This window comes from Panthera tigris, chromosome F2 (genome assembly GCF_018350195.1).
Source record: "Panthera tigris isolate Pti1 chromosome F2, P.tigris_Pti1_mat1.1, whole genome shotgun sequence".
NCBI classification, from domain to species: Eukaryota; Metazoa; Chordata; class Mammalia; order Carnivora; family Felidae; genus Panthera; species Panthera tigris.
Window position 1 is genome coordinate 56,021,354 of NC_056676.1, and position 144,179 is coordinate 56,165,532.

Consider the following 144,179-nt stretch of genomic DNA (forward strand, 5'->3'; position numbering starts at 1 on the left):
GCTTAATACATTTCTGCTCTTCCCTTCCCTCCCTTAAATAAAATGGATAGAAGTCTCTCATTTACATATATCATTTCACTGATTATTATATATATAATATTTACATATTATATATAATTTACATACTGTGTGTATTCATATTAATCAAGATCACACACTACTTGGCTCTATTTAAATAACAAGATATTTAAAAATAAATTTCAAATTTTAGTAAGTAGGCAGAAAGTGACTTGAGGCAAATAAAGAAGCATGTAAAATTTCAAGAGCTATACATAACCTACTCTTTAATAACATCATCTTAATGAGAATAAATAATGGTTAGGGAACTGGATAATATAGCACAGAGTCTTTTCTCCTTGGAGTTGATGATCTCTTTCATGAAATTGATTCAGTGACTAGTAGCATGTCTTCTTGAGATACCATGGGTTATGTATTTTGAGATAAAAATAGTAGTTTTTGAAATAGTGTATGACAGGTTGAATAATGGATTCCCAATTATGTCTATATCCTAACTTCTGAAATTTGTGAATAGATCACCTTACATGGTAAATAAAATGGACTCTGCAATATAATCAAGTATTTTGAACTGGGGAAATTACGGTGTATTAACTAGGTGAGTCTGATGCAATCACAGGGATCCTCAATAAGGGAAAGGCAATAGGTCAGTGTGAGGACAACACAATCTAATGATGGAAGAAGGGATTGGAATAATGTCATTATTAAGCCAAGGAATGTCTGCATCCTTGAGTCTGGGGGCAGCTGGGAATGGCTTCTTTCCTGGGACACTCATAAGTAACCAGCTCTTCCAACACATTAATTTTAACCCTGTAAGACTAATTTCAGACTTTGACATCCAGAACTATCAGAAAATGAAAATGTGTTAAGCCACTAAATATGTGGTAGTTCGTTATAGCAGCAGCAGGAAATAGTGATTTGATTTGTGGTTAATGGGGATGAGAATGCAAGTGCTGTTTTGTTCTTCACAAAATTGCTACTGGGGTCTGAGCAGACAACTACATGTAATAAACCCAGGTTATCTAGTCAGAAGGTGAATAATTATATCACAGTCTAGGTAGTACCCTAAAGACGTAGTTATGATAGAGTGCAAGGACATACATGAAAATCAGTTAAATTGGTAATAGCTATATTCTCAAAATTGTGCTTCTATGAGAAGCCAATGAACAAACAACAAAATCTACAGTAAATCAAGGAAATACTCAAAAAATTCTCCTAGATTCATCAAGCAATATGCATGGCCTGTTAAGAACACATATACATTTTTAAATCAAATTGAGTCAAGTACTCTGGTTATTTTGCCATAAATATCTCCTGTGCCCTTTAACGAACCCCTTTACCTTCAAACATCAATGGCTGCTTACGTATCAGTATAAAATGTAGTGACTTAATAAGTAAATTATTACTTGGCAGTGTTCTCAACTTTGATTTTTTTTTTTACACTAGGGAGAGCAGCAGAGTATGCTTAGTGCCAAAGGCTATTGGTATATACAATGGAAGTAGCCCTGAAAAGACAAAGAATATATACAGAGAATCAATATTTATAGTTAAAAAAAAGCCCTAGAACTGATAGGACCCAATTACACTAAGTGTGTAATATGTAATAGTGGGATAAGAAGGGTTGAAAAATATATAGAAGTTAGAAAGTATAGAATGAGGTATTTATCTGTATATTTATATATGTATATTGACATTTCTATTTTGTTTCAAAAGTGTTTTATATAAGCTATACATAGTGCTGAATTAAACCATTATCATTGCTCTATAATATGGTACTTTAGTTTTTTTTAAAGATTTTTTTTAATATTTATTTTTCAGAGAGAGAGAGAGAGACAGAGCATGAACAGGGGAGGGGCAGAGAGAGAGGGAGACACAGAACCCAAAGCAGGCTCCAGGTTCTAAGCTGTCAGCACAGAGCCTGATGCAGGGCTAGAATGCACAAACTGTGAAATCATGACCTGAGCTGAAGTCGGACGCTTAACCAACTGAGCCACCCAGGCGCCCCTACAATATGGTAATTTAAAGAAATTGCTTATTTGGAGACATAATTAAAATAGGTAAAGATAAAAATCACTCAGAATACAGTAATACTGCTGAGATTGTACGACCGTGACACACTAGTATGGTTAAAATATTCTAAAATCAAATCACTTAGTATTCACGCTTATTTTGTGTAAGTGTGTATGTGGTGTGTGTGTATACATGCATACTTGTTCCTTGGTGTCTCTAAACTAGCTTGACAACTTTTCATATTGTATGCAACTTAATCAGCTTTGATGTGAAGTAGAGTCAACCTGATTTTACTTTCTTAATTATATAATTCATATTTGAACATAATATTGAAGTAGACAAACCATTTTCACATGCTACAATTATGAATATTACTGCATTTTATAAAACGATTACTTTGTTCAAGTTCCCCATACAATTTTATAATCTTCACAATTTGAAGTAAAGAAGGAAGTTGGCCTAGACCTTATTCCTTATATCTTTGAAGAGTCGTAATTACCCTAATTATCTGCTCCAGTGCAATGTTAAAATGCTTTAACACTCCACTTTACCTCCGGAGGAATGTACTTAGTTTCTAAGAAGTTGCCATCTGTTTTTTATTTGAATACTCACCGTAGGTTAAAAATCCACTTGTGTGTTCAGTGCTATCAACATCATCCATCATGGATTTCCCATTTCAGGGGCAGATGCTCTGCAAATGACAGTAGGAGGCATAAAAGCAAGAGTTAGTGCAGAGAAAGACCCAGATTTGTACCATCTCCTCCACTGAGACACAGAGACTCTTTTCACTCTTTTTCAACTCTTCTTTTTCGTCTTTATTACTATTAAAAAAATGTTTATTTATTTATTTATTTTGAGAGCAAGAGATCGAGTGCACAAGCAGGGGAGGAGTAGAGAGAGAGAGAGGGAGAGAAAGAATCCAAGCAGACTCTGCTCTCAGCTCAGAGCCCAGTGCAGGGGTTGATCTCACAACCATGAGATCAGGACCTGAGCCGAATCAAGAGTCATTTGTTTAATTGACTGATCCACCTAGGCACCCCTTCTTTTTCCTCTTTAAATGGACTTTTAATGATCTTCATCGATCCCAGAATAGTCTTTGCAACCTCTCTTAATTTCCTCCAGTTCTCTGCTAATGTACATACTTTTACAAAGGATTGCAAACATTGCAATTTGAGGAAAGCAAAGTATGAAAATTAGCAGAATAAAGAGATTGAATGTCACAGTAACATCTTATTTCAATTAATTTGAAACAGTGTAAATGACATGTAAATTTGACTTCAAAAAGTTACATAGACAGTGTCAACCAGAAGTATCAGTTTATGTTATTTATAGTACTGTAAATTTACAATCCTGATTACAATTGATGGTCTATCAGTTGGATAGTTTAGATAAAGGGAAATTATTGGTTTTGAAAACAAAGCTATAAATTAGTCGTTTGTGAGGATGTTTTTCCTTTCATCACTAATCTGTTTAGGAATCTAATGGAGGTTATATATTCTCTCCCTAAAGGGAACAATTTCATTCATTCAATATTTTATATTAAGTTTAGAACGTCCATGAACTCTGTGAAGTATAGTGTTGTCTTGACCTGACATTCAAACTTGCATTTTAATAGAAATGCAAAATGTAGAGTAGGCATATAAAGTTTAATGTTGAAGTAAATGTATAAAATATAACTGTGTCTTTAAGTGGTGATTTAAAATAAAATTAATATATTCCTTCTTACAAAAGCACAGAGGAAAATAAGTGTTACCTTATGTGTATGCAATCAAGAGTAGTGCCTATACAACATGAATTTTTGGACTACACTTCCAGAATATCTAAAATAGCAAGTTCTGATTTGGGTCTCAAGAGGCTAAATTTACTAGATACAGCAGAAACTGAAAGTAGGCAAATCTAAAATTGATACTAAAAGTTTTAGAATATAAGTGGAATCAAAGAGTATTTTTTCCTTTTGTGATTAGCTTATATCACATGGAATAACGTCTCCCTGGTTCATCTGTGTTGTAACGTGATAGAATTTCTTCCTTTTTAAAGGCTATATAATTTTCTCTTCTATGCATATACCACATTTTCTTTATCCATTAATTTGTTGATGGAAATTTGGGTTGCTTCTATCTCTTAGATATTGTGAATAATGCTGTGATAAACATAGGTGTGCAAATATCTCTTCAAGATCTTGCTTTGAGCACTTTTGGGTGTATACACACACACACATACACACACACACACTCACACACAGAAGTGAGATTGCTGGATCATATGGCAATTCTATTTTTAATTTTCTGAGGATTCTTCATATTATTTTCCATATTGGCTGCACCTCTTTATAGTCCCACCAGGAGATCACAAGGGACCCAACTTACCCAACTTTTTTCATCCTCATCAATTTATTGTTTGTCATAGACTCTAAGTCTAAAGCTCTCTCTTGTCTAGCAAGAGAGCAGGATGCAGAATGAAAAGTGAGAGATGGCTAATATCTGGGAAAAGACAAGAGCCCCGAATAAGGGTCCTTGCCCCATATTTATTAAGATCAGAAGGCTTACAAATGTGATGGGCATGCATAAAGAGACAAAGAAACTGGGAACATTAACTTGGGGACATGAGGGAAAAGGGGGTTTTGAAGATATACAGTGTTTGGGTTTTGGGTCAATATAAAACAAAATCTTGGCACCAGGCAGATAGGCAGATGGTTGTTAATGGCAGACAGGAGGCTCCATGTGTGTTTATCTTAGCCTAGGAGATGAGACAAGGGAAATAACCTCAGGGTTAATAAGACACCATTTCTTTTGTTAACCATCTCCTCTCTGGGCTGCTTCACCTACAGCGCAGCAGTCTATAGCTCAGTTTACCTGTTTACCTAACTTGGTCCTTCCTTCCTGTGCAAGCAGCTTTCTGCTATAGTACTAAATTGGGGGGTGCTTCTGCCCTGAATATGTAATCTTGTTTATTTCATATACCTATGTATTGGGTGCCTTTGCACCCTTCTCTATTCTGGGGTGCCATTGCACCTCCCTATTCTTGGGTGCCTTGTGTTGTTTACCCAAACTCAGGTGTGAGCATCTTATGGCTTTGTACTTCTTCATGTCTTGTTAACCCTTTGGTGTAAGTCCGGGGGGTTCCTAAGCTTATTCCCCACCGTTGTTTTCTAGATTTTTTTGATAGTGGTCATCCTTATGGGTATGAGATGATAGTTTTGATTTGCATTTCCCCAGTGATTAGTGATGTTGGACATCTTTACATGTGATTAATATACACTTTTATGCCTTCTTTGGAGAAACTTCTATTCAAGTTCTTTACTCATTTTTTAAAACAGATTATTTGTTTGTTATTGAATTTTAGAAGTACCTTATGTGGTCTAGATTTAACCCTTTCGTGTATATATGGTTTGTAATTATTTTATCCTTTTCTGTGGGTTATTTCACTCTGTTTATTACTTCTTCGTATGTACAGAAGTTTTTAAGTTTGATGTAGTTCCATTTGTCTGTTTTTGTTTTTGTAGCCAGTACTTTTAGTGTCATCTTCCAGAAATCATCAAGACCAATGACATGAAGTGTTCTTCTGTTTTCTTCTTTCTTCTAGGAGTTTAATAGATTCAATCTTATATTTAAATCTTTAATCCAAATTTCAGGTACTTTTGTATATGGTGAAAGGGTCCAACTTCATCCTTTTGCATGTGGCTATATAGTTTTACCAGCAAAATTTGTTGACAAGATTGTCTTTTCTCCATTGTGTAGTCCTCTCTCTCTCCCTTGTTGAAAATCATCTGTTCATGTATGAAAGAATTTATTTCTGAAATACCTATATTTTCCATTGCTCTATAAATCTATCCTTACTACATCACCACATTATCTTATTCTTGCTCTGCAGTATGTTTTTAAATCCAGGAATATGAGCCACCAACTTTTTTCTTGCTCAAGACTTTTTGACTATTTAAAAATTCCTTTTTGACTATTTAAAAAGTTCCATATATATTTTAGGATTTTTTTAAACTATTTCTTTAAAAAATGCCATTGGAATTTTGATAGGGATTACATTGAATCTGTAGATTGCTTTGGGTAGTATGAATATTTTAACAATATTATCGTCCAGTCTGTGGGCCTGAGATGTCTTTCCATTTATTTGTATCTACTTTGATATCTTTTAACAATGTTTCCAGTTTTAAGTATACAACTCTTTTACCTCCTTGGTTAAGTTTATTTCTAAGTATTTTGTCTTTTGTACTGCTATAATAAATTGGATTGTTTTCTTAGCTTCCTATCTAGATTTATCATTGTAAGTGTATAGGAATGAAACTGATTTCTGAGTGTTGATGCAACACAACACTGATTTCTGAGTGTTTGCTGAATTTATTGGTTTTAACAATGTTTTTGTGGAGGGATGCCTGGGTGGCTCAGTCAGTTAAGCATCCGACTTCGGCTCAGGTCATGATCTCACGGTCCGTGGGTTTGAGCCCTGTTTTGGGCTCTGTGCTGACAGCTCAGAGGCTGGAGCCTGCTTTGGACTCTGTGTCTCCCTCTCTCTCTGCCCCTCCCTTACTCACACTCTGTCTTTATCTCTTTCAAAAATAAATAAACATTAAAAAAATTTTTTGTGGAACCTTTAAGGTTTTCTACATATATCATCATGTACTCTCTGAACAAGTAATTTAAATTCTTCATTTTCAAGTTGTCTGCATTTTTGTTGTTGTTTGCTTGCTATAGCTAGATCTTCTAGTACTGTGTTAAATAGTAGCAACAAGAGTAAACATCCTCATCTTGTTCTTGATATTAAAGAAAAAGCTTTCAGTCTTTCCCCAAAATGAGTATGATATTTGTTATGGGTTTTATATACCTGATTTTTACTATATTTAGGTAGTTTCCTTTGATTTCTAGTTTGTTGAATATTTTTATAAACATCCTTTGTTTATAAAAATTGATTTTTATAAATTGTTTTTTTGAATCTATTGAGATGATCATGTGGTTTTTGTCCTTAATTTTGTTACTGTGGTGTACTATATTGATCTTCATATGTTGAACCATCCTTGTAGTCAAAGTATGAATCCCACAGAATCATAATCAGAATCATAATCTTTAAATTCGTTGCTGAACTCAAGTTTGCTAGAATTTTATTGAGGATTTTTGTGTTAGAGTTCATCAGGAATATTGGTATGCAGTTTTCTTGTGTCTTTATCTGATTTTGGAACAGGGTAAAGATGGCCTCATAGAATAAATTTGGAAGTATCTCTTCCTCCCCAGTTTTGGAAGTTTGAGACGGATTGATGTTAATTCTTTGAAAGTGTTTGGTAGAATTCTTCAGTAAAACCACGTGGTCTTGGGTTTTTGTTGATAGATTTTTAATTACTGTTTCAGTACCCTCCCTAGTTATCAGTCTGTTTAGATTTTTAAAAAATTTATTTCTCCATGATTCAGCTTTGGTGGTATGTGTTTCTAGGCGTTTATCCATTTCTTCTAGGTTATCAAATTGTCCTTCTATAATTGCTCATAGTAGTCTCATAATTCTCACAGTAGTAGTCTCATAATTATTTTTATTTATGTGATATCAGTTGTGATGTTCCACTTTCATTTATAATTTTAAATATTTTATTCTTCTTTCTTAGTCTAGCTAAGGGTTTATTGATTTTGTTGATATTTTCAAAAATCAGCTCTGGGGAGAGTCTTATACAGGCATCAGGTTTTGTCCTGTTTTAATTTTATTTTATAGATAAAATCTCATTTACTCAAAATATTAGAGACTAAGGAAAACTACTAATTCATGGTTAAAGGCAATTTTCACTTTATGATCTGTATCTTGGAAGGTTACTATTTCCTTTGAGGATATAGTGAGCACCCAGTCTTTGGAGGTGTATGGAGGCAAAAAATCTTTAATATTGTAAAGATATGATTCTTTATGCATTTAAATATTAACTGGAGTTTAGTTAAATTTTAATATCTGCTAATTAGAATTGTGATGTTGAGGCTCTGAAGAATCTGCATTTTAAATAATCATCTCATATATTTTAAATCATCTCATATATATTTTTTGCACTTAACACTCTTAACAAAATCCAAGGTAAAGATTTATTCTTACTGAGGAACTGCATGGGTGGAAACTTATTCTTTCTTAAAAGAGATTGGAAACTTTTTTTTTCTAAATTAAAAGTAAAGTTGCAACAATATTGAATGATATTGTTAAATTTTTTAACTTAGAACTCTTTTAGAAAATGCAACTAATATTTTACTGTAAGCTTACACTGACAGTGCAGAGCCTGTTTTGGATTTTCTCTCTCTGCCTCTCTGCCAATCTCCTACTCATGCACCCTCTCTCTCTCTCAAAACAATTAAACTTTACAAAAAATAGAAAGGAAATTTGAATTAGCTCTTAGAGATATGAGATTCATTCACCTCTGGTTCCCAGGGAGGGAATGAGATGAGAAGCCTGGAGTGGCAGAGTGTGTGTCACACCAGATGTCCATTAGCTCTCACTTCACAAAAAGTAGTAAAACCAGAAAATCTCATTTTACAGTATCTGGATGACACTAAATGTTCTGAAATTCATCCTATATGCTTGTTCCAACAATTTTTTCAGAAATTAAAGCTATCAATTTCCTATCATTGAGAATTAAAATATTCCATTAGATTTATTTATTGATAGAATTATAAACTAAATTGAAAAAAAATAAATTATAGATTTTTGTTTCTTTTTATGTATGGCAGGGGACGTTAACCTAAAGTAGACCAACATCACAGGCTATCAACATATGGCATGGCATATGCTTTCAGATGTTTATATTGGAGAAGTTAATATTTTTACATAAGCATCATGATAGATCTTTCCCTGGTACCAACAATTATTTTTCTCTTTTATTTCACACCTGGAAAACTAGATTTACATTACATCAAATGCTATTCAGTAGTTTTTCAATATTATCATGTATGTGCCAAATGTACATCGGGGACTAGTTTTACTAAGGATAACTACCCTATAACTGCCTATATCTGTACTAAAAGGGAAGAGTTATGATCATCTAGTGAAAATACTTATTTCTAAGTTATACTTAATGGATTATTATAATAGCAAATCAAGCAATAAAAATTTGCCCCACTATATCTTTTCCTTCTATAGTTTTTTACTCCAAAAGTCCATGAAATTTTAAATGGCCCAAATGATCAATCACATTTTCCAAGAGCCCTGAAATTTATTTATGATATAAATGAAAACCAAACATGTTCTTTGGTCATTAACTCCCTTAACTTCTACAATTGTTACAGTAGATACAGACACATTTACTCTCTTCATAGCTGTAGACACAATTTAGTACAGCATGAGTAATTTTGTTTCATATAAGTCATATGTCAAAGAATTATTAAAGAAAAAGCAGGGCATGTGCATGACTCAGTTTTATTTAAATCAGCCTCCTCCAGCCTCTCCTCATTTGAAAAATAAAATGCCATCTTAAACTCCCTCTTGGCCTTCCACTGCATTCTCTTTTTAACCAGATGATAGGAATAATACCAAGGAACCCAGTGGTGGTAGTGGTGGGTGGAGTGGTGGCAATCACCTTTATAAAATATTTATCAAGCCAGGAAATGTAACCAATTTCACAATACAGGGCATATATGTTGCTAGATTGTGTGTAGAATGTAAAAAGAAGAAAGATGTCAGAGTGAGGTTCAATGAATATATCCGGAATGATGGCATTTATTTCCCAAGTATTAACTCAGATTGTACCATGTGTTTAGATACAAAAGAAGAATAAGAAACAGGCTTTATCTACCTATTACATGGCATTTAATTGTATTTCAGCCTATTTCATCTTCACTACAACCCTCTACATTCTTACATTTTGTCCATTTTACTAATCAAAATCATGATGGCCCAGCTGATATCTGGCATATTACTGGAGACAGAAAATATGGTCCTAATAACTCAGCCTTGTTCTAAGGACACAGCTACTGTTCTACAATTTTTTGTGTCTGTTGTTCAGTGGTTTTAGCAGCTTGTCTTAGTCACTCCTGAATCTGTTTTCGTAGGAAGTTGTCTAGAATCATAATCTCACACCCTTGTAGGAGATGCACTCTAATTACAGCCCTGGAGATTGCTGTCTGAGAGACTACTCCTCTACCTTGTTGTAGACTGTTTAGTTCCTGTTGTCGATCCATATGGCAACTGAATATTAAACAAGTTGAATTTTACAATATGCTCTTTAGACCTATGTGATTAATATATAGAATAAGCATGAGATTTAGGAGATACGGTACCGAATTAGGCAAACAACATGAAACATGAAAGAAGAAGAAAAAAAAACATGAAAGTCAGGGGGTTTTGACTCCTGACCCTGGTTATAAGGCATACTCCACTTCTTCTTTTACTGAGGGAGAAATACTAGGCCAAAGTCCAGCCAATAAGCCTAGAAAAGAGGAGGAAAGTGTACTGGCTCTTCTCATTGCATTGCTCAAATACTAGCTGGCTAAATCAACAACTCTGCCCCCATTCTTCTTCATTGACAAATTCACTCCTCTGATTTTTTAATTCTTATGAAATAAATTCAAAGGGTAACCAAAATCACATGAATTAAACCTAACAATATATTTGTATCTACATTTCATAATAAATCAATAATAATATTACTCCTTTTAAAAAAACTGGAGAATTTCCTTAAATCTGTGATTTTTTTGTGCATGTGAATATCATAGACTCAAATATTTCCATCAGTTAATTGTAAATTACTTAAAATGGACCAATGAAACACCAAATTAAGTCTCCAATTAATTGATTTAATGCATATGTATTATCTTTTTTTAAATGGTTTTTTTTTTTTATTTTTGAGAGAGACAGAGACAGAATGTGAGTGAGTTAGGGGCAGAGAGAGAAGGAGACACAGAATCCGAAGCAGGCTCCAGGCTCTAAGCTGTCAGCACAGAGCCCAACGCGGGGCTTGAACTTGTGAGCCACGAGATCATGACCTGAGCCAAAGTCAGATGCTCAACCGACTGAGCCACCCAGGTGCCCCTTAATTTTTTTTTAACATATGTAATTATCTTTTAGATACCTTCTAGATTCCTAGAATTTTTCTAGACATAGGGATAAAGCAGGGAAATCTGGACAATTCCTGTTCTCATGGAGCACAGTAATAACAAATCAACATACATATATGTCAGTTGAAAAGCACTGTGGGAAAAATAAGGCAGAATAAGAAAAATAGTATGTGGAAGGGTGCAATAGTATGGGAATGGAGGCTGCTAGTTATCTCTGCTGCTTAAGGAGGGCTTCTGTGATCAGGTGTCAAGGAGGTTGAGAGAGAGTGAGCTTGTGGAAATCTGGGGCATGAACAGTACACCTGAGGTAACAGGGTGAAGAACTTGGAGTGGGAGCACATCTAGGGTCCAAATACAGCCAGGAAACCAGCCTATTCAGAGCACAGTGAGCTCAAAACGGTAGAAAACAAGATGTGAAAGTTAAGGGAAGTGACATATCCTGAGGGGCACTGTACTTCCTTGTAAGGACTTTGGGAAGCCTTCCCAGTGAACAAAAATGTGTCAGACAGGGTCATTCTGGCTGCTGGAAGAAAAATAATTGTTATTATTACAAATTCTGCAACATCTATTTGCTCACATATTTACTACATATTTTACAACTTTGTATTTTAACTGAAAAGCTTTCAATTATTATTATGACCCATAAAATGAAAAACATCCACATTTTACTGAGAAAAGAAAGCAGGAATTATTTCCCAGCAACATCACTATTAAAAATATTTTAATGATTTAATAAACAATATTGCAGGCAAGATAACATATGCAGACAGCATAAGAATGACATGTGCTATTGAGTGAACTCACAGCATTTCCAAGTATTGTTTCCCTCTCCACATGAATGTCCTTGCATTTGAAGTCATTATCAAAGCCTGACTTCATTTTTGGGGATGTTAAAAGAAAGCAAACTCTTAATGAGATATACAAAACTTGTATAAAACATTTCTACATTTGAAACAATACCATATCATTGCAATGATTAGTGATTAAATGACGTTCATGGGAAGAGGACTTTTATTGCCCATTACTTTGAAATATAATCTTTGGATCTGTGAATAACCGTCTTGACATTTACCCTAATCTGGGTTGTAGTGGATCATTGCCTCATATTACTCTTACACCAGTTGTGCAAAACAGGTGAGTCAATATCCATTTTACAGAATACTTTCCACATAATATACATAATAATGCTAAAGTATCCAGCTTTACTGTTTTTAAAACATAGAATAAATAATCCTTTTCCTAGTTAAGATTTCTGGAACACATAATTTTTTTTTTTTCCAACCCATGGCCTTTAAGTGCTATTTCTTCACTTGAAGAGTCTCTTTCCTCTAGTTTTATTGCCTCATTCTTCTGACTTTTCAAGCCTCAGTAGAGATAGTGCCTTATAGAAGAGGCTGAAGAGGTCATCTAAAGTAGTTCCCTCCTCTTTGTTCATGAAGTTCTTTCTTCCAGAGCATGTAATTGCATTCGTGTTCATTTGTTAAGATTTTGTAATGCTAAAACAGCTTCTCCATTATGTTCTAAGCCCCATCCATGTGCACTTTGATCGGCACTAAAGTCATTCCTAGCATTTAGTGGGTCCCCAATATGTGAATGAAAAAATTGATGATTATCCAAGTCTCTGTTTATGCCCACACATATGCATAAATGTAAACTGCAGAACCAAAATTGGAATATAAATGCATACATCACTTTAATGTTTCTTCTACAAGAAGGAAAACAACAAAAACAAATCTGTCTCAAGGAGCAATATACAGAAATATTTTCCAAATTGTAAAGTGTGTCTACAATAACCAATAGAAATTGGACTGTAAGCATTTAATATTTTAATCATGCATTGTGACAACCTGGCCCTCTATACATTTTAGCATTGTGAATATTAGTGTTCTCTATAATAGTAAAACCTTGGCTAAAGGAACCAGATGGAAGTGTGATACCTTCATAACCAAAGCCATTTCACAACAGTGCAAATTACTTTTTCACTTAATCATGTTATGACAAAATCCATTATAATAATGGATGGACCCAAGGACATTGTTAATACTGTGGCAAAATTTAAAGAAACTAGTTGTTTTCAAGTTTGCTTCATAGATTTTCCTTGGTATAATTGTGGATAATAAAATAAGAAAGTTAGATTTTATATGAAGATAGATAAATATTCTAAGAAAACTATAGATTACAGTTATGATTAATGAGCATGACTATTTTAACGAAAAAAACAAATTACTGGGAAAAATGATTAATAGTAAAGTATTTATGTTAATTAAAATACAGCCCTGACATTGATAGACTATATATGAGCTTCTTTGCATAAGTAACTGAGGAACTATTTGTGTGCAGCAGAAGATGTGTGTGAAGGTCTTACAGGGTATGTGTCTGCTTGAGCGTACAATTGATTTGGTGATTTGTGATTTTGTTTAGTCCATTTGTAGGTGATCATATAAAGAGGCATTATATAAAATATTATAAAATACATTAATACTTTGAATAGCATGTTCAAGGAATTCTGGTGATTTTGGTTAAAAACATGCATGACAAATTACATTGTAAATTATAAGATACTCTGATTTATTTCTGATTTTTTAAAATAAGAACATTAGTAGAATTAACTGTGAAACTGAGGATACATAAAAAATTATAAAAGTTTTTCTTATTGAAAACTAAATGTTCCTTCCTTTTTATTTCCACACCCCTCTGTATATTATTCTATTATAGCCATTTTCAAATTCTTTTGAAAATATTTAATTATATAAATGATTTTCCTAATAAAACCATAATGATTGAATGGAAGAATGCTATATTGTTTATTATAGCATAATGCCTGGTACCTTACTGTTGGGCGAATAAATGAATAAATGAAAAGTAGTTAGAAAAGTAAGTAGTGAAATCCCAAATAACCTACCACAGTGAGGCAATTGTTTGAAAATGTAGGCCATTCCTCTACGTTGTCATTAGATGGAATATTTTGTGGTTGGTTCTTTTTTTTTTAATCCTATTTTCTCTATTTTCTTGAGTATTTGAGGTCTGTAGCTAAGTAATATTGGTAGTAGCAAATAAGGTGTTCAAATATAAATCTAAAAATAAAGTATTGAAATAAATGGCTTCTGAGCTGTACCATTAAGGATGAAGAGTTTGCTTGTAATGACAAGGGTCAGAGAGGAAGGTCAAATGGCATGAAAGAGAATATATGTAATACATGAAAGAGGGAAAGTTTTGTCATTACTGAAAAATTGAGATGGTAAAATGTAATGAAATGAAAATGGTAACATATGCTATTTACATTGTCAGGATCCTGGTATATATTGGTAAAGGAATCAGGCTTTATTAATGTTTGCGTGTGTGTGTATGTAATCAGTTTCTCAGAATACTGGAAAATCCAATTTCTTTTCATTGTTGGATGAATGATAAATTTCTTTATTACTAGTTACTGATCAACTGACATGAAATATCTCTTTCTATTACTACCCACCTGTACTTATATTTAGTCAGAGTCAAAAATGTAAGAATATTACTTTTTCCTCAATCTTTCATCAGACTGGAGAAAATCAACGATTACCACTGCCAGTATGTAGTTAGTGAAATTATACAACTTTGACTCTGAGAAAAGAATATCTGTATACAAAATACATATTAAAAGAGGTTATGGGCTTAAGGCTCAATTAACCAAGATAGAAATATCATGTTAGTTACAAAGAATATTTCCTACACATGAGCTTACATTTTACTAGAGGAGTATTATTCATAACAACTGTCTACCTTTTCCCCTGAACTCAGGAATGTATAGGAAAATAAGTAAGAGATGTGAAAAAATAGCTATCATTACACTGTGCACTTGTTATATAAAATGTCATAATCCAAGTTTTAGATTAGCGTTGATTGTATTGTTCGTTCCTTTGTAATATGGATTCTTTCAAAGAATAATTCAGTTCTTCCAGGACTATTATGCTTTCTTCTGACTCTGAACTTTGCATATAAAATCCACTCAGCCTGAAAAGTTCCCTAACTTTATTTTCATGACTACTTGTCCCTAAGATTCTGTCCATGAATCTCCTTCTCCAGAGGTAAAGTTGATACATTAAACACAACTTTGTTATATCGCATCCCTCTGTAGTGTAATTCATTCGAATGTCTGTTTCACCCATTTCTTTGAATAAAGTTGGGTCTTATGCATTTCTGTATCCCTAATAGTGTTATGCTTGAAAAAGATATTTTCCTTTATTATATATGTTTGGGGTTAAATCAATCTAAAAAGTAAATGAGGAGTAAAAGAGAGCCATTTTGTAGCAATTATGACCAAACAGAAGAGATAAAATTAGCTCATGGGAAAAAAATTAAAAGAATGTATTTTTTTCCCTCGTGACTGAAAAATTTAGGTAAACTTTTGACATCATTCTCCTCTTAGATTTGGTTTGTGATTCACTATATCACATGTTGAGAGAGACACCTGCCAATCCCAATTCTTTCAAACATATCCACATTTACAGGTACTTAAAATTTGTGAGAGATACATCTGTTCTGCATAAATAACAATCTCAGAAAAATAGACTAGCCCTACTCTTATATCTCACCCTAGACCAATCACTTTTCACTAGGAAGAATTATTTGTCATGGCCACTCTTGGTAAAATGCCTTTTTGGATGGAGTGGTGGATCTTCACTTTCATCTCCATTAGAATCACATAGATTTAGGTAGGGAAGGGTGCATAGTCCTAGAAATGAAATTGAGGTCAGACAGAAAATACTATATGCCCACTCTCTAAGTAGTCTTTGAGTATGATCACCTCAATCAAAATTATGCCTTTAGCATTTACTAGCCAATACATAGGAGAAATTTACTTAGGCACACTGTATCTCAGTTTTTTGTTTTCTGTTTTTTTTCGTAAAATGGATTAAGAATAATACTCAGAAATAATACCTTCAAATTATGAGAATAAGAAATATCTAGGATAATTCACCTAAAATATTCAGCATAAGAGCTCACAAATAATAATCACTCAAAATATTTGCTATATAATAATGTAATTCTTAATCTTAGGCATATCAATCTTGTCCTTTGATCCTTGAATATTTTTTAATGAGGGATTAATTTATGGAGGGCTTTAGTGATTCATAGAGTTCTGGACTGAATATTCTCTGGGGAAATCTAGGAAGGGGAGGAAAAGAGAGAATTCTAACTCATCTGTAATTGTAGCTCAACTTTTATGAGCTTTACATCTTGTACCTCAAAGAAAGATTTCATTTGGAAACAGAATTCCACAGCTAATTTTGTAACCTAATGCTGCTCTAAGATATCATCTTTAGAGGTGTAGGTAAATCACAAAAGGTACACCTAAAATAAAACAAAAAAATATAGCAAGTGTGCTGTGCTTGTGGCAAGAGGGCTGACCAAAGAGTATATAGGTGAGTAATGTCATACATTGCTCTGCTTCTGCAGGAAAGCAATTTATACTCTCCACTCTACTGAGCATATTTCACCACTGTCACTTTTATAGAGAGAAGACAACATTGTTATATTATAATGCTATTAACCATATCAAATATCATATGTTTAAGGAACCGATGAGGCATATCTTCTTTTTCACTCCAAAAGCATCTTATTATTTCTTTCACAAGTGTAATCAGAACACTGACAGATAATATAGCTATTTATGAACTGTGGACAAAAATGAAAGCATAAAGCACAATCATATTAGGATTCCAGCTATGCTTATCTCATTATCTCAGTCAGAGCTGAAGAGATTTTATGATGTTTATGTACAGAGAATGTTAACTGTTTTCAAAAGATCATTTTTAAATATTTCAAAATGGGGATTTAATAATGTGTGTGTGTGTATAGAATACAGGTATGATTCTGGAAAGAGCCTTGGTAATGTCGCAAACATTTCATGAATATCTCTAATATCCTTAAATTTTTCTGTTTCTTAGTTGCTGAATTTTTAAAGAAAACCTACTTTTTTTTCTGGTAATCTTGTAGAAAGTAAATGGTAAAATTTGCCAGAATAAAAGTGGCATTTGAAAGTACCAAATACTAATGAGAATAGCATGAAAATAGGAAATTTAGAAAATGGTTATTTGTTTATTTTGATTACAGGTATCTGAATAGCTTTATCTCCACTAAGTTTATTCACTACTTTTGGATTTTTGGTTTGCTTATTTTGTTTTTATCAAGGCTAGGTCTCAGTTGGCCACCTTCCTTGTAATTTTAGTTTGTCTTCTGAAAACCACAGTATAAGACCCTTTTGAAAGAGGTTATTCAGTTAAAGGAAAGGGTGAGATCAAACACAGAAATAGTGAGCAAAATTTATTTTATCTCCCTGCCCTCCCAGGAGAGGGCAAAAAAAAAATTTTAATTGAGGAAGTATGATAGATCTATCCAAAGAATACGAAAATAGCTAAGTAAATGGTAACATATGTGACCAAAATTATCACATAATAAAATTATAAATCATAAGTTTTATACAATTTCTATTACCAAGTATGGGTGCTTTGACACTGTCTACAACAATACTAGTCATGACACACCATGTGTACATTTCATATGGGAAAAAAAGAGACATCTATACCAACAAAGAATAGTAGTTAATTATTATCAGGATAAAATTATTTAAATATGTTGAATACTCATATTGTTTTAAAGTTTATTTATTCTAGAGAGAAAGAGGAAGAGAGCACACACGTGTGCACAGGAGGGGCAGACAGAGAGGGAGAGATAATCCTAAGAAGTCTCCATGCTGATAACATAGAGCCCAATGCAGGGCTAGAACCCACAAACTGTGTGATCATGAACTCAACCAAAATGAAAAACCAGACAAAGGCTCAACCAACTGAGCCACCAAGTGCCCTGAAATAATCCTATTTTAAAAGTAGTCTTAAAAAAAGTTCAGCAGAAATTTGAAGGAGACATAAGAGACATTAAGGTACTCTACAGGTGGTCTTAGTATGGGCTTAAAGTCCTAGTTTCTCAGGCAAATGGAAGAATAGAAGGAATATAGTCATATATCATGTATTGTAATTGATACTATGAATGGAAGAGATGTGATTCCAACCTTGAGATAACCAGGTGTTAGAATTAGCAGATAAGGATTTTATTTTTTTATTTATTGTTTATTTTTTATTTTTTTAATATGAAATTTATTGTCAAATTGGTTTCCATACAACACCCAGTGCTCATCCCAACAGGTGCCTTCCTCAATACCCATCACCCACCCTCTCCTCCCTCCCACCCCCATCAACCCTCAGATTGTTCTCAGTTTTTAAGAGTCTCTTATGGTTTGGCTCCCTCCCTCTCTAACTTTTTTTTTCCTTCTCCTCCCCTTAACTTCTGTTAAGTTTCTCAGGATCCACATAAGAGTGAAAACACATGATATCTTTCTTTCTCTGTATGACTTATTTCACTTAGCATAACACTCTCCAGTTCCATCCACGTTGCTAAGAAAAGCCATATTTCATTCTTTCTCATTGCCAAGTAATATTCCATTGTGTATATAAACCACAATTTCTTTATCCATTCATCAGTTGATGGGCATTTAGGCTCTTTCCATAGTTTGGCTATTGTTGAGAGTGCTGCTATAAATATTGGGGTACAAGTGCCCCTATGCATCAGTACTCCTGTATCCCTTGGATAAATTCCTAGCAGTGCTATTGCTGGGTCATAGGGTAGGTCTATTTTTAATTTTCTGAGGAACCTCCACACTGTTTTCCAGAGCGGCTGCACCAATTTGCATTCCCACCAATAGTGCAAGAGGGTTCCCATTTCTCCACATCCTCTCCAGCATCTATAGTCTCCTGATTTGTTCATTTTGGCCACTCTGACTGGCGTGAGGTGATATCTGAGTGTGGTTTTGATTTGTATTTCCCTGATGAGGAACGACGTTGAGCATCTTTTCATGTGCCTGTTGGCCATCCGGATGTCTTCTTTAGAGAAGTGTCTATTCATGTTTTCTGCCCATTTCTTCACTGGATTATTTGTTTTTCAGGTGCTGAGTTTGGTGAATTCTTCATAGATTTTGGATACTAGCCCTTTGTCTGATATGTCATTTGCAGATATCTTTTCCCATTCCGTTGGTTGCCTTTTAGTTTTGTTGATTGTTTCCTTTGCAGTGCAGAAGCTTTTTATGTTCATGAGGTCCCAGTAGTTCATTTTTGCTTTTAATTCCCTTGCCTTTGGGGATGTGTCAAGTAACAAATTGCTGCGGCTGAGGTCAGAGAAATTTTTTTCCTGCTTTCTCCTCTAGGGTTTTGATGGTTTCCTGTCTCACATTCAGGTCCTTTATCCATTTTGAGTTTATTTTTGTGAATGGTATAAGAAAGTGGTCTAGTTTCAACCTTCTGCATGTTGCAGTCCAGTTCTCCCAGTGCCATTTGTTAAAGAGACTGTCTTTTTTCCATTGGATATTCTTTCCTGCTTTGTCAAAGATTAGTTGGCCATACTTTTGTGGGTCTAGTTCTGGGGTTTCCATTCTATTCCATTGGTCTGTGTGTCTGTTTTTGTGCCAATACCATGCTGTCTTGATGATGACAGCTTTGTAGTAGAGGCTAAAATCTAGGAATGTGATGCCTCCCGTGTTGGTTTACTTCTTCAATATCACTTTGGCTCTTCAGGGTCTTTTGTGGTTCCATACAAATTTTAGGATTGCTTGTGTTAGCTTCGAGAAGAATGCTGGTGCAATTTTGATTGGGATTACATTGAATGTGTAGGTTGCTTTGAGTAGTATTGGCATTTTAACAATATTTATTCTTCCAATCCATGAGCACGGAATGTTTTTCCATTTCATTATATCTTCTTCAATTTCCTTCATAAGCTTTCTATAGTTTTCAGCATACAGATCTTTTCCATCTTTGGTTACATTTATTCCTAGGTATTTTATGCTTCTTGGTGCAGTTGTGAATGGGATCAGTTTCTTTATTTGTCTTTCTGTTGCTTCATTATTAGTGTATAAGAATGCAACTTATTTCTGCACATTAATTTTGTACCCTGCGACTTTGCTGAATTCATGTATCAGTTCTAGCAGACTTTTGGTGGAGTCTATTGGGTTTTCCATGTATAATGTCCTGTCATCTGCAAAAAGTGAAAGCTTGACTTCATCTTTGCCAATTTTGATGCCTTTGATTTCCTTTTGTTGTCTGATTGCTGATGCTAGAACTTCCAACACTATGTTAAACAACAGCAGTGAGAGTGGACATCCCTGTCATTGATCTCAGTGGGAAAGCTTTCAGTTTTTCCCCATTGAGGATGATATTAGCTGTGAGCTTTTCATAAATGGCTTTTATGATGTTTAAATATGTTCCTTCTATCCCGACTTTCTTGAGGGTTTTTATTAAGGATGCTGAATTTTGTCAAATGCTTTTTCTGCATCGATTGACAGGATCATATGGTTCTTTTCTTTTATTAATGCAATTAAAGGAGCTATTGTATTTATGCTGAAGGATGTAAAGAAAGACATAGACTGTAGTTACATTATGGTTAAAGGAATAGCAGAAAAATGACTAGAGAAGTGAAAGAAGGGAAATTTGGGGCATAGATAATATCTTGCAAGATGTGGACTAATGGGCAACTCTTGTTGCACGACATAGATGCTTACCTTATTGTGGTAATTAGTAAAGTACAACTGGTCTAATATAGACTTAAAATTGGCATTTATTTTTTACCCTGGAAATCCTAGACATCAGTATTCCGCTCCCTAAAAGTTTTTTGAACACATTTCTCCTTCACCAGATGGTGATTCTATGATGTGAAAGGTGACATGGTATATATTTATGAATCCTAATGTGAAACATAAGGCCAATAATATTTTCTCTACCACGTTCCTCACTTCTGAGTCCTCACCAGCTGAACTGTTAACATTCTTATATCTGCTGATGTATTCAAGGCAATCTAAGCCTTGTTGCTCAGTATTCACAGCCTCTGCCTGTTGCTCAGCTTTGAAGCCACCTCAACATGTTCAGGTATTTGTTACAACAGCATTCCACTCTCAATTTCTGAAATCTGCATTAGTTTCCTATGGCTGCTCTAATAAGTTCCAAAAATTTAGTGGTTGCAAGGCCAAAAAGGGCCTCACTGAGCTAAAATCAAGAGCTGCATTCTCATTTAGAAGTTCTAGAGGAGAATCCATTCTAATTCTCTCTCTCTCTCTCTCTCTCTCTCTCTCTCTCTCTCTCCCTCTCTCTCTCTCTCTTTTCCCAGCTTTTAGCTGTTGTGTGCATTCCCGGCTCTTGGACCTCTCCTGTTTTCAAAGCCAGTAGTAGGTGGTTGAATTCTTCCACCACATCACTCTGGGTCTTCTGCTTCCCTCTTCCATATCTAAGGATCATTGTGATTATACTGGATCCACTTGGGTAATCCAGTATATGCTCCCTAATTTAACATTAGCTGGTTAGCAAACTTAATTGCATCTGCTACCTTAATTCTCCTTTGCCATGTAACAGCATATTTACAGGTTACAGGAATTAGAATGTGGGCATTTTTGGGTGGTTATTATTCTGTATACCATCCAATATTGTGGACAAAAATAATGAAAATTATCTAAAAAGTAATACAAGTTTATAAATATGTTATAACCACAAATATCAACTTTCTAGAAAATACTCTGAGTATTTATATATACTAGAACTCATTCTAAAAATTTTATCAGTCTAAATTGTATGTCATAAGTGGTGGGTCGTAGATGCAAAACTAGGCAATCATTCTCTGTGTTATTAATTACAAGACTATATGGTCTTATTATGCCCTATATACACACATTTTATAGACTATATGATATAAATATTCCTATAAATACAACTAAATTTCATTTATTTCAGAAACATATGGAAAGTGTTATGACTGAATTATACCCCTTCAAAATTCTTATGTTGAAGTCTTAACTGGGTATATCCTAATCCAATCAGTCCATAATAATCCTTTAGGAAGAAGGAAGTTTGCCAGCAGTCTGCCTTTGGATTGGAGCTGAAGCATTACCTTTTCACTGAATCTCTAGCTTGCCAGTCCCCACAGTCAGATAAGCTAATTCCTTAAAGATCTCCCTAGACAGATAGATAGATGTCACACATGTAAATATTTACTTTTGTCTCCTTCTGCTTCTTGGAAGAACCCTAATAAAGACTGTATAACAGATTAATGGGGGAAAATGTGTAAAATATCTCATTAACAATCTCAATAAGAGGGGAACCCAGGTGGCTCAGTCAGTCAAGTGCCCAGCTCTTGATATTGGCTCTGGTTGTGATCTCATGGTCAGTTGGTCAGTCGTGAGATAAGGCCCTGCGTTGGGGTCTGCACAGAGCAGGGAGCCTGCTTGGGATTCTCTGTCCCTGCCCCTACCCTTCTTGCTCACACACATATGCTCTCTTTCTCAAAACAGATAAACTTAGAAGAAAAAAAAAAGAATCTCAGTAAGAATAAATATGTGATAAAAGTCAGCATCTGTTCATTATAAAATGTCTTTGTATATTAGGAATAGAAGTTAACTTGTATTTCTCAAATGCTACAATTAGAAGTATAAGTAGGAGGACAATTTATAAACTAGGACAAAAAATTGTAACACATCCAATTGTCAAAGGAATAATATCAGAATATATAATTTCTATAAAATTAACTTTTGAAAGTTAGAATTGATATAAAGTGGTCAAGAAATATGAAGAGGCATTTAATAGAGGAAATAAATATAGCCCCAGAACAATAAAAAGATGTTCTGTCTCCTAATAATCAGGGGAGTAGAAAATCGCAATGAGATGATATTTTATAATCTACCAGTCGATAAAAATGAAGACATCTCAGGGCATCTGGGTATTTCATTCCCTTAAGTGTCTGACTCTTGGTTTCAGCTCTGGTCATGGTCTCCCAGTTCATGGGATTGAGCCCCCCATAAGACTCTGCACTGACAGTGGGGAGCCTGCTTGGGATTCTCTCTCTCTCTCTCTCTCTCTCTCAAAATAAATAAACATTTAAAAAATTAAGACATCTGACAATATAGAAAGATTTGAAGAACATAGTACTTAAGAAACCTTTGTGCACTGCTAGTATCAATCGAAATGCATACAAGAAATTTGGAAGACAATCTGCCTTTATTTTGAGATTATCTACCCTCTGAGCCATCAATTCCATTTTGAGGTATCTGATAAGCAAAATTTTGCCCATGCATGCCAGCAAACATATATAAGTTTATAGAGATGAGCTTTTAAAATGTTGCTATATTTTTTGTACAGGAAAACACTGAGCATAATCCCAGTATACACTGACAAATGAATGTACAAATACACTGTGGTATAATGGAATCCTACAGTTGCCTTTATGAGCATGGATGACTATTAGAATAACTATTGAACATAAATTACAAGGAACAGAAAATTACATATAGCAAAGTGTAAGAATATAAAGAAAATAAAAACTTAATATATTATCTAAGGATATTACATATTTCATGAAAGCATAACAAAAAAGATAGAAGCAATAAACACAAAATCAGAATTTTGTATAACTTTTCTAACAAAAATTTCTAATCATGGATTCTCTGAAATATAATAAAATTAGTTCTTCATTGTTGCACCTAAACATTCAGTAACAAATTTATAATTAATATTTCATGTAGTATTAGAATAACCTGTAGTTGAGGTTATAGGGGCGCCTGGGTGGCTCAGTCGGTTAAGCTTTTGACTTCGGCTCAGGTCGTGATCTCATGGTTTGTGAGTTCGAGCCCGGTGTGCTGACAGCTCAGAGCCTAGAGCCTGCTTCAGATTCTGTGTCTCGCTCTCCTTCTGCCTCTCCCCCACTTGTGCTCTGTGTCTCTCTCTCTCAAAAATAAATAAAATGTACAAAAAAATTAAAAGCCAAATTAATATAATGTAACACTGACTCAGTTAAAACTGAAATTGCTCAATAGCAACTCAAAGTATTTAGATTCTATGGATTTAATGTAAATTGTTCTATTACTATATTTGGGGCAAAAACAATTTAAATCAGAGTGTGAATATAGTATTTAGATTTAGAACTATATTGGGGCTCTTGGGTGGCTCAGTCAGTTGAGCGTTGGACTTGGGCTCAGGTCATGATCTGGGAATTTGTGAATTCCAGCCCTGCACTGGGCTCTGTTCTGACAGCTCAGAGCCTGGATCCTGCTTCAGATTTTGTGTCTCCCTTTCTCTGCCCCACCCCTGCTCATATTCTGTCTCTCAAAAATAAATAAACATAAAAAAAAAGAATTAGAACCATAAAAAGTTTATAAGGAAAAAATGTTACTGTTTTAAAATAAACAATGATTAAGATACAGTAAGCCACTTCAGGTAGAAAGATTAAAATGGCTGTCTAAAGAGCTAGTATCCAAAATCTATAAAGAACTCACCAAACTCAGCACCCGAAAAACAAATAATCCAGTGAAGAAATGGGCAGAAAACATGAATAGACACTTCTCTAAGGAAGACATCCAGCTGGCCAACAGGCACATGAAAAGATGCTCAACATCACTTCTCATCAGGGAAATACAAATCAAAACCACACTCAGATATCACCTCACGCCAGTCAGAGTGGCCAAAATGAACAAATCAGGAGACTGTAGATGCTGGCAAGGTTGTGGAGAAACAGGAACCCTCTTGCACTATTGGTGGGAATGCAAGCTGGTGCAGCCACTCTGGAAAACAGCGTGGAGGTTCCTCAAAAAATTAAAAATAGATCTACCCTATGACCCAGCAATAGCACTGCTAGGAATTTACCGAAGGGATACAGGAGTGCTGATTCATAGGGGCACTTGAACCCTAATGTTTATAGCAGCACTTTCAACAATAGCCAAACTATGGAAAGAGCCTAAATGCCCATCAACTGATGAATGGTTAAAGAAATTGTGGTTTATATACACAATGGAATACTACTTGGCAATGAGAAAGAATGAAATATGGCTTTTCTTAGCAATGTGGATAGAACTGAAGAGTGTTATGCTAAGTGATAAGTCATACAGAGAAACACAGATACCTTATGTTTTCACTCTTATGTGGATCCTGAGAAACTTAACAGAAGACCATGGGGGAGGGGAAGGAAAAAAAAAAGTTAGAGAGGGAGGGAGCCAAACAGTAAGAGACTCTTAAAAACTGAGAATAAACTAAGGGTTGATGGGGGGTGGGAGGGAGGGGAAAGTGGGTGATGGGCATTGAGAAGGGCACCTGTTGGGATGAGCACTGGGTGTTGTATGCAAACGAATTTGACAATAAATTTCTATAAAAAATAATAATAAAAATAAATAAATAAAATGGCTGTCCAGGTGAAAATCATGAATAGCTATTAGATACTTTTGAGAGGTTTTTGTTTTGTTTTTGTTTCTTTTTTAAATAGAGAAAAACCATTATTGCTAGAAAAAAGAATATGTTTTAGTTAGAATTTACAAAACCATGTACTGAATTTAACACATTTTAAATGATACTGAAGAGAACAGGTTCCTATAATATCTTATACAAAAACATGATTACAAAACTGATAACATAAACCAATTTGAACAGTTTTGTTGAAATACGTATTGTGTACGATAGAGTATGTTACAGAGTATAGAAGACTGTTAAGGTATTTTGCTTACCTGTAAAGTAAAAAGTTTGTACAAAGTCAATGAATTTCAAGTTATTTTTAGCCATGGGCATTGTTCTTAAAGTGAAATCTAATGTAAGAATGAAATATATATATTATATAAAAGTGGAGATTAACTGAGTGTTGTGTGGATGGAGAACCATTCCAGACCCAGTATCTATCTTCCATTTCCACTATGTCATCAAATCACCTTAGAGTAAAATATCTCGATATCACTGGACCATAGGGGCTATCTAGTTTTCCCAAATCTAAAAGCCTATGACTTAGTATAAGACAAGCCCTTTAAGTTTAGAAAATTAATTTTCATAGTACCCCTGATCTCCTCATTCAATGAATGAAATGGTTGTAAAATATAATTTGCTAATTCTATACTTTGGGTGAGCCTTATTCCCAAATTATTTCCAAAGAAAATTAAGGCTAAAAAATATAAAGTAAGCTTCCCCAAATCTGCCATCCAATGACTTTCGAGTCAGAGTTAGAAGTAAACTATATTTCTAAATCCTGGTCTCTTTTCATCACATTCCACAAGAAGCAATAAATCAAAGACACAACAAAGTTTTTCTTGACCCTAAGTCTTTTTCCTAACAACTAGTCACTTAAGGGTGAATTTCGAATACTAAAATTTTAAATTTGGGGCTTATAACATTGCCTCTTTGATAAAAATCAAATATCCTCAAAAAGATAATACATTGTTACCAGCATTCATCATTCCTTAGGGTGAATTAGTTAATGAGAGTATGTTTCAAAGTTAGCTTTGGGTGACCCTTAAAGGAAAGTGAAACATCTGGATTTAGGAGATGGAGCATTGTAAGCTCACAGAATGTTACTGGAGTAATTTCTAGTTGTTCTTAGAACCTTTGGCCTTGGGTCATACAGACTATAGACACGTGTTTATCTTCCTGATAATATTACTTACAGTACAACTTCAGGAAAGTCACTTAAACTTTCCAGAGTAATAACAATCTGTAAAAAGGGATAAATAATTGTACCTATTCCACAGGCTGTTTTAAGGATTAAAAATAGGGGGAAAAAAAAGCACTAAGCAAAATTCATACAGCATAAATGCATCTAGATTAAATACTTAACAAGGCTAGTAACTATTAATATTATGGGGTCATCATGCAAGGGAAAAAAGAGTGTGAAGTTAGAGAAGAGAATAGAAATGCAAACCTAATTAACTCCAAATCAGGAAGCATGATAGATAGTTCCGTCAGCAGCTCTCTGAACCATTGGGTAGATAATTTTAACCTTTTTACATCTCATTTGTAGAATTAAGGAGAAATACAGTGAGTGGATAATGATTTCTAAGTGTCCCTTGATTTCAAATGTTCAGTGATTTTCATAATTGTGTCTTATATTAGACTAAACCTGGAAACATTTCTACACAGTAAATTTCGAAGACTAAGAAGTAATTTATCTGGAAGGTATTTTAATCTTAAAAGTTGATGGGCTGAGTGATAGGATATAGAGCAAGTTCTTCTAGAATCTAGATTATTAAATATACTTGTAAGTATAGTGAAAAAATCAAGATTGTTATGGCTACATTTATTTTTTAATTCTTATGTTAGCAAACTTCAAAACACACTATAAGGGGAAAAAAAACACTTATTTTAGAAACATTTTATAATCCTGGATCAGATAAGACAATAATTTCTCACTCAGTCTAATTGGAGGAAGTAGTTGCAATAAAGCAAAACAAAATGAAGAGAGGAAAAAAAAAAAAAAGAAAAAAAGAAAAAACTTCCTGGAGGTTTCCACTGCCTTAAAATTACAGCACAATCTCATTAAGCAGTAATAGAAACGGAAATTAGTTGCTCTTGTAGTTCTGATTGTATTCCTGTTAGGTCATTTGCATACTGTTCAGTGATTGGATTACTGGTGAGACTGAGAGGTCTCAGAATGCATTCCTATGCGTTTTCATCTAATTGTACTGCAGTGACTATGAGGAGAAATCATTTCCTGAACTTAATAATATGATCCTCATGGAAGCATACAAACCTTCTTTAGATTTTAGATGAGTATGAGAAGTGTAAACTCTTCTGATGTTGGCCCAAAGCTGCATAATTTTAAAAAGCTTCAAATATACTTGCCCATGTTATGTCACGGAATGTTAATAACTTTCTTAACAGTTCCAAATGTAATGAGCCAATACTTACTTTCACAATGATGGCTGGTATGGAATGAACAAAATGATAATCAGAAATAGCAAAACAATTTCTGGTTAACACATACCACTTTTTTCTCTCTGCTTTCTCTTCTTTTATATTATTTAGGATACATAATTCTCCCCAGTCTAAGTCCCTATGAAAGAGAAAAGAGTGTTTTATTTCTCCTCTTCCAGGAATTAATATCTCATAAGGCACTTTGTACATAGCAAGCATTAAACAAATTAACATATATTTCTAAGAATCAGTTTCTATCGTTTGTCTTAACATACACACACTCACCAAGATGTAAAGTTAAAAAAATTATTAAAAAAAAACACATAGAAATTAACTTTTACAAAGGTTACTCATGTCCAAGTATTCTCAGCAGTTTTAAAAAATTGTGTCATTTACTTCATTACACATATTTTTAGCCCCTACTGAGGAAATATGAATGTCGGCCACACAAACATAGCGGGCATAAACTAAATATTTAAAATAAGATCACTCGGTGTCGATAGCTCAGTTCCACCTGTCAAATTTCAGTAGCACAACTGAGGAATTCGCTTTTTGAGTGAAGTATACCTAAAAAACCATTGGAAGTCATAATGGGAACACGGATCTTGATTTTTAAATGAAGCACTAATGTCAGGTGTTGCTTCTCCAGAAATGTCCAGCATTAGAAAAATGCACCAACAGTACAGCAAAAATGTGTGTTTTCAAAATGTTCTAAACAATTTTCCATAGTTGAGGCTTATTAATTCCATTTCCTCCTTTTACCAATTCAATTTTTACTTATAATAGTTTATTTTAAGGAATTTTGGAACTTGGAGCATTTGGAATCATAATAATGTTAATACAGATGTATGTAACATTTTATCTGTCAATTTAGTACTGATACTTTATTATGGAGCTGTCAGAGGTCAGCCTCTCGAGAAGTAGCACTATGCTAATACTTAGGCCTGAATTCTTACAATGCAGGACAGTGCCAAGTACAAAATGAAAATTGAATAAAGATGTTCTGAGACATCATCACAAAATGAGGCTAAATAAAGACCCTCATAAAAGACATTTAACACTAAGTTAAGAACACATAGTTAATTTAAAGGAAACTTAAATTTAGCATATAATAAAAGAGGATGAGCACTAAATTCACAGTGACCCAGGCTTATGTCCCAGTTGAAAAATATATAATTTTAAATACTTTATTCTCTGATTCTCAACATCTTCATTAGTTAAAGTAGACACATTGCATGTAACTTACATGGTTCACATAAAACTTAGACACGTTCTATAAAGTTTTGGAAAACTTGGCAATTAGTATGTTGTTCTATATTCTTCTTTCCATTGTTTTCATGTTATTAAAAAATGGTCCTTATTAGAAAAAAAATCAAACACTTAAAATGCACAAAGTTAAAAATTCAAGTTCACTTTCATCTGTAGCATTGTTTTTCTGCTGAGAAGAAACTACAATTAAAAGTTTGATTTTTAAAATTTTATCCACTGACTGACAAGACAAACATGTATATAAACAAACATGAAAAATGTAATAGTAATTTTATTAAAGGAAAAGCTACAATGCTATAATGAAGAGATCCCAAAATTCACTGTGGTCCAAGGCACATCGTCACCTCTGATACATTAGCTCTTTCCTAACTCTAGTTTCCTTCCATCATGTTACTCCATCATTCCCTCCTCATTGTCCATATCTTTACAGATAAGCTGGCTCATCTCCACATAGTCTTTGCAAAACACTAATAAGTGTGAAAAATTTTATATACATTAACTAATTTAATATTAATATCAATACATGTGAGTTTCCCCTCATTAACATTTATATTAACTCTTCTTTCAGAAAATGAAACTGGAATATAAACAGGTTAAGTAGCTTGCTCAGGTTTACATAGCTAGTAATTGGCAGAAATTAGTATATATTAAATCATTCTTCCTAGAAGTACATGAGGTATAATTTTTTTCAGTTAGTATAAGCAACAACTATTTCTACAGGACACATGTCTAAAGATAGAATAGCTGTAAGAAAATAAGTACAGCTTTTAATTCTGACAGGATCTGACATTATTCTCCAAATAGCATCTTATAATTTATACTCTTGGGGTATGAGAATAGAAGTTTCCTGACATCCTCACACACACTTGGTATTATAAATTTTAAAATATACAAAAAGAATAAACAGTGTTATTACTAATTGTTTTATATTGAACTATCCTATTTACTTCTGTGGTTCAACATTTTATATGTACATTTGTAAATTTTCATTTTTTGACCGATGACTCTCTCCTACCTCAGTTATCTATCAAATTCCTTTCTTAAGAAAATGAGGATTAAAAAGTGTTATATATAATTTTTATCTTCCATGAGGCTAACTTTGTACATAGCAGACATTAAAAAAACTCAAAACCATAAATTTCTAAGAATCTGTTTATGTACAGAATCTTTTTCCACACAGAATCTATCTACACACAGAAACCAAGTAGAAGATTATGAGCATGCCTTTTAAAGGAAAGAAAAGAAAAAATACTTAGTGTATGCAGCTGTCCCTCCTATGCCCCATGATTTTTTGTAACATGTTGGTAGTATTTTGTTCAAATTTTCATCTGTTTTTCAAATTTCTCTGTCATCATACACTCATTATTGTTTAATATATTGAAGCTTGAGTTTTTCTGTTCATTGACTTTAGAACTTTATTCTTTTCTTAGGTGAACTTTTTCCATTTCATGCATTTTATACATTTCATAATTATATATTTAGTATTTTGTTTTGTTTTTTATCTGAATTTATATAGTCTTGTATCCTTTTCTAGTTCTGGTATACCCTTTTATAATCAAATATTTAACCAACCTGTAATGGGATATTTTAAATGTTTATTTATTTTTGAAAGAAAACAGAATGTGAGCAAAGGAGAGGCAGAGAGAGAGAGAGAGAGAGAGACCGAATCTGAAGCAGGGTGCAGGCTCTGAGCTGTCAGCACAGAGCATGATGTGGGGCTCAAACCCACAAACCACTACATCATTACCTGAGCCGAAGTGGGACACTTAACCAACTGAGCCACACAGGTGCCCCTCAATCTATAATAGGATTTCTTTCTCTTTTTCAATGTACTTTCTGGACTCTGTATTCTTTTTTGTTTCTTTTTTCCCCTGTTTCATTACCAGATTTTTTTTCCCATAAATTAATTTATTTAGACATGATTTTTAAACTTTTTTTTCTAAATTTGAGTAGAGTTGATACATAATGTTACATTAACTTCACATATACAACTTAGTGATTTGACAAGTTTATACATAATTCTATGTTCACCATAAGTGTAGCTACCATCTATTCTATTACATTGCTAATACAATATCATTGACTATTCCTTACGCTCTTTTTATTCCCATGACTTACTCATTCCATAAGTGGGGGTCTGTAACTCCCTTTTCCCTTTACTCATTTTACCCAAACTCCCAAACCCCTGCCCCTTCCCTTCTGTCAAACATCAGTTCTCCATATTTATAGTTCTGCTTTTCTTTTTCTTACATTCCATTTAGAGTGGAACCATATGGCATTTGTATTTCTCTGTGTTATTTTATTTAACATAATGCTGTCTAGGTCCATCCATGTCTCAAATGGTACAAGCTCGTCCTTTTTATGGCTGCATAATATTCCATTGTGTGTAGAACATACACACACACTACATCTTCGTTACCCTTTCCTCTATCAGTGGACACTTGGGTTGCTTCCATATCTATTGTAAATAATACTACACTGAACATAGGGATGCATAAATATTTTTGAGTTAGTGTTTTCATTTCTCTTAGTAAATACCCAATTGTGGAATTATTGGAACATATATTTATATTTTTAATTTTTTGAGGACTCTCCATACTGTTTTCTACAGTGGCTGCATCTGTTTTTATTCCCATAAACAGTATATGACAGTTTCTTTTTTGTCATAGACTCGGGTCTGGAGTTCTCTCTTGTCTAGCAAGAGAGTGGATGCAGGATTAAAATGTGACAGAGACTAATGTCCCAGAGGAGACAAGAGCCCTGAGTAAGGGTCCTTACTCTGTTTTTATTAGGATCAGAAGGCTTACAAGTGTGATGGATGTGCACAAAAAGACAATGAAACCATGAACATTAACTCATGGGTGTGAGGGAAAGGGGGGTTTGAACATGTGAGGTGTTAGGAGTTCGGGTTAATACAAAACAAAGTCCTGGTGCTGGGAAGATGGTTGTTTATGGCAGGTATGAGGCACCAAGTCTGTTTATCTTACCTAGCTTAGTGGACAAGATAGAACATGCTACCTCAAGTTCAACAAGGCACCTTTCTTTTGCTAATTAGCTCTGCTCTGGGCAAATTCATCCTGCTGTGGTCTATAGCCCTGTCTACCTATTTACCTATTTTGGTCCTTCCTTACTGTGAAAGCAGCTTTCTGCTATTGTACTCTGCTGGGGGTGTTCTGAACACCTAATCTTGTTTACCTAATTGCAGATGCTTTTATCTTGAGGTTTCCTATTCCTATACCTTTGTTCTATACTGGGGGTGCTTTGCCTTGTTTACCTAATCTTGGATGCTTTCCTCCAGAGGCTTCCTATTCCTATATGCCTTGTTAACCCATGGGTGCAAGCTCAGGAAATTCTTAAGCTTATGCCCCACACTTTTTCTCTACATCCTCACTTGTTTCTACTTTTTGTTTCTTGTCTTCTTGATTTTAGGCATTCTGACAGGTGTGAGGTGATACTTCATTATAGTTTTTATTTGAATTTCCCTGATGATGAGTGATGTTGAGGATCTTTTCATGTGTTGGTTTGCCATCTGGATGTCTTCTTGGAAAAATGTCTATTCAGGGTCCTCTCCCCATTTTTTTAAATTGGATTGTTTCATGGTGTTTTATGGTGAGTTGTATAAACTCTATAAATTTTGGGTATTAACTCTTTATTGGACATATCATTTGTAAATATATTCTCCCATGCAGTAGGTTATCTTTTTGTTTTGTTGATTGTTTGCTTTGCAAAAACGTTTTGATGTAATCCCAATAATTTATTTTTAGTTTTGTTTCCCTTGCCTTAGGAGACGTATCTAGAAAAATGCTGCTATGACCAATGTCAGGGAAATTATTGCCTACGCTCTCTTCTTGGATTTTTATGGCTTCAGGTCTCAAATTTAGGTCTTTGATCCATTTTGAGTTTGTGTATGATGTTAGAAAGTGGTCCAGTTTCCTTCTTTTACATGTAGTTGTCCAATTTTTCTGGAACCATTTATTAAAAAGACATTCTTGCGTCTTTTGTCATTGATTGACCATACAATAGACTCTTTTAATTCACATTGATAGTTTTTTTTATATTCATAAATCAATTACTTTTTTTTTTTTTCAAAAATGTCTTTTGTACACTAGTTCTTACAATCTTTAGGATTATTTTGTCTGGCTTGTAACAAAACAAAAACTTTCCCCTTTTTACATGAAACCTAAACAGTTAACAGGTTTCACATTGATATACTTGATTTTTTATGTAAACTTAGAATATAAGCACATGTGATTTCATTGTAAAAGTTTAATAGGAAAATACGAAAATTTTGCTTTTAGTATCTTACTATATATCTCGACTATACTAATGTTCACTTTAAAAACGATAGGCTAAAACACTCATTTATTTTAAAGCTGCAAAAATTCAAAATTATAAAAAAAACTTTCTGCTATTGAGCCCTTAGAGGTCAAGTTTAGAGGGCTACAGGATAGAGAAAGAAACAGGATGAGACCAAGCCATTTGACCACCAACTGTCCCTCCCTGTCCCTACTGATGAGGGAGCATAAAGCAAGCTGACAGGCCACACATATACACCCCGAGATGGGATATGTGTGATATTCCTCAGGGACTTCTGACTGCCCAACAACAAAGGAAAGGGGAAAAACAAATGGTTAACTGATAGAGATCATAGTCCTGCAGGACCTAAGTCTCCATCACCCCTCCATACTAATGTGGGAAACAAAGGCAGAAGGAAATGGCAGATAGAACTAAATTTCCTTATAACTTGCAGCCCATTGACAAATACTTGAGGCTGACAGAGTAAAGCCTTTCTCCTGGAACTCCTTACTTGTTAATGTTAATGCTTTGCTAGAGGGAAAAACAACCTTAACTTGACAATATCTAGGCCTCCAATATCCTGTAAGTCTTTAGCATATGAAAATCTCACTGGAAACTTCCTCTGGACTTTACCTCCCCCCAACTCCATAGTATATAACCAGTGTCTCTTCATGATCCCCGGAAGCTCTTCCTGCCCATAGGTCCTGTCCCCATGCTTTAATAAAATCACCTTTTTGTACCACAGATGTCTTTAAGAATTCTTGGTCATCAGCTCCAGACCCACGAACCCCACTGTTACCCCAAAAACCTCATGACCTACCTCTGAGGCTGGGACCACCAAGAGCTATCATGAAAGGGAAAAATAGACCAAAGCCAGGATGGAGAAACAACAGTAGGAAAAGGGACCTGGGAGGCAGTTGAATCCTGCCTTTCATTTCAGGACACAGTGGCCAAACAGAATGCTATCCCTGGGTTTGAGGGAGGGAATCCAAGGCGGCCCAGCTCTTGTTGAGGAGTACTGCCATACTGAACTGCACAGAATTGGAACTGGAGGTCCTGAAAGTTGCTCACAAAGTTGTAAGAACAAACCTCCCAGAGTGCACTGGCTGTGAGAATAGGCACTGGTCTGTGTTCTCAAAGGGTTACCGATTTTTGTCAGTGGAAGGTATGGATATTTGTGGTCTCTTCTGGAAGTTTTCTTATGAAACCAGATTCACATGTTAGATAGACATAACCTGGAGGGCAGAAAGGATCTCCACTAAGCAGCAGGGATAGAAAGGACATTCCAGCTGTGCTGTACCTGGGCCCTGGCCCCATCACCCACTGGATACCAAACATTTAATCAATTTTCTTTATATACTTTTTACAACTTTATTATGATATAATTCATACAACATTAAATTCCCCCATTTAAAGTATAAATTCAGTGGTTTTTAGTATATTCACAACAATTACCACAATGTTATAACATTTTCACCCCAAAAAGAAACCCATAAGCACTCATTCAGTCCCCATTTTCTGCCCATCCAACTCCCAGCCCCAGACAAAACTGGCCTATCTTTTGTTGCTATAGACTTGCCTCTTCTGGAATTTCATGTGAATGCTTTTTATGTACTTTTATTTATTTTTTGTTATATTAATATATGTGTGCTGACCATAAATTCAAAGATGCTATAAATCTGTATCATGAAATGGTGGGGTTTAAACATATACTTGAGCCTTTATAAAATATTGATATTTCTTATTTACAAAAAAGATTTTGTGACCTGCTGTTAAATATAGTAAAAGACTAAGATATTAAATAAGGCTATATATAAAATATCAGGTATTTATGGATTTCCCAGGGCTTTATTCATGGCGAATGTTTAATACTGTTCTCACTTCCATCAACTCCTAAATATTCCTGGAGTACGCCTTTTTATTAGTCTGTGTGTGCTAGTATATGCAAAATAGTTTTAAGGTTAGGCGAAGGAAAATATAATTACAAATATAAATCTTCCCCCAAAGCACTGAACACACCCGCCATACACACATGCTTTGATTTTCCTAAAAGTCATTGCATCAATTAAAACCATTACTCTTAAGCATATTCACTGTTATAGCAGTGAATCCAGAGCCAATTTACTTCACAGTGTTAAATGAGTTTTGCTTCTGAAGCAGTCAGAAGAGATGTTTCAAATGAGGAAAACATAAATTGTGCTATAAGTTGTGATTTGTAGATCTGGAGCAAAGTTTCCTTCTCCGACCACATCTTTGCTAGTGTCCCTTCTAAGTTTTCTAGGATGAAATGCAAGGTATTTATTCATGCCTTCGGTATTTGTCAGTGAGGTCAATATTGGCATTTTGGCTAATTTTTTATTGTGTTAACTCTGTCCTATGCATTGCTAAACATTCGGTATCACTGGCTTCAGATCACTAAATGGCAGTTGATCTCTTTACTTCATGGTAATAACCAAAAGCATGGTTTTACTCATTTAAAGATTTTCATTTCCCTTGCCACTTTAGTTGGGAATCAGTGCTAGAGTGAAAATTCAGTAATGTTCTAATTATTGTTTCAGTTCATATTCCTTTATCACATGCACCAAACACATTATTATGGCTGGGGTTCTATTATTTTAATGAGGTATGGTTGATACGCAGTGTTACATTAATTTCAGGTATATGACATAGCGGTTTGACAACCCATTATTTTATGTATGTTCACCACAAGTGTAGCTACCACCTGTCACCATACAGCACTGTTAAAATGCTATTGACTATATTCCCTTTGCTGTACATTTTATCCCATGACATTTATTGCATAACTGGAAGCTCATATCTCCCATTCCCCTTTACCCAATTTGTCCAGTCTCCCAATCCGGCCCTCTGGTAACCATCATTTTTTTTTCTTTCTATATTAATCGATCTCCGTCTGCTTCTTGTTTCTTTACACATTTTTTCTAGATTCTACATATACGTGAAATAATATGGTATGTGACTTATTTCACTTGGCATAATATTATCTAGGTCTATCCATGTTGTTGCAAATGGCAAGATCTCATTCTTTTATTATGGCTGAGTAATATTCCATTGTGTGTGTGCATGTATGTATTTTTTTTTTAATATATGAAATTTACTGTCAAATTGGTTTCCATACAACACCCAGTGCTCATCCCAAAAGGTGCCCTCCTCAATACCCATCACCCACCCTGCCCTCCCTCCCACCCTACCCTCCCTCCCACCCCCCATCAACCCTCAGTTTGTTCTCAGTTTTTAACAGTCTCTTATGCTTTGGCTCTCTCCCACTCTAACCTCTTTTTTTTTTTTCTTTCCTTCCTTCCCCTCCCCCATGGGTTTCTGTTATGTTTCTCAGGATCCACATAAGAGTGAAACCATATGGTATCTGTCTTTCTCTGTATGGCTTATTTCACTTAGCATCACACTCTCCAGTTCCATCCATGTTGCTACAAAAGGCCATATTTCATTTTTTCTCATTGCCACGTAGTATTCCATTGTGTATATAAACCACAATTTCTTTATCCATTCATCAGTTGATGGACATTTAGGCTCTTTCCATAATTTGGCTATTGTTGAGAGTGCTGCTATAAACATTGGGGTACAGGTGCCCCTATGCATCAGTACTCCTGTATCCCTTGGATAAATTCCTAGCAGTGCTATTGCTGGGTCATAGGGTAGGTCTATTTTTAATTTTCTGAGGAACCTCCACACTGCTTTCCAGAGCGGCTGCACCAATTTGCATTCCCACCAACAGTGCAAGAGGGTTCCTGTTTCTCCACATCCTCTCCAGCATCTATAGTCTCCTGATTTATTCATTTTGGCCACTCTGACTGGCGTGAGGTGATATCTGAGTGTGGTTTTGATTTGTATTTCCCTGATAAGGAGCGACGTTGAGCATCTTTTCATGTGCCTGTTGGCCATCCGGATGTCTTCTTTAGAGAAGTGTCTATTCATGTTTTCTGCCCATTTCTTCACTGGGTTATTTGTTTTTCGGGTGTGGAGTTTGATGAGCTCTTTATAGATTTTGGATACTAGCCCTTTGTCCGATGTGTCATTTGCAAATATCTTTTCCCATTCCGTTGGCTGCCTTTTAGTTTTGTTGGTTGTTTCCTTTGCTGTGCAGAAGCTTTTTATCTTCATAAGGTCCCAGTAATTCACTTTTGCTTTTAATTCCCTTGCCTTTGGGGATGTGCCGAGTAAGAGATTGCTACGGCTGAGGTCAGAGAGGTCTTTTCCTGCTTTCTCCTCTAAGGTTTTGATGGTTTCCTGTCTCACATTCAGGTCCTTTATCCATTTTGAGTTTATTTTTGTGAATGGTGTGAGAAAGTGGTCTAGTTTCAGCCTTCTGCATGTTGCTGTCCAGTTCTCCCAGCACCATTTGTTAAAGAGACTGTCTTTTTTCCATTGGATGTTCTTTCCTGCTTTGTCAAAGATGAGTTGGCCATACGTTTGTGGGTCTAGTTCTGGGGTTTCTATTCTATTCCATTGGTCTATGTGTCTGTTTTTATGCCAATACCATGCTGTCTTGATGATGACAGCTTTGTAGTAGAGGCTAAATTCTGGGATTGTGATGCCTCCTGCTTTGGTCTTCTTCTTCAAAATTACTTTGGCTATTCGGGGCCTTTTGTGGTTCCATATGAATTTTAGGATTGCTTGTTCTAGTTTCGAGAAGAATGCTGGTGCAATTTTGATTGGGATTGCACTGAATGTGTAGATAGCTTTGGGTAGTATTGACATTTTGACAATATTTATTCTTCCAATCCATGAGCATGGAATGTCTTTCCATTTCTTTATATCTTCTCCAATTACCTGCATAAGCTTTCTATAGTTTTCAGCATACAGATCTTTTACATCTTTGGTTAGATTTATTCCTAGGTATTTTATGCTTCTTGGTGCAATTGTGAATGGGATCAGTTTCTTCATTTGTCTTTCTGTTGCTTCATTGTTAGTGTATAAGAATGCAACTGATTTCTGCACATTGATTTTGTATCCTGCAACTTTGCTAAATTCATGTATCAGTTCTAGCAGACTTTTGGTGGAGTCTATCGGATTTTCCATGTATAATATCATGTCATCTGCAAAAAGTGAAAGCTTGACTTCATCTTTGCCAATTTTGATGCCTTTGATTTCCTTTTGTTGTCTGATTGCTGATGCTAGAACTTCCAGCACTATATTGAACAACAGCGGTGACAGTGGGCATCCCTGTCGTGTTCCTGATCTCAGGGAAAAAGCTCTCAGTTTTTCCCCGTTGAGGATGATGTTAGCTGTGGGCTTTTCATAAATAGCCTTTATGATCTTTAAGTATGTTCCTTCTATCCCGACTTTCTCCAGGGTTTTTATTAAGAAAGGGTGCTGGATTTTGTCAAAGGCCTTTTCTGCATCGATTGACAGGATCATATGGTTCTTCTCTTTTTTTTTGTTAATGTGATGTATCACGTTGATCGATTTGCGAATGTTGAACCAGCCCTGCATCCCAGGAATGAATCCCACTTGATCATGGTGAATAATTCTTTTTATATGCTGTTGAATTCGATTTGCTAGTATCTTATTAAGAATTTTTGCATCCATATTCATCAGGGATATTGGCCTGTAGTTCTCTTTTTTTACTGGGTCTCTGTCTGGTTTAGGAATCAAAGTAATACTGGCTTCATAGAATGAGTCTGGAAGTTTTCCTTCCCTTTCTATTTCTTGGAATAGCTTGAGAAGGATAGGTATTATCTCTGCTTTAAATGTCTGGTAGAACTCCCCTGGGAAGCCATCTGGTCCTGCACTCTTATTTGTTGGGAGATTTTTGATAACCGATTCAATTTCTTCGCTGGTTATGGGTCTGTTCAAGCTTTCTATTTCCTCCTGATTGAGTTTTGGAAGAGTGTGGGTGTTTAGAAATTTGTCCATTTCTTCCAGGTTGTCCAATTTGTTGGCATATAATTTTTCATAGTATTCCCTGATAATTGTTTGTATCTCTGAGGGATTGGTTGTAATAATTCCCTTTTCATTCATGATTTTATCTATTTGGGTCATCTCCCTTTTCTTTTTGAGAAGCCTGGCTAGAGGTTTGTCAATTTTGTTTATTTTTTCAAAAAACCAACTCTTGGTTTCGTTGATCTGCTCTACAGTTTTTTTAGATTCTATATTGTTTATTTCTGCTCTGACCTTTATTATTTCTCTTCTTCTGCTGGGTTTAGGCTGCCTTTGCTGTTCTGCTTCTATTTCCTTTAGGTGTGCTGTTAGGTTTTGTATTTGGGATTTTTCTTGTTTCTTGAGATAGGCCTGGATTGCAATGTATTTTCCTCTCAGGACTGCCTTCGCTGCATCCCAAAGCGTTTGGATTGTTGTATTTTCATTTTCGTTTGTTTCCATATATATTTTAATTTCTTCTCTAATTGCCTGGTTGACCCACTCATTCGTTAGTAGGGTGTTCTTTCACCTCCATGCTTTTGGAGGTTTTCCAGACTTTTTCCTGTGGTTGATTTCAAGCTTCATAGCATTGTGGTCTGAAAGTATGCATGGTATAATTTCAATTCTTGTAAACTTATGAAGGGCTGTTTTGTGACCCAGTATATGATCTATCTTGGAGAATGTTTCATGTGCACTCGAGAAGAAAGTATATTCTGTTGCTTTGGGATGCAGAGTTCTAAATATATCTGTCAAGTCCATCTGATCCAATGTATCATTCAGGGCCCTTGTTTCTTTATTGACTGTGTGTCTAGATGATCTATCCATTTCTGTAAGTGGGGTGTTAAAGTCCCCTGCAATGACCACATTCTTATCAATAAGGTTGCTTATGTTTATGAGTAATTGTTTTATATATCTGGGGGCTCGGGTATTTGGCGCATAGACATTTATAATAGTTAGCTCTTCCTGGTGGATAGACCCTGTGATTATTATATAATGCCCTTCTTCATCTCTTGTTACAGCCTTTAATTTAAAGTCTAGTTTGTCTGATATAAGTATGGCTACTCCAGCTTTCTTTTGGCTTCCAGGAGCATGATAAATAGTTCTCCATCCCCTCACTCTCAATCTAAAGGTGTCCTCAGATCTAAAACGAGTCTCTTGTAGACAGCAAATAGATGGGTCTTGTTTTTTTATCCATTCTGATACCCTATGTCTTTTAGTTGGCGCATTTAATCCATTTACATTCAGTGTTATTATAGAAAGATATGGGTTTAGAGTCATTGTGATGTCTGTATGTTTTATGCTTGTAATGATGTCTCTGGTACTTTGTCTCACAGGATCCCCCTTAGGATCTCTTGTAGGGCTGGTTTCGTGGTGACAAATTCCTTCAGTTTTTGTTTGTTTGGGAAGACCTTTATCTCTCCTTCTATTCTAAATGACAGACTTGCTGGATAAAGGATTCTCGGCTGCATATTTTTCTGTTTAGCACACTGTAGATATCGTGCCAAGCCTTTCTGGCCTGCCAAGTTTCAAAGGAGAGATCAGTCACGAGTCTTATAGGTCTCCCTTTGTATGTGAGGGCACGTTTATCCCTTGCTGCTTTCAGAATTTTCTCTTTATCCTTGTATTTTGCCAGTTTCACTATGATATGTCGTGCAGAAGATCGATTCAAGTTACGTCTGAAGGGAGTTCTCTGTGCCTCTTGGATTTCAATGCCTTTTTCCTTCCCCAGTTCAGGGAAGTTCTCAGCTATAATTTGTTCAAGTACCCCTTCAGCACCTTTCCCTCTCTCTTCCTCCTCTGGGATACCAATTATGCGTATATTATTTTTTTTTAGTGTATCACTTAGTTCTCTAATTTTCCCCTCATACTCCTGGATTTTTTTATCTCTCTTTCTTTCAGCTTCCTCTTTCTCCATAACTTTATCTTCTAGTTCACCTATTCTCTCCTCTGCCTCTTCAAGCCGAGCCATCGTGGTTTCCATTTTGTTTTGCATTTCGTTTAAAGCGTTTTTCAACTCCTCGTGACTGTTCCTTAGTCCCTCGATCTTTATGGCAAGAGATTCTCTGCTGTCCTGTATACTGTTTTCAAGCCCAGCGATTAATTTTATGACTATTATTCTAAATTCACTTTCTGTTATATTATTTAAATCCTTTTTGATCAGTTCATTAGCTGTTGTTATTTCCTGGAGGTTCTTCTGAGGGGAATTCTTCCGTTTGGTCATTTTGGAGAGTCCCTGGCGTGGTGAGGACCTGCAGTGCACTTCCCCTGTGCTGTGGTGTATAACTGGAGTTAGTGGGCGGGGCCGCAGTCCGCCCCGATGTCTGCCCCCAGCCCACCGCTGGGGCCACAGTCAGACTGGTGTGTGCCTTCTCTTCCCCTCTCCTAGGGGCGGGATTCACTGTGGGGTGGCGTGGCCCGTCTGGGCTACTTGCACACTGCCAGGCTTGTGTTGCTGGGGATCTGGCGTATTAGCTGGGGTGGGTAGGCAAGGTGCACGGGGGCTGGAGGGGCAGGCTTAGCTCGCTTCTCCTTAGGTGATCCACTTCAGGAGGGGCCCTGTGGCAGCGGGAGGGAGTCAGATCCGCTGCCGGAGGTTTGGCTCCGCAGAAGCACAGAGTTGGGTGTTTGCGGGGAGCGAGCAAGTTCCCTGGCAGGAACTGGTTCCCTTTGGGATTTTGGCTGGGGGATGGGCGGGGGAGATGGCGCTGGCGCCTTTGTTCCCCGCCAAGCTGAGCTCTGCCGTCCGGGGGCTCAGCAGCTCTCCCTCCCTTTGTCCTCCAGCCTTCCCGCTTTCCGAGCAGAGCTGTTAACTTATGACCTCCCAGACGCTAAGTCGCGCTTGCTGTGGGAACACAGTCTGTCCGGTCCCTCCGCTTTTGCCAGCCCGACTCGGGGGCTCTGCTTGGCCGGCGAGCCGCCCCTCCGCCCCGGCTCCCTCCCGCCAGTCCGTGGAGCGCGCACCGCCTCGCCGCCCTTCCTACCCTCTTCCGTGGGCCTCTAGTCTGCGCTTGACTCCTGAGACTCCCTTCTGCTAATCCTCTGGCGGTTTTCTGGGTTCTTTAGGCAGGTGTAGGTGGAATCTAAGTGATCGGCCGGATGCGCTGTGAGCCCCGCGTCCTCCTACGCCGCCATCTTCCGGAACCCCCCCGCATGTATGTATTTATACACACTACATCTTTATCCATTTATCTATCAGTGGACATTTCGGTTTCTTCCATATCTTGGTTATTGTGAAGAACGCAATAAGCATAAGGGTGCATACATCTTTTGAATATCTTTCTGTTTGGGCATTTGCCCAGTAGTGGAATTACTGGATCATATGATATTTCTATTTTTAATTTTTTGAGGAACCTCCATTCTGTTTGCCATAGTGGCTGCACCAATTTATATTCCCACCAACAGTGCATGTAGGTTCCTTTTTCCCCATATCTTTGCTAACACCTCTTATTTCTTGTCTTTCTGATTTTTTGTAATTCTGACAGTTGCAGTATCTCATTATATTTTTATTTATATTTTCCTGATGATTAGTGATTTTGAACATCTCTTCATGTGTCTTTTTGCCATCTGTATGTCTTTGGCACTTGTCTATTCAGGTCCTCTGCTCATTTTTTAATCAATTAATTTTTTTGGTCCTGAGTTGATAAGTTCTTCATATACTTTGGATATAAATTCCTTATAATTTATATCATTTGCAAATATTTTATCCCATGTATTAAGTTGCCTTTTTGTTTTGTTGATGGTTTCCTTCACTGTGCAGAAGGCTGGGCTTTTATTTTTTAATTTTTTTTAACATTTATTCATTTTTGAGAGACAGAGAGAGATGGAGTATGAGCAGGGGAGGAACAGAAAGAAAGGGAGACACAGAATTCAAAGCAGGCTGCAGGCACCGAGCTGTCAGGACAGAGCCCCATGAGGGGCTTGAACTCACAAACCATGAAATCATGACCTGAGCCAAAGTCGGACGCTTAACAGACCGAGCCACCCAGGTGCCCCTAGGCTTTTATTATTAATAGTCAAGTTTTATCTCCCACTATGAGCCTTTTTTTATGCTACTTATCACTAAAAATTGCTGAGAATTTTTCTAGCACATGTCCTACATGCCTACCTCATAACACTGGGTGAAGTGTAACACTAGCAATACCCAATAATCAATGTCTCAGTGTCTGTTTGCAGTTTTCAAACATTTGCCTCCTTCTATTAGTTAATTATATATTCTTACTGTTTTTTTCTGGATGGCTAGAAGCTATACCCTGTCAAAAAGCAGCATCTGGGTGGCTTAGTCGGTTAAGCATCCACCTCTTGATTTCAGCTCAAGTCACGCATGATCTCACGGTTTGTGGGTTCGAGCCTGCACTGACAGTGTGGAGCCTGCTTAGGATTCTGTCTCTCTGTCTCAGCTATTTTCATTGTAGCTAACTAAAAAACCTTACCCATTGAATGCAAAAGTGATTAAGGAACTTGGGAAAGTTTTATTTATCCCCTAGAAGCTTTTGTGTTATCATTCCAGTCTTCAGAGAAATTGAATGAGTGAATGGCATATTAAAAACTGAAATTTGCAAAAACTATCTAAGGAATGTCAGTTGCCACAGAAAAAAAGCTTTGTTCTTAGTTCTTATAGTCACTAGGTGAACTCCAGAAGGAATGTATAGCCTATTTCCATGAGTTGGTCAACAGATGGTCTATGTATCACATCCCTGTCTTGACTCTGTTCTTTTAGAGGTTGATGTGACTAATTGCTATAATGGTTTGATGTAGTATACCCAAGTAAGTGGGTATACACCAAATACACCCAATAGGTACAAGTGGCTTTTCTCATAAATAAATGACCAAAATCTCTGCATGAGCTTCTGTCCAGAGAACTGGTTTACTGGAAAAAATACCAACTGGTTTGAACCTTGGTGGAAAGAACCATATCAAGTACTATTAAATACTAACAAAGCAGTTAAGTAGCAGGGGATAGATCCCTAGATTCACATTTCCACAGTCAGCAATGTATCATATTTCTACAACCTGAAAACATTTACTGCTTAGGAGTCTAAAACTGAAGTTTTCTCAAGATTCCTCAGATGCAGATCATCATAAAGGAAAAAAAAAAATCAGATCAAGCAGTGAACTTTCAGAACTGGACAGCACCCACCCAGGTTTACCAGACAAAGATCTGTAAATGCCATGAGCCGTTGAATGTCACATGATTTTCTGTCTTTGGAGTCCTATTTCCTAAGGCATAACTTACACACAGTAAAATTCACAGTTACAGTGAATTGCAATTCACTGTACTGTTACAATTACAGTTGTAAGCATTTTGACAAAATACAGTTTTAAAACTACCACCATAGTCAAGATATAGAAAATTCCCATTACCTCCAAAATTATCTCATAGCCCTTTATAGTCAAACCTCTCCTTATATATGACCTTTGGCAACTGCCAATCTGTTCTCTGTCCTTATAGTTTTTCCTTTTTCAAAATGTCATATAAATAGAACCATGCAGTATCTAATCTTTTGAGTCTGACTTCCATAAATTTATGGCCCTGAGAAGTATGTTTCTCCTCTTTAATTGTTGAATAGAGTTTTATTGCATGAATTTAATATCCTTCATTCATTTTTTTTCACCAGTGGAAGGATATTTTGTTTGTTTCCAGGTAGGAGCAACTATGAATATAGCTACTATGAATATTTGCCTACATGTTTTTGAGAAACAGAAGTCTAAAAACAATTCACCTAGGTAAATTCATGAGTAAGATTAATGTACTGTATGATAAGTGTAGACTTACCATTGTAACAAACTATCAAAACAGTTTTCTTAAGTTGATGCTATATTATTTTACAGTTTCACTGAAGTGTTTGATGGCCCAAGAGGGATAAGCATTGCTGTGTGTACGTACCAACACTTGACACAGCCAGGTTTGTTCTGTTTGCCTTACTAGCAGGTGTGTAGGGGCACCTGGGTGGCTCAGTCAGTTAAGCATTTGACTTCAGCTCAGGTCATGATCTTACAGTTTGTGAGTTCTAGCTCTGTGTCAGGCTCTGTGCTGACAGCTCGGAGCCTAGAGCCTGCTTCGAATTCCATGTCTCCATCTCTCTCTGCCCCTTGCCCACTCACACTCTGTCTCTGTCTCTCAAAAATAAATAAATTAATATTAACTGGAGTGTAGTACAGTCATGCCACAATTTTATTTTTTTTCTTCCTTAAGCTTCATGGACCTAAATATGTGGTTTGATATCTTTCATAATTTTTAGAATGTACTTGCCTATTATCTCTTCAAATACTTTTCTTCACAGTCACCTATTTATTCTTCTTTTTTAAAATGCTTATTTCTGAGAGAGAGAGAGAGAGAGAGAGAGAGAGAGAGAGCAAGTAGGGAAGGGGTAGAGACAGAGGGAGACACAGAATCCATAGCAGGCTCTAGGCTCAGAGCTTATCACAGAGCCCAATGCAGGGCTTGAACTCACAAACTGCGATATCATAACCTGAGCCAAAGTTGGACGCTCAACCGACTAAGCCACCCAGGCACCCCTCCTATATCTTCCGATTCTGAGTTTCTCATTGTTCATATTTCATAGTGTTTAAAATTGTGTACAACTCTTGGATGCTTTTCTTTTTTCTCTTTATGTTTTTCGGTTTGGGTAATTTCTATCAATTCCAAATTCATGGGTTCTTTTCTTGGCTTGTAAAAGACATTCATTTGTGTTGCAGTGCTTTTTATTTTTTGCATTTCTATTGATTCTTCTTGTAGTTTCCATCTTTCTATTGTTTATGCAAACTGTCCACTCTTTCTACTACAGTCTTTAACACAGTAATCAGAGTCATTTAAAATTCTCGGCCTGAAAACAAAACAAAACAAAACAATACTTCTCTGCCTGAGGGTTCCAATACCTGAGTCATCAGAGTCTGGTTCTATAATTACATTTTATTTTGAAAAGCAGTTGGTTTTTCGATGTCTCTAAATTTTTGACTGAATGCTGGACTAAGGTAAATTGTATGTAAATAGGCATGCCTCTTACTCTGCTAAGCCATTCATGTGTTGGGGGGTAGTTGAGCTAGGTTTGGGTTTGTTATCACTATGGTTACCTTCTTCATACCACCAGCTTTCAATTCCTCTAGAATTACCTTTTCCTTCAGATGGAGCAAGTTGGCTGAAGGATTTTTCTCAATGTTCCTGCTCAGTCTTTATCTTTAAGCCTAACCTGTTTTCCCTTTTCCCAAAGATTCTCTCTCCATAAATTTGCCCCTTCTTCAGTTGGAAACAGTTCTTTGCACATTATTCAGTACTTACCAGCCTGTTCCTGTGGGGAGTGGGAAGGAGTTCCCTTTTGTTCTTTTTCTTATGGGCTGTGCTTTACTGTGTGTCAGGCATTGGGTTTTCTCAGTGGTACTTCCTTTATCCATTTTAAGAGACCTCTAGTAATACTGAAATAGGACCTGAATCCAGGGCCATTTTTTTGTTAATCTCTTCTCTGGGGTTGCAGGCTTTTCTTCTTCCTTCTCTTAGCTTCAGTTGGTCTTTATCTGTGTCTTGGGTGGTGATAGGGTTTGATACTCTTTCTCCAGTAGCCGAATGCTTTAATTCCTTAGAGAAGTATCAGAGTGAGACTTTGGTCCTCTTTTCTGTCGGCAGCTGCTTTTCTCCTCCACGCCAGCCTCACCTATGAAGGCTTTTTCTGATCTCCCATTCTATCCCAAACTTCCTTGTAAGCTCTTGCTGGAGGTCCACAGATAAAAAAGCCCGTGCTTATGTTTGAACTTGCCTTGTATTGAGGTTTTCGGAGTTATATATTTCTACTCACCCTTTAATAATTCATTAAACATTTTATCTAAATTTGTCTTAATGTCATGTGTCTCTTCCCCCCATGTACTTCCTCTGGTGAGCCAGTGCTTGCATATTTTGTCTCATTGGTGGCACTTGTCATTCCTTAATTATCAATCTAGTTGTTTGCCCTGAGACTTGAACTGTTTGATGGGTTCAAAAAATGCATGCTATTTGTTGATTATCCATCCTGTTATTAAAGTGAGTTTGGCAGTCCTTCCAGATTCCTACATCCTAAGTGGAAGCTAGATATTTCTTTCTTCTTTTCATAGCTATTTTTTTCCCTTTAGGTTTCAAATTCTAGATTCCTAATTATCAGGGATAAAATCTACAGGGTTTTTCTCTTTAATTCTATCTCATTGAATTCCAAGGGCTAATCCTTAGTATTTTTGACAGCTCTTCAAAGAAACAAGAGAGACAGAAAGGATAAGAAATTTGGAGACCGGACTACTGTGCCACTTTCCAGGTTATTCCAGAGCTATTCTCTATTCTCACATTGAAAGGTGTGATAACATTTTGAACTTATAGTTTTTGTTAGTTTTTCTTTTCCAAAGGTTGAGGCCCATATTTTCCATGTTCATTTTTCAAAACTACTTGCTACATAAATTATTTTATTTAGCTTAAAAGTCTTTACTGACCACCTACATTTTGGGATAATAAAAATAAAAAGTATGCTAGATAATGTGCTGATTGCTGGGATTTTGAAGACAATATTTAAGAGCATTCAAGGAGGTTATAATCTGGTGTGTGCTGGGCTTTTTCTTATCTCCTATATCATTTTTATCTCAGCTTGGATGCATGCAGGTATATTAAACTTTCAAAACTCCAAGCTCAGGGTGTGCATTTTATTTTATTTTAATTTTTAAATGTTTGTTTATTTTTGAGAGAGCATGAGCAGGGGAGGGGCAGAGAGAGAGGGGAACAGAAGATCCTAAGCAGGCTCCACGTTGACAGCAGTGAGCCCCATGCAGGACTCAAAAGTCAGGAGCATGAGATCATGACCTGAGCTAAATTCAGAAGCTCAAACGATTGAGACACCCAGGTGTCCTTAGGATATGCATTAAAAAAAAAAAAACAGCTTTATGATCTAATACACTGGGAAAATTACATTTCTAAATACAGTTCTCAGTAAAATTTGGTATAACAGTTGTATTTGGTTTATAAGACTGTTATCAGTAGTATTAAATGAGATACCACAAATTCTTAACCAATAATGGAAACACAGAAGTGTAAATAAACATTCAATTTTTAAAATAAGAAACTGTCATTTATATTACCATTTCTTAAAATTCTCTAAGAGTTGAGCTCTAGCACTTTTATGCACTCATGGTATCTTCATCTTAAGGGAGATGCAATGTAATATACAATGATTAGCATAATATGAAGCATCTACTATGTTCATATTAATTTTTCTTGACTGTAGTGAATATTTTAAGGATATAGCTCTTATGCAGTATTACTGAGATAACATAAATTAATGGGAACAGAGAAGATATAGAAATATGTCATGGTAAAATTCTTAAGAAACTGGGATGAGGTTGGTTTAAGCACCTCTAAAGAAATGGGGGATATAAAGAATAACTAAAGGAAAGATTTTTATTTAATATAATAAGTTTGCCTAGTGCCCATCCCAGAAGCAAAGACAACCACCAAAATATATTTTGTTTTAATTAAAATTCAGTGCACAGATTAGCCTATGTAGTGTATTTGCATTTTTATGTATAGGTATTATTGTTTATAATCAAGTTTTTATCTTACCAAAATCTCTCAAGCTGTTTTTGATATTCAGTAAGGACTTTACTCTAATGGTTATATATAAGTTTTGTCCATATTGTTAAACAGTTAACTCCTTTTAGAACATAGCATGTATTTATAAATTTAAGAAATTTGTTTAATAATTTGCAAATTATATTCTAGATTTGACTTATTACACAGCAATCTTCCATGCATCCTTCCATGCAACCTATCCCCCTTTAATAATTATCATATATTTTCTAGTCATAAACATCTGTATAATATGGGTTATATCAACCTTCTTATTTAAATTTCTGTTGGATTTATTCATATATTCTTCATGAATTTAGTTTGCTTCTATTAAAATTTCACCTATATTGATAATTTCACATATGTGGCTTTTCTTATTATTTTAACTAAAATCACTTTGGTATGCAACTATTACATAAAATATACAACTTTTCCACTATCACTTGTAAAATTTAATTAGGCTTTCTAGTATCATATGTTTATAGTCCTGTATTATCTTTATGTTTGATTTGCTGGCTCCCTTAGATTCTTAGAGAAATTTTGTTTAATAGCTAAGAAATCATTTTATTTGTAATATCAAAATTTTTAAAGGTCAGTTTTATAAAGTTTCTTCTTTAGGAGGGCACATTGAATATCTCTGGGTCCTCACTACTAATTGTTTCTTTTATGTAATGGCTTTCCTTTACTTTATTGGTACACTAATTTATGTAAATGACCGTGTTTGTTTTTATATTGGTGGCTAAGAAAGAGATTATAGGGCATCTGGCCCTATATGTCCATCTGGCTAATATAGTTGACTTTTAAAGCTATATATTTGTGATATTCCCATGAAAATTTGACAAAAATTGAGACAGAATCCCATCTTTCTGTGCATCAGCTTTTTACATAAAATCTCAAGTTATTGACTAGAGAAAGCTGTATTTTCTCTGAATTTTATTAAGAAATTGATGAGTTTTTAAAATATTTGCACAATACGTAATACAAAAATCAAAAGCAGTATATGTTTTATTACAAATTTATAACATGAGAATATTTAAAAATTCCTGCACTATGTTTTCTTTTAATTTTTTTAAAAGATTTTTTTTAATATTTATTTTTGAGAGACAGAGAGACAGAGCACCAGCAGGGAAGGGGCAGAGAGAGAGAGACACACAGAATCTGAAGCAGGCTCCAGGCTCTGAGCTGTCAGCACAAAGCCCAAGGCAGGGCTCGAACCCATGAACTGTGAGATCATGACCTGAGCCGAAGTCTGATGCTTAACTGACTGAGCCACCCAGGCACTCTTGCACTATGTTTTTAATTATAGTTATAAATCTTAAACATTTAGAGTAGGATTAACTCCAGAAAGATTAAATTTCATTTCTTCATAAGCAAGGCTCATTTTAGAACATTATATATTATAAATGTTTAATAAAACAATACCTGAGATGTCTTGCTGTCAAATATACATGAATAGTCCTGATTTATCTTAATGTATAAAATTATCTTTTTATGCAAATAATAAATATATTTTGCTATTCTTATATAGAAAATAGATATCTTTCCTCAATTTTAGTATACTTAAAAGTTTCTTAAAAAATAATTTATTTTAAAAAATTAATGTTTATTTTTGAGAGAGAAAGAGAGAGAGAGACAACACACAAGTGGGGGAGGGGCAGCAAAAGAAGGAGATAGAACCCGAAGCAGGCTCCAGACTCTGAGCTGTCAAAACAGCCTGGCGAGGGGCTTGAACTCAGGAGCTATGAGATAATGACCTGAGCCAAAGTTGGACACTTTACCAACTGAGTCACCCAGGTGTCCCAAAAATGATTTATTTTTTATAACTGAACTTCAAATCACCCAGGGTTAAACAGAGAGGAAATTGATTAAAAATTTTTGCATAATTAATGAGGCCTTTTCCATTCTGTCAGTCATTTACTGCATATGCATTTCACTTTGAAATTATGATCTTGAATCCAGAAACTGTTATGTTTACATCATCTCCTCAGTGCCTAGCATAATGTGGCTATGGCATTTATTCAATCAATATTTAATTAATGAACACATGTTAACACACACTTCCTAGAGAGAAAACAATTCAGAATTGGACTAGATTGCTATTCTATCAGACCCTGAGTTTTGCCTGGTTATTATTATTTGACCTCTTTTCTGCAGTTTCAATTCTGCCTTAGGCTTGTTCCACTGATTTGCCCAACTAAGATCAGGAACCTTCTGAGGAACTCTCAGTTAATACTTTGGGGATTCATGCTTCCAATCTGTTCTTGTGCTTCTACTAATATTAACATATAACCTGCTTAGCCACATAAAATTTCTTCAGTTTGAACAAGTAAGTTTTGGTAACCAATTATTTAATTTTAGAGATTCTTAAAAGTAATTTCTACTTCTATGTTCTAAAAGCACTTAACATACTACAACCCTTAAAAAAATGGGCACCATTTCAACATTGTTTTAGATGTGATAAAGTCTGGACAATCCATTCTTCTTGTGTCTCCCAATGTCCTTATGTCACTCTTTTTTTTCCAGGGTGAATTTTCCTTTCAGTTAATAACAAGTGTGTTTCTTACCCTAAGATTTTCAGCCTTGATATTTCTGTGGCTATATTAACTATTATGCAGTGTCTCGTATTAGAAGACCTATTCAATGACACCCCTGAAAACTGGATTTCTAGGCTGCAAAATATTTAGAGCTTATTTCTTTTATTGATACAATCAAACAATTTCCTGGGGGTTATAAATCCCTATCACATTGCTTACATTTTATCTGGGAGTTCAAGAGACTTGCTCAGACAGTAAGGGAAACAGCACATTATATTAAAAGGGCATGAGGAGTATGATTTGATTATATGATTATTCTATGTTTTTTCTTCTCTAAAATAACTATCCTGTTTTTCCAATTACATACTTTTTTATGGTACATTATCATAATTGCATTCTTTTTATGGCTGTTTACCCCTGTTTTAAAGCAACTTTGGTAAGTGTAGGGAAAAATATGCTTCTGAAAAGAGCTTTATGAATAACTCATTCCAATAAGTAACTTTTATGCCTTTGTTTCTTCTTTGATACTAATTTTATGAGATAAATTACTCTTCTAAATTTTTCAAGAAATTATAGATAAAACATTTTTTAGGAGAAGAAAATCACTCCTGAAACTGGAATTTTGTGATCCTGTGATTCCATTACAGGTCAACCCTTACATTAAGGTCTTCTAAAAAATCTCCGACCTAATTTTGTTGACAGACCAGTTTTGTTTGGTGCTATGTAATGATTTCTTCCTCACATATGTGGAGTTTTATGCCTTAATGACGTTTGTGTGATTCCCATCATTGCCTGTTATTATGTACCTCCTTTCTTTCTTCGTTTATGTTAACTGTTCTGCCTCTTCTAAGTTACAACATTATATATTTAGATTGTATATGAGCAAGAATACTTTTAATGAATGCTGAAGTGAATTTTATTGCAAATATAGCCTAATGATCCTATGAGTTATCTTTTCTAAATTCATCATTAGGAACATAGAAGTATGTGATACACATGTGTTTTCAAAAATCCAACTTCCTGTGAAAATAAAAATAAACATTAGAAGCCAACAAATCAAACTATGAAAATCTGGGGTCCCAATTTAATCATTCTTTTTCTACTCTAAAAATAAGATTTATTGAGAAATTTTACCAAGGAGGTAAACTAAACACAACAAATAGCAAAATCCAGCAACAGAACCAAAACAATTTTATAAGTATTTTGTGTAAGAAATTACAATGGCAACATTTAAATGTGTGTCAAGGAGTGACTGGATGCCTCTGTTGGTTAAGCATCCTACTTCAGATCAGGTCATGATCTCGCAATTCCTGAGTTCAAGCCCCACACTGGGCTCTCTGCTGTTAGCACAAGGCCTGCTTCGTATCCTCTGTTTCCCCCCCCACCCCCCATTTGTGCTCTCTCTCAAAAAGAAACACTAAAAGTGTCATCAAATCAGGAAATTTATGATGGACATGAATGGGAAATTTATATCTCAAAAAAGTACTTTTATTGAGAATGGTATTATAGAGTTTGTGAGGAAAATGTGTTTTATGTGAAAATTAGGTGTTTAATGACATAAAATAAGCATTAGACAACATAGTTATGTAGGATTCTAAGTGCAATTAAAAATGTATTCTTTTACATAGAAAATTTCTCCACATGGCAGTAGTGCAGAAGATTTCCATATGGGTATTATCCATTATTTAAATCAGATTTTTATTCTTCTCATTAGAGCTGTAGATAATGGTGCTATCAGAGTTCTTATAATTTTGTTTTTGATCTCAACCTAGTATTTTAAACTTTATCCTGTGAAATTATCTTAATGAATATTGCCCATTCATCACAAATATATTTCAAAGAGGTCAAAGAAGTTATGTACCTAGGAAGCAATGAAGTTGAGATTATAGAAGTTATAGTCCATTGTATGTTATAGAATTTTCAGATTTAGTTTGGGGTTAATAGGTAGTCAGATGTTCCTGTCAAAATTTAATTCATGAATATTGCAAAGACAAATTAAGATAATTCCATAGCATAAAGATTATAATACTAGGTTCATACTAAAGAAAAAATTGTAAGGACTCTGACAGCAAGGCCATGTTTTATATCTATTGGTAATAGCTCCATAAAAAATAATTTTGATTAGTTCATTCAGAAAAAAGTTTTAGAGTGATCTTCAAAATAGGAGTTAAATCAATCATGCTTTCTTTTTTACATGTCTTTGTAATTCCATAAAATGGGATGTATTTGTTAGTGAAAGCTCCTTTTTTTCCCATAAAAAATGAATTATATCACAATCATTCCAGTTGCTCAAGTCAGAAACTGGGAAATCATTTTGATCTCTTTCCTGATTTCAAATAGGTTAAATCTCCATCACAAAGTTGTCCATCAGTCTGTCCCATGTACTTCATCCTCCTGAAATTACACACCTATGACATATTCTTGCTTGAATTATTGACCCAGACTGTTTCAATCTGTTCTCTACATTGCCTTTAAAATGATCTATTTAAAACACAATTATGTAACCCTCTGCTACAAAACTTCGTATGGCTGAATATTTGTTACAATATGTATTCTAAGGTTCTCAGCATGCTATAAAAGGCTGTAGGTCATCTTGCCATCATTTATTTCTCAGCCTATCATTTGCCAGATGCCTTCTTTTGTCCATGGTACATCTGCCTGAAATTTTCTCCCTTTACTTCATCTAGCATATTTTTCCCTATCCTTCAAAAATCCCCCCTGACCCATCTCTTTAGAAAGTTCTTCTTGATTTTAACACTTAGTTTGAGTTACATGGTTCTTCGCTGTTTCAGTTGTGTTTTTGCTAGCCTGCCAGATAGAACATATTTAAAATCCTCTATTAATATTTTAAATATCATTAAAGGTAGACATTATGTATGAATTCCATAAACCAGCATGATGCCTGTAAGATAGAAAGTGATTCAGAATTATTGTTGAATTTTAAATAAATGAGTTTTTTTCTCTTGGTGTGTAATACCTCAATAACATAGACATAATTAGGAAAGGAAAACAATTATATAAATGTGGACCAATGTGATAATTTTTGTAAGATGAGTTTTTCCCTCTAACCTGTGAACAAGAATTTTAATTGTAGTATCTATAATAATAAAATACAGCTGTGAATCTCAACTCCATTGGTTCCTGGATGCATAACCCAACTAAATGTCCACTTCCTCATCTGTAAAAATAATTTCTCAAAACTACTTATTAATCAAGCTTATTGTAGGGATTGATTTAATGTACATGAAGATGTCTGGCAGGGCCTTTGGCACATAATGAAGATATATTGAATACCTTAAAAAACATGGGCATTGGAGTGTGTCTTTGAATTTAGTTTTATTAGTCTCTAATTCAAAGTAAACTTTGGTAAATTACTTAATCTCCAAAGTCTCAGATTCACCAATGCCAAAACGGTAAGGCTATTGTAAATATGAAATAAAATCATCCACTTAATGTCCCTGGCACATTGCAAATAATGTTCAGTACTTGTTATGTAATGCCTGAAGTTCCAAAACCTCCCACAAAAGACCACCAGAGTCGTAAGTCAAAGCCAAGCGGCAAGGGTCGTTTATTGCAGGTTCGAACCTGGTCCTCTGCGCACTCGTCGCCGGTGACACAAGAGGCCACGATTAGGGTTGGTATAGCATTTTTATAGACAGAGACAAATAGCACAGGGGAGGTTTTTACTTGTGGCGAGAGGAAGAAAGGGGGAAGGGGGTAGGTGAGGAATGTGCTAAGCAAGCAGGTTTACAGAAGCGAGAAATGCCGGTTAGTTTGTATACAATCACTCATTCCATTACATATCAGACTACATTTAGGAAGTTTTACAGCCCATTCTACAGTGGGTTACAATCAGGAAAGGTCTCACAATGCTCATAGCAAACAGCAAGCAAAACAAACTTCTCAGCAATTGTATTTTTTATCAAACATCCATAATAAGCAGAAAAGAGAACCTAGCTTTAAACTAAGGCGGGGCTGTCATTTGGATTCAAAGCTGTTCCTTTCAGTTAATTATTATTAATATTATTAGAATAGACACTTAGTGAAGGACTGTTCTCTAAGTTCTTCCTACTTATGCTTTAGCTTAAATATAAAAAGTAGTTATAGACACAATGACTGACCATTAAGAATTTTAATATGTGGATTTTAGGACAGAGGAACTGTTAGAAAAGCATTTTTAAATGTTGAAGAGAGATGAAAATTGTTCTGCTTCATGGCATTTTTCTGTTGCATTGATTATACTTTTCTAGCTTTATTGAGATATAATTATATTACACTGTCCATTACATTTTAATTATATATACAATTATAATTATACAACATTGTGTAACTATTAAGGTTATACGAAGCGATGATTTGGTACAGGTATATATTGAAAATTTTTATCAAAATAAGGTTAGTTAACATATCCTTCACCTCATATAATTGCCATTTTTTTGTTGTTGTTGCTAGAATGAAAACATTTAAGCCATACTCACTAGGAAACTTTCAAGTATATGATACAGTATTGCTAATTATAGTCTCCACATTGTACATTAGATCCCCAGAGCTTATTCCTCTTATAATTGGTAGTTTTTGCCCTTTGAACATCTCATTTTTACCTCTTTCCTCCTCAGTTCCTGGTAACCACCAGCCTTTTTAGATTTCTACATAGTGAGATCAGACAGTATTTGTCTTACTCTGTCTGACTTATTTTATTTAGTATAATGCCCTCCAGGTTCATTAATGTCACAAATGGCAGTATTTTCTTCTTTTTATGGCTGCATAACATTTTGTTGGATGTATCTACCACATTTTCTGTATCCATTCATCTGTCAGTGGACACACAGTTTTGACTACTGTGAATAATACTACAGTGACAATGGAAGTACAGATATCTCTTGGAGATACTGATTTTATTTTCTTTGGGTATATAACCAGAAGAGGTCCTACTGGATCATATGGCATTTCTATTTTTTTTTTTCCAAATTTTTATTTAAACTCTAGTCAGTTAACATATAGTATAATATTGGTTTTAGAAGAATTTAGAGATTCATCACTTACATAAAACAGCCATTGCTCATCATAACAAGTGCCCTCCTTAATACCCATAACCCTTTTAGTCTATCCATCACCCACCTCCCTCCATCAAATATCAGTTTATTCTCCATAGTTAAGAGTCTCTTACGGTTCTTTCCCTCTCTTTTTTTTTCCTTTCTCATATGTTCATCTGTTTTGATTCCTAAATTCCACATGAGTGAAATCATACAGTAATTTTCTGTCTTGGACTGACTTATTTAATTTAGCATAATAGCTGTAGCTCCATCCACATTGTTACAAATGGCACAATTTCATTTTTTATGGCTGAGTGATATTCCAGTGTGTGTGTGTGTGTGTGTGTATCACTTCTTTAATCATTCACTAGTCAGTGGACACCTGGGATCTCTCTATAGTTTGTCTATGGTTGATAATGCTGCTATAAACATTAGGGTACAAGTACCGCTTCTAACCTGTATATTTTATCATTTGGGTAAATACTTAGTGCAATTGCTGGATCATAGGGTAATTCTACTTTTAACTTTTTGAGGAACCTCCATACTGTTTTCCAGAGTGGCTACTCCAGTTTGCATTCCCACCAACGGTGTAAGAGGGTCCCCCTTTCTCCACATCCTCACCAACATTTGCTGTTTCCTGTGTTGTTAATTTTAGCCATTCTGACAGGTGTAAGGTAGTATATCATTGTGGTTTTGATTTGTATTTCCATGATGATGAGTGATATTGAGCATCTTTTCATGTGTCTGTTAGCCATATGGATGTCTTGTTTGGAAAAGTGTCTATTCATGTCTTCTGCCCCTTTATTAACAGGGTTGTTTTTTTGGGTGTTGAGTTTGGTAAGTTCCTTATAGATTTTAGATACTAACCCTTTATCCGATATGTCATTTGCAAATATCTTCTCCCTTTTTGTCGGTTGCCTTTTAGTTTTGTTGATTGTTTCCTCAGCTGTGCAGAAACCTTTTATCTTAATGAAGTCCCCATGGTTCATTTTCTGTATTTCAGATTTCTCTATGTTGATTTTTGTATCCTGCGACTTTACTGAATATGTATATCAGTTCTAGCATTTTTTTGGTGGAGTCTTTCAAGTTTTCTACATACAGTATCATGTAGTCTGGAAATAGTGAAAGGTTGACTTTTTCCTTGCCTATTTGGATGCTTTTCTTTCTTTTTGTTGTCTGATTGCTGAGGCTAAGACTTTCATTACTATGTTAAATAGTAATAAGAATGGACACGACTTGTTACTGACCATAGAGGTAAAGCTCTCAGTTTTTCCCCATTAAGGATTATATTTGCTGTGAGTCCTTCATTGATAGCCTTTATGATGTTGAGGTATGTTCCCTCTATCCTGCTTTGTTGAGGGTTTTTATCAAGAATGGATGCTATACTTTGTCAAATGCTTTCTCTGCGTGTATTGAAAAGACCATATGATTGTTACCCTTTCTTTGATTAATGTGGTGTATCACATTGGTTGATTTGCAAATATTGAACTAGCCCTGTAGCCCAGGAATAAGTCCCACTTGATCATAGTGAATAATTGTTTTACTGTACTGTTGGATTTGATTTCTAGTATTTTGTTGAGAATTTGTGCATCCATATTAATAAGGGATATTGGCCTATTATTCTTTTTAGGGGAGTCTTTGATTTTGGAATCAGGGTAATGCTGGCCTTGTAGAATGAGTTTAGAAGTTTTCATTTTTATTTTTTGGAACAGTTTGAGAAGAATAGGTATTAACTTTTTTTAAATAGCTGGTAGGATTCCCATGGAAAGCCATCTGGCCCTGGACTTTTGTTTGTTGGGAGATTGTTGATTACTGATTCCATTTCTTTGCTGTTTATGGGTCTGTTCAAATTTTCTATTTCTTTCTCTTTTAGTTTTAGTGGTTCATATATTTGTAAGAAGTTTTCCATTTCTTTCAGATTGCCCAGTTTGTTAGCATATAATTTTTCATAATCTCTTATAATTGTTTTTGTTGTTTTTGATTTCTTCTCTCATTTGTGATTTTTTTTTGGGTGGGTCTTTTTTCTTTTGGTTAAATCTGGCTAAGGGTTTTTCAATCTTATTAATTCTTTCATAGAACAAGCTCTTAGTTGTGTTATCTCTTCTACTGTTTTTTTTTTTTGTTGTTGTTGTTTTATTTTGTTTTGTTTCTATGTCATTTATTTCAATTTGAATCTTTATTATTTCAATTTTCATGCTGGCTTTAGGCTTTATTTAATGTTCCTTTTCTAGTTCCTTTATGTATAAGGTTAGGATGTGTATTTGAGACTTTTCTGGCTTCTTGATGTAGACCTGTATTGCAATATACTTCCCTCTTAAGATTTCCTTTGCTGTATCCCAAAGATTTTAGACTGATGCATTTTCATTTTCATTTGCTTCCATGTGTTTTCTTTGTTGTTGTTGTTCTTCTTATTCTTTAATTTCCTGGTTAGTCCATTTATTCTTTAATAGAATATTTTTTAACCTCCATGCATTTGTGATCTTTCCAAATTTTATCTTGTGGTTGACTTCAAGTTTCATAGTGTTGTGATCTGAAACCTTCATAATATGATCTCAATCTTTTTGTACTTGTTGAGGACTGATTTGTGACCTAGTAGGTGATCTGTTCCAGAGAATATTTCATATGCACTCAAAAAGAATGTGTATTCTGTTGCTTTAGGATGAAACATTCTGAATATATCTGTTAAGTACATCCAGTCCAATGTGTCATTCAAAGCCATTGTTTCCTTATTGATTTTATGCTTAGATGATCTGTTCATTGCTGTAAGTGGGTGTGTTAAAGTCCCCTATTATTATGGCATCATTATTGAGTTTCTTTATTTTTGTTATTAATTGATTTATATATTTGGGCACTCCTAAGTTGCAGGCATAAATATTTACAATTGTTAGATGAAATCGATGGATACGCCCCTTAATTATGATATAATGCCCTTCTTCATCCATTGTTATATTTGTTTTAAAATCTAGTTTGTATAAGTATGGCTATTTCAGCTTTCTTTTGGTGTCTGTTAGCATGATAAATTGTTCTCCATCTTCTCGCTTTCAATCTGCAGATGCCTTTAGATCTAAAATGAGTCTCTTGTAGACAGCATATAGATGGGTCTTCTTTTTTTATCCTTTCTGATATCCTATGATTTTTGATTGGAACATTTAGTCCATTCACATTCAGAGTGATTATTGAAAGATATGAAGTTAGTGCTATTGTGTTACCTGTAAAGTTGGTTTTTCTGGTGGTATTCTCTGTTCCTTTCTAGTCTGTGTTGCTCTTGGTCTTTTTTTTCCCCTCAAAGAATATTTCTTTTTCCCTTTAATGTTTCTTACAGGTCTTGTTTAGTGGTCCTGAACCCGTTAGTTTTTGTTTGGGAAACTCTCTCTCTCCCTCTATTTTGAATGTAGGTTTGCTGGATAAAGTATTCTTGGCTGCATATTTTTCCCATTGAGCATATGGAATATAACATGCCACTCTCTTCTTGCCTGCCAAATTTCTGTAGACAGATCTGCTGTGAATCTACTGTCTTCTCTGGTCAGTTAAGGACTTTTATTTCCTTGCTGCTTTCAGGATTCTTCCCTTGTCTGTGTATTTTGTGAATTTGACTAGGATATGTTTTGGTGAGGGCTAGCTTTTGTTGAATTATGGGAGCTCTCTGTGCTTCTTAGATTTCAGTGTCTGTGTCCTTCCCCAGATCAGGGAAGTTTTCAGCTATAATTTACTCAAATAAACCTCCTTTTTCTTTCTCCTTCTTCTTCTGGGCCTCCTATGATACAAATGGCACTCTGCTTTAAGAAGTCTCAGAATTCCCGGGGCGCCTGGGTGGCTCAGTCGGTTGAGCGCCGACTTCGGCTCGGGTCACAATCTCGCGGTCCATGAGTTTGAGCCCCACATCGGGCCCCTGTGCTGACAGCTCGGAGCCCGGAGCCTGTTTCAGATTCTGTGTCTCCCTCTCTCTGACCCTCCCCCATTCATGCTGTCTCTCTCTGTCTCAAAAATAAATAAACGTTAAAAAAAAAAAAACTTAAGAAGTCTCAGAATTCCCTAAATCTATTTTTATGATCTAGTACCTTTATTTCAATCTTTTTTTTTAGCTTCATTATTTTCCATAATTTTATCTTCTATATCACTGATTCATTCCTCTACTTTGTCCATCCTTGTTGTCATTACATCCATTCAGTTTTGCATCTTGTTTATAGCATTTCTGATTTCGGCCTGACTAGTTTTTAGTTCTTTTATCTCTGCCTTAAGGGATTTTCTAGTGTCTCCTATGCTTTTCTCAAGCCCAGTTATTATCCTTATGATTACAGTTTTAAATTCTGGTTGAGATATTTTTCTTGTATCTGTATTGATTAAATCCCTGCACGTGGCTTCTTCCTGTTCTTTCTTTTAAGGTGAATTCCTCTGTCTTGTCATTTAGTCTGGGTCACTGTTTTGTGTGTGTGTGATTGTTAGGAAAGCCTGTTGTATTCCTGCTCCTGAAAGTAACAGCTATATTAAGAAGTGAAAAAAAAAGTAAACTAGATCTTAGGTGTGTTTTGGTCTGCTTGTTAAAAGAACCTAGTTCCAAAAACAAAACAAAACAAACAACAAAAAAAGGAAGGTACATACTATTTCTGTTACCCTAGAACAGAAGTTTCTGCAGCTACTCTGATCAGTAGACTTGGTGCATACTAGGGGTTTGTGCTGGTCTCCTGGGGGTGGGGCCTGCTGCACTGATTTTCAGGCACCATCAAGCCAGCCAGGCATGACCCAGGTGATGGCAAAGACTTCCAGAACTTCAGACTTTGTGCTCTGCTGCTTATAAAAAATTGTGTGGAGATGCACCTGCAGGGTGCAGGGGAATGGGGCTTCTTGTAAGCAGCTCTGGCCTCCACTTGGTGGCACTGCTTTCCTCACTGAGGTTGGTTAGTGCTGATAGGTAGAAGGGAAAATGGTGTCACCCCACTCTCTCATCCCTAGAGAGGGCAGTTCATGGCTGCCACTCTTCAGGAAGCCCTCACAAAAGAGCAAAAAATCATGTGTTATTGTCCCTAGCTTCCACCAGATCCCTCCCTTCATGCTGCCTGCATCTGAGCTGTCTACCTGCCACGTGTCACAGCACCCTTTTATGTCAGAACTGTGGCTGGGTTTTGAAACTCCAAATTTTGGGGACATGTGTGATGCAGGCCAGCACTGATTCTCTGAGGGAGGGTCTCACCACAGTTTTGCCATTTGCCAGTTTGTTCCAGAAAAGCAGTCACACAACCAAACAGTGTTTCAGAGTTTATGGTAAGACACAGCACAAAGCCAGCACCAAGATTTGCTCTCCTCATCTGGTGTCTTTATTCCTACGCTAGGGAACAGGACAGAACATTGTCCTTGCTGGTTCTTTTTGTCCCCTGAACAGCCTTGTGGTAAATATCAAATGCATTCCAACCAGGGGAACTGTTTCTCCCTATGTGACCCAGGGGATCCTTAGACCAAGCTGCCTATTCCTTGGTCCTTGCTTTTCTTCCCCACTTGAGCACCATCAAGACTGTGAGGCACGACCCTGGCAATGGTGTAGACCTCCAAACCTTCAGACTTTGTGCATGACTGCTTATAAAAATTTGGAGTTCATTCCCTCTCCTTTTCCCTGTCAGTGATTTTGGGGAACAGTTTTTCTTATATAATCCCCTGCACATGCTTTCACTCTTTCTCTTTTGCTCCTCTCCATGATCAGGGCTTCCTCCCCTTCTCAGTACTTGTAGTCCAGTTTTGTTCTCTCAGTCCTCAGATTGATTTCTTGGGTGTTCAAAATAATTTGATATCTATCTGTGTCCAAGGGACAAGGCAAGCTTAGGGTCCTCCAACTCTTCTGCTATCTTAATTTTTTTTGTTGTTTACACATCGCCGTACTTGTTTTAATGGCTGTATAATACATTGTTACTAACAGTGTACCCTTTTCCCAACAGTCTCACCAATACTTGTTATCTTTCAACTTTTTGATAATATATTCTAATAGGTGTGAAATGGTTTTTCCTCATTTCTTTGATAGAAGTGTTGAGCATGCATTCTTAATACCATCTTTTATGTTGGCTATTTGTGTGTCTTCTTCGGAAAATTGTGTATTGATATCTTTGGCCATTTTTAATTTTTTTTTTTTGCTGTTAAATTATACGAGTTTCTTAGAGATTTTGGTTATTAACCTTTCATCACATATGTGGTTTGCAAATATTTTCTCCAATTCCATAGGTTAGCTTTTTATTTTGTTGATGGTTTACTTTGCTGTGAAGGAGCTTTAGTTTGAGATAGTCCCATTTATTTATTTTTGCTTTTGTTGCCTGCATCTTTGGCATCATATCTGAAAAATCATTGCCCTGACCAATGCCAAGGAGATTTTACATAGATTTTCTTTTAGGAATTTTATGGTTTCAGGTCTTCCATATAAGCCTTTAATCAATTTCAAGATTTATGTTTGTTTTTGTGAGTGATGTAAGAGAGGGGTCCAGCTTCCGTCTTTTGAATGTGAATATCCAGTTTTCCCAATGCTATTTATTGAAAATACTATCCATCTTCATTGTGGGTTCTTGGAACCCTATCAAAGATTAGCTGAGTACATATGTGTGGATTTCTCAGCTTTCCATTCTGTCCTATTGGTCTACGTTTCTGTGTTTATTCCAGAACTGTTTTATACTGTTCTGATTACTGTAGATTTGTAATATAGTTGGAAATCAGGAAGCATAGTGTCTCCAGCTTTGTCTATTTGAGGTTTCATCATATGAATTTTAGAATTTTTTTTTTCTATTTCTGTGAAAAATGCCATTAGAATTTTAAATAGGGATTGCATTGAATGTTTAGATCACTTTGTGTCATAGAGACTTTAAAAACCTTAATTTTTCTAAGAACACAAGATATCTTTCATTTCTCTTCATTTTTTGGATAAAAGTCATTTTCAATGTACAAATCTTTAACCTCCTTAATTTTTAAGTTTTCTATTGTTTTTTGTTATGCTATTGAGTGGTTCTCTTGATTTCTCTTTCAGATAACTCACGTATTATATAGACATACAGCTTATTTTTGTATGTTGATTTTTGTATCCTGAAAGCTTACTGAATTTGTTTAATAGTATTTGGTGAAGTCTTTAAGATTTCTGTATAAAAAAAATCATGTCACTTACAAACAGATCATTTTATTTCTCACTTTCTGACTTGGATGCCACTTATTTCTGTTTCTGCTTCATTGATCTAGGATTATGTTTGATAAAACTGATTAAAGTGAGCATCTTTGCCTTATCACTGATATTTGAGGAAAATCCTTTAGACTGGGCTTGTCATATTATGTTGTAATACATTATTTCTATACCTTATATGTTGAGACTTTTAGTCATCAAAGAATGTTGAATTTTGTCAGATGCTTGTTTTGCATCTGTTGAGATGATCATATGATTTTTATTATGCATTCTGTTATGGTGGCATATCACATTTATTGTTTTGTGTCTATTGAACCATCTTTTTATCCCAGTGATAAATACCACTTGATCATGGCATATGATCCTTGTCCTCTTGGATTCAGTTTGCTACTATTTTGTTGAGTATATTTACACCTAAGATAATTAGGGACATTGGCCTATAAAAATTTTCTTGTATGGTAATTTCCTGGATTTTATATGAGGGCAAAACTGGCCTTATAAATGAGTTTAGAAGTATGCCTTCCTTTCAAATTTTTGAGAGTTTGCTAAAGATGGTGTTAATTCTTCCTTAAATGTTGCTAGAATTCACCAGTAAAGCCTTCTGGTCCTGGGCTTTTACATGTTGAGAAATTTTTGATTATTCATTTTCTAAGAATTTTGTTAGTCTATTAAGATTTTTTATTTCTTCATAATTCACTTTGTGATAGGTTTCTAGGAATGTATTCATTTTTTCCATGTTATAAAAATTTTGGGGATATGGACATTCATGGTCTTTCAAGATCCTTTGTATTTCTATGGTAGCAGTTTAATGTCTTCTCTTTCATTTCTGATTTTATTGGAGCCTTCACTCTTTTTCTTAGTCTAGCTAAGGGTCTATCCATCTTGTTTTTTTAAATTAAAAAAAAACCCTTTTAGTTTCATTGATCTTTTCTGTTGTTTTACTTGTCTCTATTTCATTTATTTCTGCTCTTTATTTCCTTCCTTTTTCTATATTTGGGATTAGTTTGCCTTCTTATAGTTCCTTGAGTATAAAATTAGGTCATTAATTTGTGATATTTTTAATTGAAGCATAATCAACATGCAGTGTTATATTAGTTTCAGGGGTACAATATAATGATTCAACAATTCTATACATTATTCAGTGTTTTTTCCCCTTAATGTACTTATTACTGTAAATATCCCACTTAAAACTGTCCTTGCTGCATCCCATAGATTTTATTACGTTGTGTCTATTTCTTTGTCTTGAGATATATTTTAGATTCCCCTTTTGATTTATTCTTTGATCCACTGGTTATTTTGAAATGTGTTTCATTTCCATGTATTTGTTAATTTTCCAGCATTTCTAATGTTACTGATTTCTGATTTCATACCATTTTCATACCAAAAAAGACTTATGATTTTCAGTTTAAATTTAAGTCTTGTTTTGTGACTTAACATATGATCTATTCTGCACAATGTTCCCTGTACACGAGAAAAATGTGTATTTTGCTGCTATTGGATGTTCTGTATATGTCTGTCAGGTCTATTTGTTATAATTTATAGTTCAAGTCCATTATTTCATTACTGATTTCATTCCTAGATCGTCTCTGAAATGTTGAAAGTGAGGTATTGAAGTCTTTTACTATTGCTATCTTTTTCTGTCTTTGGATCTTTGTTCCTAGTTATATATAAATAAATATTTACATATTTATAATTGTTACATTATGTTAATGAATTGACCTTATTGTCCTCATACAATGACCTTTTTAAATCTCATTACAACTTTTGATTCAAAGTCTGTTTGCTCTGGTTGAAGTATAGCTACCCTTATTCTTTTATTTTTATTTGAAGGGGATGCTTTTTCTATTCTTTTAATTTCACTATGAGTGTCCTTAAGCGAATTCCTTATATGCAGCATATAGTTGGGTCTTGTTTTTGTTTAAATTTATTCAGTCATTCTGTCTGGTTTTTTCATAGTATAATGGCCTATGGCGTTTTTTTAAATCCGTATTTATTAGAGTAATTTTAGGGTTACATTATTATTGAGCAGAAAGTACAGAGACTAATCATATACCCTTACCCCCAAATATGCACAACCTCCCCCACTACCAATATCCCATACCAGAGCAATACATTTGTTAAATCAATGAAATTACATTGACATATCATTGTCATCCAGAGTCCATAGCTTACTTTAGAGTTCACTTTTGGTATTGTACATTCTATGGCTTTTACAGATGTATAATGACCTGTATCCACCATTATAGTATCATACAGTTTTCACTGCCCTAAAGATCCTCTGTGCCTCAGCTATTCTTGCCTGCTTCCCCAGCCCCAGGTGACCACTGATTTTTACTTTGTCCATAGTTTTGCATTTTATAGAAGTCATATAGTTGGAATTATATAGAATGTACCCCTTTCATATTGGTTTCTTTCACTTAATGATATTCTTTAAAGATTCCTCCGTACTTATTTTTCAACAGAGTGAAACTCCATTGTCAGGATATATCATAGTTTATTTTTTTAATTCTGTCTCAAAAGTTTTATGGGTAATATTTTTTAATTTACATCCATTATTTTAGCATATAGTACAACAATGATTTCACAAGTAGATTCCTTAATGGCCCTTACCCATTTAGCCCATGCCCTCTCCCACAACCCCTCCAGTAACCTTCTGTTTTGTTCTCCAGAGTGTCTTATGTTTTGTCCCCCTCCCTGTTTTTGTATTATTTTTGCTTCCTTATCCTTGTGTTCATCTCTTCTCTGTCCTCGTATGAGTGAAGTCACATGATACTTGTATTTCTCTAATTTTGCTTAGCATAATTCCCTCTAGTTCCATCCACGTAGTTGCAAATGGCAAGATTTCATTCTTTTTGATTGCTGAGTAATACTCCACTGTGTGTATATACCACATCTTCTTTATCCATTCATCCATCAATGGACATTTGGGCCCTTTCCATACTTTGGCTATTGTTGATAGTGGTACTATAAATACTGGTGTTCATCAGCCATTCTATCTTTTTACTGGATAATTTAATCAACTTATATTTGGGGTAATTGTTGATAGATAAGGACTTATGTGAATTTAATTTTTTTCATATTGCTCTGTAGTTTCTTTGTATCTTTCTTTGTCACTGTAAATTGATGATCTATATATATATTGGTATTGGTATGCTTTCATTCTTTTCTTTTTGTGTGTATCTACTATAGGTTTTGCTCTGAAGCTTAAATGAGACATAATTATAACCATTCATTTAAGCTGATAACTTGAATCATATACAAAAGCTCTTACACATTTACTTGCCCCCCCACTTTTTATGTCATAATTTACATTTTTTATTGAAGTATAGTTGATGTACAATCTTACATTAATGTCAGATGCACAACATCATGATTGAACAACTCTATGCTATGCTTGCCACAAGTGTAGCTACTATCTGCCACCATACAAAACTATTACAGCACCATTGACTATATTTCCCACGCTGTGCTTTTCATTCCATGACTTATTTATATAACTAAAAGCCTGTACCTTCAACTCCTGCTCACCCTTTTTTTCATATCCTCCCCACTTCTTCTCCCCTCTAGCAACCACACATTTTTCTATATTTATGGGTTTCTACCTTTTTTGTTTGTTCATTTGATTCACTTGTTTAGATTCCATATAAAAGTGAAATCATATGGCATTTGTCTTTGTCTGACCTATTGACTTAGCAAATTACCCTCTAGGTTCATCCACATTGTTGCAAATGACAAGATCTCATTCTTTTTTATAGCTGAGTAATATTCCAGTGTGTGTGTGTTTGTACCTACCACATCTTCTTTATCCATTAATCTATCAATGGACATGTGGGTTGCTTCCATTATCTTGGCTATTGTAAATAATGCTGCAATAAACATAAAGGCTCATATACCTTTTTGAATTATCATTATTTTCTTTGGGTAAATACCCAGTAGTGGAATTATTGGATCATATAATAATTCTATTTTTAATTTTTTGAGGAACCTCCATACTGTTTTCCACAATGACTCTATAAATTTACATTTCTACCAATGTACAAGAGTTCCCTTTCCTCCACATTCTCACCAACATGTGTTATTTTCTGTCTTTTTGATTCTAGCCATTCTGACAAGTGTAAGGTGAGCTCTCACCATGGTTTTGATTTGAATTTCCCTGCTGACTAGTGATGTTGAGCATCTTGTCATGTGTCTGTTGGAAAACTTACATCTTTTTATGTTACCTATCCATTAACAAAACATTGTAGCTAAAGTTCTTTTTTAAACTTTTGTCTTTTGGCTGAAGCACATGCTCTGTGGCCCAGGTGGAGTGAGACATGGGGCAAGGAGTTGGGGCATGTGCCCTGAGTCCCTAGGCTTCCACTCTGAAAGGACCGGCCATCCCTTGAAGCCTGGCTCACCAAAAGCTTGCCTGAAATCCAGAATTTGAGTTGGATTTTGTAAGAGGCTTCACAAGCTGGAGTAGGTCTGAGGTGTAGGTCACTGATGTGAGAGAAGGTTGCCTGAAGATGCATTCTGAGGGACCCTATTAATGGAGGGATATCTGGTTTACCAGGTGTAAACATCTGGGAAGACTGTCACTCTAGCCAGATAGTAGTCTATTATAGGCTTTTGCCTTAAGAAGCATCATAAAGGAGGAGAGAAGGGGCTTAGAGTCAAGACTGTGTTTGGCAGACACACAAATGGATACACATAACCAGAGCAGGAAAGACCATCTTCCACAACAGAAGAGCTTTTGAAATTTCAGCATTATTTTATAGTTTTTAGAAACTTAAATGTGTGACCTTACACATTAAGAAACCCTCAAACAAAAAGGTCAAAAACAGATTCCAGGCTGCAGTGTTTCAACTAATGTCTATTGAGTATCCACAATCCACAGAACCAATTTCTAGGTCTTTAGAATGTATTTTATAGGTTTGAAGAGCAACATCATCCATTCAATAAACCTTTCCCCAAGAAATTAATGAGTATGAAAACACTTTAACTTACCTTTGAGTTCAAAGTGATTTGCATACCATTCTAGTATTAGACTATTGCAAATCTGATTATATATTCACCTTTTTCAGTGATTTTATATAATAAGTAACATGAAAACATATGAAGAGTGTTCTAATTTTAGTTTAAAGAATACTCTTTAGTAATTCTTATAAGGCCAGTCTAGTGTGAGGAACTCTCTCAGCTTTTGTCTGGTAAATTATTTATCTCTACTTCATTTATAAAGGACAACATTGTTGGATAAAGCATTCTTAGTTGGAAGCCTTATTGTTCTTTCATCACTTTGAACACACCTTATTCTCTCCTGTATGTGAAAATTTTCTGCTGAGAAATCCACTGGTAGCCTTATGGGTGTTTCCTTGTATGTGATGAGTGTTTTTTCTTTTGTTTTCTGTTGCGCTTTTAAAATCCTTTCTTGAGCTTTGATTTTTAAGAGTTTGTAAGGTAACTTGGTGAAAATATCTCTGCTACAGGTTAGGGATATTTGAGCTTCATGTACTAGGATGTCCATATCTTTCCTCAGACTTAAGTTTTTAGCCATTAGTTCTTTCAACTAGATTTCTGTCCCCCTTTTTAATTCTCTTTCTAGATTCCCATAATGTGAGTATTAGCACTCTTGATGGTGTTCCATAGATGCCCTAAGTGTTCATTTTTGTTCATTTTTATCCTCTGGTTAATTTCAGGAGATCTGTTTCAAGTCTGCAGATTCCTGTTTCTGCTTGATCAATATGTTGTTGAAGCTCTTTATTACATTTCTTTCATTTCATTTATTGTGTTATTCTCAAGAATTTCCTTTTGGTACTATTTTATTATTCCTATTTCTTTGTTGAACTTTCCATTTTTTATTGTTTTATTGAGTTTATTGAATTGTCTCTGTTCTCTTTAATCTTTCTCAGCTTCCTTAAAATTATTTCGAATACTTTTTCAGGTAACTTTATACCTCTCCATTCTTTGAGGTCAGTTACTAAAAATTATTATTTTTTCCCTTGGTGATATATTCTCTTGCTTTTTCATGTTTCTCGTGGCTTTGAGTCAATATGACTACTTTGAGGAAGTAGTCCCATCTTCTACTCTTTTGGGGACTTGTTTTAGTGTGGATTGATTTTCGCCTACTCACAGCTGCAAAAGCACTGGCTGGATGGGATGAAGTGTCTCTGGTTATGAGGCTGCTTGGGTCCCTCTGGCATCTGTTTTGTTTGTAGAGGAAGTTTCATGTTCAGGGAGTTCCTCTAGATGTCTGGTCAGGTGAATTGGTGCTCAGAGCAGCAGTAGAGCCAGTGTCCTGGGATAAGGGCGATACAGAACTAAGACACCTGGGGCACAGACATAGTTGCTGAGGCAGTGGTGCCTGAGGTGTGGGCATAAGCAGATAACCTAGGGAAACAGGATCCATGTCTTTAGAGTCCACTGCTGTGACTTGGGCCCTGGGTGGGGGGGAGGACAGAAATGCCAAGGTAGGATGAGCCCAGAATGACAGGGTGCAATAGGCTGGACCTGGTGGGTAGAGTGTAGCAAAGTCCTGTTCTCTTACTATGTTCAAATTGTGTGATAGTTGTGGCCAAGTTTTAATTTACATGACTTCTTTATTTGAAGAACAAAGAATGAATGGGCTTTAATTTTGAGATGCCCACAATGATACACAACATTAAATATTAAATAGTGGAAATTAAAAATGTCTTCAGTAAAACATCGGTGACCTAGCACCATTGTTCTTATCTATTTTCTATGTAGAATTAAGATTGACTAACCTGTTTAAGTTTTCTATTTATCATAATGCAGTAGAAATTTCAGGGCAATTATAGTGAAGATTTTTTAACACTCTTTTAAGATAATTTATTTCTATAAAATGTAAGGGTGTGATCAGAGGTAGCTTGAGTGGCAAAGACAAATAACTTGTATTTCAATCATGAATAAGGGAACAGAGTAATAACAACTCTATAAAGAAATATTTTCTTTGGAGAAATGGTAAAATATTTCAAAATTCTAAAATTCAGTTTTACGTTATCACTAACAGACTTAAGAACATATAAACACCTCCTTCTCTGGTCTCTCTACTATCCTCTTCCATCTTAGAAGGTCCAAACCCTTCCATTACTTCTAATTCCAATACAGTAAAAATGTTAACAGTTTCTCTGGAAACCGTATTATAAAACCAATAAGTAATATAGACTCTATATGTTTTAAAAAGTGCTAAATTTTTCATTAGTAAATGTTTTGAATTCATAATTTGCTTCTTCCTACTGGTTTTTCTCTGGCACAAAAACAACTTGTTTCCCTGTTTTTATATTATACTCTAAATGAATAATATTCTCTTAGCTTTATTATCTACTCCTAGATCTCTCCTTTGATTTAGCTCTAGTATGTAGCATTTATTCTGCTGAATGTCTCTAAACTGCCTAAGTGAGGGAACATAGTAGTTCTTTATGTGTCCAGGATCTATCTATTATGCTTATATAAGGCTAAACCCTGCACCTAGATAGTGTTACAACTTGGGTTTAAAAGCACTTAAATCCTTTCCCTTTCAAAACATATTTTTTTGAAAGCTCTGCCTTGCATTATATACTTGTAACAAAGAGGCATGGTTTCAAATTTACCCTGTGGAAAGATGCCTAGCCTGTTTTCCAGTGCTCTTTTTAATTTCATTTTACACAACTTACTTCAGATTGCAAGGAAACAAAGGGTGTTTTGTATTTTCTAAGGATTTTCTATTTGCAATTCATGTTGTCTTATCCTTATCTCCTCCTCTAAGCATGCTTCCTGTGTTTATAGGCATGTCTCAGGGATAATGTGAGTTTGGTTCCAGACCATCACAATAAAGCAAGTACCAAAGTAAAGTGAGTCAAATGAAATTTTTGATTTACCAGTATATATAAAAGTTATGTTTATGCTATATTATAATCTATTAGGTATGCAATAAATAGCATTATGTCAAGAAATGAACATACCTTAATTAAAAACACTTTATTGCTCAAACTTAATCGTCTGAGTTTTCAGCAAGTTGTAATTTTTTTTTTATACTAGTAGACGGTCTTGCCTCAATGTGGATAACTGCTGACTGATCAGGGTAGTGGTTACTGAAGGCTCTGGTGGCTGTTCAATTTCTTAAAATGTCTTAAAATAAGACCACAGTGAAGTTTGCAACATAAATTGACTCTTTCTTTCATGAATGACTTTTTCTGTAGCATGTGATGTTATTTGGTAGCATCTTACCCACATTAGAACTTCTTCCCATATCAGAGTCAATCCTCTTAGTTGATAAAGCATCAGCAGCAGCAGCATTTAAGTTTATGGACTATTCAGCAGTCTTCACAGCATCTTCACTAGGAGTAGATTCCCTCTCAAAACAACAACAACAACAACAACAACCACCACTTTTTTCATCTGTAAGAAGCAACTTCTCATCTGTTAAAGTTTTATCCTGAGATTGTAGGAATTCAGTCACATCTTTAGGATCGACTTCTAATTCTAGCTCTCATGCTATTGCCACCACATCTGTAGTTACTTCCTCCACTGGAGTCTTGAACCCCTCAATGTCATCCATAAGGGTTAAAATCAACTTCCTCCAAGCTGCTGCTTATGTTCATATTTTGTCCACTTTCCATGAATCATCAATGCCGTTAATGGCATCCAGAATGGTGAATCCATTCTAGATGTTTCTCAATTTATTTTTCTAGATCCATCAGAGGAATCACTATCTGTGGCAGCTATAGCCTTATGAAACATACTCCTTAAACAATTAGAATTGAAAGTCAAAATTACTCTTTGATCCATAGGTTTCAGAATGGATGCTCTGTTAGCAGACATGAAAACATTAAACATTAAAAATTTTTTTAATTAATATCTATTTTTGACAAAGACAGAGCATGAGGGGGGTGGACAGAGAGAGGAGACAGAGAATCTGAAGCAGGCTCCAGGCTCTGAGCTGTCAGCACAGAGCCGGATGTGGATCTCAAAATCACCAACCATGAGGTCATGACCTGAGCCTAAGTCAGATGCTTAACCAACTGAGCCACCCAGGTGCCCCTACATGAAAACATGAATCTCATTGTGCATCTCAATCAGTCATCTTGGGTGACTAGATGAGTTGTCAATGAGCAGTAGTATTTTGAAAGGATTTTTTTTTTTTTCTTTCTGAGCAGTAGGTCACAACAGTGGGCTTAAAATATTCAGTCAACTATGTTGTAAACAGAGGTACTGCCATCCAGGCTTTGTTGTTCCATTTACATAACACAGGCAGAGTAGATTTAAAATAATTCTTAAGGGCTCTAGGATTTTCAGAGTGGTAAGTGGGTATTAGCTTCAACTTAAAGTCACCAAGCTACATTAGCCTGTAACAAGAGAGTCAGCCTGTCCTTTGAAACCAGGCATTGACTTCTCTCTAGCTCAAGCCCTAGACATCATCTTTTAATATATGGGTGTTACATTTACATTGAAAGCCTGTTTTTTAGTGTAGACACCTTCACTAATTATCTTAGCTAGAGCTTCTGGATAACTTGTCGCAGCACCTTGCACTTTTATGTTGTGGAGACAGCTTCTTAAGCCTCATGAATCAATCTTTGCTAGTTTCAAACTTTTCTTCTGTAGTTTCCTCATCTCTCTCAGACTTCATAGAAGTGAAGAAAGTTAGAGTCTTGCTCTGGATTAGACTTCAGCTTATGGGAAAATTGCGGCTAGTTTGATCTTCTATCCAGACCACTAAAACTTTATCTATACTAACAATAAGGGGGTTGTGCTTTCTCGTCCATTTGTGTGTTCACTGCAGTAGCACTTTTAATTTCCTTCAAGAATTTTTCTTTTGCATTTACAACTTGGCAAACAGGTAAAAAAAAAAAAAAGCCTAGCTTTAGGCTTCTCTCAGCTAGAAATGATTAAGCTTAAGGAGGAAGGCATATCAAAAGCTATTTAAAGTGGGAAATGTGATACCCACCTCTCTCTTCCCAAATCTTACTTCTTTGGTCAACCTTTTCTCATCTCCCCAGACACCTAAGGTGTCTAGGTGAAACCCTGTAGCAGTCAGTATCTTTCTTACAAGACTTAGAATAAAATCTCATTGAAGAAAGTAATTTCATTTAACTCTTCAATCCTAACACTCTATTGCTAAAACGCTGGAAAATTACTTGCTAAAATAAAATAATTAAAGCCAGTGCTTGTTTTCAGTTATAGCTTGCAAATGATATTAAATATAGGAGTTGCTTATTTCAAGTTTATAATCAGTATCAAGCTGATAGAAGATATGGAAAAATTTTAAATAGAATCATTACTCTAAATACAAACAAAAATGCTTCTAGGATACTAGAAAAAGCATGTTGAAATATATAGGACCAGTTTTGCTCTTTTTGCCTTATGTAATCAACCACAGGTGTTTCCTTGTCCTGTGTAAATTATTTAAGTTAAACACATAAAAATGGTAATTATTCTTGTGCTTTGTGATTTATAAAAAGGTCTAAGTACAGTCATAGTGTTAAAATTATACTTCCTAATGGGATTTTGCTAAACTGGATTGCAAATACCATAGCAATCAACAAAAGTGTAAAATATATAACAAATAACTTAGTTGTGTTGTATGTGAAATGCAATCAACTAGTTTCAGCCAATTTGCTCATGACCATGGATGTGTCAGCCGAGGAGGTGTGTTAATCTCAGACCTCCTGTCAAGGAAATACTTGCTAATTAGCTTAAAGAACTTCAGCTAGTTGACAGCTTCCAACTATTAATGATTTCAAGGGCCACCCCCTAACATCCCTGTTGGCCTTCTGCCTGATTGCTTTCAACAACAAAACCAAGAAACTTTGCATTCCCAACTTCTCAAAAAGGGTAGCATATACCCATTTTATTGCATGGCTTTTCTATCAGAAGTGATGCTCTTCCTTGGCAATCCCAGCCAATGATTTAGCAGATAAGGAATACTAGAATTTTTCTGTCTATCATGCAGCTTCTTTACCAATCAGTCTTTGGTTTGAAATTCTCCATTGGATTGACCAAAACTTATTTGTATCATAATCTTAGGTTCTCCCTAACCAATCCTCCTTTATTCTCCCTTTGTCTTCCACAGGCATAATCCTGTAATAGACCTCTTGCATTCATAATTCTGTGTCAGCATCTACTGTTTGAAGGATATAACACATTAGTCCCAGAAGTGAGATTTGGGGGCTGTGTACTTATCATTTTACTGACAACAAGGACTGCATTACAGGGAATTTGTGAGACATGAGTAATCCTTAGCACAAAGTGGCTCCTCAATTGCTGTAATTCTCACTGGTAATGACTTAGCAAATTGAATGTTTTGGTAAAGGGTAATGCTTTGGGCATTGCAGTGGTTTAGGATTTTGAAAATTTCAAGGGAAATCATGCATACTAAGACAATAAAATTGACTAGATGTTATTAATAGTGCTGATGCCTGACCGAGCAATAATGAAAAGCAGAAATAATTAAATAATGGAAAACTAACAGTAAAGACCCATTGGCGGTTTACAAAGTAGCCATTATTAATTCCCATAGAAGAGCAGATAAACCCTAATCTGATCTCAGGATTTAATAGTTAAGGTTACAGGGCTTCAAAGACAATTATGTGTCAACTAAGGCAAGTCTGGTGTATCAAGATCTTTTGGAAAAACTGTGACTCTAAAGCATGGGTTGGGGAATCTAATACATACCCTTTGAGGATTCAGAAAGGTCTGGGGAACCCAAATCCCAAAGTCTGAAAAGCTGACCTCCCTGTTAAAAGACAGCACTTTCCCAAGCCTTAAAAAAATCACAATCTAGGGGACATTCCAGAAGCCTTTCCCCAAAAACGTCAGTAGGAGGCCCACCAGGATTTGCCTTACCACTTCTCTGGATCTGATTAAGAAGGTAGCTATTGCACCTCAGAGGAACTTTAAGAATTAGCTCATGTTAACAGAAGTTGAAGGGAGTACCCGTGGGACTAGATTTTCAGGGCGCTTAATCAAGAGAGCTAGTATATAGGACTAGATAATGGAGAGATTATTAACATGAGCTCACATACCTGAGACACAGAACTCAATATCCTGTTAAGTATCTTAGGGCATGACTCAAACTCTCCAATAGAATGTCTTCTAGAAACCTACAGAAAGTGTGACTTATTTTGAGTGAAGTTGAAATGCCATCACTAATGGTAGAGAAAGAGACTACAAGGCTCAGGGAATTGGCCTGATGGGCTAGATAGATTTTGTAAGCCCAAAAGGGTCACCAGAGGATAATGTTACATAAGATGCAGATAATACATGTTCATAGGGCTGATGACAGGAAAGGCTGTTAATAAGTTTGGCTCATTGACATCAATGGGGATGATGCAGCCCCAAAGCAGTAGACTTCAGTTAGAAACAAACACCAGAAGCCAAGGGCTCTTCATGTCAAAGTGGTAGCCAAAAGGGCTTGAACTGCAGAGCCTATCAGTGATACTATCATGGAACTTACACATACCTGATCTAAAGGCTTAGAATTCCACAAAACATAGCATCTGAGCAAGAAGTCCACTTTATAGCAAAGGGACAATAGGACTAGGCTCATGACCATAGAATCCACTGGTTTTGTCACATATTGTATCATCCAGAAGCAACTGACCTGAGAAAGCACTGGATGACTTGTTGCTTGTACAGCTCCTACAGTGCCTTCTTAGAAGCAGTATCCTCCAAGATGAGGTATACACACTGAATAAAGAACTCTATAAGGCCTTATGTCCTCAGTAGGAAGATGCATTTGTGTGAGACTAAGGTATGGAAGAATGCGTGCCCAACTTACCAGTTACTCTCTATGACCCACTGGAAGAGGTAAGCTTCCCATCCTCACACCTCTGAGATTACAAGGCTAGTGGTCCTACTCCCAAAATGGAACCTTCTCTAGCCAAGCAACATACAAAGAGTCAGTGAGTTATAAAACACGGGTATCAACCTGGAAATTTTGATTTTTTTTATGTACCTAGAGACAAGAAAAGGAGTCAGTAGGAATAACTGACCATGATCAGCAGAAGGAGTTGTTAAACAATTGAGGGAAGACAGATTATGTGTGGAACTCAAAGCAATCCCCCTGGGAACCCACGGTTCTTTTTCCTTCCCAACTGTGGGATAAGTGCAGAAACTTCAGTGTGACAAGTGTTTAATTTCCAGGAGTCCAGACCCCTTAGAAATCAGGATTTGAGTTGCATCATCAGGTACATAAATCAGCATGAATGACCCCCTAAGGGAAAAGGAAATTTAAAATGGTTAGTGGAGGGGTGGATATAGTTATAAGTACCAGTTATAGCCCAGGCTTCCCTGCAGTGGTGAGTGTTGGAGTTTATCTCATTACGTTCCCTCATAAATTTCCCCTCAGAAATTTGGAGTAGCTGCTGCCCAAACATGTTACAAGGGAAGGACTGTGCTACATGTGGAGGTATGCTGCTCAGACATTACCAGTATCTGTAAAGATCAGCCTATTACTTAGTCTGTGAGATTTTTTTTTTTTTTTTTTGGACATTTTTGCCTAATGCGGGACTCCTCTAATGGGCAATCTTTACTCTGAAGCTCCCATTCCATTGCTGAGAATCTGTCATATCTGCATCATGCTTGACACTCCTAACTGCATCTCAGTGTCTGTTTCCCAGGGGACCCAGTGACCACAATAGCTGTGCATCTCAATAGACTTTAATTTTATAAATTCCCAGGACCTTCCATAAATTAGTCTCACACACAGTCCTCACTTAGGATCTAGAACTAATGTAGATATAATTACTTTATCCCCACTCCCACTGCATCTTGTCAGGAAGCAGATTTCATAGGTTCTTAATTTTGATAAACCTCACATCTCTATAGTCTTGAACTGATAAGACTAAAATTCTTTTTAGTCAGTGTGCTATAAAAACAAGTAGCTTTTATGCTTCACAGAACACACAATTTATTCCAACATATTATTCAGTAAGAGTTTGAAATGTAATTCTTCACCACCATTCATAACTAGTATTAATAACTACAGAACAATGTAGGTGAAAAGTAGGAGTAGGCGTTTCAAGGATATGTGAATATGATTTATATAAAAAGTACTTTAAAAACTGGCTGAATGCAATTTCTTATTCTGGGTAGTGAAATTAGGTGATTTTTCTTTCTAATCCTTTTTTTGTATTGCTTCATTTTATTAATTCAGAAAAGACTCACTTTTTGTTGGACTATGGAAAAAAATAAAAACTTCTTGAACTCCTTTCTGGTCAGCTAATGTGTGATACTATGAGTTATAGTTAGCCATTACATGTACATACATACATCCTTAAAAATATAAAATATACTCCTCCTTTGAGAGAAATTTTAAAAAATGGCAAGGTAGAAAGTGGTATTGAGGGAAAACAGGCTGTAGTTTAGTTGTTAAATGCAGTAGAGTGATGAAAGCTCATATGAACAAATTTCTGGGTATAATTATACTAACGTATAGGTTAAAAAGACTGTCAGAAAAAAAACGTTAAAAATTCCTACCTACATGATGACTTTCCTAAAATAAAATATTAGGTCTTTTTCAGAGTCCATTATAGATATAATAATACTGAATACATATTTAATTATTTATACATAAATTTATATGTATATGTATAAAGTATATATATATTTAAAATACATATATTTTTAAAGGTTCTGGGAACAGATTACTTATACTTGAATACAGTGTAGGCACTGAGCAGTATAAACTGCTTCTTAAATCATAGGATTGAATTAACTACTATATTAACATTGTTTTTTTACACAAACAGATTTGGATTGAGAGTTCTGGAGGAGAACACTATAACTATGGAAAGAGAAAAAAAGAGAAACTAAGTTTAAAAATATCAAATTTTCCAACTAAAAGGACAACAGAAATCCGAGGTACATATTATTAATGTGAATATAGAGAAATCATTCTAATTTGACATACAATTAGAATATCAGCAAAAGTAGTCTATTGAATCTGTCTAGAAATACTCCTTAGAAAGACAAATCAAGACTAGCTTCTGAAAGAAACTCAAAGTCAAACATTTTTGCCCTGAGGTATCTGCCTTTAGCCTAATTATTTCCTCCGTACATTCTTCCTTGTTTAACTTCAGTTTTTCTTTTTTCTTGCCCACATTTCAGATACATTTCTTCTTACTTCGTTATGTACTATATATTCTTATACTTTCATATACTTTCAGACAACCTTTCTCTGTCACTAGATCCTTGTCAACAGATACTTGGAAGTTTGGGTTGCTCTATTCATTATATTATGTAGAAACGTATCACAAATTTTATATATCTATAGGAACTACACCAGATTCTGAGAACACAGAGTTCTTATTTAATGTAAAATGGAAGTGGTGTTACAATTGCTTAGCATTTAAAAAGTATATTAGCTCGTTTATTCAAGTTATCAAATTTTTAAAATTTTTATAAATTTCCATCCTTTAAACTCAGTGATGAACTAAAAGTGTAACATTCATATAAAGCATTCTGGACTGACTATTACAAAATCAATGTTTTAATGAATTTGAGCAAGCACATTTACTCATATGAACACACAAACACACTGCCTAATGATGAAAAGGAAGGCATTAGGATTTTCATATTCCCCATTGTGTAGAAAAGGAAATATGGTTTAGAGCAGTTAAATGAAATTACAAAGAAATAATCCCATTACCAAGCCGTTTGCCTTCAAATGCTACTGCTATTTACACCATAAGTGGTAAAATTATATTTATTAAGACATAGCTGCTTTACATGTATATGAATTAAATATATTTTCTTGACTTACAGTATTGTTTTAGAAGTGATTATTCCCAGTCATTCCTGTTTATTCTTAAACTTAGTTAACCTAGTGCCATAACTATTCATTACTATGTAAAATGGATTATCGTTTAAGATAATCGTTGCATTCCCTGAAAGCTGGTTGGTTGTATTAGATTTATTCATTATGCACAGTATAAATAATATACTTCATTTACTATTCACATGATAAACATATAAAGAAATGTGCAGTTACATGAATGAAAATTAAACAAGTATAATCCATTTTCTGAAACCTTGGAGCCAAATAGGTTTTGAACTTTTAGAAAGATAAAGTGAATGAATAAATCATTTAAGTATAACATTCCTATCATTCCATAATCAATAACTGATTATATATGGACCCAAATCGTCCCACATATGTGGAATAAATAAAAACTTTAAAAAGCCTGACATCAGTTCTGGTCCAGCTTTCTTACCAAATGTATTAAGATTAGTTTGGGATCAGTGGACAAATGAGCACAACATAACAAAATCAATAAATCAACAAAATTTTATATGTAAAACTATTGAGATTACAGATGGCATATAATACATTTTAGATCTGTAGAAACGTATAGAGTACCATTGTCAATAATAATATAAACAATGAGTAACACAGTCTGTGTTATTACTGAAGGAATGATGTACTTTTCATTAATGAAGCAGGTCAGTATTGTTTCAAAGAAAAGTTGTCAAATTAGAGTAATTTTACTTATTGGATTTTAAAAAAAATTATGCCTAAATACAATTAAAATACTTGATGATAATACAAGTAAATATACTTTTTGAAGGCTAGGTGCTCAGGTAGTTTATTCAGTACTCAGGGAACACAGTACTTATAAATAGCTAATATTAGTAATCACATTATATAAATGTGAAGGGACAATCTTAGAGATATTAAGCAAGGTAACACTAATAAGTCTTAAAACTGAAGTATAACCCAGATCATCTGATTTAGTCTAAAATAACTAAGCTCTACTGCATAAGATTCTCAGTTGCATATAAAACGTGGCTTGAATTTTAGTTTGATATTATTTGAATTAAACTCTGTGAGTAATAATGGGAGATAATGTTCCTAAATAACAGCTCCTGGAAATTTTGTTTTTATATACACTTTAATAGATTTTAATGATATACAATATTGTATATAATAACTACAAAAAGTATTTTCATAGAAACTCATGTTAGACATAAACTTACCACAGTGAAAATGTGGTTATTTTTTCCTTAATCATTGGTGGGTCTTCCCATAATGTATTGTCTGTATGTTTTTTATAGCATAAAAACTTAAAAGTAGAAGGGTATATTCTAATTTGAATTCTGCTAGGTTATAGTGGCACTTTTAATTTTTTAAGTATATATTTACTCAAATATGTGAAACATTTGTCAAGTATCTTTGGTGTGCTTAGAATAAGATTATAAATATGCAGTTACTCCTGACCTTGGCAAACCTAGTTTCTATGTTTATTATTGCAATTTCTAAAAACTGTTATTCCAGTATCACCAGTATTACATTTGGAATTTATAATTTCCTTAGAATTAACATGAGAGTAACAAAAAAGTCAAAATATTAGAACAATATTTTTAAAACGCTGAGTATTTTAGTTCATAGATATATTCTAATGCTTACCTCAATCCTGAAATGTAGGTCTTATTATCATGATATTGAGTTAGAAACACAATAGTTGTTTCCCAAAAGTGTATAGAAGGTATAATAGCAAAATTTGGCTTTAAATTGATGATTCTTTGATTGCAAATGGTTAGGTATTCTACTATGAAACATAGCATAACAACAAACAAAAATATATATTCCTAAACCTGCAAATCAGTTGAGCAAACCAGCATTTATGTTTTGCCTATCTACAGAGCAAATATCTCTCTTGTTTTATAAATCCAACTATTTTTTGTAATATGTTTTATTTCATTGAATCTGCCCCTTTATAGTGTTGTCATTAAAAAAAAAATGTTCAGATTTTTGCACCTAAATCCCAAAACAATTTTGTGTGTATATATACTTGTCGCTAAAGGCAAAATTATTTCTATAACAAATCCATGTGCCCCTTTTAGGACATTGTGTACATGAATTGTTTTATAGTGCAAGGATCCAATATATGTTGTTTGCAGTGTAATCATGTCCTAATTTTCCATTTTTATTTGCTCTCTGTCTCCTTTGCTTCGAAGAAATCAATACTATGATGGAATGGTATAAAATATTCACAAAGATGTCAGGATTTGAATCAGATGTAATAATGCTGTTCACTATTATGTAGGATTCTTTTGTTGTTCAAAATGAAAAGAGCTTTACTATTTTCCTGATTTTAAAAATAAAACCTATTTCTTAAAAAAAATCTATATAAAAACTGAAAATAAGATAAAAAAAGACCAACAATAAAACCATGCAATTATAATATCTAGAGAAAAACTGTTAGAATTTTAAAAGACAATCTTTTAGGATATCTACATTTCTCTTTTTCTCTCTCTGACATGTGTTTATTTCAGTGAAAGAAAGAAGACAAACTTTCAGCCTTCCCACATTTGTACTTCTTGATGTCTGAAATTCATTTTTTGATTGTTTCTTTTCTTTTTTAGAGAAATTCCTTTAGCCATTCTTTTAGGGTTAGTCAGGTGAAAACAAATTCTCTTCACTTTCCTTCATCTAAAAATGTCCTTTTTCATCTTCATTTCTGAAGGATATGGCATGACAGATCTTTTCTTTTAGCACTTGAAAAATATGCTGTCAACATTTTCTGGTCTCCATGGTTTCTGATGAGAAATCTGCTGTCATTAAAATTGTTTCTCCCCATAGGGGAAATTTCTCTCTCACTGCTTTCAAGATTTTTCCTTTTTCTTTAATTTTCAGAAGTTTATGATGTGTCTCAGTGTGGGTTCCTTTGGGTTTATTTTGTTTGGAATTTGCTCTAATTTTTTAATCTTTGGATTTCTATAGTTTGACAAATACAGAAATTTCTAGCTATTATTTTTTAAAAATATTTTTAGCTCTGTCATCTGTGTTCTTTCCCCAGGTGTCAGTGATATTTTAGATTTTTTAAATAGTTTTTCAGATTTCTGAAGTTTCCATTTTTTTCAATGATTTTCTTGTTGTTAATTTCTATTGTTCTGTCTTACAGTTCACAAATTCTTTCCTTTGTCCCCTTCATATTGGTGTTGAGCCCATCCACTGAAATTTTTATTCGAGTATTATATTTTTCATTTTTAACATTTCCATTTGGTTATTATCTTCAATCTTTGCTGAAAACTTCTGTTTCTTTGCAGAGATTATTTTTAATTTGTTTCAAGCATATTTGTAGTTGCTTATTGAAGAATTTTTATTATGGCTGCTTAAATTCTTTGTCAGAAGACTTTAACATCTCAGTCATTTTAGTGTTGGTTTTTGCCCTTTTCTTCAGTTTGAAATCTTCCTAGTTCTATGACAAGTGAATTTTGATAGTAAGCTGGACATTTTGTATATTATATATGAGACATTGGATCTTATTTAAGCCATCCGTTTTAATTTTTTTAAGGTGTATTTTTGAGAGAGATACAAAGCATGAGCAGGGGAGGGGCAGGGGAGAGAAGGAGACACAGAATCTGAAGCAGGTTCCAGGCTCTGAGTAGTCAGCACAACCCGATGTGGAGCTTGAACCCACAAACCACAAGGTCATGACCTGAGCCAAAGTCAGATGCTTAACCGACTCAACCACCCAGGCACCCCTAAACCATATGTTTAAATAAGACAGTGCTCTGGCAAGAGAAATGAGGGCACCACTTCATTACTGCCAGGTGTGATGGAAGTTCAGGTTCTCCATGTGGCTTCCATTAATACTGTAGAAATAAGCTCATTACTGCTACGTGGTGGTCAAAGTCTCGTTTCTGAACTATGTCTTTTGTGACAACACCGCTGGAGAAGGGAAGGGTTGTTTCTGTTGGGTGGGGGTAGATGTCCAGGCTCTCTATGTGATATTTATTGACATCTCTGGGAAGGAGAAAGACTTGTTACAGCCTAGCAGAGATAAAAGTCTTCCATCTCAACTTGGACTTCGATACCCGACCCTCGAGGGGATTTGCAATTTTTTCTTATACTCTCACAGCTATGGACATCTTGACTCTCCCTTTAGCCTTTGCTGGTATCGGTGGGAGTGGGTCCACAGGTGTGTGGAATAAAGTGGTTATTTTCTAAAAGATTTTTATTTCTGGTCCTTTGGCTAGAGAAAGTTTTTTGTTTGTTTTGTCTAGGCCCCTTGGCATTGCTGGGATTTTGGCATCTTCAACAAGTCTGAAAATTTAGACTTGAAATGGAAAAATGAAAATCCAGGATAATTACTTCATTTACTTTTACTTTAATCAGTGGGGATAACTGACTAAGAAAGAATTTGAAATGTGTACCAAGAAAATATCATTGGTTGTTCAACAAGGAAAATATAATTGTATGATCTAAAATAACTTTCTTTGGGTTCCTTTTAATATGAAAGTATATTAGAGATAAGTCCATATTCTTTTTGACTAGTAGCCTCTTACCTTTGAAGGTTTGCCTTATTATACATTAAGACAATTTATCATTTTTTTAAGTTTATTTAGTTATTTTGAGAAAAACAGCATGAATGATGGAGGGGCAGAGAGAGGGAGAGGGAGAATTGCAAGCAGGCTCCATGCTGCCAGCACAGAGCCCAATGCAGGGCTCAAACATAGGAAGCCACAAGATCATGACTCGAACCAAAACCAAGAGTTGGATGCTTAACTGACTGAGCCACCCAGACTCCCCACTTGTTATAGGAGTCATTAAAGGCAGAAATTTCTATTCTATAAGCCTGTGCTGTATTACATCTATTTAAAAATAGATTTTAAAGAATATTTCACAAATATAGTTATAAATGTTCTTTATTAATTTCTAATGTGTGTATTTCAACTCATTAACAAAAACACGTTAAATAAACTATATGTTTACAGCTTTTAGAATTTACACATACACTGTAATATTACATCTATATAAAATCAGCCAAATGTTGTATTTTCCTGCCTTTTACAAGTGAGAGGTAGGGAGATAGAGACAGCAGGAAAGAGATGTTAGCCAGTTTGGTTAAAATCAAATGGCTAAGAAATTGCAAATATCAGAGACTTCTTTTGGATAAATGTTCTGTTCTGCAGGACATCGGCTGTGAAAAATGGGGAGGAGCATAGCCTGTAAAGTATGTTTTATTCTGTCTTGGGTATATTCCTACAATTTATATTAGTGGTAGCTTAATGAATATGCTGTCAGATGATAATTTTTTTCCAAAGTGGATAAAAGGAAGACAATCTGTTAAAACATAAAATCCATTTTTCATCTATTATGTTGAAATAAAAAATTCCACTTTTGTAAGTCAATACAATAGAATATTGGCAATTTCATATTTTTAAAAACTATTATATGGCAATTTTTTGACCTATGTAAAAATTACTTCCACTGATTTAACAAAGTATTGAGAAAATAGTAAACTATTTTAGACTTTTGGGGTAGCTTTGTAACTTGTTTAATGACTAGCTGCACTTTAATTAAATCTGTTTCAGAACTCACTTTTCCCCGCTTTTTAATAAATCCATGGAGAGGTGACTTACCTAGTATACTTATAGTGTTCAAGGCACAAGCACTTCAATCCTCATTTTATCTATAGTTCAGAACAAAAGCAAAAGCCCTAAAGCTTTTACAATTGTTAGTTTCTGTTTCTATCCAGTCAAGATCAACTTTATCCTGGTTACCTGGTAATTAGGTAGTAAATTCTCAGGGTATTGATTCAATTTAATTCATGTCGAATAGGTTTTTTTCCTCAAGCCCAGTAATTTTGTTTTTTAATTATTTTGTAGCCTACTATTACTATGCTCTTTTCAGCATGGGTTTCCTGCCCCCCAAAGGGTTTCTTAAAGAAGGTTTAATTTTCTTTATGTTAATTATAAAAGAGAACAGTTCCTTAAAAGCTATTTATTATTTCTATCTACAGATGTCACTTTAATCGGTCTTCAAAAATATTCATTAGCCTTGAATATTGATGGCAACAACATGGTAGAATAGGTGATCGCAACACTGGTACCACACAAAACAGTGATTCCATAGATGAAAATAACTCTGGGAAACTGTAAAGGACAGAACTCTAATGGAGCACAAAAACCAAAGCCACTGCATAGAAAGCATTTTACCTGCTTCACCCTATCCTTCGGGCCTGCGTTTTTCAGTAGCAAGAGGAATGAATCCCCATGGGGCAAAGGAGAGAAGGACTCTAGTAGAACTTGTCACCAAGTCTTCACCAATGGTGACCCCAGCTGGCACAGTTCTCTGAAGTCCACACTGGTACCCCTTCCTTCCAAACCTCCCTGGAAAAAATGAAGCCACTAAGCACATGCCTGTGCTCCAAATTTACTCCACAAACTCCCCAAGGGCAAGGTCCTTGTGCCCACTCGCAGGTGAAGATATTTCTCTACCAAAGTCACTCCCTGAAGTATGGAAAAGGTGAAATCTCCTTCAAAAGTGTATACACAAAATACAAGGCTACAAGAAACACACAGGAAAACATGACATCACCAAAGGAACACACAATATTTCCAGTAGCCAACCCTAAGAAAGATAAATGAATTGTCTGAAGATTCAGAACAATATTTTTAACAGCTTTATTCATGTATAATTGACAAAGCTGTAAGATTTAAAGTGTACAACACGATGATTTGATATATGCATCCATTGTAAAAAGGATTCCTCCAATTGAGTTAATTAACACATCAATCACCTCTTATTTCTTCCCCTTTTTTAGTGAGAATATTTAAGTTCTACTTTCTTAGCAAATTTCTTTTTCTTTTTTTCTTTTCTTTTTTTTTTTATTTAAAGAGAGAGAGCATGAGCAGGGAGAGGGGAAGGAAAAGAGAGAATCTCAAGCAAGCTCCATGCTCAGCATGGAGCCAGATGCAGGGCTGGATCCCACAACACTGGGATCATGACCTGAGCTGGAATCAACAGTTGGATGCTCGATTAACTGGGCCACTAAAGTACCCCCATACTGTCTTAGCAGAGTTCAATTAACACTGTGTTGTATAATTGAAATCTGTTATCATCTATAGTCACCATGATATACAATAGAAATTTAGACCTTATTCATCCTATAACTGAAAGCTTGAACCCTTTTACCAAACTCTCCCCATTTCACCCACCCCCAACCCCTGGCAATCATTTTCTACCCTATTTGTAACTGTTTTAAGTGATTAAGTCTTTATCTGGCTCATTTCACTTAGCATACCACCCTCTAGATTTATACATGTTGTTGCAAATAACAGGATTTTCTTCTTTTTTAAAGGCTGAATGATGTCCTTACTGTATATATATACCATGTGGTCTTTATCCATTCATCCATTGATGGCCATGTAAGTAGTTTCCATATATTGGCTACTGTGACTGATGCTGCAATTAAAAATGAGGGTATAGCTATCTCTTAGAGATAATGGCTTTGTTTCCTTTGAATATACATCCAGAAGTAGAATTGCTGGATCATATGCATTTCTATTTTTAAGTTCCTGATGAAACTACATACTGTTTACCATAGAAGTTTTATCATTTTCATCCCCACCAACAGTATTTATCTTTTCTTCACATCAACAGTTCACATCAACAGTTATCTTTTCTTCACATCTTCATCAGCATTTGATATTTCTTTTGATACTAACTATTCTGACTAGTGTGAGGTGAGATCTTCTTGTGGTTTTGATTTGTATTTTCTTGACAATTAGTGATGGCACCTTTTCATAGATCTGTTGGCCATTCGTATGTTTTCCTTGGAAACAGGACTATTCAGGCCCTATGCCCATTTTTAAATTGGGTCATTTATTGTTATTTGTTGCTATATTAAGTTGTAGGAATTACTTATATATTTTGGGTATTAATCCTTTGTTGTATATGTGATTTACACTTCTGTTGCACAGGTTGACCTTTTCATTTTCTTTGATTGTATTCTTTGCTGAGTAAAAACTTTTTGGTTTGATGTAGTCCCAATTGTTTATTTTTGCTTTTATTGTCTTTGCTTTTGATGTTAAATCTAAAACAATTATTTCCAAGACCAAAGCTAAGGAGCTTATTCTCTATTTTTTTTCCTAGTTTTATAGTTTCAGGGCTTATAGTCAACTCTTCAATCCATTTTGAGTTGATTTTTGTGTATTATGTAGATGGGAGTACAGTTTCATTATTTTGCATGTGTATATCTAGTCTTCCCAGCACCATTTATTGAAGAGACTGTCCTTTCCCTTTTGTATATTCTTGGCTTCTTTGCTGTAAATGGATTGGCTGTATGTGTGGTTTTACTTCTGGGCTCTCTGTTCTATTGATCTATGTTTCTGCTTTTATCCAATATATTTTTATCACCATAACTTTGTAATATAATGTGAAATCAGGAAAAGAACAAATCTTTAGCTTTGTTCTTAAAATTGTTTTGACTATTCAGAATCTTTTAAAATTTCACACAAATTTCAGGATTACTTGTTTTATTTTCTGTGAAAAATGCCATTGGGAGTTTGATTACAGATTGCATGAAATGTGAAGATTACTTTAGGTAGGATGGACATTTTAACAGTATTAATTCTTCTGATCTATAAACACAGATTTATGTGTGCTTCTATGTACAGCTTTTCACCTCGTTGGTTAGATTTTTCCTATGTATTCTATTGTTTTGATGTTATTTTAAATGGGATATTTTTCTTAATTGTGTATAGACAAGTGATTTTTGTATGTTGGTTTTTTAATCCTCCATATTATTGGAACAAATAAATTCAGTTAGTTTTTTGACGGAGTCTTTAATTTGCAGAGAGAGCTTTTATTCTTTCCTTTGAATTTGGATATATTTCCTAATTGCTTGGCTAGAATTTCCATTAATATGTTGAATAAAAGTAGAATGGGCATCCGTATCTTCTTGTTCCTCATTTTAGAGGAAAAAATTTCAGTATAGCAACTTTGAGTATTAGGTTAGTTGTGAGCTTCTCATAAATTTCCCTGATTTTGTTCAGGTATATAACCATTTTTTGGTACATTATCATGAAATGCTGTTGAATTTTGTTAAGTGCTTATTCTGCACCTATTGAGATGGCCATATCGTTGATACACTATTTTAAAAAAAGAATAAAGAATTTTATTGATTTGCACATTGTGAACCATCCTTCTTGGAATAAATCTCCCTGGATCATGGTGTATGATCATTTGATTGCAGTCAATTTAATTTGCTAATAGTTGAGAATTTTTGAATTTGTGTTCATCTGGGTTTTTAGCCTATATATTTTTTGTCTTGTAGTGTCCTTGTTTGGCTTTATGCTGGCCTCATAAGCTGAGCTTGGAACTGATCACTCTTCTATTTTCTGGAGGAGTTTCAAAAGAATTAGTTTTACTTCTTTAAATGTGTGGTAGAATTTATTATTGAAATAATCTAATCCTGAACTTTTCTTTGTTAGGATTATTTTGATTATTGATTCAAACTCCTTGCTAATAATTGGTCTGTTTAGATTTTCCAAATCTTCATTATTCAGTCTTGGTATATTGCATATTTTTAGACCTTTATTGATTTCTTCCACGTTGTCCAATTTGTTGATGTGTATTTACATAGTTCCATATGATCCATTGTATTTTTGTGGTAATTGTTGCAATGTCTACTATTTATTTATGCTTTTGAGTTTCTTGCTATGTCTAATTAAAGATTTATCAATTTTATCTTTTTAAAAATCATCTTTTAGTTTCATTCATCTTTCCTATTGTATTATCTATTTAATTGCTCCATTAATTACTATAGTCCTGTAGGACTTGTGATTGCATGTCTCATTGACTATCAGAGCCAGAACCCTGGTTACCAATGCTGCACATATACCTGTAGCCAGGCTTCATTCCTGCTATATAAGCACATTTACCACTGTCTATAAAGACATCATAATGGCTGTAACAACTTTAGGGCCATTGCTGAACTCTCACATATTTCTCTGCATTTATTTATCTTGCAGACCCCAGCTACCTAAGTCACCATATGACCACACATCTCCCAGATCTGGAGTCGGTACACAACTCCACACTTGACAAACCTTGTACCACTAGACCCAGTGCTATTGTGCCTTTGTGTTCCCGCTTCCAGTCAGTATCACTATGCCTCCATATTAAGGTATTCCCTTACTGATACCAGTCTATAAAGTCTGGAAGAGACGACTGCTTCTTCAAATGAACAGACAGCAATGAAAGGATAGACATAAAAATCAGGAACAATTATGCCAGTGAAGGAAGGAAGGAAGGAAGGAAGGAAGGAAGAAAGAAAATGTTTATTGATCAACCATAAATAAATTTTGATCCACAGTTTGTCAAATAATTCAAAATAGTTGTTACAAACAAGTTCAGCAAGCTTCAAGAAAGCACAGATAGTTTATTGAAAATAAGGAAGTCAATACAAGAGCAAAATGAATATTTCAACAAACACAAACAAAAAAGAACCAAACAGAAACAAGAGAATACTGTGACTGAACTAAAAACTGCTATAGAGAGCTTAAGCAACAGACTTCATTAAGTAGACAACATAATCAATTCAAAGATATATCACCTGAAATAATGCAGAAAAAAATGAAGAGATATATAAAACACTTTAAAGTAAATTATACATGCATTATGAGTATTCCAGAAGGAGAAGAGAGAGAAAGGGGCTGAAAGCTTATGTAAATAAATAACTGAAAACTACCCAAATCTTGGTGGAGAAATAGACATCCAGTCTTAAAAAACCAAGAAGATGCCATAATTGTTGAACATAAAGAGGTCTACACCAAAATAATTTGTTAAAAGTCAAAGAATTTTGGAAGGAGCAAGAGAAAAGCAACTCATCATATACACACACATACATCTTCATACACACACAACTAAGATTATCAATGGATTTCTCAACACTAAGCTTGTAAGCCAGCGGAGAGTGGAATGACAGATTTAAATAAATGAAAGAAAAAGATCTGCCAACTAATACTATATTCTGCAATAGTGCTTTTTTAAAATTTATTTATATATTTTTGAGAGAGGGGATGGGGCAGAGAGAGAGGATCCCAATATGACCCCACACTCCTAGAGCAGAGCCCAGCACAGGGCTGAAACTCACAAACCATGAGATGATGACCTGAGCTGAAATCAAGAGTCAGACACTTTTCTGAGACACCCAGGCTCCCCAATAGTGTCTTCAGAAATGAATGAATGCTTTTCCCAAACAAAATCTGAGGAACTTTCTTACTACTAGATCTGCCTTAAAAGAAATGCTTAAGGAAGTTGTTCAAATTGAATTGAAACTATTGAAGAACAATGTGAAATCATATGAAAATATAATTCTTAATGGTAACATTAAATATAGAGGAAAATAAGATTACAGACAGAGTAAAATAAGACTGCAGTGGTTGTCCGCAAATTACCCTGGAAGCTAAATGTAGAAAAAAAACCCACAAAAATTTCATTATGGATTTTCAATACAAAAATAACCTCTGACTTTTAGAAAACAAAGGAAATGAGTAGGGTGGTGGGCAAAGTGTAAGACTTTTTCTATGCACTTATGATGAGGGAGCATAAGGAAGCTGAGAGCAAAGCACAAGCTAACATCCTGCCCCCTGGGTGGGATATCTGTGACATTCCTCAGACATCCCTGGCTACCTGAGAACAAAGGAAAGGACAGAAAACAAATGGTTAAACTGGTAATCTCCATCATTTTACAAATATTTTAGTAATATTACAGGAAAAGGGCAATCTTATCAATAGCCTAATCTCTAGGAACTTCCTATTGTCTTAATAATAATGTTTTTGCTAGAGGGTAAAACAACTTTAGTTTGAAAATAGCTAGGCTTCCAGTAATCTGTGAGTCATTTTAGTATATGGAAATCCCTTTAAGAAACTTCCTCTTGTCTTTATCTCCCCCAGCTTCATAGTATATAACCAGTCACTTCACAACACCAGGGCAGCTTTTTCTGCCCATAGGTCCTGTCCCAGTGCTTTAATAAAATCACCTTTTTTGTACTAAAGACAATTTCAAGAATTTTTTCTTGGCCATCAGCTCTGAACCCCCGCCAATTAAACTTTTTATCAAATTACAGTAGATGATTATAACACAAATTTATACAAGCCTCATTTTAACTGCAAAGAAAAACCCTCTTATACATACACAAAAGATAAAGAAATGAAACCAAATCTCTACCAAAAAACATCAAAAAACAAGACAACAAAAGTGTAGGAGAAACAAAGGAAATGGAAAACAGAAAACATTGTAAGTTTTTACACATCAGTAGCTATCTTAAATATAAATGAATTATATCCCCCAATTGAAAGATGGTGATTGAATATGGATAAAAAAATTCTAGCAGTATGTTATCTACAAGAGATTAACTTTGAATATAAAGACACATCTGGGCCATAAGTAAAGGTATGGAAAAATAAATTCCACGCAAATGGCAATCAAAAGAGCAGAGACTGCTATACTTCTATCAGAAAAATTAAGTAAAATACTGTCACTAGAGACAAAGTCATTAAATATTGATAAAAGTTTAAATTTAACAGGAAGATATAACAATTATAAATATATACTAACCCAGAGAACCCAAAAATATAAAACAAATAATGATGTATCTGAAGGGAGAAATTAATAACAATATAACTATAGTAGGAGACTTTAATACCTTAAATTATGGATAGAACATCCAGGCAGAAAATCAATAAGGAAAGAGCTCACTTGAACAACCTATAAACAAAAAAGACCTAACAGACTTATACAGATCTTTCCATCCAACATCATTTTCTCAAGCACATAGAATGTTCTATGAGAATTAGATATTAGATCACAAAATAAGTCTTAACAAATTTAACATTGAAATAGTACCAAGTATCTTCTCAGAACACAATGGAATGAAATTAGAAATCAATAAGAGGAAAATTCCCCATTAAATAATTATTAAATTATTAAATTAATAATATTAAATTAAATATTAAATAACATATGCTTAACCATTGGGTAAAAAATATATTCAAAAAAGTATTTTAAAATACTCAAAATGAATGTGAAAATAACAACTTAACACAAAACTTATGGGATGCACCAAGAGGATTACTAAGGAAGTTAGTAGGAAAGTTTATTATGTTAAATACCTATTATAAAAGAAATAAAGATATCAAACAGCCTAACTTTAGATTTTAAGGAACTAGAAAAACACCAAATGAAATCCATGGTTAGCAGAAGAAAAAAATAAATAAACATGAGATGAGTAAATTGTTACAATGTCCTTACAACCCAAAGTGATCCATAGATTCAATGCCACATGAAAGTCTCAAAGCCATTATTTACAGAAATAGTAAAAACACTAAAATTCATTTGGAATCCTAAAATACTCCAAATAGCCAAGGCAATATTGAAGAAAAACAATAGAACAGGAGGCATCACACTCCATGGTTTAAAATAATATTTCAAAGGTATAACAATCAAAAGGGTAAAGTACACTCATAAATCAATCATATGGCCAAGTGGAATAGAAGGGAGAGCCCAGAAAAATTCAAGCTTTTGTGGTCAACTGAGAAAATTTTTCTCCACATGCAAAAAAAATGAAATTGGACCTGTATCTTCCACTATATACACCATCAAAAAAATGCCAGAAGAAAAAATAAAAAGCTCATGGACATTTGTCTGGGTAATTATTTCTGGATATGACAGAAAAAGCAAAAATTTACCAGTAGGATTATATAAAACTAAAAAGCTTTTGCACAATAAGGGAAACAAATGAAAAGACAGCCTACCAAATGGGAGAAAATATTTCCAATCCATATATCTGATAAGGAGTTAATATCTAAACTATATGAGAAACTCTTAAAATTCTATAAGAAAAGAAAATTAAAAATGGTCAAGGGTCTCTGAATAGACATTTCTACAAAGAAAGTGCACCCCAGGAGACCCCTGCCTACACCCACCTCGACTTCATGCACACCACCAGAGTGCCCCTGAACAGTGTTTTGGGAAACCCAGTTTGCACCCACTTTAGCCACTTGAAGGGCACCCTTCAATTAGAATTAAAGAATAACTGAAATTAAAAATGCACTAGAGGGAATTAACAGATTAGAGGATGCAGAAAAAATGGTTCAGTGATCTGAAAGACAGGTAATAGAAAGCATGCTAGCTGAACAGTAAAAAGAAAAAAAATGAGGATAGGTTAAGGGATTTCTTGGATAACATCAAGTGAACAAACATTTGCATGATAGGGGTCCCAGAAGAAGAGAGTGAAAAGGACAGAAAACTTGTTTGAAAAAATAGCTAAAAAATTTCCTAACCTAGGGAAAGACACAGATATTTACATTCAGGAAGTACAGAGTTCCAAACAAGATAAATCAAAGGAGGTCCACCAATAATAATTAAAATGTTAAAGATTAAAGAGGAAGCAACTAGTAACATGCAATACAAAACAAAACCTTATAAGGATATCAGCTGATTTTTCAGCTGACCAAAAGGGAGTGGCATGATATATTCCAAAAAGGAAAAAGTCTACAACCAAGAATACTCTACCCAGCAAGTTTATTCAGAATTGAAGGAGAGATTAAAAAATCCCATTAATACTTCTTATAAAGCTGGTTTAGTGGTGGACTCTTTTAACTTCTGTTTGTCTAAGAAACTCTAAGTGGAAAAGAAAAGGCCCTAACTAGCAGAAATTATGAAAGAAAAAAAAATCATGAGTAAATGCAAACATATAGTAGATGTACTAGAGCAACCACTTTAAAGTTCGTATGAAAGATAAAAGACAAAAATAGAAAAAATATATTAAAAATTAGGAAAAGGACTCAAAAATAAAACTGTAAAATATGACATCATATACATAATATGGAGGAGGGTAAAAATGAAATTCTTTATAAATGTGTTCAAACTTAAGTAATGGGCAACCTAATATAGACTGCTATATACTTAAGATGTTATATATCAACCTCATGCTAACCAGGAACCAAAAACCTATAATAGATTCAAAAAGAAAGAGAGGAAGAAAAGAAGGAACAGAGAAGAACTGAAAAAAAAATAGCAGAAAAGTGTAAATGGTCTAAATGTTCTAAAAGACATAGGTTGAGAGAATGAATTAAAAAATAAGACCCATCTATATGCTGCCCACAAAAGACTCATCTAACTCCTAAAGACACATGCATACTGAAAGTGAAGGGATGGAAAAAGATACTCCATGCAAATGTAAACAAACAAAAGCCAGGGTGACAATACTTATATCAGACAAAATAGCCTTTAAAGCAAAAAATATAACAAGAGACAACACAATAGGGGGATTAATCCAACAAAAGGATATAGTAATTGTAAATATCTATGTACACAACATTGTAGCATCTAAGTACACAAAACAAATATTAACAGACATAAAAAGGAGAAATTGACAGCAATACATTTTGTGAAACAGACTAATGCCATCCTGGACAAATCTGCCATGATAATTTCTTTGTGACCTGAAGCCTTCTTGAGCACAGCCCTGCCCCTCATATTATTTCTTTTTCCTTTTGTTAACTGTACCCTTAAGTGCACCCTTAGGGTGTATTGTCCTTGCTCTGATAGGTGAGGGGACTATAACACAAAACTGTTCTCAAACATTCTTTTCCTGAGTGGTCTCCCAGTATCTACTCCCCATCCTCCAGAACTATAAAAGTAGATAGTTTGGGAGGTAGGTTTGCAGAGACCTACTTGTTGTTTCAAGGCTACCTAAGACACACTTCTAGTGAATGTCCCCCTAGTAAAACCATTTCTTATCAAGCTGGACTTGTTGGCTTTTATTTTTGGTCTTACAGCTCTTTCATCCTTTGGAGGTCATTTTGCATATAATTCCCTTTCACAGAACATGCATTAATAGTAGGAAACTTTAACACTCCACCTGCATCAATGGATAGAATATACAGGAATAAAATCAAGAAGGAAACTGGCTTCGAATGACACATTAGACCACGTGGACTTAACAGATTTATATAGATCATTTCATCCACAAAACCCAGAATACATTTTTTTCTTTAGGTGCGCAAGGAACATTCTCCAGGACACATTACATGTTAAGCCACAAAACAAGTCTCAATACATTTAAGAAGACTGAAATCATATCAAGCATCTTTTCCAACCAGAATGGTATAAACTGAAAATCAATTACAAAATAAAAGCTAGAAAGAATACAAATATGGATGCTAAACAACATTGTCCTAAACAACCAATGAGTCAATAAATAAAAAGAGGAAATTTAGAAAAAAAATATATGGAAACTGAAAATGAAAACAGAATGTTCCAAAATCTTTCGAATGCAGTTAAAGCAGTCCTAAGAGGGAAATTTATATCAGCACAGGCCTACTTCAGGAAACAAAAAATCTCAAATAGTCTAGCTTTATACCCAAAGGAGCTAGAAAAAGAACACACAAAACCTCTAGTAGAAAGAAGGAAATAATAAAGATCAGAGCAAAAACAAATAAGAGACAAAAAGATCAACGAAACCAAGAGGTAGTTCTTTGAAAAGATAACTGCTAAAGGTTTGTGAATGCTTATCCAAAAAAAAAAAAAAGGAACTCAAAATCAAAAATGGAAGAGCAGTAACAACTGACATTACAGAGACTACTACAAAAAACTATAGGATAACAAGTAGAACAACCTAGAAGAAATGGATAAATTCTTAGAAACACGTTCTTCTAAACCTGAAGCAAGAAGACATAGAAAATCTGAACAAATTGCTACTAATGAATTCAATTGGTAAAAAACAAATAAAGAAACAAAAAACCTCTCCTAAAACAAAAGTCCAGGACCAGATGGATTCATGGGTAAATTCTATAAAACATTTAAAAGAGAATTAATGGCTAGTGTCCTCAAACTGTTCCAAAAAAATAGAAGAGGGGGGAAAAAGCTTCTAAATACATTCTACGGACCCAACATTATCCTGATAACAAAACTAGACAAATACTATGAAAAAAGAAACTACCAGCAAATATCCCTAATGGACACAGATGCAAAAATCCTCAAAAAAATATTAGGAAACTGCATTCAACAATACATTGAAAGGATCATTCACCACAATCAAGTAGGATTTATTCCAGGAATGCAAGAACATTTCAATATCCACAAGTTAATCAACATGATACACTACATTAAAGAATAAAAATATGATACCAATAGAGGCAGAAAAAGCATTTAACAAAATTCAGCATCAGTTCACTATAAAAAAATTCTCAAATGGGTTTAGAGGGATTATATCTCAACATAGTAACGACCATATCTGACAAACCCATAGCTATCATCATAATAATGAAAAACAGCTTTTCCTCTAAGATCAGAAACAAGACAAAAACATATATTCTTGCCATTGGTATTCAACATAGTCCTGGAAGTCCTAACTGCAGCAATCAAACAAGAAAAAGAAATAAAAGGCATCCAAACTGGTAAGGAAGAAGTAAAACTGTCACTATTCATAAATGACATGATACTAAAATCCTAAAGACTCCATCAGAAAACTATTATAAGTAATAAATAAATTTAATAAAGTTACAGGATGCAAAATTAATATACAGAAATTGGTTGAGTTTCTATATATTAATAACAAAGCAGCAAAAAGAGAAACTAATAAAACACTTCATTTATATTATAACAAAAAGCACAAAATACCAGGAATAAACTTAACCAAGGAGGTGAAAGACCTCTACTCTGAAAACTATAAAACACTGATGAAAGAAATTAAAGGTGACATAAATATACCATGCTCATGGTTTGGAAGAATTAATATTGCTAAAATGTCCATACTACCCAAAGTAATCTGCAAATTCAATGCAATCTCTATCAAAATACCAGCAACACTTTTCACATAACTAGAACAAATAACACTAAAATCTGTATGGAACCAGAAAAGACCTTGAATTGAAAAAAACAATCTTGAGGAAGAACAAAAATATGGAGGTATCACAATCCCAGATTTAAAGATACATTACAAAGCAATAGTAATCAAAAATTATGGTACTGGCATAAAAATAGACCTATAGTTAAATGGAACAGATTAGAGATACCATAAATAAATATGCACTTATACGATTACTTGATGACAGGTCAGTCAAAAAAATACAGTGAGGAAAGGTAGTATTTTCAATAAATGGTTATGGGAAAACTGGACAGCTACATGCAAAAGAATGAAACTGGCCACTTTCTTATACCATACACAAAAATAAACTCAAAGTAGATTAAGGACATAATGTGAAACCTGAAACCATAAAAATCCTAAAAGAAAATATAGGCAGTAATCTTTTATATAGGCCCTAGCAACATGTTTATGGATATGTCAACAAAGGCAAGAAAAATTAAGCAAAAACAAACTTTTGGTACTACATCAAAATAAAAAGCTTTTGCACAGTGATGGAAGCCATCAAACTGACAAAGGAGCAACCTACTGAATGGGAGATGTTTTTGCAAATGATATATCCAATAGATATTAGTATCTATCATATATAAAAACTTGTACAACTCAAAAAAACGCCAATTTAAAAAAATAGGTAGAGGACCTGAGTAGACATTTTTTCCAAGGAACACATACAGATGGCCAATAGACATATGAAAAGATGATCAACATCACCTCCATCAGGGAAATGCAAATCAAAACCACAATGAGAGGTCATCTACACTTCTTAGAATGGCCAAAATTAAAAAGACAAGAAATAAAAAGCATTGGCTAGGATGTGGAGAAAAGAAAACCCTTGTACAATGTTGGTGGGAATGTAACTTGGTGAAGCCACTGTGGAAAATAGTATGGAGGTTCCTCAAAAAAATAAATAAAGACCATATGATTCAGTAATTCTATTACTAGGTATGTACTCAAAGAAAAAAAATAATTCAAAGAGATACATGCACCCCAAGTTTATTACAGAATTATTTACAATAACCAAAATATGGAAGGAATCTGTGCATTGATTGATGAATGGATAAAGAAGTGGTATTCACACACACACAATGGAATATTACTCAGCTTTTAGAAATATGAGATCTCCCAGTTTGCAATAACATGGGTGAACCTTGAAAGTAGTAAGTCAAATAAGTTGGAGATAGACAAATACTATATGATTTTACTTACAGAATCTAAAAAGCAAAACAAAAGAACAAAGAAACAGACCTATAAATACAGAGAACAAACTGGTACTTGCCAGAGGGGAGGAGGTAGATAAAATGTGTGAAGGGGGGTGGGAGGTACAGGCTTCTAGTTTTGGAATGAATAGGTCACATGCATGAAAGGTACATAATAAGGATGTAGTCAATGGTATTGTAATAGCACTATATGGTGACAATAGTAGCTACACTTGTGAGAACATTATAATATATAGAGTTGTTGAATCACTCTGTTGTATACTGGAAATTAGTGTAACATGTGTGTCAACTATCTACAATAAAAAAATAAATCATTAGGATCTGATCTCTCTCTCTCTCTCTCTCTCTCTCACACACACACACACACACACACACACACACACACACACAGCATATACACTTGCTGCAATAAACATGCATTTAAAAAAACAAGAAATCCTCTGTATTTTAACTAACTTGAAAAAAAAATCAAACAGATTCATGTTATCCTGCCATTGGGGTAACATGAATAAGCCTGAAGGATATTAGGCTAAGTGAAATGAGCCAGACACAGAAAGACAGATACTATATCCTTCCACTTACGTGTGCAATCTAAAATAATCAAGTTCATAGAAACACAGTCAAATGGTGGTTGTCAGATATGAGGTGGGAGAGAGAAGTGAGGGGCGTTGGTCAAAGGATAATATGTTTTTATTTATCCAAGATGACTAAGTTCTGGAGATCTAATGTACTATATGACTGATAACAATGCTGTATTATATACTTGAAATTTGCTTAAAGAATGTGTTCTCATCCCAAGAAATATGCAGATAACTCTGTGAAATGATGGATAAGATAATTACCTTGTGTTATTTCATAATGTGCCTATATGGCAAACTATCAAGTTGTATACTTTAAATTTTAATTTAAGTATGCATAAGTGTCATAGGGGGTGAAAAATAGTTTCAACCAATAAAAGTGACCAAAATGACCAAAACTTGAAAATTCATAACATATCTAAAGAGATAATATATAATTTTTAAGTTGCATTTGGTAAAGTGAAGGTGGAAGAGATGTTTCACCACAAAGCACATAACAGAATAATTATAGATTCTGATTTGGCAGTGGTTGTCCAAGCAATGTTTTAGGAAGCTGCCATAGCTACCAGATTCATATATGGCTATCCTATTAGTGTGACTATTCTTAAAGAAGAAAGGGATGAAAAGTAATGAATGATTTGAAATGAAGTAATGAAGTATGAAGTAATGAATTATTTGAAATGATTTTAGCTTGAAAGTAGACTAATACAGTGTTTGATTCTGGCTCATCTACTAGGTCTGGTGAACTCAACCATTTTTTTCTGTTAGCAGAGAGCAGGTAGAACCAACCCTACTACTAGTTACTACTTGCCCCTTGATTTTCTCCCAAGAGCATCCCAGACTCTACCTGTCCAAATTTGAAATAACAATCATTTTGCTAACCACAGTCCTTCTATCAGAGATATTGTTTCTAACTGCCACTTTGACACCTGTAGAGAGATGCTTCAGAGTCATTCTTGACTCCTCCCTTTAACTTAACCTTTACTTGTGTAACCAAATCTAAAATCTTTCCATTTTTACCTTCTAGACACTTATTTATACATCACTTCTTTCAAACATAATATTGCAACAGCTCTGTAATTGGTAGTCTGATTACCTTTTGGCACTTTCAAATCCCATACATTTCCTGAGATCTCCAAAATAAATATTTTATTAATTTTCCTAAATCTACAAGGGGCCTCTTACCTACAAAAAAGCTAAGGCCTCTCTTGTAACTATCTTTTTACCTCTTCTCCCGACCACCTTTCCAAATAACAGTAACATGGAAAGCTTCATGGTGTAGATCTCAAATACAAAGCCACCCAAAGCCAGATTATCTGATTCAAAAACTATGTATAACTTTTACGGTGGCTAATGTACACATGCACATACACACGTCAATTACATTTGAAATTTATTGACTATAAATTGGCTATACGGTTTTACTGACTATAAAGCTATAAAGGATGAAAATAGTCCCTAATTCAAAAGATTATAAGAATTAAATTATGTACTATATAAAAATTCTATGAAGCATTCAATAAATATTAACTATAATCATATTTATTGATCAACTTGTATGTCCCAATCATTGAAATGGGAATATCATGTGAGTTCAATCTCCTGTTACGTTCCAAGATTCTGGGTCAATTCTACAAGAAGTCGTTGTATATAGGTTAAAGGATAGATATTTTTTTTAAGAATAATAGTCATGAGATTAATTGATGGGCTTGAAAACAACATAGTAGACAGCAGAGAATCTATTGCTGCAGAGATCAACGAACTGAAAAATAGTCATACTAAATTTAAAAATGCTGTAAATGAGGTGCAAAGTAAACTAGAGGCAGGGATAGTGAAGACTGAAGAGGCATAGGGGAAAATAGGTGAAATAGAAGATAAATTATGGAAAAAGATGAAGCTGATAAAAAGAGGGATAAAAAAATTCTGGATCATGAGGGGAGAATTAGAGAATTAAGTGATTCAATGAAATGGAACAAGATCCATATCATAGGAGTTCCAGCAGAAGAAGAGAGAGAGAAAGGGTCTGAAGGTATACTTGAGCAATCATAGCCAAGAACTCCCCCAATCTAGGGTAGGAAACTGACATTGAAATTCAGGAGGCACAGAGAACTCCCTTCAGACATAACTTGAATTGACCTTCTACACGACAGGTCATAGTGAAACTGGCAAAATACAGAGATAAAGAGAGAATTCTGAAAGCAGCTAGGGATAAACAGGCGTTAACCTACAAAGGTAGACACATAAGGGTAGTAGCAGATCTATCTACCGAAATGTGGCAGGCCATAAAGGAGTGGCAAGAAATTTTCAATGTGATGAATAGGAAAAATATGCAGCCAAGAATTCTTTTTTTTTTTTTAATATTTTTAATTTAATTTTTTAATATTTTTGAGGAACCTCCACACTGTTTTCCAGAGTGGCTATACCAGTTTGCATTCCCACCAACAGTGCAAGAGGGTTCCTGTTTCTCCAAATCCTCTCCAGCATCTATAGTCTCCTGATTTGTTCATTTTGGCCACTCTGACTGGCGTGAGGTGATATCTGAGTGTGATTTTGATTTGTATTTCCCTGATGAGGAGCTGCTGTCCAGTTCTCCCAGCACGATTTGTTAAAGACACCATCTTTTTTCCATTGGATGTTCTTTCCTGCTTTGTCAAAGATTAGTTGGCCATACATTTGTGGGTCTACTTCTGGGGTTTCCATTCTATTCCATTGGTCTATATGTCTGTTTTTATGCCAATAACATGCTGTCTTGATGATTACTGCTTTGTAGTGGAGGCTAAAGTCTGGGATTGTGATACCTCCTGCTTTGGTCGTCTTCTTCAAAATTACTTTGGCTATTCGGGGCCTTTTGTGGTCCCACACAAATTTTAGGATTGCTTGTTCTAGTTTCGAGAAGAATGCTGGTGCAATTTTGATTGGGATTGCATTGAATGTGTAGATGGCTTTGGGTAGTATTGACATTTTGACAATATTTATTCTTCCAATCCATGAGCACGGAATGTTTTTCCATGTCTTTATATCTTCTTCAATTTCCTTCATAAGCTTTCTATAGTTTTCAGCATACAGATCTTTTCCATCTTTGGTTAGATTTATTCCTAGGTATTTTATGCTTCTTGGTGCAATTGTGAATGGGACCAGTTTCTTTATTTGTCTTTCTGCTGCTTCATTATTAGTGTATAAGAATGCAACTGATTTCTGTACATTGATTTTGTATCCTGCGACTTTGCTGCATTCATGTATCAGTTCTAGCAGACTTTTGGTGGAGTCTGTCGGATTTTCCATGTATAATGTCCTGTCATCTGCAAAAAGTGAAAGCTTGACTTCATCTTTGCCAATTTTGATGCCTTTGATTTCCTTTTGTTGTCTGATTGCTGATGCTAGAACTTCCAACACTATGTTAAACAACAGCAGTGGGAGTGGACATCCCTGTTGTGTTCCTGATCTCAGGGGAAAGCTGTCAGTTTTTCCCCATTGAGGATGACGTTAGCTGTGGGCTTTTTATAAATGGCTTTTATGATCTTTAAGTATGTTCCTTCTATCCCGACTTTCTCAAGGGTTTTTATTAAGAAAGGATGCTGAATTTTGTCAGTGGTCTTTTCTGCATCGATTGACAGGATCATATGGTTCTTATCTTTTCTTTTATTAATGTGATGTATCATGTTGATTGATTTGCAAATGTTGAACCAGCCCTGCATCCCAGGAATGAATCCCACTTGATCATGGTGAATAATTCTTTTTATATGCTGTTGAATTCAATTTGCTAGTATCTTATTGAGAATTTTTGCATCCATATTCATCAAGGATATTGGCCTGTAGTTCTCTTTTTTTACTGGGTCTCTGGTTTAGGAATCAAAGTAATACTGGCTTCATAGAATGATTCTGGAAGTTTTCCTTCCCTTTCTATTTTTTGAAACAGCTTGAGAAGGATAGGTACTATCTCTGCTTTAAATGTCTGGTAGAACTCCTCTGGGAAGCCATCTGGTTCTGGACTCTTATTTGTTGGGAGATTTTTGATAACTGATTCAATTTCTTCGCTGGCTATGGGTCTGTTCAAGCTTTCTATTTCCTCCTGATTGAGTTTGGAAGAGTGTGGGTGTTTAAGAATTTTTCTATTTCTTCCAGGTTGTCCAGTTTGCTGGCATATAATTTTTCATAGTATTCCCTGATAATTGCTTGTATCTCTGAGGGATTGGTTGTAATAATTCCATTTCCATTCATGATTTTATCTATTTGAGTCATCTCCCTTTTCTTTTTGAGAAGACTGGCTAGAGGTTTATCAATTTTGTTTATTTTTTCAAAAAAACAACTCTTGTTTTCGTTGATCTGCTCTACAGTTTTTTAGACTCTATATTGTTTATTTCTGCTCTGATCTTTATTATTTCTCTTCTTCTGCTGGGTTTAGGCTGTCTTTGCTGTTCTGCTTCTATTTCCTTTAGGTGTGCTGTTAGATTTTGTATTTGGGATTTTTCTTGTTTCTTGAGATTGGCCTGGATTGCAATGTATTTTCCTGTCAGGACTGCCTTCGCTGCATCCCAAAGCGTTTGGATTGTTGTATTTTCATTTGCATTTTTTTCCATATATATTTTAATTTCTTCTCTAAATGCCTGGTTGACCCACTCATTCTTTTTTTTTTTTTTTTTTTTTTCAACGTTTTTTATTTATTTTTGGGACAGAGAGAGACAGAGCATGAACGGGGGAGGGGCAGAGAGAGAGGGAGACACAGAATCGGAAACAGGCTCCAGGCTCCGAGCCATCAGCCCAGAGCCTGACGCGGGGCTCGAACTCACAGACCGCGAGATCGTGACCTGGCTGAAGTCGGACGCTTAACCGACTGCGCCACCCAGGCGCCCGACCCACTCATTCTTTAGTAGGGTGTTCTTTCACCTCCATGCTTTTGGAGGTTTTCCAGACTTTTTCCTGTGGTTGATTTCAAGCTTCATAGTGTTGTGGTCTGAAAGTATGCATGGTATGATTTCAATTCTTGTATACTTATGAAGGGCTGTTTTGTGACCCAGTATGTGATCTATCTTGGACAATGTCCCATGTGCACTCGAGAAGAAAGTATATTCTGTTGCTTTGGGATGCAGAGTTCTAAATATATCTGTCAAATCCATCTGATCCAATGTATCATTCAGGGCCCTTGTTTCTTTATTGACCATGTGTCTAGATGGTCTATCCGTTTCTGTAAGTGGACTGTTAAAGTCCCCTGCAATGACCACATTCTTATCAATAAGGTTGCTTATGTTTGTGAGTAATTGTTTTATATATTTGGGTGCTCCCGTATTTGGCGCATAGACATTTATAATTGTTAGCTCTTCCTGATGGGTAGACCCTGTAATTATTATATAATGCCCTTCTTCATCTCTTGTCACAGCCTTTAATTTAAAGTCTAGTTTTTCTGATATAAGTATGGCTACTCCAGCTTTCTTTTGACTTCCAGTAGCATGATAAATAGTTCTCCATCCCCTCACTCTCAATCTTTAGGTGTCCTCAGGTCTAAAATGAGTCTCTTGTAGACAGCAAATAGATGGGTCTTGTTTTTTTTATCCATTCTGATACCCTGTGTCTTTTGGTTGGCGCATTTAGTCCATTTATTTTCAGTGTTATTATAGAAAGATATAGGTTTAGAGTCATTGTGATGTCCGTAGGTTTCATGCTTGTAGCGATGTCTCTGGTACTTTTTCTCACAGGATCCCCCTTAGGATCTCTTGTAGGGCTGGTTTAGTGGTGACGAATTCCTTCAGTTTTTGTTTGGGAAGACCTTAATCTCTCCTTCTATTCTAAATGACAGACTTGCTGGATAAAGGATTCTCGGCTGCATATTTTTCCTGTTCATCACATTGAAGATCTCCTGCCATTCCTTTCTGGCCTGCCAAGTTTCAGTAGAGAGATCGGTCATGAGTCTTATAGGTCTCCCTTTATATGTTAGAGCATGTTTATCTCTAGCTGCTTTCAGAATTTTCTCTGTATCCTTGTATTTTGCCAGTTTCACTATGACATGTTGTGCAGAAGATCGATTCAAGTTACATCTGAAGGGAGTTCTCTGTGCCTCTTGGATTTCAATGACTTTTTCCTTCCCCAGATCTGGGAACTTCTCAGCTATTATTTCTTCAAGTACCCCTTCAGCACCTTTCCCTCTCTCTTCCTCCTCTGGAATACCAATTATGTGTAGATTATTTCTCTTTAGTGCATCACTTAGTTCTCTAATTTTCCCATTATACTCCTGGATTTTTTTATCTCTCTTTTTCTCAGGTTCTTCTTTTTCCATAATTTTATCTTCTGGTTCACCTATTATCTCCTCTGCCTCTTCAATCCGAGCCATGGTTGTCTCCATTTTATTTTGCAGATCATTAATAGCATTTTTTAGCTCCTCCTAGCTGTTCGTTAGTCCCTTGATCCCTGTAACAATAGATTCTCTGCTGTCCTTTATACTGATTTCAAGCCCAGCGATTAATTTTATGACTATTATTCTAAATTCACTTTCTGTTATATTGTTTAAATCGTTTTTGATCAGTTCGTTAGCTGTTGTTATTTCCGGGACATTTTTTTGAGGGGAATTCTTCCGTTTCGTCATTTTTGATAGTCCCTGGAGTGGTGCAGAACTGCGGGGCACTTCCCCTGTGCTGTCTTTAATAACTTGTGTTGGTGGGCAGGGCCGCAGTCAGATCTGATATCTGCCCCCCGCCCACTGCTGGGGACACAGTCAGACTGGTGTGTGCCTTCTCTTTCCCTCTCCTAGGGGCAGGATTCACTGTGTGGTGGTGTGGCCCGTCTGGGCTACTTGCACACTGTCAGGCTTGTGGTGCTGGGGATCTGGTGTATTAGCTGGGGTGGATCCTCAAGGTGCACAGGGGCGGGAGGGGCAGGCTCAGCTCGCTTATCCTTTGGATATCTGCTTCAGGAGGGGCCCTGAGGCACCGGGAGGGAGTCAGACACACCGGAGGGATGGATCTGCAGAAGCACAGTGTTGGGTGTTTGTGAGGTGCCAGCAAGTTCCCCGGCAGGAACTGGTTCCCTTTGGGATTTTGGCTCGGGGATGGGTGAGAGAGATGGCGCTGGTGAGCACCTTTGTTCCCCGCCATGCTGCGCTCTGTTGTCTGGGGCTCAACAACTCTCCCTCCAGTTATCCTCCTGCCCCCCCTCCCTGTTCTCCGAGCAGAGCTGTTAACTTATAACCTTCCAGATGTTAAGTCCTGCTTGCTGTCAGAACACACTCTGGCCCCTCCACTTTGCCAGCCAGACTCGGGGGCTTTGCTTTGCTGGCGGGTTGCCCCTCTGCTCTGGCTCCCTCCTGCCAGTCCATGTAGCACGCACTGCCTCTCTGCCCTTCTACCCTCTTCCGTGGACCTCTCATCTACACTTGCCTCCAAAGAATCCGTTCTGCTAGTCTTCTGGCAATTTTCTGGGTTATTCAGGCAGGTGTGGGTGGAATCTAAGTGATCCGCAGGACGCAGTGAGCTCAGTGTCCTGCTACGCCGCCATCTTCCCAGAAGCCCCCTCTGGAAAGTGTCCAGCCAAGAATTCTTTATCCAGAAAACTTTTCATTCAGAATAGAAGGAGAGATAAAGGTTTTCCCAAACAAAAACTAAAGGAATTCATCACCACTAAAGAAGCCCTACTAGAGATCCTAAGGGGGACTCTGTGAGTGAAATGTTGCAAGGACCACAAAAGACAGAGACATCACTACAAGTGTGAAACCTATAGACAGTACAATGACTCTAAACCCATATCTTTTAATAATAACACTGAATGTAAATGGACTAAATGCGCCAATCAAAAGACATAGGATATCAGAATGGATAGAGAAAAAAAGACCCATCTTTGCTATCTAAAAGAGACTCATTTTAGACTTGAGGACACCTTCAGATTAAAAATGAGGGGATCGAGAACAATCTATCATGCTACTGGAAGTCGAAAGAAAGCTGGAGTAGCCATACTTCTATCAGACAAACTACATTTTAAACTAATGGGTATAACAAGAGATGAAGAAGGACATTATATAATAAATACAGGGTCTATCCCTCAAGAAGAGCTAACAATTATAAATGTCTGTGCACCAAATTAGAAAGCACCCAAATATATAAAACAATCACAAACATAAGCAGTCTTATTGGTAAGAATGTGGTAATTGCAAGGTTCTTTAATACTTTACTTACAACAATGGACAGATTATCTAGACAGAAAATTAATAAAGAAACAATCACCTTGAATGATACATTAGACCAGATGGACTTGACAGATATATTTAGAACTTCTTATCCTAAAGCAGCAGAATATACTTTCTTCTCAAGTGCACATGGAACAGTCCCAAGGTAGATCACATGCTGGGACAAAAAACAGCCCTCAGTAAATATAAAAGAATTGAGATCATACCATGCACACTTTCAAAACACAATGCTATGAAACTTGATCAACCACAGGAAAAATTTGGAAAACCTCCAAATGCATGGAGATTAAAGAGCATACTACTAAAGAATGAATGGGTCAACCAGGCAATTAAAGAATAAATTTTAAAAAAATATGGAAACAAATGAAAATGAAAACACAGGAATCCAAACCTTTTGGGATACAGCAAAGGCAGTCCTAAGAGGAAAATACATTGCAATCCAGGCCTATTTCAAGAAACAAGAAAAATCCCAAATACAACATCTAACAGTACACCTAAAGGAAATAGAAGCAGAACAAAGAAAACCCAAATACAGCAGAAGAGAAATAATAAGTATTAGAGCAGAAACAATATAGAGTAAAAAAAAAAGTAGAACAGATCAATGAAATCGAGTTATTTTGACAAAATAAACAAAATTGATAACCCCCTACCCAGACATCTCAAAAAGAAAAGAGGACCCAAATAGATAACATCAAGAATGAAAATGGAATTATCACAACCAATCCGTCAGAAATACAGGCAATTATCAGGGAATACTATGAAAAATTGTATGCCAACAAACTGGACAACATGGAAGAAATGGACAAATTCCTACACACCCACACACTACTAAAATTCAAACGGGAAGAAATAGAAAATTTGAGCAGACCAATAACTAGTGAAGAAATTGAATCAGTTATCAAAAATCTCCCAACAAATAAGAGTCCTGGACTAGACTGTTTCCCTGGAGAATTCTACTATACATTTAAAGCAGAGTTAATACGTATCCTCAAGGTTTTCCAAAAAATAGAAATGGAAGGAAAACTTCTGTACTCCTTCTATGAAGCAGCATTACCTTGATTCCCAAACCAGAGAAAGACTCCACACAAAAGGAGAATTATAGGCCAACATCCCTGATGAACACAGATGCAAAATTTCTCAACAAGATACTAGCAAATCAAATTCAACACAGTATAAAAAGAGTTATTCACCATGTTCAAGTGGGACTCATTCCTGGGCCGCAGGGCTGGTTCAATATTCGCAAATCAAATGTGATACATAACATAAAAGAAAGCATAAGAATCATATTATCCTGTCAACTGATGCAGAAAAAGCATTTGACAAAATACAGCATCCTTTCTTAATAAAAACCCTCAAGAGAGTGGGGATAGAAAGAACATACTTCACAAAGGAACATACTTCAAAAAGAAACATAACATCATAAAAGCCATATGTGAAAAGCCACAGCTAATATCATCCTCAATAGGGAAAAATTGAGAGCATTCCCCCCAAGATCGGCAACACAACTGGGATATCCACTTTAACCACTATTGTTTAACAGAGTGTTGGAAGTCCTAGCCTCAGCAATCAGACAACAAAATGAAATAAAAGGCATCACAATTGGCAAAGAAGTCAAACTTTCACTTTTTACAGACTACATGATACTCTACATGGAAAACCTCAAAGCCTCCACCAAAAGACTGCTAGAACTGATATATGAATTCAGCAAAGTCACAGGGTACAAAATCAATGTACAGAAATTGGTTACATTTTTATATACCAATAATAAAGCAACAGAAAGAGAATTAAAGAAAATGATCCCATTTACAATTGTACCAAGAACCATAAAATACCTAGGAATAAATCTAACCAAAGATGTAAAAGATCTATATGTTGAAAATTATAAAAAGCTTATGAAGGGAATTGAAGAAGACACAAAGAAATGGAAAAACATTCCATGCTCATGGATTGGAAGAATAATATTTATTATTATTAAAATGTCAATACTACCCAGAGCAATCTACACATTCAATGTAATCCCAATTAAAATTGCACTGGCATTCTTCTCAAAGCTAGAACAAGCAATCCTAAAATTTCTATGGAAACACACACACACACACACACACACACACACACACACAAAATACCCAAATAGGTAAGTAATATTGAAGAAGTAAACCAACATGGGAGGCATCACAATCCCAGACTTCAGTCTCTACTACAAAACTGTAATCATCAAGATAGTATGGTACTGCCACAAAAACAGACACATAGACCAATGGAATAGGATAGAGAACCTAGAATCGGACCCACAAATGTATGGCCAACTAATCTTTGGCAAAGCAGGAAGGAATATCCAGTGGAAAAAAGATTCTCTAACAAATGGTGCTGGGAGAACTGGATGGCAACATGCAGAAGAATGAAACTAGACCACTTTCTTACACCATACACAAAAATAAACTCAAAATGGATGAAAGACCTGAATGTGAGACAGGAAACCATCAAAACCCTAGAGGAGAAAGCAGGCAACAACCTCTTTGACCTCAGCTGCAGCAATTTCTTTCTCGACACATCTACAAAGGCAAGGGATCTAAAAGCAAAATGAACTTTTGGGACCTCATCAAGATTAAAAGCTTCTGCACTGAAAAGGAAACAATCAACACAACTAAAAAGCAACTGACGGAATGGGAAAAGATATTTGCAAATGACATAGCAGATAAAGGGTTTGTATCCACAATCTATAAAGAACTTACCAAACTCAATACCCGATAAACAAACAATCCAGTGCAGAAATGGGCAGATGATTTGAATAGACACTTTTCCAAACAAGACATACAGATGGCCAACAGAAACATGAAAAGATACTCAATGTCACTCATCATCAGGGGAATACAAATCAAAGCCACACTGAGATACCATCTCACACTGGTCAGAGTGGCTAAAATGAACAAATCAGGAAACTTCAGATGCTGGTGAGAATGCGGACAAAGGGGACTCTCTTGCACTCTTGGTAGGAATGCAAACTGGTTCAGCTGCTTTAGTAAACAGTGTAGAGGTTCCTCAAAACATTAAAAATAGAACTACCCTATGACCCAGCAATAGCACTACTAGAAATTTATCCAGAGGATACAGGAGTGCTAATGCATAGGGACACTTGTATCCCAATGTTTATAGCAGTGGTTGCAAAAATAGCCAAATAATGGAAAGAGCCTAAATGTCCATCAACTGATGAATGGATAAAGATGTCGTTTATATATACAATGGAATACTACCTGTCAATGAGAAAGAATGAAATCATGCCATTTGTAGCAATGTGGATGGAACTGGAAGGTATTATGCTGAGTGAAATAAGTCAGTCAGAGAAGGACAGATATCATACGTTTTCACTCATATGTGGATCTTGAGAAACTTAACAGAAAACCATGGTGGGGGAAGGGAAGGGGAAAATAGTTACAAACAGAGAGGGAAGGAGGCAAACCACAAGAGACTCTTAAATACAGAGAACAAATTGAGGGTGGACAGGGGGTTGGGGAAAGGGGAAAGTGGGTGATGACCATTGAGGAGGGCACTTGATGGGATAAGCACTGGATATTGTTGTGTGTAAGCCAATCTGACAATAAATTATATTAAAAAATTTAACAGGAATCAATGCAAAGATGTTAGAAACATGAAAAGTCAAAGAACTATAATAGTAGCAAAGAATCATAAGTTTCCAGTAACTGCAAAGAAATAGATTTGAATTATCTGAAAGTGAATTAAAACTAATAATTTTAAGGAAGATAGATTCAAGAGAATGCAGACAGCTCATAGAACTCAGAGACATAATACATGGACAAACCAAGAAGTTTACCCAAGATATAGAAATCCTAAAGTACCAAACAGAATTTCTGTAGGTGAAATGAAAACAGCAACAGAAAGCTTCAATAGCAGGCTTAATCAGGCAGAAGAATCAGTGAACTTGAATACAGATCTCTTGATATTATCCAGTCAGAGGAGAATAAAGAAAACGAAAAAGAGGGAAAAAGTCTATGTGAGTTATGGGACGCCATCAAGTAAAACAATATCACATTATGAGTGTCAGGAGAAAAGGAGAAAGAGAGAGAAACTGTAAAGAAATAATGGCTGAAAAATTCCCAAATCTTGGGAGAGAGATAGCCATTTACATACACAAATCTCAAAGATCTCTGAACAGATTCAACCCAAATGATCAGTGAAACATCATGTCAATCTCAAGACATGGCACAAAAGCAGTCGTTGGAAAAGCACCTGGGTGTAACTGAAAGAGATTTATTTACTGATCTTAGACCTGAGATGGAAAAGTGGAGATCTTCAGATCTTTTGCAAAAAAGTTCTGGCATGCACTGATTCTCTACCCCTATCCCAGCCTAGGTAGCCTAGCACTTGTGGGAGCTAGTGGAAACACTCTCCATCTATCTTGCTAGCAATGCATGCCCTGCCCCTGAGTTGCCCTCAAGATTGACCCAACTAGGCAGATGTCCTCCCGAGCACCTGCTACAAGCAGACCAGGCAGGAATCTGTACAATTCCAAAGTAATTCCTGTCCTGAGGAGTGAGGGAGATAACCCTATGTACCAACACATCCACAGTTCCAGCAGCCAAGCCTCTTAGTTGGCTGTGCAAGGAGAAGCCCTACTGTCTGCACACTGACAACTGTGAAGATAATATATTTAGACATACTAAATATAGACACCCAATGTGACTGCTGCCCACCAACAAAAGCCTCTCAACCAGCCCTGCAGGGAACAAGTCCTCCCATTTGGTATACCTACAGCTGTGGCAGAGAGGTTAATTACAGAAACCTAGCTTGACTGACAGCCCTGCCCACCTATGAACATAAAGTAGCCTCAGGCCTCTCAACCAAACTCTACCTGATGCACCAGTAGCAGGCAAAGCAGGTTATTGAAGCCAGCTGGGCTGAAGGCAGATGTGGCTCCACCCCAACAGCAGTGTGCATGCAGCCCACATAGAAGACAAACCTGGAGTGCCTGGTTCTGGTGACCAATGTCTTTGAATGACACATTGAACCAGATGGACATAACAGATATATACAGAACATTTCATCTCACAACAGAATAACACATTCTTTTCAAGTGTTCAAGAATAGAACATTCTGAGAATAGATCACATAGTAGGGCATAAAACAAGCCTCAATAAACTTAGGAAGACTGAAATCATACCACACATCTTTTCTGACCACAACAGTATGAAACTAAAAATAAATCACAATAAGAAAACTGGAAAACAAAGAAACAAACATGTGGTGACTAAACAAACAGTGGGTCAGCGAAACACTCAAAGAAGGACTAAAAATACATGAGAAACAAAATTGAAAACATAATGGTCCAACACCTCTGGGACAGAGTGCAAGCAGTTCTAAGAGGGAGGTATAGAGCAATACAGGCCTACCTAAAGAAACAGGAAAAAATTCAAATAATCTAACCTTACACCTAAAGCAACTAGAAGAATAACAAAGCCCAAGATGAATAGAAGAAATGAAATAATCAAAATTAGAGCAGAAATAAAAGACATAGGGACTAAATATACAATAGGAAAAAAAATGAAACCAAGAGCTGGTTCTTTGAAAAGAAAAACAAAATTGACAAACACTTACCCAGACTCATAAAAAAGAAAAAGATAAAGGACTCAAATAAGTAAAATCAGAAACAAGACAGAAGTAATAAAAGATGCCACAGAAATACAAAGAATTAAATGCCAACAAGCTGGACAACTGAGAAGAAATGGATAAATTCCTAAAAATATACAATCTTCCAAAACTGAGCAAGGAGGAAATAGGAACAGACTGATTACAAGTAAATTTAAGTCAGTAATCAAAAACCTACCAAAAAATAAAGGTCTAGGACCACATGGATTCACAAGTGAATTCTATTGCATGTTTATTGTATGTATGTATGTATGTATGTATGTATGTATATATGTATGTATGTGTTTTCAATGTTTACTTATTTTTGAGAGAGCAAGAGGATGAGCAGGGGAGGGGCAGAGAGAGAAGGACAGAGAATCCCAAGCAGGCTCCGCTCTGTCAGCGCAGAACCACGTGTGGGGCTCAAACTGACAAACCATGAAATCATGACCTGAACTGAAGTCAAGAATTGGATGCTTAACTGACTGAGCCACTCAGGCACCCCTCTACCAGATACTTAAAGAAGAGTTAATACCTATTCTCCTCAAACTATTCCACAAAGTAGAAGAGGAAGGAAAGGTTTCAAATACACTCAAAATGATACCAGCTTTACTCTGCTTTACCCTGAAACCAAAGGCACCACAAAAAAAGAAAACTACATGCCAATGTCCCTGATGAACATAGATGCAAAAATCCTCAAAAACATATTAGAAAATCACATATATCACTATATTAAAAAGATCATCACAATCAGGTAGGATTTATTTCTGAGATACAAAGATGATTCAATATTTGCATATCAAGCAATGTCATACACCATGTCAAACTAATAGAATTATATCAGCATCTCAATAGATGCAGAAAAAGCATTTGACATGATTCAACATTGATTCATGATAAAAATTCTCAACAAAATGGGGTTAGAGGGAACATACCTCAACATAATAAAGATCATATATGAAAAGCTTGCAGCTACCATTGTACTCAATGGTGAAAAGCTAAGATTCCCCCTAAGGTTAGAAACAACAAGGAAGTCCACTTTAAAAAAAAATTCCAATATAGTTAACATACAGTGTTATGTTTGTTTCAGGCATATAATACCGTGATTCAACAATTCCATATATTACCCAGTGCTCATCATGACAAGTGCACTCCTTAATCCCCATCACCTATTTCACTCCCCCCTACCACACATACATATCCCCTCTGGTAACCATCAGTTCCCTCAAAGTCTGTTTCTTGGTTTGTCTCTATTTTCCTTTGCTCACTTGTTTTGTTTCTTAAATTCCACATGAGTAAAATCATATACTATTTATCTTTCTCTGACATTTCACTTAGCATTACACTCTTTAGTTCCATCCATGTCATTTCAAATGGCAAGATTTCATTCTTTAAGGATGTCCACTTCTAACACTTTTATTCAACATAGTACTAGAAGTCCAAGCCATAACTATCATGCAAGAAAAAGAAATAATGGAGATCCATATTGGTAAAGAAGATGTTAAACTCTCACTAATTGTAGATAACTTGATACAGATAGAACATCCTAAAGGTTCCACTAAAAACTACTAGAAGTGATAAATGAATTCAGTAGAGGCAGTATGCAAAATTAATACACAGAAATTTGTAATATTTCTATACACTAACAACAAAGTTGCAGAAAGTAAAATAAACAAAATCACCATTTACAATTGTAGCAAAAAGAATAAAATACCTGGGAGTAACCTGAATCAAAGAGGTTAAAGACTCATACTTTGAAAATTATAGACCATTGATAAAAAAACTGAAAATGACTCAAATGGAAAAATACTCATGCTCATGGATTAGATGAATATTGTCAAAATATCCATACTATCTAAAGCAATGCACAAATTCAATATAATTTCTATCAAAATACCAACAGCATTTTTCACAAAACTAGAACAAATAATATTTAAATTAGCATGGAACCCTAGAACACCCAGAATAGCCAAAAAACAAAACTTTTTAAATGGGAGTATCACAATCCCAGATTTGAAGATATACTACAAATTTTTATATATTTCAAGATATACTACAAATCAAAACATCATAGTGCTTGGACAAAAAAGGCACATACATTAATAGAACAGGATAAAGACCTAAGAAGTTAACCCACATATATATGGCCAATTAATCCATGACAAAGGGGGCAAAAATACAGAATGGGGAAAGGCAGTCTTTTCAACAAATGGTGCTAGGAAAACCCAACATGTAAAAGAATGAAACTGGATTACTTTCTAACACCGTACACAAAAATAAACTCAAAATGCATTAAAGATCTAAGTCTGAAACCTGAAACCATAACATCCTAGAAGAGAACACAAGCAGTAATGTCTCTGACATCAGCCATAGTAACATTTTTCTAGATATGTCTCCTCAGGCAAGGGAAACAAAATAAAAAATAAACTACTGGAACTACATCAAATAAAAGGCTTTTGCACAGAAAGGGAAAACATAAACAAAACAAAAGATAATCTATTAAATGGAAGAAGATATTTTCAAATGGTATCATCGATAAGGGCTTCATATCCAAAATAGTTAAAGAATTTATCCAACTCAACACCAAACCTCCCCCACAAATAACCCAATTAAAAAATAGGTAGAGGACCTGAATAAACTGTTTTTCAAAGAAGTCAGCAGATGGCTAACAGACACATGAAAAGATTATCAACATTACTGATCATCAGAGAAATGCAAATCAAAACCACAATGAGATATTCCCTCATGCCTGTTAGAATGGCTAAAATCACAATGACAAAAAAAGTAACAAATGTTGGCTAGGATGTGGAGGAAAAAGGGACTCTTGTGCACAGTTGGTGGGAATATAAATTGGTGGAAGCACCTTGGAAAACAGTATGGAGTTTCCTCAAATAATTAAAAATAGAAATATCTTACGATCCAATAATTCCACTACTGATTTTTACCTAGGGGAAATAAAAACACTAACTCAAAATATGCATATACCCTATGTTCATTGCAGCATCATGTACAATAGCCAAGACATGGAAACAACTTAAGTGCCCATTAATAGATGAATGGATAAGGAATATGTGGTATATACACACAATGGAATGTTACACAACTGTAAAAAAGTATGAGACTGTGCCACTTGAGACAACATGGATAAGCCTAGAGGGTACTATGCTAAGTGAAATAAATAACACTGACAAAGACAAATACCATCTTATTGTACTCATAAATGGAATCTAAGAAAATGGATAAGGAAAAAGTAGAATCAGAACTATAAATACAGGCAACAAACAAATGGTTGCCAGAGGGGAAGGGAATAGGAGGTTGGGAAAAATAGTTGAGGGGAAGAGGGATATACAGGCTTCCAGTTATGGAATGAGGGTGTCATGGGAATAAACAGCAGAGGATAAGAAATACAGTCAATACTTTTGAAATAGCAATGTAATGTGACAGTAGTATCTATACTTGTGGTGAATGTAGCATAATGTATAAACTTGTCAAATTACTAAGTTGTACACTTGAAACTAATGTTAACGTTGTGTGTCAAATATACTAAAAAAATGATAAACGTTTAGCACACTCATCAAGGAAATAAAAAAGATGACTCGAAGTTAGAAGTGGAGGGGAAATAAGAACAAACACCACAGAAAGACAAGATTATAAGCGAATATTATGAAAAATTATATGCCAACAAATTAGATGATTTTGAAGAAATGCATTCCTAGAAACATTCAACTTTCCAAAAGTGAGTCTAGAAGAAATAGAAAATTTAACTGATTACTAGATGTGAAATGAATTAGTAATCCCAACATCCTGAGAAAAAAAGTCCAGGATCAGATTAAAGGGTGAATTTTACCAAACTTTAAAAAAATAGTTAATACCTATTATTCTCAAACTACTCCAAAAAGTAGAAGGAAAACCTTCAAATTTATTCTACAAGGCCAGCATCACCTTTATACCAAAACCAGATAAAGAGTCTACAAAAAAGAAAACTATAGGTCAACATGTCTGATAAACATAGATGGAAAAATACTCAAAAAAAATTAGCAAACTAAAATCAATAATACATTTAAAAGATCATTCACTACAATCAAGTAGGATTTATTCCAGGATGCAAGAAGAGTCAGTATTTACAAATCAATCAATATATCACATTAAGAAGAAAAAGGATAAAAACCATATGATCATCTCAATAGATGCAGAAAAAGCATTTGATAAAATGCAATACCTATTAACAATAAAAACTTTCAACATAGTAGGTTTAGAGGGAACATACCTCAACATATTATAGGAACAGCTAACATCATATTCAAGGGTAGAAAACTGAGAGCTTTTCCTCTGACATCAGGAACAAGACAGTGATATCCACTCTCAACACTTATTCAACATAGTACTGAAAGTCCCACCTTCACCAGTCAAGAAAAATAAGTAAAAGGCATACAAATTGATAAGGAAGAAATAAAAGTGTTACTATTTACAGTTGTCATGATACTATACATAGAAAACCCTAAAGACTCCACTGAAAAACTATTAAAACTGATAAGTTCAGTACAGTTGCAGGAATCAGTTGTTCGTATACATTATAACAAAGAGCCAAAAGACATTTCATGAAACAATTCTATTTATAATTACACCAAAACAAAATACCTAGGAATAAACTTAGCCATGGAGGTGAAAGTATGAACCTGATGAAAAAAATGAAGACAACACAAACAAATGGAGAGATATTCCATGCTCATGGGTTGGAAAAATTAATATTGTTAAAATGTCCATCCTACTCAAAGTAATCTACAAATTCAATGTGATCCCTATCAAAATACCAACAGCAATTTTCACTGAACTAGCACAAATTATACTAAAATTTTTATGAAACCACAAAAGACTCTGAATAGCCAAAACAATCTTGAGAAAGCAGAAAAAGCTGGAAGTATCACAATACCATATTTCAAGATATACTACAAAGTTATAGTAATCAAAACATTATGCAACTGACACAAAAATAGACACATAGGTCAATAGAACAGAACTGAGAACCCAGAAATATACTTACAAGGTCAATTAATCTATGACAAAGGAAGCAAGAACATACAATGGGAAAAAGATAGGACCTTCAATAAATGGTGATAAAAAAACTGGACAGCTACATGCAAAAAATTAAATAAGACCACTATGCACAAAAATAAACTCAAAAGTGATTAAAAAAATATCAGAACTGAAACCATAGAAGTTCTAGAAGAAAACAGGAAGTAATCTCTTTTATATAGGTCTTAGCAACATTTTCTCTAGATATATCTCCTACGGTAAGAAAAACAAAAACAAAAATAAACTTTTGGAACTACAGCAAAATTAAAAGCTTCTGCACAGCAAAAGAAACCATCAATATTACATAAGGGCAACCTACTTAAGGGGGGAATATATTTGCAAATGATATATCTGATGGGGGTTAATATCTAAAATATATAAAGAACTTATGCAGCTCAACACCAAAAAACCAATCTGATAAAAAATGGGCAGAGAACCTGAATAGACATTTTCCCAAAGAAGACATATAGAGGCCAACAGATACATGAAAGATCATCAGTAATCACCAGGGAAATGCAAATCAAAACCATAATGGGATACACTGGTCAGAATGACTAGAATTAAAAAGACAAAAAATCACACACGTTGCCTAGTATATGGAGAAAGAGGAACCCTCCTGCACTGTTGGTGGAAATATAAGTGAGTTCAGCCACTATGGAAAACAGTATGCAGATCCCTCAAGAAATTAAAAATAGAAATACAATATGATCCAGTAATTCATTACTGGAAATTTACACAAGGTAAATGAAAACAATAATATGAAAAGATATATGCTCCCCTATGTTTATTGCAGCATTATTTACAATAGCCAATATATGGAAGCAACCCAAGTGTCCATTGATAGATAAATGGCTAAAGATATGGGGTATACATACACGGTGGAATATTTTTCATACATAAAAAAGGAGATCTTGCCATTTGTGACAACATGAATGGACCTAGAGGGTATTATGTAAGTGAAATATGTTAGAGAAAGACAAATAACATATGATTTCACTTACATATGGAACCTAAAAAACAAACAAATGAACAAGGGAACAGATATACACACAAACAGACTCTTAAATACAGAGAACCAACTAGCAGTTTCCAGAGAAGAGGATAGATGAAATAGATAAAAGGGATTCAGAGGTGCAAACTTCCAGTTATAAAATAAATATGTCACAGAGATGAAAAGCACAGCAAAATATTGTAACAACTATGATAACAGATGGTGACTACACTTATCATATTGAGCTCTGAATAATGTATATAGAATTGTTGAATCAATGTTGTACACCTGAAACTAGTATAACATTGCATGTTAACTATACTTCAATAAAGAAATCTGGGGGTGGGGAGAAGCTGCAGGAGGGGATAAGCTGAACAAGTTCATTCAGAATGGCATGGGCAGGGAGGCTCTCAATTAATAGTACTCAGGGGTTTAGGGAAGTACTTTTTCTTTCTATAGATTATAAATACTTCCTGAGGATTTTCATCATTCCAGTGTTTAGGAAGCCACATGCCTTTGTGGTAAGAATTATTACAGAAGAACCCAAAATAAATGGAGGAGAGAACTGGTGGAAAATTGAATTTGGCTAATGCCCTCTCCTCTACACCACTCTTCTCTAGGTCTGTTATTTTAAAAAAATGAAAATCCCATCCATCCTTCAGAGTCCAAGTAATATTCCACCCCCATCTCTATCTCCCTTTCTTCTCTTTTTTAATGTTTATTTACTTTCGAGTGATAGGAAACAACATGAGCAGGGGAGGGGCAGAGAGAGAGAGACACAGAATCCACAGCAGGCTCCAGACTCTGAGCTGTCAGCACAGGGCCCGACGTGGGGCTCGACGTGGGGCTCGATGTGGGGCTCGAACTCACCAACCGTGAGATCATGACCTGAGCCAAAGCTGGATGCTCAACCGGCTGAGCCACCCAGGCACCCCTCTATCTCCCTTTCTTTACACACATACACACACACATGCACATACACAATGACAGTGAACCTCTCACTGCTCTAAGCACCCATCCAGCAGTACGCCTGCATTTCTATCATAGCACTTGTCAGAGTCAATCTGGTTTGGGGAATTCATTCATTCATTCATTCATTCAATAAATATTTATTGAACATATACTATGTGCTGTGTTCTAAAGTTATTGACCAAAACAGAAAGGCATCCTATCCTCATGGAGGCAGGAGTCCAGTTGATCATATTTGAATCAGCCCCCACCAGTACACCACTGAATTGTGGGTTCTGGAAGCTGGGACCTATGTCTCCATCATCTGTGATCCTCAGTGATTAGCACAACATTTGACACATATTAGGAGATTAATACATGCTTATTGATTGGGTGATAAAATCAATGAATCAATCAATACTAAGAAACAGACTTTTTCTCTTACTTAAAAACCATCAAGTATCTCCCATTGTCTACATCAGGGCATCAGGGTCAGCAAACCAAAAAACAAAAGGAAGACAAGAGCTAGCTATAAAACAATCAAAAAGTAATTTTTAAAATGGTGATAGTGAGTTCCACCTGTCTATAATTACTCCAAATGTGAATAAATTATCCAATTAAAATACAGAATGGCTGAATGGATTAAAAAACAAAACCCAAGTATATGCTGTATATAAGTGACTTGTTTAAACTTTAAGTACCCTAATAGGCAAAGAGTGAAGGAATGGAAAAAGATATTCATGTGAATAGAAACCGAAAGGCACCAGAATCAAAAACTATAACAAGAGAAAAAGGTCATTACATAATAAAGAATTCAATTCATTAGGAGGATGTAACAAATGCAAACACATACACACCTAATATTGGAGCATCTGAATACATTAAATAATTATTAACACATGTGAAGGGAGAAATAGACAACAATATAATAATAGTAGGGAATTTCAGTACCCACTTTCACAATAACTAGATCATCCATACAGAAAATCATCAAGGAAATAATAGATTTGAATGACACTATGGACCACATGAACTTAATGGACATCTGCACAATAGTCCATTCCCAAACTGGCAGGATATACATTCTTCACAAGTACACAGAACATACTTCAGAATAGATCACATGATAGGTCACAAAAGAACTTTTACCAAATTTAAGAAGGTTGAAATCATACCAAGTATCTTTAGCAACCACAATGGTATAAAACTATGAATCACTAATAGAAACAAAGCTGGAAAGTCACAAATATGTGGAGATTAAATAACATACTTGTAAATAACAAATGGGTCAAAAAATAAATCAAAAGGGAAATTAAGAAATATCTTGAAACAAAAATGGAAGAACAACATATCAAAACCTTTGGGATGCTGCAAAAGCAAATCTAAGAGGGAAGTTAACAGTGATAAATGAGTACATTTAAAAACAGGAAAGATCTCAAACAATTTCATTTTAGACTGCAAGGAACTAGGAAAAGAAAAACAAAGTAAGCCCAAAGTCAGAAGGAAAAAAGTAACCAATATCAGCAGAAATAAATGAAATAGAAAACCAGTCACTCTTCAAAACCCCAGTGCAACTCTTTCTGCCCACAGGTCCTAACCCTGTGCTTTAATAACATCATGTTTTTGCACATGCATGCACACACACACACACACACACACACACACAAATAAAAAAGAAACCAATAAAATATCAATGAAGTTAAGATCTGCTTTTTTTTTTTTAATTTTTTTTTCAACGTTTTTTATTTTATTTTTGGGACAGAGAGAGACAGAGCATGAACGGGGGAGGGGCAGAGAGAGAGGGAGACACAGAATCGGAAACAGGCTCCGAGCCATCAGCCCAGAGCCTGACGCGGGGCTCGAACTCACGGATCGCGAGATCGTGACCTGGCTGAAGTCGGACGCTTAACCGACTGCGCCACCCAGGCGCCCCAAGATCTGCTTTTTTTGAAAAGAGAGATAACTCAATAACATCAGAAATGAAAGAGGAGACACTACAACTATTGTCACAGAAATAGAAATGATCATTAAAGACTACTATGAACAATAATATGCCAACAAACTAGATGACTTTAAAGAAATGGATAAATTCCCAGAAATATACAACCTACTAGGACTGAATCCCAACACAGAAAATCCCAGGACCAGATGGTTTCACAAGTGAATTCTACCAAACACTTGAAGAATTATTAATGCCAATCCTTTTCAAACTCTCCAAAAAATTGAGGAGGGGAGAATGCTCTTAAACTCATTTTACAAGACCAGCATTACCAGGATACCAAAGCCATATAAGGACATATAAGAAAAGAAAATTATAGACCAATATCTCTGATAAATACGGATGCAAAAATTCTCAACAAATTAGGTAACTGAATTCAGTAGCACACTAAAAGGTCATTCATCATGATCAAGTGACATTTTTCCTTAGGATGAAAGCATAATTAAATGTATGCAAATAAGCAAGCATAATTCATCACACAATGAATAAGAGCTAAAAATCATATGACCATTTCAAGTAAGATGCAGAGAAAACACTTGGCAAGTAGAATATCATTCTATGATAAAAATGCTCAACAAATTGGGTATAGAAGGATTAATCTCAGCATAATAAAGACCATATACAACAAGTCCACAGTTAACATCATACTCAATGGTGAAATGTTCAAAACCTTTCCTTTAAGATCAGGAACAAAATAAGGATGCCTACTCCTGCTGTTTCTCTTCAACATAGTACTGGGAGTCCTAGCAATAACAGGTAAGAAAAAGAAATAAAGCCATCCATTTGGGAAGGAAGTAAAACTGTCTACAGATGACATGATCTTTATATAGAAACCTAAATATTCCACCAAAAAAATCTGTTAGAACTAATAAATAAATTCCATGAAGTTGCAGGATACAACATCTATATACAGAAATCACTTGCATTTGTATACTTGCCAACAAACTCTGAAATCACAATTAAGAAAACAATGATACTTACAATGGCATTGAAAACATTAAAATACCTAGGAATAAATTTAAGGAGGTAAAGTACACTGAAAATCATAAGACACTCATCAAAAAGATTAAGGAAGATACAAATAAATGAAAAGATAACATGAGTTCTTGGATTGGAAGAATTAATACTGTGAAAATATCCTTACTATGCAAAACAAGCTACAGATTCATTGCAATACCTAATCAAAAGTCCAGAGGCATTTTCCACAGAAATTAAAAAAAAAAAAAAAACTATTTCAAAATTTGTTTAGAACCACCATAAACTCCTAATAGTCAAAGCAATTCTGAGAAAGAAGAACAAAGCTGGATTCAACACAACCACCAACCTCCACCCACCACCCTTGCTCCTTGTCAGTTACAAAGCTATAAATTATCAAAATGGCATAGGGGCATAAACACAGGCACACAGACCACTGTACTAGAATAGAGAGCCCAGACACAAACCCACACATATACAGTCAACCAATTTTTACAACATGGTGCAGGAACACGCAATGGGGAAAGGACAATTCATTATTGAAAGGACACCATTCAATAAATGGTGCTGGTTGAGAGAGACTGCTGGGAAGATGGTGGTGTAGGAGGACACTGGGCTCACCTCTTCCTGCTGATTGCTTAGATTCCACCCATATTGGCCTAAATAACCCAGAAAACCACTAGAAGACCAGCAGAACTGACTCACCAGAGCCAAGCGTAGACAAGAGGCCCACGGAAGGGCAAAGAGGCAGTGTGTGCTACACGGACTGGTGGGAGGGAGCCGGACAGTGGAGGGGCAGCCTGCTGGGCAAGGCAGAGGCCTGAAGTCTGGCTTGCAAAAGTGGAGGGGCCAGACTGCATGAGCTCTGACAGCCAGTGGGAATTAACATCTGGAATTTTAAAAGTCAACAGCTCTGCTCTCAGAGAGCGGGAAGGGCAAGAGGACACCGAGTCCTCCCTCTAAAAAGACTACAGGACAAAGAGCCTGCAGGGATACTGGCTGGAACCACAGTTTGAAAAATGCCTAGGGCCTACAGGAGGGAGAGTTATTGAGTCCAGGAAGGACAGAGCTAGGCGGAAGAACAAAGGCAAGGGTAAGCACCATTTCCCTCTCCCATCCCCCAGCCAAATTTCCAAAGGGAACCAATTCCCATCAACTAACTTGCTTGCACCTCACAAATGCCCAACGTTGTGCTTCTGTGGATCCATTCCTCCCACTGGCCAGCCTCCCTTCTGGTGCTGCAGGGTCCCTCCAGCAGGGGACCACCAATGGCAAAGCTAGCTATGCCTGCCCCTCCCACCCCTGTGCACCTTGCAGATCCACCCCATCTAATATGCCCTTGGCCAGATCCCGTCAAAGCAGCACCACAAGCCTGGCAGTGTGCAAGCAGCCCAGACAGGGGCCACACCACTCCACAGTGAGTCCTGTGCTGGGAGAGGGGAAGATAAGGTACACACCAGTCTGACTGTGGCCCCAGCAGTGGGCTGGGGGCAGACATTGGGTCTGACTGTGGCCCCGCCCACCAACACAAGTTACTCCAGATGGCACAGGGGAAGTGCCCTGCAGTTCCGTGCCACCCCAGGGACTGCCCAAAATGACAAAACCGAAGAACTCTCCTCAAAAGAAAATCCAGGAAGTAGCAACAGCTAACAAATTGATCAAAAACGATTCATAAAGTAATATAATAGAACAAGAATTTAGAATAATAGTCACAAAATTAATTGCTGGGCTTGAAAAAAACCATAGAGGACAGCAGACAATCTATTGCTACAGATATCAAGGGACTAAAAAATAGTCATGATGAATTAAAAATGCTGTAAATGAGGGGGAAAATAAAATGGAGGTAGCCATAGCTTGGATTGAAGACGCAGAGGAGAGAATAGGTGGATTAGAGGTAAACTTGTGGAAAAAGAGGAAGCTGAGAAAAAGAGACATAAAAAAATCCAGGAGTATGAGGGGAGAATTAGAGAACTAAGTGATGCAATCAAATGGAACAATATCCATATCATAGGAATTCCAGAAGAAGAAGAAGAGAGACAATGGGGCGGAAGGTATACTTGGACAAATCAGGGCTGAGAGCTTCCCTCATCTGGGGAAGGAAACAGATATTGAAATTCAGGAGGCACAGAGAACTCCCTTCAGACATAACTTGAATAGATCTGCCTGACATATCATAGTGAAACTGGCAAAATACAAGGATAAAGAGAAAATTCTGAAAGCAGCTAGGGATAAACAGGCTCTAACATATAAAGGGAGACTGATAAGACTAGTGACAGACCTATCTACTGAAACTTGGCAGGCCAGAAAGGAATGGCAGGAAATCTTCAATGTGAAGAACAGAAAAAATATGCAGCCGAGAATCTTTTATCCAGCAAGTCTGTCATTCAGAATAGAAGGAGAGATAAAGGTTTTCCCAAACAAACAAAAACTGAAGGAATTCATCACCACTAAAGCAGCACTTCGAGATCCTAAGGGGGACTCTGTGAGTCAACTGTTGCAAGGACCATAAAGTACCAGAGACATCACTACAAGCATGAAACCTACAGCTATCACAATGACTCTAAACCCATATCTTTCAATAATAACACTGAATGTAATTGGACTAAATGCTCCAACTAAAAGATGTAGGCTATCAGGATGGATTAAAAAACAAGACCCATCTATTTTCTGTCTAAAAGAGACTAATTTTAGACTTGAGGATGACTTCAGATTGAAAGTGAGAGGATGGAGAACTATCTGTCATGCTACTAGAAGTCAAAAGAAAGCTGGAGTAGCCATACTTCTATCAGACAAAGTAGCCTTTAAATTAAAGGCTGTATCAAGAGACGAAGAATGGCATTATATAATAATTACAACGTCTATCCATCAGGAAGAGCTAACAATTATAAATGTCTATGTGCCGAATTCGGAAGGCCCCAAATATATAAAACAATCACAAACATAAGCAACCTTATTGATAAAAATGTGTAATTTCAAGAGACTTTAATACTCCAATTACATCAATTAATAGAACATCTAGACAGAGAATAAATAAAGAAACAAGGGCCCTGAATTATATATTGGATCAGATGGACTTGACAGATATATTTGGAACTCTACATCCCAAAACAACAGAATATACTTTCTTCTCAAGTGCACATGGAACATTCTCCAAGATAGATCACATACTGGGTCACAAAACAGCCCTTCATAAGTATAAAAGAATTGAGATCATACCATGCACACTTTCAGACCACAATGCTATGGAGTTTGAAATCAACCACAGGAAAAAGTCTGGAAAACCTCCAAAAGCATGGAGGTTAAAGAACACCCTACTAAAGAATGAATGGGTCAACCAGGCAATTAGAGAAGAAATTTAAAAATATATGGAAACAAATGAAAATGAAAATACAACAATCCAAACGCTTTGGGATGCAGCGAAGGCAGTCCTGAGAGGAAAATACATTGCAATCCAGGCCTATCTCAAGAAACAAGAAAAATCCCAAGTACAATATCTAATACACACCTAAACGAAATAGAAACAAAACAGCAAAGATACCCCAACCCAGCAGAAGAAGAGAAATAATAAAGATCGAGCATAAATAAATAATATAGATTCTTAAAAAAACTGTAGAGCAGATCAATGAAACCAAGAGTTGGTTTTTTGAAAAAATAAACAAAATTGATAAACCTCTAGCCAGGCTTCTCAAAAAGAAAAGTGAGAGGACCCAAGTAGATAAAATCATAAATGGAAATGGAAGTATTACAACCAATCCCTCAGAAATACAAGCAATTATCAGGGAATACTATGAAAAATTATATGCCAACAAACTGGACACCTGGAAGCAATGGACAAATTCCTAAGCACCCACACACTTCCAAAACTCAAACAGGAAGAAATAGAAAATTTGAACAGACCCATGAGCAGCGAAGAAATTGAATCAGTTATCAAAAATCTCCCAACAAATAAGAGTTCAGGACCAGATGGCTTCCCAGGGGAATTCTACCAGACATTAAAGCAGAGATAATACGTATCCTTCTCAAGCTGTTTCAAAAAAATAGAAAGGGAATGACAATTTTCAGACTCCTTCTATGAAGCCAGCATAACGTTGATTCCCAAACTAGACAGACCCAGCAAGAAAGGAGAACTATAGACAAATATCCCTGATGAATATAGATGCAAAAATTCTCAACAAGATACTAGCAATTGAATTCAATAGCATATAAAAAGAATTATTCATCATGATCAAGTGGGATTCATTCCTGGGCTGCAGGCCTGGTTCAATATCCGCAAAATCAACGTGATACATCACATTAATAAAAGAAAAGATAAGAACCATATGATCCTGTCAATTGATGCAGAAAATGCATTTGACAAAATTAACCATCCTTTCTTAATAAAAACCCTTGAGAAAGTCGGGATAGAAGGAACATACTTAAACATCATGAAAGCCATTTATGAAAACCCCACAACTAATATCATCCTCAATGGGGAAAAACTGAGAGCTTTCCCCTGAGATCAGGAACACGACAGGGATGTCCACTCTCACTGCTGTTGTTTAACATAGTGTTGGAAGTTCTAGCATCAGCAATCAGACAACAAAAGGAAATCAAAGGCATCAAAATTGGCAAAGATGAAGTCAAGCTTTCACTTTTTGCAGATGACATGATATTATACATGGAAAACCCGATAGACTCCACCAAAAGTCTGCTAGAGCTGATACATGAATTCAGCAAAGTCGCAGGATACAAAATCAATGTACAGAAATCAGTTGCATTCTTATACACTAATAATGAAGCAACAGAAAGACAAAGAAACTGATCCCATTCACAATTGCACCAAGAATCATAAAATACTAGGAATTAACCTAACCAAAAATGTAAAAGGTCTGCATGCTGAAAACTATAGAATGCTTACGAAGGAAATTGAAGAAGATATAAAGAAATGGAAAAACATTCTGTGCTCATGGATTGGAAGAATAAATATTGTTAAAATGCCAATACTGCCTAAAGCAATCTACACATTCAATGTAATCCCAATCATAATTGCATTGGCATTCTTCTTGACGCTAGCACAAGCTATCCTAAAATTTGTATGGAAACACACACACACACACACACACACACACACACACACACACACACAAAACCCAAATAGCTAAGTAATATTGAAGAAGTAAACCAAGACGGGAGGCATCACAATTCCAGATTTTAGCCTCTACTACAAATCTGTAATCATCAAGACAGCATGGTATTGGCACAAAAACAGACATATAGACCAATGGAATAGAATAGAGACTCCAGAATTGGACCCACAAAAGTATGGCCAACTAATCTTTGACAAAGCAGGAAAGAATATCCAATGGAAAAAAGACAGTCTCTTTAGCAAATGGTGCTGGGAGACCTGGACAGCAACATGCAGAAGAATGAAACTAGACCACTTTCTTACACCATTCACAAAAATAAACTCAAAATGGATGAAAGACCTGAATGTGAGACAGGAAACCATCAAAACCCTAGAGGAGAAAGCAGGAAAAAACCTCTGAGACCTCAGCCGCAGCAATTTCTTGACAAACCCCCAAAGACAAGGGAATTAAAAGCAAAAATGAACTACTGGGACCTTATGAAGATAAAAAGCTTCTTCACTGCAAAGAAAACAATCAACAAAACTAAAAGGCAACCAACGGAATGGGAAGAGATATTTGCAAATGACATATCGGACAAAGGGCTAGTATCCAAAATCTATAAAGAACTCACCAAACTCCACACCTGAAAAACAAATAATCTAGTGAAGAAATGGGCAGAAGACATGCATAGACACTTCTCTAAAGAAGACATCCAGATGGCCAACAGGCACATGAAAAGATGCTCAACGTCACTCCTCATCAGGAAATACAAATCAAAACCACACTCAGATATCACCTGACACCAGACAGAGCGGCTAAAATGAACAAATCAGGAGACTATAGATGCTGGTGAAGATGTGGAGAAATGGGAACCCTCTTGCACTGTTGGTGGAAATGCAAACTGGTACAGCCCCTCTGGAAAACAGTGTGGAGGTTCCTCAGAAAATTAAAAACAGATCTACTCTATGACCCAGTAATAGCACTGCTAGGAATTTACCCAACAGATACAGGAGTGCTGATGCATAGGGACACTTGTACCCCAATGTTTATAGCAGCACTTTCAACAATAGACAAATTATGGAAAGAGCCTAAATGTCCATCAAGTGATGAATGGATAAAGAAGTTGTGGTTTATATATACAATGGAATACTATTTGGCAATGAGAAAGAATGAAATATGGCCTTTTGTAGCAACGTGGATGGAACTGGAGAGTGTTATGCTAAGTGAAGTAAGTCATACAGAGAGAGACAGATACCATATGGTTTCACTCTTATGTGGATCCTGAGAAACTTAACAGAAGACCAGGGGGAGGAGAAGGGGGAAAAAAGTTAGAGACAGGAAGGAGGCAAACCATAAGAGACTCTTAAAAACTGAGAACAAACTGAGGGTTGATGGGGGGGTGGGAGGGAGGAGAAAGGGTGTAATGGGCATTGAGGAGGGCACCTGTTGGGATGAGCCATGGGTGTTGTATGGAAACCAACTTGAAAATAAATTTCATATTAAAACAATAAAAAAGAAATAAATAAAAATAAAAATATATGCAGTGCTAAAAAATAAAATAAATGGTGCTGGTCAAGTCAAAATAATGAAACTAGACCTCTCACAAAATTAACTCACAATGTATCAAAGACTTAATGTAAATCCTGAAACTACAAAACTAAAAGAAAGCATAGAGAAAAAGTTTCTTGAATTGGTCTTAGTCCTCATTTCTTGGACAAGCCTTCAAAAGCACAGGCAACAAAAACTAACATATTTGGGGTACACTCAACTAAAGACATCAATAAACTGAAAAGGCATCCTACAGAAGGGGAGAAAATATTTACAAACCATATAAGGGTTTAATATCTAAAATATATAAAGAACTCATACAGAACTCGATAGGGGTAAAAAGTAAATAATTTAAAAATGGACAGCAGGCCTGAAAACATTTTTTCCCCAAGAAGACATACAAATGACTGGTAGTTATATGAAAGAGTGCTGAACATCACTAATAATATGGAAAATGCAAATCAAAACCACAAAGAGCTACCACCTTACACCTGTTAGGATGGCTATGATCACAAAGACAAAAGATAACAAATATTGATGAGGATGTGGAGACAAGGGGACCCTTATACACTTTTGGTCTGAATTTAAAATAGTAAAACCATTATGGAAAACAATATGGTGGTTTAAAAAAAAATACCTACCCAGCAATCCAATTTCTGGGTGTATATCTGAAGGAATTAGTGTATCTAAAGGATATCTGCACACCCATATTCACTGCAGAATTATTCACAATAGCCAAGATATGGAAACAAAGTGTCTGTGAATGCACAAATGGATAAAGAAAATATTTTATACACACACACACACACACACACACACACACACACACACGGTAAAATAGTATTCAGCTAGAGAAAGAAGGAAATCTTGTTATTTGTGATCTAAATCTTGTCATTTGGGTCTTTGGGCATTATGCTAAGTTACATAATCCAGAAAGAGAAAGACAAATACTATGTGGTATCACTTATATGTGGAATCTTAAAAAGAAAAATAAAAGGAAATGTCATAGAGAGTAGGATGGTGGTTTTCAGGGCCTGGGAACAAGGGGAAATTTTGTGACGTAGGTCAGAAGATACAAATATTTTTTAAAAAAGTAAGTTTGGAGGAATTTATGGCATGGTGACTACAGCTAATAAGACAGACTTGTATACTTGAATGTTGTTTAGAGTAGATCTTAACTATAATCACCATGAAAGAATTACCTATATCAACTATGTGAGGAGATAAATGTGTTAATTGTCCTAATCTTGGTAATCATTCTAGAATGTATATGTATATATCAAATTATCACACTGTACACTTTGTACTCATTTATATTTTTCAGTTATTCCTTAGTGAAGTTAAAAAGTAAAGGAAAATTATAAATATGCTTATTTATTTAGATTATTAAGTACTGAGAATGAAAAATGAAGAGAAAAATCTTTAAAACAGGCAGCAAAAACAGATATTTTACCTGCAGAAGATCAACATTATGATAAAAGTTTAGTTACACACAATGGAACCTTAAAGACTTTTGCATATCTTAAAAGTCCTGAATGATGTGAACTGCTAGATTGTACACCCAGTTAAAATATTCTTTAAAATTGAAAGTAATATACAAATACTACACAAAAATAAATGAAAAATGGATGAAAGACATAAATGTGAGACAGGAGACCACCAAAATCCTAGAGGAGAACACAGGCAGTAACCCCTTTGACCTTGGCCTTAGTAACTTCTTACCACATACGTCACCAAAGGCAAGGGAAACAAAAATAAACATGAACTATTGGGACCTCATCAAGATAGAAAGCATCTACACAGTTAAGGAGAAAATCAACAAAACTAAAAGGCAACCAAAGGAATGGGAGAATATATATGCAAATGACATATCAGATAAAGGGTTAGTATCCAAAATCTATAAAGAACTTATCAAACTCAATGCCAAAATAAAACCAAATAACCCAGTTAATTGACAAAAGATATGAATAGCCATTTTTCCACAGAAGACATCCAGATGGCTAACAGACACATGAAAAGAGGTTCAACATCACTCATCATCAGAGATATACAAATCAAGATCACACTGAGATACCATTTGACACCTGTCACAATGGCTAAAATTAACAACACAGGAAACAACAGATGTTGGCGAGGATGTGGCAAAGTGAGAACACTCTTACACGATTGGTGGGAATGCAAATGGTACAGCCACTCTGAAAAACCGTATAGAAGCTACTCATAAAGTTAAAAATAGAGCTACCCTACAAGCCAGCAATCACACTACTAGGTATTTACCCAAAGATACAAAAATACTGATTTAAAAAGACACATACCCCAATGTTTATAGCAGCATTATCAACAATAGCCAAACTACAAAAAGAGCCCAAACATCCATCGAATGATCAATTGATAAAGAAGCAGTGGTATATGTATATGTGTGTGTGTGTGTGTGTGCGCGTGTGTGTGCGCGCGCACGTAATGTAATATTATTTAGCCATAAAGAATGAAATCTTGCTGTTTTCAATAATGTCGATGGAGCTAGAGTGTATTATGCTAAGTGAAATCAGAGAAAGACAAATACCATATGATTTCACTCGTGGAATTTAAGAAACAAAACAGATGAACATAGTGGGGGGAAATAAGAAGGAAACCATAAAAGACTCCTCACTATAGAGAACAAACTGAGGATTGCTGGAGGGGAGGTGGGCAGGGGGATTGGTTAAATGGGTGATGATTATTAAGGAGGACACTTGTTATAATGAGCACTGTGTGTATTATACAAAAGTTGTGAATCACTAAATTCTACTCCTGAAACTAATATTATGCTATATGCTAATTAACTGGAATTTAAATACAAACTTGAAAGATAAAAAAGAATAACAGACACTATCAACAATTAACCTACAATAAAGAAAATTCCGAAAACAGTTTTTAAGACAGATGGAAAATATTGTCGAATGGAATCACAGGAATATATAAAGAATACAAGGGATTAATATTTGGCCAGATATAAATTAATATGAACGGTATAAAACAATGAAGAAATGCACTCTAAAAAATGATAATCTTGTGGTGTATATTTCAGTCTGCAGGCATCTTTATTGTCTTCCCTTTTTTTTTTTAAGGTTTATTTATTTATTTTGAAAGAGAGACAGAGAGGGAGAGTATGTGCATGCACAAGCTGGGATGGGGCAGAGAGAGGGGGAGAGAGAATCCCTAGCAGTCTCCACACTGGCAGCGCGGAGCCTGATGTGGGTCTCAAATTCACAAAACGTGAGATCATGACCTGAGCTAAAATCAAGTCTGATGCTTAACCAAATGAGCCACCCAGGCGGCCCATTTACTGTCCTCACTCTTATTCATTCACAGAACTCTAAAGCCCAAGTTGGCTTATGTCAACTTTGTTAAATCATTCCAGTGGACCCTGATGTCCACAAGTTTTAGTTTGCCACAAAGGAAGGATCTGCCTCATGCCCACCTCTCTGATGTCTTTTCTTCCCTCTCCTTCCTCCTAAGTTACAAATATGTCAAATCATCTACTGTTCTTCAAATGTCTCACCTTATTTTTTAAGCTCCCTTTAGTTTTTACAGACTGCAACTCTGCCTATCTGTATGCATAACTTCCTAATCTTTAAAACTCAGCTCAGATATTTATTTCAGTAAAACTGCCTTAGCCCAACCCCTATCAGTGATTTCTAAATAATTAGCTTTAGGGACCAGGAAAACATTCTGTGTCCACAGCATGACCCTCTATATTTCTCTCTATCCATCGATACCACATGTTATCCTATTATTCTGTGAGGCAAGGAACATGCCCTTTATTTCTATAAACTCAGTGCCAAAGGACTGCTGGATTGTAGAAGATAATAAATATTTGATGTACAAATGACCATTGATGGCAATCTTATTTAGCATTATCCATAAAAATGATTCTGTATGGTATATTTGGGAAATGCCAGGCTAAATATATTTAAACAGTGTATTTATAACAAAAGTGTTGAGTTCCATATATGTTACTTCACATTGTAGTGCTCCATGAGATGGCGACTGTATGTAGCCAAATTTTCCTCCAAAGTTCAAAACTTCCTTTTCACTTAACATCTAGTAATATTTCAAGTTATTTTTCAGAACACAGTTTTGGAAAAGCTGGGCTACCCTATCCTACTCACTTAGCTAGAATATATTTTGTTCTATTAAATCAGAGGGAGAGAGAATTTCTGTACCTCTATCTCATTATAATTCATCACAAATTAAATTTTGTCATTAAATTATCTATAACATTTTTCAGTATTTGTTCTCTTGAAATTTCCAGAAACTTTAAAACATTTATTTTAATATGGTCATAAAACAGTAAAGGAATAATTGGTTTACTGAAATGAAATTAATTTAATCAAGAACAAAAGCTAGATTCCATTTTCTTTTTTTAAAAAAATTTTTTTCTTAATGTTTATTTATTTTAGAGAGAGACAGAGCGCAAGCAGGGGAGGGGCAGAGAGAGAGGAAGACACAGAATGGAAGCAGGCTCTGAGCTGCCAGCAGAGAGCCCATGCAGGGCTCCGATTCACGAACTGCGAGATCATGACCTGAGCCGAAGGCGGCTGCTCAACCGATTGAGCCTCCCAGGTGCCCCTAGATTCCATTTTCTATTATTGCCAAGAGGATATGGTAAAGCCATAACTAAAAATACTTGTAAGTAATCCACTAATTATTGTTGTTAATATAAATATTCCTTAAAACAATACTGTCCTGAACAATTCTTTTTTATTCAGGTCAACAACCTTGAACAATATTCATTAAAACATAAATGAGGTATTTTTTCTTTATGAAGTGCTGACTTTGGGTTTTTACATGTTTCCTTCAAGAGATTGCTAAGGTGGTTACTCAAATATTGAGTTACTTGCTAATAAGTGCCACACTTTGATCTTTCTACCTTAAAGATTTTAATGCTAAATAATTTTCAGCACATTTTTTGAAGCCTATAAATTATAGATCTAAATATATATAATATATACATTATATATATATGTATATGTATATATGTATGTGTGTACACACACACACACACACACACACACACACTAAGATGAATGATTTCTTAAACCATAGTAGAGCTGATGTGATTGGTATAAATCCTAACCTTTCTCAAGGTTAACTGCTTACAAAAGGTTTAAGACTAATATAGATTTACCTGTACTCATAAGTCATTAAAATGTACAAGCTAAGTGCCATGAGCCCTTAAAAGAAAAGAAAAAAAGATGTCACATTTTGGGAAGGATAGAGATAGGGTCAATCAGTATCAAGAAAATATCACCAAACAACATGATTAATGAAGTTTTTCCCTTGAGGACTGGATAGGCTTTCAGGAAGTCACTTGTTTGGAGAAGTTATTCCAAGCTTAAGAACTAACAGATGCACAGGAATAAAGGTGGCAAAGCATGAAACTTGTTCAGGAAAATTATTTGTGCTGAACAACTGCAATATTATGTAAGTGTGTAGAAGTGGGTAATAGGCTGGAAAGTTCCACTGAGGCCATTTTGTGGAACTATTTGAAAATCAGGCAGATGGATTTGTGTTTAATTTAATTGATACTTGGATGTCACTTAAGGTGGTTGAGCAGGATAAGGATTAAATCAGTGTTGCACTTGACAAACATTGATCAGCCATAGGATGAGTCAGACTGTGGATGAGCCAGAGACAGGAAGACCAATTAAGTAAAAGGCAACAGGCAATAGGCTGGTGAGAGGATTGAGGGATCTCATTAAAATTGGAATGAGAGTAATGAGGAGGGAGAGGAGACTCTAGATTTGAGGGTTAGAGGATATGGACAGAGACAAAACAGGATATTCCATATTGACTCCAATGTAGAAATTTAGACAAAACATAGAATAAAGATGTGAAAATTAGAACTAATGGGAATTCACTTTGACAGTTTTACAACGGGTATTTTTCCCACATTTACTGACATAATTGACATAGAACATTGTAGTAGTTTAAGGTGCACAACAGGTATTTTTGAAGCAAAATGATTTTGTTTTGTTTACAAATTTGCTGCAGGCTTTAAGGAAACAAAACATTACAGGTTCAATTCAATTGCCTTATGCTGTTCTCCCCTGTGACATTACATTGTTAGTATCGTATATTCAGCGTACACTGTTTATTATTTTTAAAATTACTGACATATATCTGCATAAAAAATATGTAATATTTTTAGCATTTTAATTAAATTTTGCATCATTCAGTAATTTGCTTTCCAAAACTGTATGCTGTGAGATCTATCTATATTGATGTATATAAATCTGGTTAATTCATTGTTAACTTTTGTATAGTCTGAACATACCACTATGTATTTATGTTTTATTTTGTTACAAATAAATATTTATGCTGCTAGAGGAATTTGGGAGAGGAATCACCCCAACTAAGACTTCCTGGACCAGACCAGACAGTCCCCAACTGGCCCAGCAGGTGATCTGGCAACTAACCACAGATGCATCAGTGAGCTAAGAGGAGGGTAAATACATTTGGCCCAGATCAACAGAAAAATCCCTATGAAACACATACTCATATAATAAATAAAAGGTTGTTGTTTAAAGCCATTTATCTTTGATTCGTATTTTTAAGACAATAGCTCAATAACTCTTTAATTGATGACCGTCATTGTTTACATGAAGGCATAGAAAATTAGATTATGTGTTACTTATATGAGATGTAAATCTCTTTAATAACAATATTTGATTCCTTGGTAAAATGAATAAAAATATCATTTCACTGGAAAGTGTAAATCTGAGCTGCAATTTCTAGGTTGAAATATTTTATCAAGTTTTTAAAAAAGTTATACCCTGTTACAGTTATCATTACTTAATAATACATAGTGTTTTTAAGATTGCATTTTCTAATCCCACCTAATTTGTAGGTTTATTTTCAGCTTTTAAAATATTTAAGTTATTTCATTTAAATTATTCTATGCGTCAAAATCAATGACAAAATAAATCTGTATTCTAATAACTAAACCTGGTTTTAAAAATGACTTCTGTCATAGTCAAATACATCCAAACAGAGTAGAATAGTGGCTGCCAGCTGCTGGGGGGAGGGAGAAATGGGGAGTCGCTATTTTACAGGTATAAAGCATTATTTATACACGATGATTGGGTTATAGAGATAAGCTATCCTATATTATACTATACTTAACAATAGTGTATTGTGCACCCAAAAAATTGTTGAAGGCAGATCACATGTTAAGTGTTTTTGCTACACACAAAAGAGAAAACTGCAAAGCAAGCTTAACAACAATGAATAAGGTAGGGTGGCAATTCGGCACCTTTAAATCATTTGAAATTTAGTTTACAAAAAATGGACAGTAATAATTGCAAATTAGAGCATATTTCTTAATTTATAAGTGTAATATGTGTATGTGACCACTAGATAGAGCTAGTATAATAATATCCCGAGAAAATAACAAATATTTGAAACTCTGTTTTACACTTTGCACATGCATAATTTGCACATGTTGTATTCTCTATAGTCCCATGTATCTCTAAAATTGTTAACTTTAAGCTGGTACAGCTTAAAGTTCAGCTATATTTTCACTAAAATACATTCAATTACCAGTTTTTTTTCCCAATAGTGATCTGCATATAACACATTACAAAATTGTAGTAGTCATAGATCTAAAATCATACTAAAGCATTTTAGGATGTTTTAACATAAAAATTATCCTAAGACCACCAAAATATTTTTTGATGAACTTCTAATATATTTTATGGCTTTTGATACTTGCATGCATTATAGTGTTTATCATGCATGGGGCAAATTGTACTTGCTACTTTTAGAAAAAGATTAAATGTAAAATAAAAATATACAAAAATAAAAATTCAGACTAATGATTAGATCTTTAAAGCAGAATATATTAAACTAACCAAAATGTATTTCTCTTCTCTTTTTAATCAATAGACAGAGGACTTCCATTATGGAGCCAACAATGAACACCACAATTTGTTGGAAACTTGAAAGTAAAGATGTTTTAAACTTTTGTCCTAGCTCCTATAAACAGCCATCACTACCATCGACATCATAGAATAAGAACAGAAGTCTTTGGAGGCTCCTTCTCAAAGACGTTATTTATTTGCTGGCTATATTACTACAGTGTTTATAAATATCCATAGCTTAAATTAACCATCATTCAGTGCAATATATGTAGTTTGTTACACTTTCAAATTAATGAAATCTTTAAAACTCAGTTTCTTTATCTTATAAAAACGGTTTTAATGTTATGTGATTTAGGAATGTAATTAGGAGCACTTAGCTAGTCATTAAAGCAGCACTTGTTAGATTTTGCTGAAAATCAGAATCGCCCAGAAACATGTTAAAATTAACATCCTAGACCCTGTCTCCAGAGAGCCCAACTTTATTCTGCTGTGCATCCTAGAAATGTGCATTTTATCAAGTGTCTCTAGTAGTTCTGATGCAAAAGTTCATATATTGTAATTTTAGAGGAGTGTAGTAAATAAGAACACAGACCCTACGTTGACACAGGCCTGAAATGTAAGCCTCTGTTTTTAATAGATAAAATGGAGCATTGATACCTAATACAGGTAATTTGAAGGATTAATCTAAATCTCAGTCTAAATAATGCCTGGCACATGGTAACAAGTCTATAAATACTGCACATTATATTCCTTTCCCCAATTATGTCTACATAGTGTGACTGTTCTCTGATATTCAAGGAGCTAAATGATGATAGCGATACATATTTTTGTTGTGCTTTTGTGATTTAATTTTTCCTTGCCATTTATTATATGATGCAGTTACTGTCAATCACATGCTTACACGCAGAGCAATGTCACATTATCTATTGATAATTACTTAGAGCCTTGTTTGTGCTTGAAAAAAACAAAACAAAACCCAAACTATGTTTGGGAGATTACATTGCCATAAGGTATGTCTGACTTGTTCAGCACAAATGTAAGTTGTCAAGAAAAATATACAACGTGCCTTTGTTCACAAAGAGCTCTCACACAGGAACTCAGAACTCCCTACTGAAGGAAATAATTCAATTGAATGTTGTCATCTAATATTTTAAATCCTTTTCTTGTCATAGGGTTGCTCATAAAATTGTTAATGCATGACCCTCAGTGAGTCCATTGAACTAAGCTGCTTTTATAGTCTGCATTTACATAATCCTGCTTGCTGGTATCCTATTATCTGAAGAAAAATATGTGATGTGTATAAAATACACTGAACTTCTCTTAACAATTATCTTTTTTTTGCAAAGTGGTCACTTTGAAAAAAATATATACATTGCTATAATGTATTTATATGGCTTTTGAATAAAAGAGCTGTTCAACACTGACATACTGAAAAATATTCTGAATTAAATAAACAATGATAACAAGATAGGCTACATGATAATGTACTTGTCCAAATATTGAACTGCATATTTAGAAGGTAAATTATTTCAAATGTTTTCATCATGCATTTCTTTCTCCTGTCTCATATAAACTTAAGGGAGCTGGAAACACTGTTAGTCAACATTTATCGAACACATTAACTTGTGGGCATTTTCATAACTACCAAATATTTAATACCTCAATTAACTCTCACAAATGGATATGGTGGAAAATATTATTTTCCTGCTTCTATAGAAATTAAGAGAAAAAAAAATAACGGGCCAAAAGTCATTCAGTGGGGGGATTCAGGGTTTAAACCCAGGCAGTCTAATTCCCATGAGCCTAAGGCCTGAACTCACATCAGAACTTCCTTTCCCTATTTATTTCCATAGCCCCATCTGTAGTTGAGGAGCTTATTTTCTCAAGGGGGGATGTGGGGATTACCACATATACCAAAGTTTGGTTTCAATCCAATCTTCCAATGTACTTTCCAGTAATTCAATTTTTCATAGCTTACCTTTTTGGCTATTTATGGGGTCTTGAACTTGCCCACCTCTGAATTATTGCTTAACCCATCTGAATGCACTGTTTTGTTTTATAACATACTGATATCATAGTGATCATTCTGTATCCCACTCAAATTCTTTGCACGTTGTAATGTTTTGTTCAGACCTCTCTGGTGTAAAGTAATTCCTTCCTTTTCTGATCCTGGTAGGAGAACCTTGAGAATTCAATCTGAGAAAATCTTAAATCCAAGGGTGACTAGACTTCAAAATCCTCTCCCTTCCAATATACATTTATTTATCAGAAATAACCTATGCTTCAGGATACTTTCCACCCACGAGGTGAGATCCCCTTGATTACATGCATTGCACTCAGGAGACTTAGAGGTGACCCACATTATGATGTATAACCCTTGGTGTAGCAATTCAGGAGAATAAATCATTAGCCCTGTGAGTCTAGTGATGTGTCTCATGAAAAAGCTGGATCCCACAGGAGGACTTAGCTTGAGAAAACTCTAAGCATGAAGGTACAAATGAAGATGCAGTGGACACAATGTTTAGGTTTTCACTTTAAAGCTCCCGCTATATCTTTATTAAACATTAGTGGTCCCATTGTTTTTGATTAAAAAAAAAAAAAACCTGTTCGCAGATTCCAATATAGTAGGTAGTATATATCAAGTATAAATGGTTTTAAAATAAAAGCTATGATTCCAATAATAATATGTATGTGTGTGTATATGTGTGCATTTATATATATATATATATGTATATATATGTATATATACATATATATATATGTATATATATTTTGAATTTTGTTAATTCCAGTAGCACCTATTATCACATAAAAATGTGAGAAAATTTTTATTCACACAGAAGATAATATGTGGGATCTGTGAATTTGGGGATTTCTTGTGGTAAATCTGATGCTTGCCATGGCCTGAAAACCTCTCACTAGGATAACCTGTTGGAATCATTCCATTTATTGCATTGTGATATTACTCTATTCCTTCCTCTTTCTTCTGCTTCTCCTTTTTCTTCTCTTTCTCCTCTTTCCCTTCTTATCTTTTACTTTGTTGTGTTAGCATTGCTATATCATCCCCTAACGTGACTATGTAGACATACATTTTGAATGCTGCAGTCTTACTCTATGGTTTAGAACAGAGTTCAGTGCAGAGTAAGCCTCTGAAATCTCATTCCTAAGCAACAGCCATTCTCCCCTTTTTTTTCCTGGCTAAGAAAACCAAATTTTATCCAGGTATGGGAGCCTGGCTTGCCTCTCCCCAGCCACAGGTAATTACACTCAAGATAATCAAGATAATTACTTTCCTGGTGCCAATGACTGGTTTATGTATCATCAGTTAGGAAGAAGGAAATCTGCTTCCCCTATACTTGATAAAGCTTTTATTCCATGGTAGAAATATAAAAATCAAAGAGAAATTGCCTTCTCTGCCTCTGGATAGTTTTCTGTGGAAGAAACAATGTACACAACTGCTAAAACCATGTTAGAATCTTAAGTGACCCAACATCATGTTGAGATTGTAAGAGGAAATGGATGGAACGAAACTGGATCCTAGATAGATAGCATCTATTGTACAGTCAGCCTTCACACATTGTACTGTGTGACCTCATTGTTTAAACATTATTAAGGTTTCAATCACTTGCAGGAAAATCATCCTCTTACATGTTCATTTTAGTAATCCTAATTTCTCATAAATTATGTTCCAAAGAAAAATATGGCGAAGGCCTATTCTCATTGTACTGACATTACATAAAACATCTTTTGTTACATTAAAATAATCTGTAAGCTATCTAAAGAATTCAGGAGACAACACAGTAGAAATTTACCTTTTTATTTCTAATAGCTTCTTAAAATTAAGACAGGAGAAAATAAAAACTACAATAATAATTAGGGAAATGAAATTCTTAGAGATTTTTAAGCACCCATAATTTAAATAATATTATAGGACTGGCAGAGATACACACAAAATTACATTTCTGTGTTTGTTATTTTTGAGAAATGTGTTTGTTACTTTTGGGAACACCATAGCTTTTTGGTGGGATTTTAGAGTTTCTTACTATTACTTGTAGCGATATTTTTTCCTTAGATTTTTATTTCAAATTAATCTTTAATACAGTAATTTATTTCTAATATTTTATAAAGCTGACTTGTAATATATAGATGATAATTATCTGATTCTGGCTTTCTTTTGGAAGTCTATGAATGATTAATATCAATATAAATCTTAAGGTTTGCAATACTTTTTACCATATAGCCTTACAATTATCTAGGAGTTATATTATTCAGGTTTATATTTACCATTTTCACATTTCTAATAAAGAAAACTAACCTTGGAGACTTCATATCCCTTATTCAGTATCATAAGACCAACGGTGCAGAAGAGTAGACAAACATGCTCTTAGAACACACCATTGTCTACCATTATACACAATTATTCTGTGTGGGTTAGTTCGAAGTCTGTTAAAAGCTCCGTGGTTATTTGATGTAGTACAATTAAATATAATTATGAAGAATAGTTAAGGAGGCAAAGATCATTCCGCGACCTAAGCAAGACATAATCAACAAAAGCTATGCGTTTTTGGTTCTGAAATCAGGAACTTGATAATTTTTCTTGACAAGATAGAGTCCTGGAGTTGAAAAATAACATATTCTAAAAACTTCAGGCTGTTTAAGTATTACTAAAGCATAACCTTGGTCAAACACCATGAAAATGCTGATGTTTAACCATTTTTAATGATAAAAATGGCAATTTCATCGAGTCCAATATAAAAAAAAATAGACAAGGACATCTAGGAATTAAAAATGGAGAAAGGAGGAAGATGAGAGAGGAGGTCACATAAGATACAGTTAGTTGGAATCACACAAGTAATAGTAATAAGGGCCTAGATCCTGGCACCGGCGAAAGAAAAGGGTTAGACTAGAAAAATATTTACGTGATAAAACTGACAGTATTATCGAATATAGTGTTGATACAGATGGAAAATAGATTACTCTCACGTTCCTGGCTTGCATGACTCAGTGGCAAAACGATGGCCAGGTGGAAGAATTACAGAGAAAAAAATATATGGATAGGGCAGAGGATGGTGTGCAAATCAAACTCAAAGGACAAAACAGGAAAAATGGGGCATACTTTAGGCTAAAGAACAGCCAAGATTATTCGGAAGGAAATCAGGAGAAGAATGATTCAGAAGGCAAGAGAGAATAAAGGGTTAGAAGAAATACCAGCATGTTGTAATAAACAGGGTCAGTAATAAAATTGAAGAGTATAGAGCATGCATTGTGTTTATTAGTTATCCTCTATGAAAGAAACAGGGATCTCTAAAATCTCGACAGTCACCATACTGAATAGGAAAAAAAAAAAACATAGTGGTGTTCTTTATACTTCTATTTTACAGAGAATTTTTAGGTTTTTAATATTTTGCTGTTCTATTTACCTCGACTGGGAGTTCAATATGTGAGGTGTTTGAATGTAGGCAGGCTAACATGCTAAGATGGTTATATTAGGAAAGGCTGCCCCATCACTACACCCTTGCCTTGCTGTTGGTTATAGAAATCAATCTTGGATAAAAGATTGGGGATTAACAGAGTAATTATGTTTTGACCATCTTAGGTTTGAGATACATTTTGGGCATTCAAATAAAGTTTATGAGTGAGAGCAACTGTGTACACTCTGGCACTAAGAAGAGGTCCATATTGGAGTTAATTTCTAAATTATAAGCTAATAAATAATGTGTGACATAAAGAGAGAATGCAGTGCAGTTAAAAAAAAAAAAAAAAAAAAAAAAGCAATGATAAATCCCTGCAGCACACATCGAGATCTTGTGAACAAGAAGCCAGCAACAAGAACTGTGTGGAGAATGGTAACTGAGAGGGGAAATACGATTTCTGTCACGATTAAGACAAACCAACAAAAAAGACAAAAAAAATATTTCAGGGTGGAAAAGATGTTTAATCTTGATAAGTATTGCTGATAATTTGTATAAGACAGTAAGCATTGCTCACGGTCTTTGACAGAATGAAGTTAACTAAAACCTTTGGTTAATACAGTTTATATTAAATGTTACTGGAAATAGACTGGATTGAGGAGGAAAAGGCAAATCGAGGGGTTGAGTGAATAAAACTATCAACTATCAAGAGTAGAAAAAATTGTGAATAGTGGTAGTAGGATGTTACATTGCAGGATGTTTAATAGGAGATCCAGAGTTTTGGACCAATTAAGTCAGATTCCCAATGAATCTTCAATATGTTTTTATTTCTTTAGAGCGAGTGCTTAGAACTGGAATGGCTGGATCATCTTAAAGGTATATATTCAACTTTTTTTTTTAAAAAATGGCTACTTTTCCAAAGAGCCTTATGCCACTTTACGTTTGCAGCAGCAGGGTACGAACATTCCACCAGTACTTTCTCCATGCCAACACTTGATATCATCAGTATCATTGAATTATTTCAATGAATGTATAGTTGGTTTGTATGTTTTTCTGAAGGCTACTGTCAGGTATCTTTTTGTGTTCATTATCAATATATCTTCGTTTATGAAGTACCTGTGTAAATTATCAGCCATTTTTTTATTTATCTTAGGAGATGGAAATATTTATATTCTGTATACAAGATACTTTCCAGATACATGAATCATGACAACTTTCATTGTATGGATTACCTTTATTCTAGAAGACTTTCAAAAAGCATTTTTTTTTTCAAATTTGTTTTTATGGCTCATGCTTTTCTATATCCTATCCAACAAATCTTTGGCAAATCTTAAGACATAATTATTTACCTCTTCTAGAGGTATTATAATTTTAGTTTTTGTACTTCAAGTCGATGATCAATTTTGAGATAATTTTGTGTGTAATGTGAGTTTAATTTTTTCCTTATAGCTATATCAAGTTTTTCCAGCACCATTTGTTGAA